The sequence below is a fragment of the Chelonia mydas genome, chromosome 23, assembly GCF_015237465.2.
Source record: "Chelonia mydas isolate rCheMyd1 chromosome 23, rCheMyd1.pri.v2, whole genome shotgun sequence".
NCBI lineage: Eukaryota > Metazoa > Chordata > Testudines > Cheloniidae > Chelonia > Chelonia mydas.
This window is the reverse complement of record NC_051263.2, coordinates 15414650-15540922: the sequence shown is the minus strand read 5'-3', so window position 1 is coordinate 15540922 and position 126273 is coordinate 15414650. Positions and strand designations below refer to the sequence as shown.

The window sequence follows — 126273 nt, the reverse complement described above, 5'->3', positions numbered from 1 at the left end:
TCTCAGACATGGACAGCCCCCCCCCCCAAAGCAGAGAAGTCGAGGGCTGGATGATGGAGCCCCGCTACCCCACTCCAGGTTTGGGGTCCCCTGAGCTGGTGTCCAGTTGGGCAGAGTGTGAGCTGGGGCGTGGGGAGTGGAGAGGGACAGAAGGAGTGAAGGGGGGTGTCTCTGGTCTAAGGGGGTCCCAATCTTGGGAGGAAGGGGATGTGGGTGGGGGGGGTCACTGATCTCAAAGGGGGGTCTCTGGGTTCCGGGGTTGGGTCACTGGTTTTGCGGGGTCTTGTTTCAGAAAAGGGGGTTTCTGGTCTCAGAGGGGGCTACTCTCAATGGTGCAGATGCTCTGTTCTCGGGGGGGGACGGGCCTGTGGGGGATCTGCATTGGGGGCGGTCTGCACCCTGTGAGGGGGGTTGGCTGTGCTATTAGGGGGTCCCCGGCGGGGGGCTCTGATGCCAGGGGGTCCCAGGAGGGAGGGTCTAAACCCAGGGGAGCTCTGAACCCAGGGCGGTGCTATGCTCTCAGGGGGGTGTCACAGAATGGGGGCTTTGAATCCAGGAGGGGGGCTCTGAACTCTGGGGGGGTGGGGCCTCTGCTTCTGGCAGGGTCACAGGAGGGGGGCTCTGCACCCGGTGGCAGGGGGGGTTGCTCCCTGGGTCCCGCCCCATCCCCATCCCCGGCTCACCCCGCGAGCGGTTCCAGACGAGCAGACGCAGCTCGCCCAGGGCCTGGCTCAGGTTCTGCACCCGGCCCTGCAGCTGGGCGTTCTCGCTCTGCAGCTCCCGGATGGCCTCCTGCAGCTCGAAGGGGCACCCCCCGCCCCCCAGCAGGGCCAGCAGCACCAGGGCCCCCCACAGCCCCATCCCGCCCGCCCACGGCCCCGTCCCGACTGAGCACTGGAGCCAGCCCCGCGCCCCATCGATCCCCGGCCTGCGCGCCAGCCCCGATCAATGCGCCCCCCCGGGGCTTGTTAATTACCAGCCCGCAGAACCCCGCTCAATGAAGGGTGCTCCTCACTCCCGACCTGCAGCCCCCTGCTAGCCCGGCCCTGGGCTTCCCCCCCCAGCTCTGCCAGTGCCCCTCACTCCTGACCTGCAGCCCCTGCTAGCCCAACCCTTCCCCCCCCGAGCCCTGCCGGTGCCCCTCACTCCCGACCCGCAGCCCCCTGCTAGCCCGGCCCTGGGCTTCCCCCCCAGCTCTGCCAGTGCCCCTCACTCCCGACCCGCAGCCCCCTGCTAGCCCGGCCCTGGGCTTCCCCCCCAGCTCTGCCAGTGCCCCTCACTCCCGACCCGCAGCCCCCTGCTAGCCCGGCCCTGGGCTTCCCCCCCAGCTCTGCCAGTGCCCCTCACACCCGACCCGCAGCCCCTCAGTGACGGCTAATGAGCCACAAGAAAAAAGTCACAGGGAAATGGGAAAAATGTCACATGGTGCTATCGTCATGTACAGCACCGTGCACCAGGGGGCCATGACTGGGCGCTCCCATAATACACTGAATGAACAATGAACAGCGCCTAGCTCCCAGGCCTACCGTAATACACCTAATAGAGAGATATATTGGGAGTCAAAATCTCACCACCAACCCCCAGTTGGGAGGACGTTGCGGGGGGAGGGGCAGGTGAATGGTCCCTGGGCTGCAGGGGCCGCTATGGGGAGCCCTGAGGCGGCCCGCGTCCGGGGCGAGGAAAGATTTACACGCACCCCGCTTTGATGGGGGGTGGGGAAAGGGGGGCTAGTGACGGAAAGAGCCGAGCGGAGCCGAACGAGCCCGAGCGGAGCCGAACGCGCCGAGGGGCGGTGTCGGAGATACCCGAGCGGAGCCGAACGCGCCGAGGGGCGGTGCCGGAGATTCCCGAGCGGAGCCGAACGCGCCGAGGGGCGGTGCCGGAGATTCCCGAGCGGAGCCGAACGCGCCGAGGGGCGGTGCCGGAGATTCCCGAGCGGAGCCGAACGCGCCGAGGGGCGGTGTCGGAGATACCCGAGCGGAGCCGAACGCGCCGAGGGGCGGTGTCGGAGATTCCCGAGCGGAGCCGAACGCGCCGAGGGGCGGTGCCGGAGATTCCCGAGCGGAGCCGAACGCGCCGAGGGGCGGTGCCGGAGATTCCCGAGCGGAGCCGAACGCGCCGAGGGGCGGTGCCGGAGATTCCCGAGCGGAGCCGAACGCGCCGAGGGGCGGTGCCGGAGATTCCCGAGCGGAGCCGAACGCGCCGAGGGGCGGTGCCGAAGATTCCCGAGCGGAGCCGAACGCGCCGAGGGGCGGTGTCGGAGATACCCGAGCGGAGCCGAACGCGCCGAGGGGCGGTGTCGGAGATTCCCGAGCGGAGCCGAACGCGCCGGGGGGCGGTGCCGGAGATTCCCGAGCGGAGCCGAACGCGCCGAGGGGCGGTGTCGGAGATACCCGAGCGGGGCGCGCGCACCGGATGTTACGTTCCCGCCCCGGCCGCCGGGCTCCTCCCTTTCCGTTTCCGGCAGCGGCCGCGAGAGCAGGTATCCCCCGGAGCTCCGGGCCCGGCCCCACGTGGGACCCCCCGAAACCCCCCCCGGGACCCGCCCCCCCCCGGCCTCGCAGCCCCGCGCCCCGGACCCCCCCGCGCCCCCCCGGTCCCGCCCCCCGCTAACGCCCCTGTCCCCGCAGGGCGATGTCGGCCCATCTGCAGTGGATGATCGTTCGCAACAGCTCCAGCTTCCTGATCAAGCGGAACAAACAAACCTACAGCACCGTGAGTCCCCCCCCGCCCCGCCCCGGGGGGACCCAGGCGTCCGGGCTCCCCCTTCCCCCCCGCCCCGCGGGGACCCAGGCGTCCGGGCTCCCCCTTCCCCCCCGCCCCGCGGGGACCCAGGCGTCCGGGCTCCCCCTTCCCCCCCGCCCCGCGGGGACCCAGGCGTCCGGGCTCCCCCGTCCCCCCCGCCCCGCGGGGACCCAGGCGTCCGGGCTCCCCCTTCCCCCCCGCCCCGCGGGGACCCAGGCGTCCGGGCTCCCCCTTCCGCACCGCCCCGCGGGGACCCAGGCGTCCGGGCTCCTAACCTCGCACACGCACCCCCAGACACAGAGTCACCGGGATCGGGACCCCGGGGCGCTGCCCGGACCCAGGACAAGACTCTGCCCGGGGCGCCGCGGGGGGGGAGCCGGGCTCTGGTAACCGGGTGGTTCTCTCCGAAGGAGCCGAACAACCTGAAGGCCAGAAACTCCTTCCGCTACAACGGGCTGATCCATCGCAAGACAGTGGGCGTGGAGCCCGCGGCGGACGGGAAGGGGATCGTGGTGGTGCTGAAGAAACGGGCAGGTGGGAAGATGCAGACGAGCTGGTTTCCTTCCCCGCCAGCGAAGGATTCCGGGAGCCAGGCTCCCGACACACGGGGGATGTGAAAGAGTGGTTTCTTCTGGGGCGGGCAGATCTGGATTGAGACCCACCTGCCCAGTTCACTGCTTGGGCCCCCTAGACGGGAAGGGCCCCATACTCCATTCCCCACCCCCCTGAGCCCTCCAGTCCCCCTGCCCTGGGGCTGGTTCGGAGCTGGGGCCCCCTAGACGGGAAAGGCCCCATTCCCTGCCCCCCCTGAGCCAGCCAGTCCCCTTCCCCGTAGACGGGAGAGACCAGCTCCTTTCCTGTGATCCCTCCCCATGGCCTTTCCCGGCCCCTGTCCTGTACCCTGGCTCTGACCCGTGGCCCCTTCCCCCAGGCCAGCGCAAGCCAGCCACGTCCTATGAGAAGACGACCATTAACAAGAACGCCCGGGCTACGCTCAGCAGCCTGCGCCACATCATCCGCAAGAACAACTACCGCAAGGATCTGCGCATGGTGAGAACTGGGCTTGGGGGGCGGCCGAGCCTCCCCCGCCGTGGGTCTGGTCCCCTGCTTCCCCAGAGGGGGCCGTCCTGTGTTCATGAACCCATGGGGTGGAGGAGCATTGCCCCATTGGCCAGAGCGCCTGTCCCGAGGGGCAGAAAGGGACACAGCTGGCTCCTCGAGGGGGTTGTATCGGGGGGGGGGGGGGGTTGTGCCTCCGTTTTAAAGACAGGATGAGCTGGATTTAACCCAGGTGGCTGCGCGGGTCGCTATGATCTGCGCTCGGCTCACCATGCCTCGTTGGAGACCTAGAATGGGGGGATTGATTGGCGATTGTTTCGCCACCCCAGATCTGAGCACCCCCATCCCACCACATGGGTGAGCAGTGATGGGGGGGTGATAGTTGCTCCGCTCGCCATGCCTGATCAATGCCTTCACCCCCTTTAGCTTCAGGGGCGATATCTAGAAGTGGGGTGCAGCCCCACTCTGTCTACCCCTGTTGCAGGGGCAGTGGGATGGGGAAGCCAGTCCCAGTCGCTGCAGCAGGGCCCCCCCGCGCTGTGCCGGGGCCCACTCCACTGTGCGTCAGTCTCACGCGTTTCCCCCCACCCCTGTCTCCAGGCCGCTCTGCGTCGCGCCAGCGCCATCCTGCGGAGCCAGAAGCCAGTGGTGGTGAAGAAGAAGAGAACCCGGGCTACCAAGACAGCGTGAATGGCTAGCATGTCCCAATAAAGGGTTCAAACCTGCCTGCAGCGTGGCACAACCTCTGTGGGGGGGAGAACAGGAAAGGGGGTGGGTCCCTGGGGATGCGCGACATCTGTGGAGGGTGGTGCCCAATGGCGGTGGTCCAGTGTTCTTCAGACATAGTGTCTAGTAGGTGGGGAAACTGAGGTAGAGAGATGGGATATGGTTCTGTCGGTGTGTGACCTTAAAAAGGGAGAGAACCCGCGCGTGGGAGAGGAAGACGAGCTGCCCTTTTGTAAGGGGTCCCACCAGGGTGGGGGGCTGCAGGTCGGGAGTAAGGGGCACTGGCAGAGCTGGGGGTGGCATTGCCCTGGCGGGGATGGGGGGGGGTTGGCTGGCACGGATACTGCCATCTGTCCCCTGGGTGCCCAGCCCTGGCTGATTAGGCCAAGCTGCTTAAGGCCATGTTTACACTGTGCTTTCGGCGCCAGGCTCAGAGCTCATCCCCGCTAACGGGATTGGAAGCAGTGTAGGGGTGGGGGGGGGGGCCCCTATTACATAACCCCTGTCTCGCCAGCAGACCGGGAACAAATGGATTATCCCTGTAATGCCTGTCAGGGCAGCAGGGACTGACCAGTGGGGCCACGTATGCCACGGGTTAGAGCCGGGGGGCTGGGAGCCAGGACTCCTGGGTTCTCTCCCCGGTTCTGGGAGGAGAGTGGGGTCGGGTCTAGTGGTTACAGGAGGTGGGGGTCAGGAACGAATGGCTCCTAGTTTGTCAGCTCCCCCCTACCCCCCTCTCGTGGCGGCACTTGGTACTTCACTGCTCAGGGCCCGCCCTTCTGGCAGGGCGCTCGGTATCGCCCCTAGTGGCCAGGCCGGGTGCCTGCTGCCTTCCAACTGTAGCAGGGGCTGGTGGTGCCCAGGGCCCTGCAGGTGGCTGGTTCGGTTCCTCCCCGGCCCGCTCCCTCCCTCCAGAAGCCAGGCGAATGGTTTACACACAACGCTCTTTATTGAAAACCAGACACCAGTACAGCAATGTAAGACAAATGCCCTTTGTCTCCCTTCCTTCCCCCCCCCAGCTCTGGGCCGGGAATCCCGCTGGCTCTGGGGTGGGGAAGAAACGAGACAGAAGCACAAACTGCAGAACACAACATGAATCGGGGATGGGGGGGTGTTTTCCAAACAGGCTTCGGCAGGAGGGAGGGGGGTGAATGATCCGCCCCACAGAGCTGCATTAGAGGCCCACGGGGAGAGGGCATGAATCAGACCAAGGGTGCGGGGGGAGAGAAGGAGCAAATGGAGGAAGGCAGAGCGCTTTTCAGGGCCCTAGACAGAGGGCGTTGGTTTGTGCCTGTTGAGGAGGGTTTTTTGCTGCGGAGCTGTGGCTGGAGTGTTAGACGAGGAGACAGGATGTCTGGGTTCAACCCTTGGCTCTCATGCTGTGTCTGGGCAGCGCCCGGCCCGACGGGGCCCCGATCTCAGTGAATCCGTGTCTGGGCAGCGCCCGGCCCGACAGGGCCCCAACCTCAGTGAGTCCGTGTCTGGGCAGCGCCCGGCCCGACGGGGCCCCAATCTCAGTGAGTCCATGTCGGGGCAGCGCCCGGCCCGACGGGGCCCTGATCTCAGTGACTCTGTGTCTGGGCAGCGCCCGGCGCGACGGGGCCCCAATCTCAGTGACTCTGTCTGGGCAGCGCCCGGCGTGACGGGGCCCCAATCTCAGTGACTCTGTGTCTGGGCAGCACCTTCTTTACGTGATCCTTGTCTTCCATCGGCTATTTCTCTCCTCTCATTTCCTGTTCTCTGCCCTCTGTTCACTGCTGCTCTGCCTTTTTATTATCTGTTCTTTCTCATTCCCCCCTTCCTCCCTGTTACATCCCCCGCTTTCCTTCCTCCTTCATTGCTCCATTTTTCTTTCTCTCCTTCATCCTATCCTTCCTTTCCCATCATCCGCTCTTTCACCTCCCCCACTTTTCCCCTGCTCCTTTCCACCCCGGGGGTCTCGGTGGGGTCCCCCCTCCCTCGGCCCCCAACGACAGCCTGTTTGGAAGTGCCCAGAGCGGGCTGCTGGCGGAGGAAGGGAAGGGATCCAGCTACCCGGGGAAAGGGGTGAAGACCAACATGGCAGCGTACGGAGATGGGTCGGGTGCCTCGCACACATGTTGTTTCATTCGTTCGTTCCATCGTTTTCTCATTCACTCGTCCTCTCACTCCGCCCCTGCTCAGCCCGCGTTCTCCCTCCTGTTTGCCGTTCCCCTCCCGGCCTGGGACCTTGGCCTTCCTATTTCTTGGGTTCGTATTGGATCAGCCTCATGATGGCTTCGTTCTGTATCACGCCGGAGATGAACTCCCCCTCGGCGATTTTGTCTGTGGGGGTGGGGGGGGGGGGGGGAGAAGAAAACAGAAGGGCAGGGAGGAGGGAATGGAGGGAGAGTGGAGAGGAGGGGTTAATGAACTGCAATATAGGGTCCTTCCCCTCTAGGGGGTGCCAGCTCCTATCCAGCCCCCAGGGCAGGGACTGGCTGGCTCAGGGGGGCAGGGAATGGGGCCCGGGGCCTTTCCCCTCTAGGGGGTGATGGCTCCTATATGGCCCCAGGGCAGGGACTGGCTGGCTCGGGAAGGCAGGGAATGGGGCCCGGGGCCTGTCCCCTCTAGGGCTGGGTTTCATCAGAGGTTAAAAGGGCTTCAAGGTTTGCCCTGAGGTGCCATGGGGGGGGCGTGCATGTGTGGCACCATGTAATACGAATACGGGGCATTGGACCATCTGAGCAGTGCAGCTCGGAGCCGGCCAAGGTGGGGCTGGGCTGTGGGATGGGAGGATGGAGAGCGGAGAAGGGGGGTCTGGCAGATCCCTTACCGTTTTCCCCCTTTTTGAAAAAGTCCCAGAGCTTGTTGGCTCGTTTCTGGGGGGTGTTTTCATCCTCAGCGAGCATTTTCTGCTCTTCAAGGGGAATCATCTTAAATATTGCCTGTGGGCAGACACACAACGTTTGACATCTAGCTGTGCCCCACCCCAGAGCTGGCTGCATCTCCATGCCGGGGAAGGGGCCCCGTATACCTAGCCTCCGTGCCCCACCCCAGTGCTGGCTGCATCTCCGATCTGGGTGAGCGGCCCCATATACCCAGCCCACCCCCTCACCCCCCCCCCCCCCCCCAGAGCTGGCTGCATCTCACTGAATTTTCCCAACTGGTGGGTATATGAAGCTGGTGTTTTATTGCTACACTCCAACTTGGGGTGGGGGGGGGTTCAGCTCTGCCTCCCTCTCCAAATAAATGCAATGGGGCAGAGAACAGTAAACCATGTGGGCCTGGCTCCTAGCGCCCCTCCCCCCAGCTCTAACTACTAGACTGCACTGCCCTCCTAGAGCAAGTATAGAACCCAGGCGTCCTGACTCCCAACCCCCCTCCTCTAATCGTTAGACCCACCTCCTCTACGAGAGCTGGGGAAAGAACCCAGGAGTCCTGGCTCCCACCCCCATGGCTATTAAGGTCCCCCCCCCATACCCTGTGTGACTCCTGTCTCAGCTGTGTCCATATGATGCTCTAACGCTCTCATTTCCAGCCCCAGCTGATTGTGGGGGAGGAGGCATTATTAAGATTTTCCCCCAGTCTGGGCTCGGGAGATTAATCTGAGCCAGGAGCCGAATAGAATCCGAGCCTTGAGGAATATTAAAAATGATTAAAGGGTCCCAGGGATTGACCAGAGGGAAGCTTAACCCAGCCTCTGGGAAACGCCATGCTTGGGAAAGGGACAGCGGGGGGGACAGGAACTGTCTGCCAGGGAAAGAATGGGGTTAACCCACTGGGAGGGTAAGGTGGGTGGGTGGACGGATAGGTGTAGAGATGGGTTGGTGGGTGGATGGACAGGGATAGGTGTACGGGGGGTTGGTGAGTGGATGGAGGGGTGGTGGATGGAGGGAGGGAAGGATAGGTGTCGGGGTGGGTGGAGAGGTCGGTGGGTGGGTGGAGGGATAGGTGTAGGGGTGGATTGGGGGGTCGGTGGGTGGGTGGAGGGATAGGTGGAGGGTTGGATGGAGGGGTTGGTGGGTGGATGGAGGGATAGCTGTACAGGTGGGTAGATGGAGTGATAGGTGGAAGGGTGGGTGGATGGGTTGGTGGGTGGATGGACAGATGGATAGGTGTAGGGGTGGATGGATGGAGGGATAGGTGTAGGGGTGGGTGGAGGGATAGGTGTAGAGATGGATGGGTTGGCGGGTGGATGGACAGAGGGATAGGTGTAGGGTGGATGTGGGGATTGGTGAGTGGATGGAGGAGTCAGTGGAGGGGTGGATGGAGGGGTGGGTGGAGAGGTCGGTGGGTGGGTGGAGGGATAGGTGTAGAGATGGATGGGTTGGCGGGTGGATGGACAGAGGGATAGGTGTAGGGGTGGGTGGGAGGGTTGGTGGGGGATGGAGGGATAGGTGTAGGGGTGGATGGGTGGGTGGATGGAGGGATGGGTGGAGGGATAGATGTAGGGGTGGGTGGAGAGGTCAGTGGGTGGGTGGAGGGATAGGTGTAGAGATGGATGGGTTGGCGGGTGGATGGACAGAGGGATAGGTGTAGGAGTGGGTGGGAGGGTTGGTGGGGGATGGAGGGATAGGTGTAGGGGTGGATGGGTGGGTGGATGGAGGGATGGGTGGAGAGGTCGGTGGGTGGGTGGAGGGATAGGTGTAGAGATGGATGGGTTGGCGGGTGGATGGACAGAGGGCTAGGTGTAGGGGTTGGTGGGTGGATGGAAGGCTAGGTGTAGGGGTTGGTGGGTGGGTGGATGGACGCAGACACATTCTCTTCACTGCCTGCCATGAGTCCCAAAGACCCCTGCATTCCAATCAGCCAAGTCCCCTCATTTGCTCTGTGGAGGCAGCTGTTTCCCAGAGGAGGTTTTTGATCCATTTTCAAGGTTCCTAGTCCTGCATCCCCACCCATGCCTGGTGAGACTCATCCTCCCACCAGGGATCCTCCCCTGGCCACTAGCCTGGTCCTCAGAAACACCTGCCCTCTAGCCAAGAACTTCGACCCCCAAGGCCCCCAATGGCTTGCCTCCCTTTCACCTTCTCAGCAAAATCAAGTGGCAAGTAGTTCCACCGGCCACCAACATATTTTCCCCTCCCCCTGCTATTAACAAGCAGGTAACTCTTTACCTTACCCCCTGATCCCACTCTAGGTTCATGCCTATTGCACCTAAGGGCTAATCCCCGATTTACAGGGGATCAGAGAGCCCGGCTGGTGAGAGGGAGGGGTGAGGGTGCATACGTGCTAGGAGAAGCGTTCGCTGATCAGTAGCCGGGTAATTTGGGATCAGACGGGAGGGGCAGAGGTTTGGACACCAGCTTTTGTTCTGACTACCCGAGACTTTGCTGGTGGGCCGCTGGTCTTCGCAGGAGCAGAACCAAGGTGGATAAAAACCAATGATTTTTTGGTCTTTATTTGAAAAAAAAAACCTTTTTTTAATTGATTTTTTTAAAATTTAAACCAGATTTTTTTTTAAAATTCTGATATTTAAATGATTACATTTTCCTTTTAAAAACTAAATCTGTTCTGAAGGAAATCTGAATTTAATACAAACCCCGCTAAGGCCTGAACTTATTAGCATCTCTTAAACCCTACAAATGTGCAGAATCCAGGAGTCTGTATCAAAAACGCTGCATTAAAGGCTGTTTTTCTAGACAAAGCAAGAATCCAGGGGGAAACATGTAACTTTTGAGGCAAGCTTTATAAATATGGCATGACAGTAGGAACCCAGCAAGATGTGAGTCACCGGTTTCTCCCCTACTAAAAAAGTACAATGAATAAGAACTTGACGATATTAAGCTACCTAGTTGCTTAAATAAATGTACAGCGGACCCTGCTAGGAAGCAAAAAGATGCATAAAATCGAGGGTAAAGGCACCCGGGAGTTGTAAATCACTGTGTTTGAATGGTTCTGCCTGACGAATAAATGGAAAAGTGGATTAAAGTCAATGATTGATATGGAGGTGTTAGAGTGGGTGATTTAAATCGCCTTGATTTAAAGCCAGGCCCCCTCACTATGAAGGACTCAGAGGTTGTGATGGGCCACGTTTTGTCTGCTGTTTTCTCCCCATCAAAAAATGGATTTTTTCAGAGCCCGGAAAGATTCCCAGAGAGGGGGGCAGAAAAAAGACCGAAAGAGATTTTTTCACATGGAAGTCGTCTTTCGATTTTGAAGGTGACCTTTGACACTCACCCCCATCCCCACCCCAAAAGCGGCTGAGCGAAACCCCTCCGGAAACGGTGAAATCGAAAACCCACAGGGGGAAAAACTTGGGTTCGGGGGGAATGGCAACAAATTTTCAGGGGCTCAGCTCCAGAGTTGCTTCCTAGTTCCTCAGGAGCGGGGACAGATTCCTACCGAGTCCGTTTAAACCCGTCTGGGTCTCGTCACCTCCCCAGAAACATCCTTTTACTTAAAACAAATAAAAAATCTTAGCCATCTTTTAGCCTCTCTGAAATCCAGTAACGGGTAGTTCCCCAGGCCCTCCGTAGCCATCAGGCCAAGGTAACAGCTGCCCATCCCGCCCTGATCCAGTCCCAAGAGAGATCAAACCGGAGGTGCCACACAGATAGACTTCAGATGCAAGACGCTAGCCCCGAGCACAGCTGGGGGGGAATCAGCAGGAAAGGGAAGTTTTGGCCAGTAGGAGGCAGGCAACCCATAGATTGCAATACAGGCTCTATCCCCGGCTCTGGGAGGGGAGTGGGGTCTAGTGGTTAGAGCAGGGGGGCTGGAAGCCAGGACTCCTGGGTTCTCTCCCCAGAGAGGAATGAATCATTTACTCAGCCCCTTCCAACCTCGTGCCCCTCGGCATGCTGTGAACGCCACCGTCACCGAGTCTTTGGCCCCCTCTGGGAGTTGCCCATCTTGTTTTTAGAGCGACCTCTCTCATTGCAAAGCCACTGCCCCTCCCCTCGACCCCCTCCCCCTCGCCTTCCTCCTCCTTCTCCTTCTCCTCCTCCTCTTTGGGGTGGCAAATCCAGCTTATGGCCTGTTACGTTCTGCCATGGGGGAGGCGAGCACCTCCGATACCCCCCCTGACCCCAGAGCAGCAGCTCTGCAAGGGGCCGGTGAGGCCACCCTGATAAAATTAACGGTGGGGGTGGTGGGGGGGCTGCTTTCGGCCAAGCTGCTTTCAGCCTCCATTCGGGCGGGCGCCTGGCAACAAAGAGGCTCAGCCCAGGGAAATTAGCAAAACAGGATTTTGCGTGGGGGGGGGAATCCCATCAGGGGTAGCTAATGCCATTTACGAACTACGCAAACCTTGAACGGGGCTAATCCACTGTCATGCTGCCTGGCGTCATCCTGCCACCTGCCCGGAGGTCAGGCAGCCCTTGGGCCCCTCCCAGCTCTGCCAAACAGGCTGGCTGCGGGCGTGTTTCGGGGGGCCTCTCGGGAGCGGGGGGATGACAGCGGGCTGGATGGGCCCTGGGGGAGGCAGGGAGCAGGCGGGATACCAGGGTAGATGGGCCTGTTGTGACGCTGTGTCTGTCTGGCGTCCGTTCACAGGCGCATCAGACACGGGCGGTCGACGGGTTCAGTGGGGGAGCCCAGCCTCGGGCACCGCACTTGAGGGGGGGGGGCGGGGGCGTGAGGACAGGCTGTGACGCTGGCTGAGGGAGCCGGTCGCCCCGGCAGGCAGAACGAGCAGGAATCGGTTTCATTTGCAAGGAGGGGGAAATCGTGGTCAGAGCCGGGGAAAACCTTTCTGGCTCGGTGGGCACCGGGAATCTTCTCAGGGTGGCGCGGCAAGCCTGTGCATCTGCCCCTCCTCAGGGCACTGCTGCAGGGAAGCTCACAACAGCCCCTCAGGACACTGCTGTGGGGAAGCTCGCAGCACCCCCTCAGGACACTGCCATGGGGAAACTTGCAGCACACCTTCAGGACACTGCTGTGGAGAAGCTCGCAGCACCTCCTCAGGACACTGCTGTGGAGAAGCTCGCAGCACTCCCTCAGGGCCCTGCTGCGGGGAAGCTTGCAGCACCCCCTCAGGACACTGCTGTGGAGAAGCTCACAGCACTCCCTCAGGGCACTGCTGCGGGGAAGCTCGTAGCACGCCCCCCTTGCCCCGGACTCACCGTGATGATCTCCAGCACCTCGCTCTTGCTGATCTCGCCGTTGCGGTCGACGTCGAAGAGGGAGAAGGCCCACTCCAGCTTGAGGTTGGTCTTGCCGGAGGAGGTGAGGTGCAGGGCTATGATGTACTCCCGGAAGTCCAGCGTCCCGTCGCCGTTGGTGTCGAAGCTGCGGAAGACGTGGCGCGCGTAGACCTGGGGGTCCGACTTGGGGAAGAAGTTGCCGTAGATCTTCTCGAACTCGGCCTGGCTGATGCGCCCGTCCGGGCACTGCTTCTGGAAGCTCTCGTACCACTTGCACAGCTCGTCCTCCGAGTACTTGGTGTTGAGCTTCAGGTCCTCCAGGATCTCCTTGGACAGAGCCCCGCTTTTACTGTTCCCCATGGCGCCCCGAGCCTCCGCCCTGATCCCCGTCCCTAGTGCCCCTGAGCCCCGGCCTAGCGCCCCAATCCTCCGGCTAGCGGGCCGATCCTCCGCCCCGATCCTCCGCTCCGAGCCCCAGCCTAGCGCCCCGATCCTCCGCTCGGATCCCCGGCACTTGCAGGTGGATTCCTTTGCTCCGTCTCCTCTCTCCCGAGCCCTCCTGCTCCCCTGCTTATATAGACTCCCTGGGAAGGGGGGGAGGATCACCACGGGCGGGGGGCTCTGACACACACACACACCCCCGGACACACACACGCAGCTATTTCAGGAGCGCTGATCACATTTCGGCCAGGGGATGAGACGTTCTTTAGCGCTATTAAAGGGAGATTGGCAGCTCTGAGCCACTTGGCGTGTTGTCAGCCACTGCCCTTGTGCGCCCACCTCCACACCGGCTTCGCCTCCTCCCACAGCTGTTCTCACCCCCCGGCCCAGCTACCCCCAGCTCCCCTCGATCGACCCCTAAACAAACCCCTCCATCTACCCCCAGCCACCCCCTCGATCGACCCCTAAACAAACCCCTCCATCTACCCCCAGCTCCCCTCGATCGACCCCTAAACGAACCCCTCCATCTACCCCCAGCCACCCCCTCGATCGACCCCTAAACGAACCCCTCCATCTACCCCCAGCCGCCCCCTCGATCGACCCCTAAACGAACCCCTCCATCTACCCCCAGCCGCCCCCCTCGATCGACCCCTAAACGAACCCCTCCATCCACCCCCAGCCGCCCCCTCGATCGTCCCCTAAACGAACCCCTCCATCCACCCCCAGCCGCCCCCTCGATCGACCCCTAAACGAACCCCTCCATCCACCCCCAGCCGCCCCCTCGATCGACCCCTAAACGAACCCCTCCATCCACCCCCAGCCGCCCCCTCGATCGACCCCTAAACGAACCCCTCCATCCACCCCCAGCCGCCCCCTCGATCGTCCCCTAAACGAACCCCTCCATCCACCCCCAGCCGCCCCCTCGATCGACCCCTAAACGAACCCCTCCATCCACCCCCAGCCGCCCCCTCGATCGACCCCTAAACGAACCCCTCCATCCACCCCCAGCCGCCCCCTCGATCGTCCCCTAAACGAACCCCTCCATCCACCCCCAGCCGCCCCCTCGATCGACCCCTAAACGAACAACTCCATCTACCCCCAGCCGCCCCCTCGATCGACCCCTAAACGAACAACTCCATCTACCCCCAGCCGCCCCCTCGATCGACCCCTAAACGAACAACTCCATCTACCCCCAGCCGCCCCCTCGATCGACCCCTAAACAAACCAACCCCTCCATCTACCCCCAGCCGCCCCCTCGATCGACCCCTAAACAAACCAACCCCTCCATCTACCCCCAGCCGCCCCCTCGATCGTCCCCTAAACGAACCCCTCCATCTACCCCAGCCGCCCCCTCGATCGTCCCCTAAACGAACCCCTCCATCTACCCCCAGCCACCCCCCTCGATCGACCCCTAAACGAACCCCTCCATCTATCCCCAGCCACCCCCTCGATCGACCCCTAAACGAACCCCTCCATCTATCCCCAGCCACCCCCTCGATCGACCCCTAAACGAACCCCTCCATCTACCCCCAGCCACCTCCTCGATCGACCCACCCCTAAACAAACCCCTCTATCCATCTACCCCATCCACCTTATCTATCTACCCCAACACCCCCTCTATCCACCCATCCACCTTATCTAGTTACCCCCAGCCACCTCCCCTATCGACCCCTAAACAAACCCCTCCATCTGTCCCCAGCCACCCCTTCTATCTACCCACCCCATCCAAACCCCTTTATCCACCCCAACCCCCCCTCTATCTATCCATCTATCTACCCCAACACCCCCACTATCTATCTATCCCCAGCCACCCCTCTATCTACCCCTCCCCAAACAAACCCCTCTCTCCACCCCACTCCCCACCAAGAGCCCAGGAATCCCGGCTCCCAGCCCCCCTGCTGAAGGGAGAGGCCTGTGTATGAAGAACTGTAACATCCAGTGACCTGAGAAAATTGCATAAACCCTGCCTAGGGCAGGGGTGGGCAAAGTTTTTGGCCTGAGGGCCACACTGGGGTTGCAAAACTGTATGGGAGGGCCGGGTAGGGAAGGCTGTGCCTCCCCAAACAGCCTGGCCCCCGCCCCCTATCCTCCCCCTCCCACTTCCCGACCCTGACTGCCCCCCTCAGAACCCCCCCCCATGCAACCCCCCTGCTCCCTGTCCCCTGACTGCGCCTCCCCCATCCACACCCCCGCCCCTGACAGGCCCCCCGGGACTCCCACGTCTATCCACCCCCCCTGCTCCCCGTCACCTGACTGCCCCTCCCCCTGTCCACACCCCCGCCCCCGACAGGCCCCCCGGGACTCCCGCACCTATCCAACCCCCCCACTCCCTGTCCCCTGACTGCCCCTCCCCCTATCCACACACACACCCCCGACAGGCCCCCCGGGACTCCCACGTCTATCCACCCCCCCGCTCCCTGTCCCCTGACTGCCCCTCCCCCTATCCACACCCCCACCCCCTGACAGGCCCCCCGGGACTCCCACGTCTATCCACCCCCCCCGCTCCCTGTCCCCTGACTGCCCCTCCCCCTATCCACACCCCCACCCCCTGACAGGCCCCCCGGGACTCCCACGTCTATCCAACCCCCACTGTTCCCCCATCCCCTGACTGCCCCTCCCCCTATCCACACCCCCACCCCTGACAGGCCCCCCGGGACTCCCACGTCTATCCAACCGCCCCCTGCTCCCTGTCCCTGGACTGCCCCCCCTGCCCCCCTTACCACATGTGGCTGCAGGGCAGGGAGGACAGTGGAGGGGGGGCCGGGGACTAGCCTCCCCGGCCGGGAGCTCAGGGGCCGGGCAGGACGGTCCAGTGGGCCGGATGTGGCCCGCGGGCCGTAGTTTGGCCACCTCTGGCCTAGTGTAAGAAGGTTAAAGATTTAGCCTGGGGCTCTCGCTGATCTTTTATTTTCTTTGGTACCTATCTCTGACCTGTTGTGCCTTCCACTTATAACCACAGAAAATCCAGCGTTCAGTCATTAATAACCCTGGTTTCTACTTCCCCTAACGCCGTGTGGTTTGGGTGAAGCGCTTGGGGGAATCTCAGCTCCGGTTACAAAGGCTGGCGCATTGTCCTCTCCACCAGGCTTCTGACCCGGGCAGGACGGTACAGCCCTGGGGTGCAAGGCTGGGAGCTGGGGGGATTTGGCTGGTGCCTTGCTCGGTGTGATTCGTGAGTGGCTCTGGGGGCGTTCACACAGTCTAGCTGGGTGTGGGGCACCACATGCGGTTGTGCTGAGTGATTGCAGCGCCTGGAGGGGTTTGCTGCGTGTCACGAGCAAAGCATTGTGAAGGCAGCCCAGGCTGGAGAGTTAAGGGAGCACAGCGGTACCCCAGTTCCAGGGTGTACCCCGTGGATCCTGTCACACCCTCCCAGAGCCAGGATAGAACCCAGGAGTCCTGACTTTGATTCCCACTAAAATTTGCTCTTTTAAAACACAAGAGGGTTTTTGTAACTTTAGATAGATAAAGAGATGCTGGGTGTGTATGAAGATAGATAGATAGATAGATAGATAGATAGATAGATAGATAGATAGGGTGTGTGGGGATAGATAGATAGGTAGACAGATAGATAGATAGATGGGGTGTGTGGGGATAGATAGATAGATACATAGATAGATAGATAGGGTGTGTGGGGATAGATAGATAGATAGATAGATAGATAGATAGATAGATAGATGGGGTGGATGGGGATAGATAGATAGATAGATAGATAGATAGATAGATAGATAGATAGATAGATAGATAGGTGGGGTGGATGGGGATAGATAGATAGATAGATAGATAGATGGAGTGGATGGGGATAGATAGATAGATAGATGGGGTGGATGGGGATAGATAGATAGATAGATAGATAGATAGATAGATAGATAGATAGATAGGTGGGGTGGATGGGGATAGATAGATAGATAGATAGATAGATGGAGTGGATGGGGATAGATAGATAGATAGATGGGGTGGATGGGGATAGATAGATAGATAGATAGATAGATAGGTGGGGTGGATGGGGATACATAGATAGATAGATAGATAGATAGATAGATAGATAGAGGGAGTGGATGGGGATAGATAGATAGGGTGGATAGATAAGGTGGATGGGTGGATAGAGGGGTTTGTATAGGGGTGAGTCGAGAGATGGGTCCTGACTCCCAGCCCCCCCCCCCATGCTCTAAGCACTAGACCCCACTCCCCTCCCAGAGCTGTTTCATGAGCCCCTCAGTGGCTAATTACAATGGGCCTCGGCTACTTATAGCCCGCTCTGTGCCTTGTGCCATATGCTCAATCGGCTTTGGTGGGTCAGATCTGTCAGCAAAGTGGCATTAGTGTCATGGTCGATCTGTCAGGGACAGGGAGGTGAAGGGCCCGGCTCCGTTACATGGTGTGGGGGGGGGGAGCAGAAAGGGGGCAGCATCACGAGTCAATGGGTTTGGGGGGACCCACAGCTCGCTGATCCCCCCTTCCCGCAGACCTCTGGGTCAAAGCCTCCCAGAGCCAGGGATAGAACCCAGGCATCCTGGCTCCCAGCCCTTCCCTGCTCTAACCACTTCCCTCAAATCTGCCTCTGCAGGGTTCCTAGAGTCCTCTGACCCATCCAGTGCTGGCCACTGTTGATGCCAGGATACCAGGGTAGATGGGCCTCAGGTCTGACCCAGTCTGGCTGTTTCTGTCTTCCTGTAACCCAGGCCAGAGCTTTTCACACGATGCCTGGTTCCAGCCCATATCTGATAGCTGAGCTAGAGCGACTTGCTTAGAACGACATCTAGTCCTGCTGTAAAGATGCCAGGTGATGGAAAATCCACCTGTCTCATGATGGAGGCCGCGGTGCATCATGGGAGATGGAGTCCAGCTGAGGGAACAGGGCCTATGGCAGGAATGGGGATGTTAGGGACACAGAACTACAACTCCTATGAGGCACAGCGACAGCCCACATTCCCACACCAGCCCCACGCCCCTCTCTAGTGTGGTGGCACATGCGTGGGGTGTGTGGGTTTGGGATAGGTGTGTGTGGTGGTGTAGGGGCTGGCGGCATGCGTGCAGCTGGGTTGTGTATGCTATCACAGTGTGTTTTTGTGAGGCAGTGCTGTGTGTGTCCCTACTGCCCCCTGCTGGAGGGGATATGCCCTACTGTGTGTGTGTGTGTGTGTGTGCGTGTGTGTGTGGTGTCTGGGAATTCTGTGTGGAGGGATAAATTGTATGCGTGTATAGACATTGTGGCGGGGAGTTGGGTGTACGGCTGGTGGGCAGTTGTGTTTATAGGGAATTTGTGTGTATGTGCACACACTGTGTGCTTGTAATGTGTGTGTGTCCTTGCCACCCCCTGCTGGAGGTGCTGGTCCCTGCTGTGTGTGTGTGTGTGTGTGTGTGTGTGTGTGTGTGTGTCTGTGTCCGTAGCGGTGCGGGAGGGGGGAGCCGGGAGTGCGCGACCCAGTCCCCATGTGGCGCTGACCGCCCAGCAGAGGAACTGGCTAATTGGCTCCTTATCATTTCATCTGCCGAGTCGAGACGCCACTTGCCAAGGGGCGGGGGTAGGGGCGGGTAGGGGGGCCAGGGGACTTGGCCAGGGCTATATTATAGAGGAAACAAAATTACAGCACTCCAGCCAGGCAGATAAGGGAAAGACGGAGCCTGGGACGGGGACAGAGAGCAAGAGAAGAAAGAAGGAAAGAAAAAAAGAAAGAAAGCGCAAAGGGCTGGAGCTGGGGGCAGAAAGCAGGGCAGGGAGGTCGGAGGGAACGTGAAAGAGGAAAAAGAAAAAGTGAAGAACCCAAGCGCTCAAAAGGCCGAGGCCCCGGGCAGCTGAGAGGTAAGGCGGGGACGGGATGCGCGACCCCTCTGCCCCATGGGGGCCCATGGGGGCAGAGCCTGGCGGCGTTCGGGGTAAGCAGTGGGGGTCTAAATGATGGAGGGTTAAAGGAGAAACAGGGGGTGGTGGGGAGAGGCGCCCACTTGGGGAGCCCCCGCCTGGCACCTGGCCTGCGCCCCCCAGTTGGGACGTCATGGTGCACCTGCCTCACATCTGCCACGCCCAGCACATCTGGATGGCACCCCCACCCCCTCACCCTGCCCCCAGCTGGGACCCCCTGCACATCTGGAGTGCACCGCACAGCTGGCCTGCGGCCCTGGCCCCACCCTGGCCCCACAGCTGAAATGCAGCCCACCCACTTGCATGGCTCCCATCCAGACCGCCTGGCACATCTGCAGGGCTCCTCCCCCCCATGCATGGCCTCTCCGTAACCCACCCGCACTCCGGCTCACATCGCTGCCCCCCAAGATGGGTGCCCCCCACTGCCCCGCCCAACCCAACGCTGCCCCTCGCGGCTTCTAGAGCTGGCTTTGCGGGACCCACTGGGCCCGGTTCCCCTGCCGTCGCCCCCAGGAGCCTCATCACCCCAAGGTGGCTGGTGCCTGGCTCAGAAACCTAGCTGCCCCATCAGCTCTGCCATGCAATGGGGCCATGCTCTCTTTGCCAGGGGCCTTCTGACCCACACGTGCCTTCCTCCCACTCCCAGGACCCATAAGGGGCAGACTGGAGGGTGGCTGGGGCTCCCTGCGCTGTGGCTAATCCCTGCCCCCCAGGGCCCATAGGGCACAGATCAGGGGTGCGGTCAGGGCGTCCTATGCCAGGGGAGTGTTGATTGTAGGGTCTTAAGGCAGGATTCTGGAATTAAAGGTACAGGCTCCCTTTTGTGCTATGCCACAGGGCCACGTTACGCTCCACTCAGGGGGATGTTTTTGTAGGGTCTTCCGAGCCAACGCTTTGTTTAAAGGCACAAGCCCCCTTTTGGTGCTGGGGGAGCAATGTTATTGTAAGGTCTTTGGACAGGCATCTGGGTCTGTAACTCAGTTCCCATAACCCCAACCCACGTCTCCCCGCCCTTCTCTCTCCCCAGATAGGAGCCCGCTCCCCCCATCTGCCATGTCTGCCCCCCCGGCGCCATGCGACCGCGTGACAGTGAACATGGCCACGGAAGAGGTCCAGATCCAGCTGTGCCCGGACCCACGGCTGGTGAGCACGGCCACGGGAGGCGTGGAAGGTGCCTGCCACCGCTGCCTCCTGCCCTTCAGCGTGGTGGCGACGCTGATCGGGGTGGCGGTAACGACCCTGGCCTACTCCCGGGACGCCCACGGCTCGGTGCTGTGGGTGCTGGGGCTGGCCCTGCTGGGCGCTGGGGTGCTGGGCCTGGCCGGGAGTTACCTGGCCTACTGCTGCCGGGGCCGCAAGATCAGGGGCTGGAGACGCGGCAGCTTCACCCTGCTGGTGGGGGACCCGCTGCAGAAGAAGATGGTGGTGTGAGAGTTCGATCCGGGCCAGTGTGGGGATCCAGTCCGGGTTCTGCCTCCATCCTGAGTCCGATCCGACCCAGCATGAGGATCCAGGCTGGGTTCTGGAGCCACCCAGAGTCCCCTGGCTGAGCCATCCCACCTCCTGCTGCATGGGACCTGCCCTGTGTTGTGTGTCATTGCCCCTGTACCACAAGTCACGCGGGATTCGCCTTTAAACCCAACACTCCCTCACCCGACTCCTCTGCATACAGACATCACAGCCTCCAGCCCTGCCTCAGACTCCGGTTGCAGACCTCTTGCTGCATGAACTACATACCCATGGGCCCATCTAGCATGGCATCCCGCCTCCAGCAGCAACCAGCATCTGCTGCTGTGGAGGAAAGGCAGGAGACACCTGCCCCAATGGGCAGTAGTGGAATAATTCACCTGGATACCAACTCCTGCCCTTGCTGAGAATCCTGTGGCCAGGAGTTCCACAGGCCGTGCAAAAAAAAATCTCGCCCTGATCCGGTCTCCTCCCTGTGGCCGGTGAGCGTGCTGGTGTTGTGATTTAAAGGGCCAGCACAGAGCTCAGAAAGCGGACGGGGGCGGGGTCCAGGTGGGCGGGGGGGGGGGTCTCTGTCCCCGCTCAGGGGCTGGGTAGTTATAATGGTTTCTGAGCCGGGTAGCACTTTGGAGCTGGGTAGATCAGCTGCTGCGGCCCGGTCTGGGGCGGGTGTGGGGGCTGGTTGTACGGGGAGCCCCCCTACTGAGTCGCACTCCCTGAGCGCAGCGCCCCCTAGGGCCGCTCTGGGGCACCAGGGCCCTGTGTTGTGCCAGGCCGGGCGGGAGCCGCCCGCCCGATTGCTGCCATCTCGGTGTCCCGAGTGTAAACAGCCAGCGCTTATCAGCCCCGGGCTGGGCTCTGGCCGGGTCGGCGCATTGTTCGCGGCCTTGGGCCCAGGACGTGCCCGGCGCCCCACGGCTTATCTGCATCCCGCATGGGGGCTGGGGGGGGAGGGAGCTGAGGTTAGAGGAAGCATGTGGGGGAAGGGGGGGGCAGCGCCCTGGAGAATGGATCTCTCCCCACTGCAAACATAATCCCCCCGCCCTGCCCCACAGCCCCCCTCTCTTCCCAAAGATCCCCTGCCCTCCACAGCACCCCCTGCCCTCCCCTCCCCCACGGCCCCCCTGCCCTTCCTGTACAGCTGTCCCTGCCCCCCACACAGTCCCCCTGCCCCCTTCCCTCCCACCACAGCCTTCACCCCCCCCCATCAATCTATCTGTCCCCTCACCTGCTAGCCCAGCCAGAGGGATCTGCCCAGCAGTGGGTAATCGGGGTGCAGTGATGGAGGGAGATAGGGGCACCCCCCTCACACTTTCTCTCTTCCCCATACATTCACACCCCTCCCCCCCCCCGCTCCTAGGCTGAGATTCCCCCCCATTGCCCTCTCCCCCCATCAGCGCTGGCCGGGCACCAGGTACCTACTGCCTGGCACAGCTGGGGTCTGGCCAACACCCCAGTAACCCCTCCATGATCTACGGCCTGACCCCACGGATGCCCCCACCCCAGCCCCACAGGCCTCGAGCCCCAGTGAGGGATGCTGTGTCAGGAACCCTCCGCACTGCCCAGCCGCAGCCCTGAGACATGGGGCCTTTCCCCTCTAGGGGGCACCGGCCCCAGGGTGGGGACTGGCTGGCTCAGGGGGGTGGGGAATGGGGCTCGGGGCCTTTCCCCTCTAGGGGGCGTCAGTTCCCATCCGGCCCCAGGGCAGCACAGACGGCAAGTGAATCCTGGCTGGTTCACCCCCCACCTCATGTGTGAAACGAGTTTGCTGGGTCTCAGTTAAATGCCCAGGTGCCTCCATCACACAACCCCCGGCCCAGAATCTGAGACATCCCCCCAGCCCAGTCCCCTAGAGGAGCGTCTCTGAGGAGATGGGGGGGGCATTGAGGGGGTGGAGCAGTGCTGGGGCCTCCTGCTGGGGAGTCAGGACCCTGGAGTCAGGCATCAGAGCCCGCCCGCCCCACCCCCCAGCAAGATGAGTGTGAATTACCACCCACCCAGCCCACCTTCATGGGGCAGAGCCATGGGCAGGGGCCAGCAGCCCAGCCAGCAGGGGGAGGGGGGAGGTGACACACAAAAACGCAAATTCCCAGCAGGGCAAAGCCTCTCTGCTCCCCTGCCCCGATCCAGCAGAACCCAGGAGTCCGGGAGCCTCTGGCTCCGGCAGAGCAGGGGTTAACACCTTGGCTGCCTCTCTCCCAGGACTGGGGGTGGGGGAAGGGGGGGTCCATGGGCCTTCCAGCCTGTGGCTCCAGCCCTGTTTACAAAGGACCTTTCCTGTTCCCAGGGTCCCTGCCCTCCCGCCCTGGCACTCACTCACCCACCCCGCCCCCGCAGAGCTGGGGGGGGGGAGCCGGGGCTGGGCTAGCAGGGGGCTGTGGGTCAGGAGTGAGGGGGCACCAGCAGATCTTGGGGGGGGGACCCAAGGCCCCTCACTCCTGACCCGTAGACCCCTGCTAGCCCACCCCTGGGCTCCCCTCCAGCCCTGCCAGTGACCCTCACTCCCGACCCACAGCCCCGGTCTCCCCCCAGCCCTGCCAGTGCCCCTCACTCCCGACCCGCAGCCCCGCTAGCCCAGCCCTGGGCTCCCCCCAGCCTCCTGCCAGTGACCCTCACTCCCGACCCACAGCCCCCTGCCAGCCCACCCCTGGGCTCCCCCCAGCCCTGCCGGTGCCCCTCACTCCCAACCTGCAGGCCCGCTAGCCCTGCCCTGATGCCACCTGCTGGCTGGCAGCAACTGGGGACTCCCCCAGGACGCATTTGAGCAGCTGCATTTCGGGGGCCCTCTGCTGGGCACGCAGGGCAGGGGTGTGTCTTGCCCATGCAGGGCCTGGGGGCATTGGCCTCAGGGGGCTGAAAGACCAGCAGCAGCCAACACCTCAGCCCCACAGCAACGCTGAGTGGAAGTAAATCACAGGGGTGGGGTGACCAGACATCCCAATTTTAGGGTCTTTTTCTTATATAGGCTCCTATTACCCCCACCCCGATTTTCCACACTCACTGCCCGGTCACCCTACGCAGGGGCCAAGGGCTATCACATGCAGGGGGTGCAGGTCAGCAGTGAGGGGCACTGGCAGAGCTGGAGGGGGTCAGGGCTGAGCTAGCAGGGGGCTGCAGGTCAGGGTTGAGAGGTAGAGCTGGGGGGGGGGGGAACCCATGGCAGGGTGAGGATCAAGGGGAACCAGCACTGCTGTGCCTGGAGCTTTCTGTTCTGGTTTAAGGGTCTGCAACCAGCCCCCACAGCTGGCAGTGGGGTGAGGTGACCCATTGCTGCCATTGGGAGCAGCCTGTTTTGTCTCCCGCTGGTTTCAAGGCCTGCCTTACGCTTCTGGATTCAAAGCAGTTAAGTCCTGCGCCATTGCCCCGTCCACGCCAGGGCAGGAGATACGTGCAACCAACAGCTCAGCATGGCCCTTGTACCAGGCAGCGGGAGGGGAATTGCTGGGGCAGCAAACCTGAGCCACATCCTCTGCCAAGGCCCAGACAGGGCAGTTCCTCCCACTGACCGTTTACACTGCTCTGACTCAGACCTAAAGGAGAGGGGTTTATCTGACTTCATTGCCAATGGGAATTAAACCAAACCAAAGTCAGGTCACTGGAGTTCAGCATAAACATCCACAAAGAGGTTTAATGAACCCACATCTTTAATTTAGATTAGTTTGCCTGGGTGTCCTGTGTAGACACCCCCACCTATCCCCCCCCCAGCCTCCCCTGTAGACACGCTCAGTGGGAGCTGGCTGGAGGAAGTTGGCGCTGGGGGTTTAGGGGTCGATATTTTGCGTGTTTGGAAAAACCAGACCCCAGCCCCACCGTGTAACAGCTAAAGCGAGCAGGATTGCACCAACACACCTACCTCCATCAGCCCTGTCTGCACGCAAGTGGCAAGGCCCTCAGCCTCTGAGGCTGGAAGGGGGTCAGCCCACAGCTCTGGGAGGGGAGTGGGATCTAGTGGTTAGAGCAGGGGGCAGGGAGCCAGGACTGCTATGTTGGGTCAGCTGGATTCAGAACTTTCTCTGCACATAGAGGGCGGTTCTGCCCCCTGGTGGCCGGATTCACACCTATGCTGGCACCTCCCTGTAACAGGTCTCAACCCAGGCACTGCCACCCCCTGCCCCTGTCCAGGGGGTGCCAAGGATCAAGGATGCCCCAGGGTTGAGGGAATAAATTAACCCTTCGGTAGAAAAAAAGTCCTTTAATAGAGTTTTTTTTATAACTTAAATAACTTAAGATTGAAAAAAGGGTAAAATACCAAAGCGTCTTAACAAAAAGCTGGGAAAAGAAGGGACAGTTTTATTAGAACCCTGCCTGGATCTCCCCAACCCCACCCACCCCCCACTAGTCCATGGTTCGCGCCAGGCCCCGCGCACCCCTAGAGCCGCCGGAGTGCCCGCTTTTTGTCCGTCTTCTTCTTCGCCAGCTGTTTCTTGTCCCTGTCGCCGGCATGTTTCTTGGCCATGGGGCCCTCGCCCCCGGGGGCCAGGGCGGCTGCGGAGGAGGAGCAGGGGTCAGCGGGATCCTTGCTGGCCCCCCGCAGGCTGGAGGGCTGGGCATGGATCTCCGTCAGCAGGCGGGCCCGGGCGGCATACTCCTCGTAGTTCTCCAGAAGGAGGCGCCCCGCTTCCTCGTTCAGGGCCGACTCGGGGTTGGGGTGGATCAGCAAGCACTTGATGGTCTGCGGGGGGGGGAAAGAGAGGGAACGGGGTTAACCCAAGCGGGGGCTCCCCACCGCTTCATTCCCGAGGGAAGGTGACAAGCTGAGGTGCCATGGAGCTCCCTCCAGTCTGGCCCCTTCCACTGACAGCTGCAGCTGGCAGGTCAGGAGGCCCAGCTTGTCCTGCTTATTACAAAGCTGGTGCCCCCGGGCACCCACCACAGCCAGACAAGTACCAAACCTCCCCCCTGCCACCTGCCTCTGGATCTAGTCTTTCCAGGTGCCTAGAGATCTGGGGCACCCCCAAAAACCAGGCTCCATTGAGGCACCCCAAGAATCAAGGCAGGCAAAAATCAACATGGCAATTTCTCATCAGTTGCTGCTGACCTTCAGTTTTGGCCCTGGTTAAGAGTCCCAACTGCTGGCTAGAGACCCAGTTTCTGTGGGGAACGCTGGGGGGCAGAAGCTGGGGAAGGAACACGCAGTTGACAGGATCTGGCCTCAGCCCCAGCTTCCGGGAGAGAAGGCAAATCCAGTGGGTGCAGCTTTAAGCAAGACTGCTTGGCCTTCCCTCTCCAGGGCCCACTCCCCCACGCCCAAGGAAAGGGGATGCCAAAAGCCACAGGAACGCCAGAGACGCACGGCTCCCGAGGGACTCTGCTGCCCCTGTTGATTGTGCAGGGGAGGTGCCCAGACAGGCGGGTGAGGGCCAGCAGGTTGAAGCCGGCAGCCAGCCCAGTCTGGGCGGATCTACCGGCCAGGCCAAGCCCTGCTGTGCTAGGGGCTGTACATGTGCACACTCCCCACCCCACGGAGAGGATGATACAGGCCAAAAAGGGTCTGCTCCTTTGGTACTTCCAAAGGGCCACACCACTGCCTCCTTGTTCCTCTCAATCCCCTGGGGGCCACCTGCCCAGCCCCCTCTATTCCTGGGACACCTGGTGAACCATCCCCCATCCCCTCCCTGTGCGCCCCCCATTCCCTTCCTCCCACTACACCACAGCCCCCCCATCTCCCTCCTCCCACCACACCAGGGCCCCCATCCTCCCAGCAGTTCCCCCCCACATTTCCCTCCTCCCACCACAGTCCCCCAGCCCCTCCCAAGCCAGGGCCTATGTGCCCCCCATCCTCTTTCCACCATACCAGGGCTGCTCAGCGCCCCACAACAGGTGGACTCCTGCCCTTCCTTCAGGAAGCAGGGGCAGCGAACAACCAGCCCCCCACAGCAGCCTCCAGACCGGATGTGCAGGGCGCAGCCTCAAGCTGCTGGTGGCCGTGGGTCCAGCGGGGGGGAGCCTGGGGCAAGGGGCCCTGAGCTTGTCTGCCGATGGGCCGGACACCTGGCATTGCTGCAGCGCCGGTCACCCTGCCCCCATCCCAGCGCCAAGATGCGACCACCTCTGGGGCAGGAACCGTGGCAGTCGCAGAGTGCGACAGCGAAGGGGGACGGAGCCCCCGGGAGGGGATTTTGGGTTGTTTGCCCTCTCCTTCCCACGCTCTGCTGCCTGGCCTGCGTTCCCTCCTCCCAGCCCCGGCCCCAGGCTGCACCACCACCTGAGCTCCACACATCCCGGGGGCCCATCCACACACCAGCACCAACGGGACCCAGGTGGGGGGCAGCCTCAGGGATGGTCAAAGACACAGTCCATCCTAGTATGGCCCCTGGGGGGCCAGGAATAGCTCCACTGCAGGGCACCCTGGCCACACCCCCTGCAGTGGGGGGAAATTCTGGGGGCCATTTCCACCCCCGTCACATGGCTGTCCCGGCCTGTGGGTACCCTGTGGAAGTATCTGACCATCAAGCACTGAAAGACCGAGTGTCCACGGCCTAAACAGCCTCGTTCCCACGTGCCCAGCCACCCTCCCACCCGGGAGCAGCCCCCAGGATCCGACCCACAGCTGCTCCAGATACCCAGGATTCCCATGGCCTGCCTTGCTTTCCGGCTCCAGGTTGTAGAGATCCTGGCCACCCCCGTCCCCGGGCACCAGATCGAACAGCTCGCTGAGAACTCCCCAGAGCGGTCGTTCTCCTGGGTAGGGGCGGGCCTGTCGCTAGAGCCCTAGCTGGGGAAACTGAGGCCTGGCCACAGGATGCGACAACAGGCAGCGCGAGGAACAGAACCCAGCTCGCTCCAAGCAGAGCACTAGATCCACCCTCCCACGAGGCAGAGTTTAACCACAGCGGTTTCTTATGACCAGATTTCAGGGGCTCATCTGGCCCCCTCAGCCTTCGGATTTATCCTCCTAGTGCCCCCCCAGAGAGGTAGGGCAGGGCAGCTCTCACTGTTGTATGAGAGGACACTGAGGCACAGATTAAAGGTGTAGATCTCTGCTACACCAGCCCAACCCCAGAGCATGGATGCAGCCACACCACCGGATGGGTTATACATGGACAGAAGCATTCTCCCACCATCCTAGCTGCGGCTGTAAATATATCAAGGCGCTCAGATAACAGTGGCAGGAACCCGCTGAGCGTGTGTCTTTGGTCATTTGTGTAATCGGACGACCAAAGGTGGACGTGACTCCATGGGGGGCGCGAGGGCGGAGAAGACGTCTAATGTGCTAGAAGCTGACTGAATAGGTAGGAAGTTAGAAAATGGAAAGGGGGGAAAAAAACACAGGCTTCATCCTATACAACAGCCCCTCACTTGGCTCTGCCCATCATCCCAGGGGGGAAGCAGGAGCAATCGCCCAGGCAGAAAGAAAAGGATGGTGGGGGAAGAGGATGGGAGGAAATGGGACACCCAGAGCACCCAATGTGAGGGAGGGGGACCACGGGAGACCCTGAAACGCAGGGAGCTGGAAGGATCGCCCCAGGGGATGCAGTGAGCTCATGCAGTGTTTGAAACAGAGGGTCCCTTTGAGGTTTTAAAGCCTCCAGTCATCCAAGCTAGGAAAACACCCAGCCGGGCAGCGGGACGTTTAACCTGACCGGCGCTGCTGTCACTACTCGCTGATCCCATTTGGGGACAGACAGCTGGGGTAGCACACACCAGGCACTAGGGGGCGCTGCGCTGATGGAAACCTGTCCCACTGTATCAGATCTCTGGGGGGAGAAAGGGGTGGGGGAGGCCTGTGGGGTGATCAAGTTGTGCCCTCCAAAGTTCCCTGCAGCTTCAGACAGTGCCCTGACCTGGGATTGCCGTGCAGTGTTAAACAGTGCCACGCCCCACCCCAGAAGGGGCTGCTGCTCAGCAACAAGTGAGGGGCCCCAGTATAACCAACCCCCCTGCCCCACCCCAGAGCAGCTGCATCTCAGCGCCATGTGAGGGGTCCCCATATACCCAGCCCCAGCATCCCACCCCAGAGGGGCTGCATCTCAGCACTGTGTGAGGGGTCCCTGTATACCCAGCCCCTGCATCCCCTCCCCCCGGGGAAGCTTCAACAGCCTTAGCAAATACTGGGCTTGGTGACCCCTGCAGCTCCCCTTTGATGACCTTGTACCCAGAGCCTGGGGTTTTCCCCTCATCAGAAAGATCAACTCCCAAAAGCACAGCGCCCCCTAGCGCCAGCCCTGCCTGCCAGGGGAGAGCACCCCCTGCTGAGCGCTGGCCTTGCAGCACAGCGCTCCTAGCACCACCCTGGGGCCAGCCCTGCCTGCCAGGGGAGAGCACCCCCTGCTGGCCCCTCAGCTTACCAGCAGCACATGCTTAATGCCCAGCTCTGCCTTCCAGTCTTTCTTGAGGACGTTGACGCAGATCTCGCCGCTGGCCCCCACGTTGGGGTGGAAGATCTTGGTGAGGAAGTAGCCCTTGGGTGGCGCGGCTGGGAAATCCTTGCCCAGGATGAGCTTCATGCGGAAGACGCCCCCAGCGTAGGGCGTCCCCTCTGCCAAGGGAGCAGAGCAGATAAGAAGGGATCCACTCCCACATGCCAGCCCCCCCACCTCCATGGGGTATGTCCCCACCCCCAACTCGCCCAGAACAGCCCCACAAGGCTAGGGGGGCGCCAGGCTGCAGGGGAAGATGACAGCAAGTCATGGCTGGGGAGGGACCAAAATGAATGACCCCCCGCGGCCCAGGAAGGCCCTGTCTGTGCCGTAGGAAGCAGCTGGGGGCAGCTCGCCCAGCATGGCCACCCAGCAACAGTTTAGGACAGGAAGTTCAGAATCCTGTCTTCTAGTGACACCGCAGAGTAACTACTTCCTGCCCCGGCAGTTCTCAGGCGCTGGGGGGCCATGGCCGGCACCTTGGGAAACCTCAGGGGAACGTCAACTCCCAAGCATGAGGAGGTCCTGGTCAGAGATGCTGCCTTCTGCACTGCATGGGGGTCAGTAGGGACTGTGCTCCACACTGAGCCCCCACCCAACCCCTGGCTCCCTGCAGCATGGCACCCCCTGCTGAGCCCCCCTCACCAGCTCCCTGCAGCATGGCGCCCCCTGCTGAGCCCCAGGACAGCAGCCCCAACGCCACACTGAGGTCAAAGCAGGGATCACAGCGCCCTCTTCAGGCAGAGATCGACTCCTCCAGCCTCAGGCAAGAGCAGAAGCATTAAACACAGTGGGGGAGGTGGCAGCTAGCAAGGGGGGAGGCCCCTGAGGAAAAGCCATGCCCCCTTGCAGCCACTAGCCACGCCCCCCATGCAACCAGCCACACCCCCCATCTCACCAGGTCCTTCGATGGTGACCTGGACATCTGTGATGTCCTCCTCATTGGGGAAGACCTTGATGCCCTCCGGCGGGTCCGACGTCAGGGTGGAGACCTCCTTATAGACCAGCCGGATGACGTGAGGCGGCAGGTTTTCCACGTTCGAGTTCTGCAGGAGAGAGGGACGTGGGCACGTCACAGACTAAGTGATAACCTGCTCGGGGGGGGGGGGGGGGGGGAACTCCACTCTCTGCCCACCCCCGCCAGCAGGGCCCAGCAGTTATGCTCGGGCGGATGTGCCCAACGGACTCCAGACCCGCACAGGCCTGGAAAACAGAGGGGAGCTCAGGAAAAGCAGGAGCATTAGGGGCCAAGCATGCCAAGAACAGGCATGGTGGGGCATTAGGGTCAGCACCGACAGAGAGGAGAGCACCCCCTAAGGAGCCCCCCAAGCTGCCCCCTTCCGGGCCCAAGGCCTCCCCTCCCAGCGTTCTCTCTGCCCAGTCCAGGTTGGCTTTGAGCCCCGAGATCTTGCATCCCTACATGGTAAGAAGAGCTGCGCAGACTTGAGCCTCTGCAATTAGCTCCAGTGCCCACCCACCCCCAGCTGTCTTAGGGCTCCTCTAGGTCACCCATTACCTCAGCCCCCTGCCCCACTTGGTGCAACAGGGAAGCACCGTTCACACCGAGACAGAGTCACAGGACCTGGGAATAGGAAGCGAGTGGCTCTGGCGAAGATGAAACCCAGAGAGATTAAAAGGGGAGGCTGCCCTTCAGCTTCAGCCACCCACTGATTTCTCCTCCCTCAATCCTTGTCTTGGGATCTCCCCCAAAACCAGTGGGCACCACCCAGGGACCCAGACTGGCTTTAACAAGGCTACTCGAGGGGCTGGTCCATGAGGATCAGTTGGGATCTGATGCTCTGGATTTATCCCCAGAGGTGGCAGAGCAAAATCCCCCCCACCCAAGAGAAAGACTCTCTAGGGAGGTGCAGGTCAGCTTGTCACACTCACACTTTATCAAGCAGCGGCATCTTCCTGAGTCTGCAGGCCTCTCCTCCCCCTTAAACGCTGTAGCAGTTAAGTGTTGGGGGAGGCCTTCAAAGATATTGACCACCTAGAGACAGATCCAAAGATTGCCCCCCCACCCCCATTCTTGTTAGGCATACTAACAAGGATGAGGCCCCCACTGTACTAGGGACTCAAGACCCTCTACAAGATTTGGGGCGGGGGGGAGAGACAGGGGGAGGGGAGGCTCTGTTTGCATTCCTCAAGCGAGGCCCAGTTTTTGAAGGCCAAGCCTGGTCTCTGAAGATGCTGGGAGCTTTCAAGGGAGGTGGATTTTGGTTTCAGCCCCTTCAGGGTCTCTGCCGGGGTTTAGGGGATGCTTCACAAGCCGGGACAAGCCTCAGGAGAAGCTACAACCAACCCCAGAGCCACTGCAATTCCCAGATCCAGGGGAAGGTGCAGATTTAGCCCCAGCAAATGGCTATCCCAGGAGATCAGATGCATCTTCACAGAAGAGACAGCAAGGTCTGCTGACCACACACCGCACCACAGGCCACGAGCCTCAGCCCTGTCTCAGATCCAGCTGCCCTGGGAAATCTTGCTCAGCCAGCCGTCCAGAGTTATGGGTTCAGGGTCACCCCCCCAAGGTCCTGGTTTTTTGATGCCAATTGAGACCCACTAACTCATGTCATGCCAGAGAGGACAGCCCAGCAGGCATCAGATGGGGATGACTCACGGGCCCTCCTGGATTAGCACACGAGGGCCAGACACACACTACAGGCTCAGTGCCCCAGTGCAGCTCAAGGGGACCCCCGAGTACCTTCCCCACCCCCAATCTCAAACCAAGGCAGTTTTACACACCCACACACACCCCCTTACAACCAGCCTGGGACATGGCATTGGCCTCCAAAGGGAGGAGCTAAGAAGCCAGCAGCAAAAGTGTCCTGGGATAGGAGGCAGCAGATTGGGTAGAAGCAGCCTCCTTGATCCAGCCTCTAAAATGTAAATACAAAGGAGCTACAAAGCCAGGAAGCTCTGGCTAAAGGAGGAGACTGTGGTCAAGGCAGGCCAGGCCTGTAAACAGGACTTCCCGAAGGCAGATTTCACCTCCTCACCCCAGCCCACGATGGTCCGAAAGCCATCAGCCCGCCCAGCCTGGATCCCTGGCACCCCACGGGCGCTAGGCCCTACTGCCGATAAAACACAGGGGATCCTTTAAAGATCTTTGTGCCGCGTTACGTGGCAGGTGACAGAAAGGATCCAGAGATGAAGCTACATAACAAATATGCAATCCAAGCCCTCCTATAAGCCAGCCTGTGACTGTCCGCCCTGGCTGAGCCATTATTACCCGGCGCAGACAGTTCCTCACCGGGGCTCTGCGGTGCTGCACAGAGACATTTTAGAAAGCATGCTGCATTTGCTCCGCGGGGCTATGCCCAGGGAAGAAATTACACGGCAGCCACCTCTGCACCGTTTTAGTAACAGCAACTCTCTGTGGGCCAGTTTCACACCAGGGGCCTGTTCAGAATTAGGCTGCTAGCCGCTTTTGAAAAGCAGCAAGCAATCAGGAGGTGCCCGATTCGAGGCCCCCCCCACAAAAGGGGCTCTTGGTTTTCCTGTGGGGAGGTGAAAAGAAAAGAAAAATCATGCATCCGAAAAAAACAAAGTGCTTTTGAAAAGTCCCGGCCTTTGCTGGCAACAAGATCTGGCCTGGAGAAGATCTAAACATTAATAAGCAGATGATCTGAAAAGCAGGCTAGTAAGAGCATCCTTGTCACCCATGTAGGTGTAAGACCCTTTGCACCTGCACTAGAATCTGACAGCCTGACCCATGGCACATGCCAGCCAGCCACCAAAAACTTTCTACCATATATTCTTAAACCATGCAAGATCAGCATCAAAATCCACTAGCCCAACCACAGGGCTAACTAGCCCAGTATATAGTTGCCTCAAACCAACCAGCTGGGCTAGTAACTTCTTGCCCTTAGCTTTTTCCCCACCTTAAACACCCATCATGAAAATAATTATAATTTTACACTCAAAAGTCACTAGGGCAAGTCACCAGGATCGTGCAAGGCCTGTATAAGAAAGCCATCCATGCAGATCCCTCACTGTCCAAAATAAGTGGTACGTCTGGCAAGTCACCAGACTTGTGTAGAAGAAATTCATACATGCAGATCGCTTTTTGTCCAGTCCTTTCCAGGGATGAACCATCACCCGGCAGACAAGACACACAGATACATACATACCTGCCACGCGTTCAGATCCTCCTTACAAACAGCATGCAATACAGAGCTAAGCAAATTAGAACACCATTTCTTGTTCCCACAGCGGCACCCAACAGAGAAGATATTTTGAAAGGCCACGTGGTTGTCAGGTTACCCAGAGATTTAAAAAACTCTACAGAGCTTAGGAGCCGCTTTTAGTATTATTGATAATAAGAGAAGCAGCAAAAATTAGACCCACCTCTGATGACTGTCAGACCCGATTAAATCTATACACTTTTTTTAAAAGGCAGCCTTTATCGATAACCCATAAAAACATGCAGCCACCTTTCACCTCCCTCTAATATTGGGGCCGATTGTTGCCTACATTTTTAAAAAACAGCTGTTTAATAAATGAGGCACATCAAAAAAAATCAAAACTTTCACCCAAAGTTTAGGGCCTATTAAAGTCTTTCCTTTTAAATAAGAACCGGCTACAGCTTTTAAAGAACCAGATGCCCCAATCTCGTCCCATTAAATACCTGTTTGTTCTATTCTTCCTAACGCACCAATGTACCCACTGGACCTTAAACGAATTGTGGCCCGTTATTTCTAAACACAGCCACTGCTTTTGGCTAATGACTCCCTAAATGCAGTTGCCCCCCAAGGCTAGGCCCCTAACCTTAAAGGGCTAATGGGATCCACCTCCCAATTTCCATGCCTCGTGCACCCTACCCCAAATTGCAACCAGGTCCTAGTAAAAACCCAACCAAAGCTGCTGTTATCGATAATGGAGCTGCCTGCCCCATAAGCTCTTGCTAGCAGCCCCACCCCATTAAGGGGGCTCAGGCAAGCACCCCCCACAAAATGAGGTCAAACCCCTCCAAAAAATTTCTACCCGTAACCTGGTGGGTGCCTGGGGAAAGCAGAGATCAAGGGAGCAAGAACCACTCACCATGGCGGTGGGTCTGGGCTGAGGTTAGCAGAGACCAGGTGCCCCCTGCACAGGCAGGGCACCCCCTAAATCTGGGGGTTACCCCCCCAGCCCTAAAAGGGTGGCCCAACCCTATAGAGCTCACCCCTTTGCTTTGCAGGGTGGGGAGAGGCAGGGTCTCTTCCCAGGCCCCCCCCTCCCCACCTGTGCCAACCACGCTCCCCCTTTTCCCTCTACCTGCCCCCCCCAAATCTGGGCTCTCCCCTTGCAGGGATTTCCCCCTCCTGGCTTCTCTCCAATCGCCTCCCACCCTCACTAGAGCTGGGCTAGTGCCCAGCAAGGGACTTTATAGCCTTTGGCCCGGGCCGACCACGCCCTTTCGAATCCCGGCCGCCCAATCAGGCCCGGTGGAACGGAGGGGTTTGAACCCCCCCTCCTGCCTTCCCCGGGAGGACGTTGACAACGAATGTCCGCGACGGGCAGGAGCCAATGGGAAAGGGGGAGAGGGGCGGGGCCAGCCGCCCGATTGGCGGGATTTGAATATGAACGCGTGGAGGCGGCGGTTTGAGAGGCAGGAGGGAGGGGGGAAGAGGGAGCACAGGGTTGTTTACCCCTAACGGTCGGGGAGAGGGGCGGGGCAGCGATTTGAAATGCCGGATTGACGGTCTCCGGAGCCAATGGGGACGGAGAAGCCCGTGCGGAAGGGGGAGGGCGGGACACGATCCACTTCCCACAAAGGGGCGCGACCTTTTAGAAAAAAACTGAGAGGAGGAGGCGGGACTTCCCTTTATTTTGTTGAAAATGACAACCCAAGCAGCCAATTAGAGCTAAAGGAGCGAACGCCCTCCCTGTACATAGCCTTCTAAATATTCATATAATATGCAAATGTGACATAAGCCAATCAGCTCATGGAATTGGGGCTGTGGGCAGGGGGAGAATTAGGGTCACCCTAACGTAAAGCAATGTCTGCACCCCATCTCAGCGAGGCCTGGGGGGCTGACTCCAGAGGGGAGAGGCTGTGTGACCCCTTCCCTCCTGAGCTACCCCAGAGGCTCTGTGTGTGTGTCATGAGCCCTGTAGTGCTCCAGGAAGGGAGGAAGATTCCCCGCCAGGGAAGCGGGGAGGAGGCACCCTTGGTAGGTGGCGTGGGGGGCATCTGTGCTCCCTTCTCTGAGAATATTAAGGCCCAAGGCCTGGTATTTGGGGTGCCCCGTAAAACGCCCTCGGGCCCCCCGGCCAGCAGCACCAGGGCCACGGGGCCTGGCCACGTCCCCTGCTGGGCGGCTCCAACCCACCGGGCCAGGCCGGTGCAGAACTGCTGCTATCCTGCACCAGGCGGGGGGTGAGGGGTCCCCATACATCCAGCCCCCACGCCCCGCCCCAGAGGGGCCGCATCCCAGCGCTGGGCGAGGGGTCCCCATACATCCAGCCCCCACGCCCCGCCCCCGAGGGGCCGCATCCCAGCGCTGGGCGAGGGATCCATGGATACCCAGCCCCCACATCCTGCCCCAGAGGGGGCCAGGTCTTAGTGCCAGGCAAGGGGTCCCCGGATCCCCAGCACCCGTTCCCCATGCCAGAAAGTCCACGTCTCAGCGCTGGGTGGGGTCCCCCTGTAGCACCAGGCTAGGGTCCCCCTGTATAATCAGCCCCCGCGTCCCACCCCAGAGAGGGCAGATCCCAGCACCAGGTGAGGGGTCCCCGAATACCCAGCTCCCCACCCCATCCCATAGGGGCCACGTCCCAGCGGCAGGCGAGGGGGTCCCCATGTAACTGGCCTCCACCCCCCTAGGGGGGCCACGTCTGCACACTGTCGTAACACCTGACAGCGAGGGGAGGACTCAAAACCAGCAGCAGGAAACATCAGTTTATTCAAAATCCCAAAATTACAGCAATTCCCGGGTACTTTATAACAACTTTATTTCTCCTTTAAATACACATGGAGTCACTGGCCTAGGGGTTGAGCCCAGAGTCCTTCGAGATTTGCCGCACCCGCTGGCGTGGTCCCCTGATTCACTGAGTCGGTAGTTAATTACTTTGATTATTATTCATTATTAGGGGTTTTTTTTTGTTTTGTTTTGTTTTTTTGCTTGTAATTCTGTTTAAATTAACCTGATTTGGTTCTGGCGCCTTCCGAGTTCTGTGCGATCCAGGGGCTGCGTCGTTTTTGTAGCCGGACGGGGCTCCCACAGGGGTAGGCGGCCGCAGACGGTGACCTTAAGGCACGTGAACCCCCGTGCCAGGCCAGGGGGAGTTCAGAGCCAGAAGGGCGACCCCACCAACTCGCCTCCCCCCACTCTGCCTGCCGCACTGGGGTTTGGAAGGCTGCCCCCCGGCTGCTCACTAGGGGGTGTCCTTGTACCTACCTCTGAGACAGCTGGTGCTGCCCACTGCCAGAGATGGGATCAGCCGGGGTCAGATACCGAGCTAGAGGGGCCCACAGGTCTAATCCGGAGTGGGCTGGCAGGGGGTGGGCTACTGAGCTAGATGGGTCTTATTTGGGGTGGGGGGGCAGAGAGAGGGCAGGGTACAAGGCTAAATGGACCCTTTGCTCACTATGGGGCGCTCTCCCCGGGCAGATTGTGCAGGCCCCGATACCCCAGTTTGGTGCTAGGTGGCATCGTGCTGCAGGGAGAATGATGGGGGCTCAGCAAGGGCCACTGTGCTGACGGGACTGGGGCAGGGGGCACTGGGCTGCAGGGAAGGGGCGGGGGGCTCAGCAGGGGGCGCTGGGCTGCAGGGAAGGGGCGGGGGGCTCAGCAGGGGGCGCTGGGCTGCAGGGAAGGGGCGGGGGGCTCAGCAGGAGACACTGGGCTGCAGGGAAGGGGCGGGGGGCTCAGCAGGGGACACTGGGCTGCAGGGAGCGGGGCAGGGGCTCAGCAGGGGGCACTGGGCTGTGGGGCAGTGGCTCAGCAGGGGGTGCTGGGCTGTGGAGCAGGGGGATCAGCAGGGGGCAACATTCCCCTTTTTGTCCAAAGATGGCGTGTTCGGGGTACACCAGGAACCGCAGCCTCTGCTGGCAGAAAACGAGTTGACGTGCAGCAGGGGAAATGGGTTCCCCGTCCTCAGCAGCTGGTTATCAGGGCCCTTCCACTACCGGGGCAGGTGGAACAACCTGATGCTAAGGCCCCTCCTGTTCCCTTGGGTTTAGCCCTGATTTCCCTGGGTTTGAGCCACAGGAGCCCAACTGATTGGTCACGGGACACTCTCGGCACCTGTCGCCCATGGTGGGGCTCCCCAGTGGGGATCTCGCACTGCGTGGGATTGGCCACCCGCTGTCTTCCTGGGCCTTTCTCAAAACGGCCTGGCAGGTGAGGAGGAGCCAACGGCCACTGGGCAAGTAGCGGCTGGCAGCCAAGGAGCCAAGAGCGGCAAGGGAATGAGAACTAGCGAAGACGCAGGGAAGAAAGGGAATCGTAGGCAAAGCACAGCGGATGGGGAACGAGGGGACCTTAATGAGAAATGGTGACAAGAGAAAGAAGAACAGTGAACGGCAAAGAGCGAGCTGCACCGTGAACAGGAAGAGCGAAGAATGAAACACGAGGGCCGAATACTGAATGAAGAATAGTGAGGGATATTTGAGAGTGCAAACTGCATTTCGGGCAATGAATGGTGAAGAGTGAAACGGTGAGCAGTGAATGGGGAGAGTGAACAATGAATAGCAAATAACAAACAGTGAATGGTGAGGAGCGAATGGGGACAGTGAACAGTGAATAGCAAATAACTAAGACTGAAAGGTGAGCAGTGAACAGGGGTAGTGGAAGTCAATAACAAAGTGAACAGAGAGCAGTGAACAGGGAGGAGTGAATAGCAAATGACCATCGAGACACCCATGCTCACCACTAGCACGCTGCCAAGTGCCTAACAGACCGTGAATGGCAGAGGGTGAATGAGCGGTAACAAGCTCAGTGTAGACCCTTGTTTATGGGCCATTTATACAGCTGTTTCCCTGCGCTCGGGACCCAGGACCCCCCGCCCACACGCACAGCTGGGCACGGACGCTGCGTGCCTCGTTCCGCCGTGCCGGGGGAGCTCCCATGCACTAGGGCCTCCTGAGGAGCGACCAGAAGCGAGGCCTAGGCCGGCTTCGAGGCTGGTCGCACCTCGAGCGTGGGAGCCGACGCGCCCGTCCGATCGCAGAGAACTTCGTGGGAGGCGCTGCCGTACCTGCCGGCCGGCGAAGCAGACGGGCCAGAGTCAACGCCACGTGTCAGCCCACCAGGAGTGGGGAGGGCGCCTCGCAAGCCGAGGCTGGGCTTTCCAGTCAGAGCCTATGGCTTAACCCTTAGCGCATGTGACGCGACTGGTCAAAACAGTCGCGGCTCTAAAAATAGAAGACACCGTTTTATTTTTTATATTAAAAAAAATGCAAAACAAGACACCCAGGGGCTGAAGAACCGGCCCCTCGGCATCATGCCGGGAGTTCTCCAGAACTGGGCCGCGGGACGGAAGAGCGACATATCCCAGCCCCGGAGGGGAGGATGTGCCATGGACTCCCATGGGGAGTGGGTGCTGAGCATTGGGTGGGGGGATCGGCCCAGATGGTGGGTTTTGGTCTCCGCGGGGTGCGGGCCCCCCGGCCCTGAGAGGGGCAGGGAGAGCTGGGTCTCAGGCATGGAGCCAAGGACACATCATACAACACACATTGTGCCCCTGCTGAGCCTCCCCGGATCCCGCCGTGCGCATGCCAACACACCCAACGCCAACAGCCGGGCACAACCCGGCATGCCCGCGCTGGCACCACTCCCACGCCCGCACACCCCCCACACACGTTCTCTTCATACACAACCCACCCATGCAGCCCCTCCCACCTCCTGCCAACCCCTGCACTTCCCAGAGACCCCTCATCCCTCTGCTGTCCCCCCACACCTCCATCGTCCCTCCACACCTTTCCACTGAACCCCCACATTCCTCACACACTTCACAACAACCCCCACCTCCCCACAACCTCCCACCTTCTGCTGTCCCCCCACGTTCCTCCCACACCTCCGCCGTCCCCCCACATTCCTCCTGCCAACCCCCCACCTCCGTTGTCCCCTCACACCTCCTGCCATCCCCCCACATTCCTCACACACCTCTGCTGTCCCCCACATTCCTCCTGCCAACCCCCCACTTCTGTCATCCCCCCAGACCTCCTGCCATCCCCCAAAACCTCCTGCCATCCCCCCACATTCCTCACACATCTCCGCTGTCCCCCCACATTCCTCCTGCCAATCCCACCACTTCCTACTGAACCTCCCCACCTCTGTCATCCCCCCATTTCTCCCACCAAACTCCCACCTCCCCCCACACTCCCATCACACCTCCCGCCATGCCCCCACCCCCTACACATACTGCCCCCATCCTCGTGCTCACTCTGGTCTGTACAATCCCTGAGGATGCCATGACCGCCCTCCCGCCCTGCTCCCAGTGACATGGGGTGACTAGGGATCCCCCCCAGCCAGTCCCCCCACATCTCAGCACCTTTCCTCTAACACGGACCCCCACAGGGCGGGTTCCAGGTCCCGTCCTGGCCGAATGGCTGTTCATCCGGGGACCCAACGTGCTCCAGGTCAACTATGGCTTATGCTTGGAGGCATGGGACCGAGGGGGAGGAGGCACTGACACCCCCCCGCGCCCCCCCCCCCCCCCCGCCGACCCAGGAGGGCCACACAAGGGAGGCCCACAGCGGTCTCCCAAACCGGTCCCCTCCCAAACCCATCTTGGGTCTGAGCTGACTGGGAAGATCCAAAATCCCTGGGATTATTTGGGGGGGGGTGGTGGCTCGAGTTGGGGGGCAAAGGGCAGGGTGAATGGGGCCAATGGCTCGGCTCCCTCTGCCTCCCAAAGCCTGGGGTCCCCCCCATCAGGGGAAAGTTTTGCATTGAGATACTTCCAAAAAACAACAACAACAGCAACAAAACCCTGCCCCCCCCGACCTGCCCCTCCCAACACGAAAATACCCCTGGGGCAAGGAGGGGAGGAAGAGGAAACATTAGCCCTTGATTCGAGTTCAGCGGAGGAGGGGATGTCTGGGGAGGGGGATGAAGGGGGCTCGGGAAGGAATGCGGGGGTGGAGGGGGTCCCCCACAGATCCCGGGGGCACGACGTAGTGGGGAGGTGGGGGGAATGGCTTGTGCTGCCGTCACCAGTGTTGTGGGGCAGAAAACCCACGAGCTTCTCCCCCAGACGCTTGGGCCCCTGGGTGCTCTGCCCCAGCCAGGGTGAGGGTGCTGCACCCACACCGGGCAGTAGGGGGCAGATTGGGGCGCCTGACGCTGTAGCTATTCCTTGCCCCCCAGGGCCAATGGGGGCAGATCGGGGGCATGGCAGGGGTGCCCTGAGTTGCAGCTATTCCCTGTCCCCTGGGGCCCTTTGGGGGCAGCTGTGGGTCAGGGCCGGGGCGTCCTGCGCCACGGCTATTCTCTGCCCTATGGCACCAGTGAAGTCAAGGGGGCAGAGCCCAGCTGACCTCATCCAAAGATCCTGAGAAGGGGACAGGGGGGCAGAAATCTAGCTGGGGGAGGGGAAGGTTGGAGGCTGGGGCTCCCCATCCGGAAGGGGAAGCTTATAGCTTTGCCACCCCTGGATGATCAGGCAGGGGGACGGGGGGAGAGAAAATCGCCCCTCAAAAGGGGGCCCTAAAAAATCAAATCCTAAACCCCCCCTGCCTGGTATGTCCTGCAGCCTGACCCTTAAAGGGAGCGGCCTCTGAATTCAGAGTGTTCAAAGGGTTAACTGCCGGGGGCGGGGTGGTGTTTTGAAAGGGGGGAGGCAGGGAAGGGAGCGTGAGAGATTGGCTAAAAGGACAAGGGGAGTTAAAGGCAATGCTTTTTTCCACATGATGTGGAATGAGCCTGGGGAACTCACCACGGCAGGGAGTTGTTGAAAACAAGAATTTAGGGTGGTTCAAAAGGGGAATGGACGGGTCCAGCCTGCGTTACGCTGGGGGCTAGACTAGGCAATCCCAGCGCTCCCAACAGGCCCCAGACTCTATGGAGAACAGGACTCTCCGGCGGGAACGTAACGTGGGAAGGGATATCCAACCAGTCTTAGGGGGCATGGAACCCAGGAGTCCTGACACCTGACCCCCTTCCCCTGCTCTAATCACTAGATTCGCTCCCCTCCCCAGGAATAGACCCCAGGAGTCCTGAGTCCCCAGGCTTCTGCTTTAACCACCTTCCCCTGAAGCATCCGGTACTGATCACAGTCAGAGACGGGACAGGCTAGATGGGCCCATTAATTGGCTCCAGTCAATTTTCTCTGTTCCTGTGATTTCCGGATGCCATCAAGGCATTCCCAATCACCTGGCAGCACTGAGCGCCCGCCTCTCTCACAATCAGCCGCTTGAGACGGGCACCCCAAACGCTGAAGCACCCCCCGCAAAAATCACAGGAGTCTAAGAACTGACCAGTGGGTAGGCCCATCTAGCCCGGTATCCGGGTCTCCACCAGTGGTCCCTACAGACTTGCTTCAGAGGAAGGGACAAGACATCCCCTGGGGGGCAAATACGGACTAACCCACCCAGGGGGTTGGCTTTAAATGATTTCAGCTCTTGATTTATAACTCCAGCTGAAGAGATTGGCGACAGAGGGCCCGGCTGAATTGCCATGAGTCACAGTGACCCCTAGAGAAGCTGATCCTTTGTAGGCACCTAAGCTTTTGGCCACAGCGACATCCAATGGTGGGGAGTTCCGCAGGCTAACCGTATGGCAATAAAGCCACTCCTTGTATTGGTGTTTAAGCTGCTGCCTGCCAGGGTTGCAGAGAGTCCCCTGAGGTCAGGAGCCAATGTGAAGAGAGGGGTTTTATTTAAGGCTGGACGGTCTGTACCAGAAGCCATGCCAAGGCCCTCGGGAGTTTCTAATGCCTTGGGGAAGAATAGGATTGTGTTACACCTGGGCTAAAGAGCTCCAGTGGTACGTGGCCTATAAACCACTCTCCATGGTACAGCCACGAAGGGGAGAGGGAACCCTGTGGGCTAGCCTGGGTTCCAGCTGATTTTGATACATTTAGATGGAGAGCTCTGTGGGGAAGACACAGATAGTATGTATCTGGGCAGTGCCCGGCGCGACGGGGCCCCGATCTCAGTGATTCTTTGGGCAATACCCAGTGTGATGGGGCAGCGCCTGGCCTGATGCGACTCCGCTCTCGGTGACGATATCTGTGCAGCGCCCAGCACGGCAGGACCCCATCTCAGTGCCTCTGTATCCGTAGCAGCCGGCCATGCCCCGTAGGCATACCACAGTGCAGAAGAGGAGCATGTTTTGGCGTTGGATGGTCGGGGTCTGAGCGCAGAGGGGGACGAAGGGATGAAAAGGTTTGAGGCTGAGACCCGTCAGAACTCTACTGGGTGATGAGATCGAAGATCCCAGGGCCTAGCAAGCGGCCCGCGAAGAAACGGAAGAGAAATAAAGAAAAAGGCATGATACGAAGACCCAGTTACCGCCCCCCCCCCCCACGGCGTGGGGTGACCCACGATCTTGGGGAGAGAGGGGCGGGGTTTGAAAGAGCTGAGGCTGTTCAAACTACATTCACGTGTGCTGGAGGGGTGGGGGCTCGTGCTCCCCTGCCCCATGGCAGTGGAGTGGGCTGGAAATCCAAAGAGCCGAAGCACTGGAAGAGAGAAACCAGAGAGCGCTATATAAAGATATGTACATGGGGGGCAGCGGTGGGATGGGATGGAAGTGGAGGTTTGGCCATACCATGGCCCACCTGATGAGCTCTCAGCCCCGGCCATGAGATCCGGGGAGAGGGGGCCACTTGCTCCCACCCTGGTGCCAGGGGGCATCTGGCCTGCTGGAGGGGAGCGGTGATGTCATCGGAAGGCACCATGGCGTCCTCATTGAATGGACGGGGCCGGCGGGCATGACATCATGGGGCGGGCTGAGTCTCAAAAGGGGGGCCGCGCCTCTGTCGGCAATAGCATCAAAAAGCGGGCCAGGTCCACAGCTGTGATGTCATAAAAAAGGGGATTGGGTCCACAGCGGTGACATCATCAACAAGTGGACTGGGCCCACAGCACTGACATAATCAAAGATAGACAAGGCCCACAGTGCTGATGTCATCAAAAAAAGGAACCAGGTCCACAGAGTTGACATCACTGAATATCAACAGGGCCGACATTAAAGGTCAACAGACCCTGATGATCTTGACATCATCCATCACCAACAAAGTCCGCAGTGCTGACATAATCAGGGGTTGATGATGGCCTGGCAGTGCTTGATCTCCTCAACTATTGACCAGGCCAACTGCTGTGACATCATCAGTGACAACGCCCAGTGAACAGGCATCGTCAATCGGCGACGGAGCCACTGGACTGATGTCAAAACCAGCAGGCTGACGCCCAGGACACTGGTGTCATCCACGGTCAACGAGGTCCACAGTGTTGAGACCATGAAACGGCGATGATGTCATCAGACGTCGACAAGGCCCACAGCACTCATGTTATCAATCACCGACAAGGTCCACAGTGTTGATGTCATGAGATGGAGACGGTATTGACAGCAGAGGTTGAGAGCCCTCTTGGCATCATCAAAGGTTGACCCACAGTGTTTACATCATCACAGGTTGACGGGCTTGGTGGTACTGACATCATGACACATAGACAAGGGCCACAGTGCAGATGTCATCAAAGATGGCCAGTGCTGACATCATCATCAAAAGTCAACAGGACAGCTGGTCCTGATGGAATCAAATGTTGACACAACCACAGCACTGACGTAATCCTATATGGACAGGCCTGACTGTCCTGACATCATCAACCATCAACAGGGCCCACAGCGCCGATGTCGGTGGACAGGCCAAATGCAATTTGACATCATCGAACGTGGATGGGTCCAACACAATCTTGCCATCATCAAATGTCAGCAAGGCCCATGGTGCTGATGTCATCCAACGGGGACAGGCCCAACACCACTTTGATATCAAATGTTGACAGGGCCCATGGTGCTGATGTCACCCAATGTGGATGGGCCCCAGGCAATCCTGACATCAACAAAAGTTGAGAAGGCCCCGAGCACTGATGTCATCAGTCATGGAGAGGCTCAACACAATCTTGACATCAAAAGTCGATAGAACCCAGGGCACTGACATCATCTAACATGGACGGAGACAAGGCAATCTTGACATTACCCAATCTCGACAGGCTCCAAGGGGCTGACGTCATCCAACGTGGATGGGTTCAAAGCGACCTTGACATCATCAAAAGTTGACAAGGCCTGTGGCGCTGAGGTCACCCAACACGGACAGGCCCAAGGCAATCTTGACATCATCACAAGTCAAGAGGGCCCACAGCAGTGATGTCACCAGTTGTGGACATCATCTAACATGGACGGAGACAAGGCAACCTCGATGTCACCCAGTGTCGACAGGGCCCCAGGGGCTGACGTCATCCAGCGTGGATGGGTTCAACCTAACCCTGACATCATCAAAAGTTGACAGGACTCATGGCGCTGAGGTCATCAAAGGCAGATGCCACCAAAGCCCGGCAAAGGCCTTGAAGCCCAGCAGGCCACCCGGTCCAAGAAAGAAGACGGGAAGGACGGGGGGGAAGACACAGAGGAGTAGGAGGAAGAGAGCTATGGCCTTGGAAAGTCGAGTCCACCTGAGCCCGGCCCTCACACGGTGACCTCGTTCTTGCTGCCGGTGCGGAGGTGCTGGCTGGGGTGGTGCCCGGGGATGAACTGCAGCTGCTCGATGGTGCTTTGGCGGCGGACGCCGAAGCCCTGGCGCCGGTTGGCCGTGTGGTTGCTGCCCACCTCCCAGGCAGCCTGGGCCGAGTTGGCGGAGGACGGGTGGGAGTTCATCTTGTGCCCCTGGTGGCGTTCGAGCAGCGGGGTGCCAGTGGCACAGATGTTGGTCTGGGACAGGGCCTTCTGGTGGCCCAGCCGCAGCTCCTGGAAGGGTCCCGTGCCCTGGTGCAGGCGCTCGGGCGAGAGCAGAGGCTCCTGGGAGTGCAGGACCTCGCGGGAGAGCAGCCGCTCGTGGGAGACGACCCGCTCCCGGGGGCCGGTGCAGTCGTAGGGGGAGGGGCGGTAGCCGTCCGAGAGGATGTGCTCCTGGGACATCACCCGCCGCGGGTGCTGGGCCGCCTCCCCGTAGCGCTCGTAGTTCATCTTCATGGCGTGCAGGGGCAGCGTGCCCCGCGTCAGCTCGGCCAGGTGCCGCCGCTTCAGGTACAGCTCGTCCATGTCCTTCTCCGCTGCCGGGGCGGGGCAAAGGCAGCAGGGGAGGGCAGGGGGATGGGAGGGGCAAAGGCAGCAGGGGAGGGGCGGGGGGATGGGAGGGGCAAAGGCAGGAGGGGAGCGGCAGGGGGTGGGGGGTCAAAGGCAGGAGGGGCGGGTCAGGGGGATGGGAGATAATGGACAATGTGACCAACTCTCCTTTGCACGTTCACAGGCTCCATGGCCGGACGGGGCCACTGTGAATGAATTCATTTCCCCCGCAGGCTGCCAGTCAGTCCTGGGAACCGATGGCCCCCCCTAAAGGGGAAAGGCCCTGGGCCCCATTCCCTACCCCCCTGAGCCAGCCTGTCCCTGCCCTGGGGCCACATGGTAGCTGGCGCCCCCTAGAGGGAAAAGGTCTTGGGCCCCATTCTTCCCCAGACCAGCTCTGGCCCCCGGGCAAGTCCCCGGGGGCTGGTGGCAGCGGTGGGGTCGGGCTGTGAGCACCCCCCAGTGGCAGGGCCCCTGGCTCACCCAGCCTCTTGAGCGAGGAGTAGCGGCTGAGCTCCGACTTGATGGCCGACTCGTAGGACGGGGGCAGGTGCGAGAGGTTGTGGAAGGAGCGGGAGCAAGTGAGCGAATTGTACTTCAGGCCCGACGTTGGGGTGTGATGCACTCGCCAGTCTGGGGTGGGCAGAAAGAGATGGGGGAGGAGAGGGAGGGGAAGAGGGAGTGTGGGGAGAGGGGTCCGGAGGGAGGGGGAGGGGACAGATGGAGGCAGGGGGAGGGGAAGAGGGAGTGTGGGGAGAGGGGTCCGGAGGGAGGGGGAGGGGACAGATGGAGGCAGGGGGAGGGGAAGAGGGAGTGTGGGGAGAGGGGTCAGGAGGGAGGGGGCCAGGGAGAGGGGGTTGGAGGAGGGGCGAAGATAGAGATTAACGCTCGGAGCCATTTTATATCCCTCCCCCCTACCCCCCGTTTCCCGGCTGGAGGATTCGGATTCCCTGGGGCAGTTCGGGTGGGAAAACGGGGCCCCCTCCCCCGGCCCTGGGGCGCAGAGCTGGGCTGGCCGCCCCCCGCGTCACCTACCCAGCGTGGCGGCGTGGTGCTTCGGGCTGCTCACGCTGAGGTGCACGTAGTTGTGATGCATGTTGTCTGCAAGGCAAAGCCAAGTTATTCGTCTGGGGGCAAAAAAACCCCAAACCCCACCAGCAAAACCCAGCCCCTTAAAGGTAATGTGTGAGGTCAGACACCTCTGGGGCCCCCCAGGGCCAGATTAACCTTTTGTGGGCCCCCGTGGGGGCAGTGGAGCGTGGCGCGGGGACGTCAGCCCCCCGAGCAAGGGGCCGGCCCCCCTCTGCCCAGCCCAGTGCAGGGCACTATTTACAAACCGGCTGCCCGGCCATGTGCTGCCGGCCTGCCCCTTCCCCTTGGGGGCGGGCCCATGTCACGCCACACAGCCCCTCCCCGCCCTGCCCAGCACCCCCCAGCTCCCTATGGCCAGAGCCCCCCAGACCCACTATGCCCAGCACCACCCCCAGACCCACCCACAAACGCACAGCACCCTGCACAACACCCCCTCTGCCCACTGCCCCACCACAACTGCCCAGCACCCCCCACAGAACCCCCACTCCCATGTGCCCCAACACACCATCTACCCCGCCCCCTCACAGCCCAGCACCCCCCAGACCCCCTCCCCCACGCCCTGCCTCCCGGCCGCAGACCGGCCCTGCTGGGAGGCGACTGTCTGCTGGGCTGAGCCGGCAGCGCAGCCAGGGCTGGTCCCGGGGCCGGGAATCGCTCCGGCCCCTCGGGAGTGGCGCGATCAGCCAGGTCAGGGCCTGCCCCGGCCAGGCTCCCTCAGGACCCACTTGCCTGGAGGGGCCCAGCCAAGCCCCCCACACTGCGCCCCCATCAACTGGCTGAGACTGGCGGGGCTCCTGCCCCAGTCCCGGGTGGCTCAGGGCCGGGGGGACAGGGGGAACCCCAGGTGGTGGGAAGCAGAGACTGCCCGGAGCCGGGGGTGCACTGGGGTCCGGCCGGGGGGGCAGAGGGGATCTGGCGGCTGGGGCCAGGGGGCTGGCGGGGTCCCGGGGCGCAGAGCAAGCGGAGCAGGCCGGGGCCCCTTCTGAGCCTGGGCCCGGCTCCAGGGCACCACTGGCGCCATTGTGAACCCCGGCCCGGGGCCCCGGTGCTATTTTCCTTCTGGGGACAACAAAAAAACAACAAAAAAACCCAGCCCCTTAAAGGTAAGGTGCAAGGTCAGAGATTTCTGGGTCCATCTGGTGCTATTTTCTGTCTGGGGACAAAAAAAACGTGGCCCCTTAAAGGTAAGGTGCAAGGTCAGACACTTCTGGGTCCTCCTGATGGTATTTTCTGTCAGGGGGAACAAAACTAAACAAAAAACCCCTCCAGCCCATTAAAGGTAAGGTTCAAGGTAAGACAGTTCTGAGTCCGCCTCATGATATTTTCTGTCTGGGGACAAAAAAACGTGGCCCCTTAAAGGTAATGTGCAAGGTCAGACACTTCTGGGTCCGCCTGATGGTATTTTCTGTCTGGGGACAAAAAAAAAACAAAAAACCCAGCCCATTAAAGGTAAGGTGCAAGGTCAGACACTTCTGGCCCACGTCCCACTTGATGGTCTTTTCTGTCTGGTGACAAAAAAAAACCTCAGCCCCTTAAAGGTAAGGTGCAAGGTCAGACTGTGGGGTCTGACTGATGTTATTTTCTGTCTGGGGACAAACATCCACGCCCCTTGAAGGTAATGTATGAGCTCAGACACCTCTGGGTCTGCCTGATGTATTTTCTGTCTGGGGACAAAAAAACCCCAACCCCTTAAAGGTAATGTGTGAGGGCAGATACCTCTGGGGTGAGCGGGAATGTGGGGTGCAGGGGAGGGATGGAGGGATCGGGGGATGTGGGGGTGCAAGGGAATAATGGAGGGAGGGATTGGGGCAATGTGGGGTGCAGGGGATGGATGGATGGAAAGATTAGTGAATATGGGTGTGCAGGGGTGGGGATGGAGGGATGTGGGTGGGGGTGCAGGGGAGGGATGGATGGAGAGATTGGGGATGTGGGGGTGCAGGGGAGGGATGGACAGAGGGATCGGGGGGATGTGAGGGTGCAGGGGAGGGATGGATGGAGGGATTGGGGGATGTGGGGGTGCAGGGGAGGGATGGACAGAGGGATCGGGGGGATGTGAGGGTGCAGGGGAGGGATGGATGGAGGGATTGGGGATGTGGGGGTGCAGGGGAGGGATGGATGGAGGGATTGGGGATGTGGGGGTGCAGGGGAGGGATGGATGGAGGGATTGGGGACGTGGGGGTGCAGGGGAGGGATGGACAGAGGGATCGGGGGGATGTGGGGTGCAGGGGAGGGAGGGAGGGATGGATACTCTCTGGAGCAGTGTAATGAAGAAACCTGCCATTCTCCAAACAGCCACTGGGTGTCTCCCTGGGCCCGCCTAAAGCTGCCCAACCTCCAGGGCACACCCCAGCAGGATGTCTGGGTTCTCTCCCCAGCTCTGGGAGGGGAGTGGGGTCTAGTGATTAGAGCAAGGGGGGCTGGGAGCCAGGACTCCTGGGTTCTCTCCTGGCTCGGGGAGGGGAGTGTAGAATGGTAGGGAAGGCTCAGGGCCGGCATTACAGGCAGGGGGCCGCAAATGGGAAATTTGCCCCCCAAAGAATATTCAATGGGCCCCAATTCCTAGGTGCGGGTGATGGGGTCGAGTGCCCTCCAGTGCCCCCCAGAACACCCATGTGGTCCCCCACTAATGAGACCCTGGAGCCTACCCTGGAAAATGAATCCACCCCGCATGAACAGTGATCAGTTCTCATCCCCGGGCCTGCGCCGCGCACGGAGCTGCAACCTCTGAAGTCCCAGCTGCAGGGACCCAGCCCAGGTTCCGTAGTAGCTCCCTGCCTCAGTTTCCCCCTCTGTACAATGGAGACGACAGCCCTGCCTCCCTGGGTGTGTCAGGAAAAGAGCGGGAGGAGCCCAGACGCTATGGTGACGGGCGCTAGAGAAGTAGCTCAGTTCATGACGACCAGGGGTCCCTCCCGATGGACGGAAATACCCGGCCCCCGTAAAGGCACCGACCATGCCAAGCAGAACGAAGGCCACGTCGCTCCCAAATGCAGCCACTTCTGGGGTGCAGCCACCGTGTCATGGCAGCACAAAGTGCCCGCTTGGGCCGGCGAGCGAAGGGGGATCCTGCATCCCACAGGAGGCGATGTGGGGCAGCAGGATAGAGTTAAACTGACAGCCCACCCTGACCCCTGCTAGCTAATGTCCTGCTGGCCATGACCCCCAGCTGATGGGACCCCTCCCGAATCCATCCCCCCCCCGACTGCACTCCCCTCTCTCCCCAGGGGGATGGGACCCTTCCCCAATCCGCCACCCTGACTGCGCTCCCCCAGCTGCTGGGACCCCTCCCCAATCCACCCCCCCCGACTGCACTTCCCTCGCCCCCGCAGCTGCTGGGACGCCTCCCCAATCCACCCCCCCAGCCTGCACTGCCCTGCTGCCGCCCCGGCTGTTGGGACCCCTCCCCAATCCGCCCCTCCGGCCTGCACTCCTCTGCCGCCCCCCACAGCTTCTGGGACCCCTCCCCAATCCACCCCCCCAGCCTACACTCCCCTCACCACCCCAGCTGCTGGGACCCCACCCCAATCCACCCTCTGTCCTGCACGCCCCTCGCCACCCCAGCTGCTGGGACCCCTCCCCAGTCCACCCTCAGTCCTGCACTCCACTGCTGCCCCCCCCCCCCAGCTGCTGGGACCCCTCTCCAATTTCTCTGCTTCCCCCACCCCCTGCTTTAGATCCCCTCCCCCAAGACCCCGTAATCCCCCTTTAACAGAACATGCCTCAAGGAGGTTTTCGGATCCCCTGGGGGGGGGAATGACTCAGCCACCGCACCCCCCCCAGCCCTGCCATGAATGCTCAGCCACAGACACCCCACGACAGCTAGCACTGGTTGCCATGGCAAACCGCGATCTCCCACCATGCCCCGCGCCATAATGCCTGGGCCCAGAAATCACCGGCTCCAAAGTACCATTGCCCAGAGATTTGCCGGGGGGTGGGGGTGGGGGGGCAGGGAATGGGGCCCGGGGCCTTTCCCCTCCAGGGGACGCCGATCCCAAACCAGCCAGGCCCAGGCCTGTTTAACAGCCCCGGGTGTGACATGAGTTTGTTCGGTCTCAGCAAGCCGTCCCCCGGGGGGGCCCTGGCGGAGGGAAGAGGGCGGGCTGACCAATCCATGGACAATGCGCCCCACTCTCCCCATAGGGGGGGCTCCATGGGGAAAGGGGGCCCCTTGGTGATGGGGGAAGGTTGAGCGTCGGGGAGGGGCTGAACTGACTCTGGAGCCGACTAATCCACCCCTCCCTTGTCATCCCCAGATCTAACCCCCTAATGCCGGCCCTAGGATACCGGGCCCCATGGCCTCCCCTGCCGGTAAGCCCCTGACCCCCACCCCTCTCCCTGCCCTGTGGATCAGCCCCATGGGTCCATCTGCCCTGATACCCAGCTTCCCAGTGGGGTGCTCAGACAAACACCCCCCTGCCCCCCTGCCCAGATGATCGTGGGGCACGGGCTGGTGGGGTGACGATGACAGCCATGCAGCCAAGCATATCCTGCCCCCCCCAGCTCCTGGTTTCACCCCTTGTCATGGCCAGTGTTCCCCGTGGGAGGCAGGAGGGCAGGGGATGCACTCCGTGGGTTAACAGCCTGTGGGGCACGGGATGCGCCAGGGTCAGTGAGTGCTAGCCCCCCGCCGCCCGCCCAGGGTGTCCTAGCCCCTGGCACAGACCCTCCCTACCCAACTCAGCTCAATGTCCTTGGGGGAGAAACTGCTGGTTGTGGAGCAGCTGGGGGGCAAGAGAGGGGTGGGCAGCGATATGGGGGATACCCCAGACACACACCCAGTGCACGCCCCTAATGCGGGCACACACACAGTACATCCGGCCATGGGGAGACAGCGCCCAGCCCCCTCCCTGCAGCTCAGCCCCCCCTGCTGAGCCCCCTACCCTGCTCCCCGCAGCACAGCGCCCCCCGCTGAGCCCCCGCCCCACCCCCTGCAGCCCAGTGCCCCCGCACCAAGACCACCGCCTCGCTTCTCACAGCCCAGCACCCCCTGCTGAGCCCCTGCCCCAGTCTCCACAGCCCAGTGCCCCCTGCCGAGCCCCCACCCCACCCCTGCAGCCCAGTGCCCCCCCACCAAGCCCCCCGCCCTGCTCCCTGCAGCCCAGCACCCCCCGCTGAGTCCCCGCCCCACCCCCCTGCAGGCCAGTGCCCCGCCACCGAGTCCCCCACCCCGCTCCCTGCAGCCCAGCGCCCCCCGCTGAGCCCCCGCCCCACCCCCTGCAGCCCAGTGCCTCCAGCCGAGCCCCTGCCTCACCCCCTGCAGCCCAACGCCCCCCGCCGAGCCCCTGCCCCACTCCCCGCAGCCCAGTGCCCCCCCACCAAGCCCCCCGCCCCGCTCGCTGCAGCCCAGTGCCCCCACCGAGCCCCTGCCCCACTCCCCGCAGCCCAGTGCCCCCCCACCAAGCCCCCCGCCCCGCTCCCTGCAGCCCAGTGTCCCCCGCCGAGCCCCCTGCCCCGCTCCCTGCAGCCCAGCGCCCTCCGCCAAGCCCCCTGCCCCGCTCCCCGCAGCCCAGCGCCCCCCGCCGAGCCCCCGCCCCGCTCCCCGCAGCCCAGCGCCCCCTGCCAAGCCTCATGCCCCGCTCCTCGCAGCCCAGTGCCCCCCACCAACAAAGCCCCCCGCAACGCTCCCTGCAGCCCAGTGCCCCCCCACCAAGCCCCTGCCCCGCTCCCTGCAGCCCAGCGCCCCCCGCCAAGCCCCCTGCCCCGCTCCCCACAGCCCAGTGCCCCCTGCCAAGCCCCCTGCCCCGCTCCCCGCAGCCCAGCGCCCCCCACCAAGCCCCCTGCCCCGCTCCCCACAGCCCAGCGCCCCCTGCCAAGCCCCCTGCCCCGCTCCCCGCAGCCCAGCGCCCTCTGCCGAGCCCCCTGCCCCGCTCCCCGCAGCCCAGCGCCCTCCGCCGAGCCCCCTGCCGTGCTCCCCGCAGCCCAGCACCCCCTGCCAAGCCCCCCTGCCCCACTCCCCGCAGCCCAGCGCCCCCTGCCAAGCCCCCTGCCCCGCTCCCCGCAGCCCAGCGCCCTCTGCCGAGCCCCCTGCCCCGCTCCCCGCGGCGCAGGGCCCTAGTGCCGCTGTACCGACCGTGGTTGCTCTGGCAGGGCTTGATGGGGTTGTAAAGGTTCTTCGGGGGCCGGGCCGGGCCGTTGTCCTGGGACGCTGAGTTGAGGGTGGTGCTGTTGCTGCGCTCGGAGCGCGAGCTGGTCCCAGCCTGGTGCCGGAGAATGTCGACAAGAGCCCTGGGCGGGGGAGGCGGGGGGCAGCGCCCGTCAGACACCCACAGGTAACCCGGCCCCCCCGCCGGGGCACAGTCCCCCTCCCCAGCCCCTGGGGCTGCCCTGGCCTGCGCCGCCGGCCTCACCACTAGGGGGCTCTGGGCCCAGACAGACCCTGGGGCTGCCCCACCCGGCCTCGCCACTGGGTGCTCCCCCACTGTCCTGCTGGCCCCCCTTCCCGCTGCCATGCCCCACACCCAGCCCCACTCTCGTGCCCCCTCCCTTCTCCCCTCCCCATGGCCCCCAACTCCCCACACCTCTCCCCCCAGCTGCACCCCTCCCTCTGGCCTCCACCTCTCCCCTTGACCCCCGATCCCTTCCCCTCTCCCAGCCAGGGCCCCCTCCCCCTGGCCCCCAACTCCCCCCTGCTTCCGCCCTCCCCCCACCCCAAACTCCCCCTGCCTCTCCACTCCCCCCTTCCCCATGAACCCCAGACACTCCCCTCCCCCCTTTCCCCATGGCCCCCGACACTCCCTTCCCCCGGCCTCCAATTCCCCCTGCCTCTCCCCTCCCCTCCCGCGTGAACCCCTCATACTCCCATCCCCCCATGACCTCTGATACTCCCCTCCCCCCCTTCCCCATGGCCGCCTGACACTCCTCTCCCCGACCCGCTCCCTTCTCCCAGTCGTGGCCCCCTCCTCCGGGCCCCAACTCCCCCTGCCTCTCCCCTCCCCTCTCCCCTTCCTCATTGCCCCCAAACTCCCCTCCTCTCCCCTCCCCCCTTTCCCCATGGCCGCCTGACACTCCCCTCCCCCGATCCCCTCCCTTCTCCCAGTCATGGCCCCCTCCCCCGGGCCCCAATTCCCCCTGCCTCTCCCCTCCCCTCCCCCATGAACCCAGACACTCTCCTCCCCTCCCCCATGAACCCCTGATACTCCCATCCCCGCATGACCTCTGATACTCCCCTCCCCCCCTTCCCCATGGCCACCTGACACTCCCCTCCCCGACCCCCTCCCTTCTCCCAGTCATGGCTCCTTCCCCCGGGCCCCAACTCCCCCTCCTCTCCCCTCCCCCTTTCCCCATGGCCCCGACTCTCCCCTCCCCTCTCCCCCTTCCTCATGGTGCCCCAAGTCCCCCTGCCTCTCCCCTCCCCTCCCCCCTTTCCCCCTGGCCCCCGACTCCCCTCCCCCCCTTCCTCATGGCCCCTCAACTCCCCCTCCTCTCCCCTCCCACTTTCCCCGTGGCCCCTGACTCTCCCCTCCCCTCTCCCCCTTCCTCATGGCCCCCCAACTCCCCCTGCCTCTCCCCTCCCCCTTTCCCCATGGCCCCTGACTCTCCCCTCCCCTCTCCCCCTTCCTCATGGCCCCCCAACTCCCCCTCCTCTCCCATCCCCCTTTCCCCGTGGCCCCTGACTCTCCCCTCCCCCTCCCCCTTCCTCATGGCCCCCCAACTCCCCCTGCCTCTCCCCTCCCCTCCCCCCTTTCCCCGTGGCCCCCAACTCTCCCCCCTCACCTGGGCATGTTGATCTCCCGCCCCTGGGGCCGGCGGGAAGCCTTGCCAAAGGCCACCTTGATGCCCAGGCCCACGGCCAGGGTGAAGCTGATGACGCCGCAGACCACGTAGACGGTGCTGTTGCTCTGCTGGCGGGCGGCCTCGGAGCCCCCCGGCCCCCGGCCCCCGGGCCCGGCCGTGCTGCTGGCCTGGGTGTGGGCCCAGAAGGGGGTCTCCACGTTGGTGCAGCGGCCCTGCTCCAGCCGCATGGCCCGGTGCTCGCAGCAGAAGCGGTAGTGGCATGTGCCGCAGCAGAAGCGGTAGCCGCCCGTGGTGCAGTTGAAGGCAGCGTCGTACTGGCCCATGACGTCGTAGTAGCCCTGGCACGTCTCGGCCGCCCGGCCCCCCCAGGCCCCCGCCCCTGTGCCGTTGCCCCCCGCCAGCCGCTTGAGGTGAGCCAGCAGGCTGGGCAGCGCCCGGCTGTGGTTGGCTGGGCGAGGGGCCTGGAGGACCGCCAGGGCCGGCCGGCGGCTCAGGGCCTCCAGGGCGGCGCAGAGGAGGACAGTCAGCAGGTGGTACATGGTGTGCGGGGGGCGGGGGGGACGACACTGGGAGACGGGGGGCAAATGGGGGGGCAGGGAGAAGACCTGGGTTGGGGGAGGTGAGGAGGGCGCAGAGGGGCCCCAGAAGATGCAAGTAAATGGGCAGCTGGGGACAGGGACGGGGAGATGGGAGATGCACCAGGAGATGGCACCGGGTGGGGGGTACGGTGGGTCCCGTGAGACAGCCCTGGGTAGGGGGAATGGAGGGGCTCAGCAGATGGCACTGGGTGGCGGTGGGGGGGGGCGCAGAAGGGTGCCTTGACACGGCGCAGAGTTATGGGGTGGAAGTCAGGGCGTCTGGGCCCCGTTAGCTGATTCCTTCTTGTGGTTATAAAAAATGGATCAATCCGTATAAAAGAATCCGAGAGAGAAATCTGCAGAGAGAGAGAGAGAGATGGGGGAGTCGGCAGGTATCGCACCATGACCCCAACGAGCATAACGTCATCCCCACTCCTGGGACAGGCTCTTTTCCCCAGAGCCCCAGCTTCTGGAGTCGTGAGCTGTGGCAGATCTCTGTCCCCCAGAGCCCAGCGGGGGCAGATCTGGGGGATGGCCAGAGCGCTGCCCAGACACAGAGTCACCGAGATCGGGGCCCTCTCGCGCCGGGCGCTGCCCAGACACAGTGTCACTGAGATCAGGGCCCCATCATGCCGGGCGCTGCCCAGACACAGTCACCGAGATTGGGGTCCCGTCGCGCCGGGCACTGCTCAGACACACAGTCACCGAGATCGGGGCCCCATAATGCCGGGCGCTGCCCAGACACAGACTCACCGAGATCGGGGCCCCGTTGCACCCCAGCATTGTGACACTCCTGCATCCCCTCTGCCATATTATAGCCCCTGGGAACCCCAGATCTGAGACACCCCTGTGTCCTGGTGTCTGATTCTTTAGTGGTTATTGATTATTATTGATTTCCAATGAATTACTAGTTTAAAGAGCTGAGCGATTGTAGGTGTCTAGTCCCAGCAACAGGCACAACAGAATCAAGGGGATTGAGGCTGGGATCCCCAAAGTGTGACATGTTGAGGGGAAAGCAAAACTTAAGGCAATTTTTAGTGCCCCGTTTGTAAAGCCACAGATGCTCCAAGCTACATAAAAACGGAGCAGAGAGAAGGCGGGCGAGGCAATATCTGTCATTGGACCAACTTCTGTTGGAGAAAGAGACCAGCTGTCCATCTGTAGAGAGCTCGTCTCTGGGTCTGGCACTCCGCGTGTCACTCCGCGTGTCCCCAGCTAAATACAAGGTTGGGCAGATAGGTTAGCATCAGTGGTGAGCGCACATTCAAAATGATCTCCACCAACGAGAGAAATGGTCTGAAGTCAATAGGATGGAATTCAATCAGAACAAATGCAATGCACCCCACTTAGGAAGGACCAATCAGTGGCACACATACAGAATGGGAAAGGACGGCCTCGGAAGGAGTACTGCGGAAAGGGATCTGGGGGTCAAAGTGGATCACAAGTTAAATATGAGTCAACACTAACGCTGTTGCAAAATAAGCAAATATCATTCTGGGATTTATGGCAGGAGTGTTGTAAGCAAGACACAAGAAGTAATTCTTCTGCTCTACTCTGCGCTGATTAGGCCTCAGCTGAAGTATTGTGTCCTGTTCTGGGCGCCACATTTCAGGAAAGATTTGGAGAAAGTCCAGAGAAGAGCAACAAAAATGATTCAGGTCTAGAAAACATGACCTATGAGGGAAGATTGAAAAAAACAAACCAGGTTTGTTTAGTCTGGAGAAGAGAAGACTGAGAGAGGACGTGATAAGTTTTCAAGTTCATAAAGGGATGTTACAAAGAGGAGGGAGAAAATTCTCGTTAACCCCTGAGGACAGGACCAGAAGCAATGGGCTTACATTGCAGCAAGTTGGGGTTAGGTTGGACATTAGGAAATACTTTCCTAACTGTCAGGGTGGTTAAGCACCGGGATAAATTGCCCAGGGAGGCTGTGAAATCTCCATCATCTCCACCCGCCTCAGAGATTTGCGGGACAATGGACGCCCCTCGGAGATCCACCCCAGACGCGTGGCCAAACACAGCCAGTTCATCCTCAGCCGTGACAGTTGTACATCCGACAACAAACGCTTGGTCTAGACCATGGGCACTCGCACAGCTCCCCCATAGGCCGACCCTCTTCATGGGCCACCTCCCGAGAGAATTTCTGGGCAAATGCACCACAAACCCAACGATGCTCCTGAGCTACATCGATGATATTTTCCCCGTGGGCAGATGGCCCAAACTCCCCTGTCCATTTCCACCACAGCTTCAAGAACCACCCCTAGAATCCTCCCACACTAGGATCAACTTCCGGGGCACCACGGTCCTCTTCCACCCTGGAACCCGACAGACTACCATATACAAGAGACCCATGGATCACGCTGGCTACCATCACAGATCCAGTCCCCACCCAAAACACACCAATGGGTCTGTTATCTACAGCCAGGCATTCCGATACTGCAGAATACGCTCCGAGAAGGAAGTCCGGGATATTCACCTTAACACGCTGAAAACCGCCTTCACCAAACAAAGACACTCCGCCGGAAAAGTCGATCGCATCATGGAACGGGTGAGACAAATACCCCAAGAGAACCTGCTTCAATACAGAAATAAAACCTCCCCTGACTGCACAAGCCTAGTTAAGAACATAAGCACGGCCAGACTGGGTCAGACCAAAGGTCCATCTAGCCTAGTATCCTGTCTTCTGACAGGTGGCAAATAGAGGCTAGGGACACCATCCCTGCCCATTCTGGCTAATAGCCATTGATGGACACATCCTCCATGAATTTATCTAGTTCTTTTTTGAACCCTGTTATAGTCTTGGCCTTCATAACATCCTCCGGCAAAGAGTTCCACAGGTTGACTGTGCATTGAGTGAATAAATATTTCCTTTTGTTTGTTTTAAACCTGCTGCCTATTAAACTAACACCCCACAACTACAACCCATACTTGATGGGGACCCCATTCTGAGAAAGCTTTTCTGAACCTCCTCTTCTGGCCTTTCAACAACCCACCAACCTTTCCAAGCTCATCAGCAGAAGCAAGCTCCCCACAGACCAGGAACCACGAACTCAATGCAACACCAAACCCGGCCAGATCAACAGATACAAAACCAGCAGCCATATCTCCACCACTACAATGGTCAACAGCTTTCAAGAGCCAAGGGTCTTGCACACGCCAGTCACAAAACATGGTGTCCCCCATCCAGTGGACCAAATGCCCCAGTCACAGCAATGTGGGTGAAGCCAGGCAATCCGATGCTTCACGCAAAATTTGCCTTGGCAAGGAATTGATACCGATGATCTTAAGTGAAGATGGGTAATAGACTAACCTGTCGCAGAAGGACACCCCAACATCACTAGGGTGAGTAAGTTAGAGATGGGCATTTGTATGAATATCCACAGCACCCATCCGGCCCAGATCGACAAGTAAGGGGGAGGTCCAGACCATCAGACTCCTCTGCCATGCCAGGGACGGAGCAGGATGCCCATCTGTTTTGCTACCACCAGCTCCCCAAGAAAGGGTGTGAGTCTATCAAAGGAATGGTACCAAAGAGCAGCGTAATAGTCCATGACTGCAACATTTTACTAGACAGGGCTGTTGCAGCCACGTTGGTCCCAGGATATTTGAGAGACAAGGCGGGTCTGGTCATATAGTTCACTGGACCAACTTCTGACAGAGAGAGAGACGTGCTTTCACGCTGCCCAGAGCTCTTCTCCGGGTCCAGGAAAGGCCTAGCAAAGTTCGGAACGGATGCTCCCCACGTCGCCTTGTGAACGCAGCGGCTGGGTTTCCGGGTAGGACTCAGAGGTGGGAGAAGGGTTCACCTCCAGGAGACAGGGTGTTTTTCTCCTAGAATAGCCCAACGTGGTATCGGTTCAGTGTTCCTGCAATTGGCCGGTATCATTTGGGACAGATGCCGCTGCCCCCAAATGTTGTCAGGACCCCAAAACTCTGCGTCACCCTTGGGCCCCTTATGCTAAGGCTCATAGGCCTCAAACTTGATCATAAAGACTCAAACCACGGGCCTGGGGTGTCCTTGAGTTACCGTTAAATGAAAAGCTAAGTTAGGTCTCTGGGCTAGTCCCTAGGTACCCCCAGATCTGAGACACCCTTGCATCCCTCTGCTGTATCACAGCCCCTGGGTACCCCCAGATCTCAGACACCCCTGAATCCCCTCCGCTTGATCACAGGCCCTGGTTACACCCAGATCTGAGACACCCCTGCCTGCCCTCTACTGTATCACAGCCCCCGGGTATCCCCAGACCTGAGACACCCCTGCATCCCCTCTGTTGTATCAAACCCCCGGTATCCCCAGACGTGAGACACCCCTGCCTCCCCTCTGCTTTATCACAGCCCCCAGGTACCCCTAGATCTGAGACCCCCTGTGTTACCTCTGCTTTATCACAGCCCCCCTGGGAACTCCCAGATCTGAGACAACCCTACATCCCCTCTGCTGTATCACAGCCCCTGGTACCCCCAGATCTGAGACACCCCTGCATCCCCTCTGCGGTATCACAGCTCCCAGGTATCCCCAGATGTGAGTGTGACGAAGTGGGGGGTTTTCTTGGTTTTTCCTTGATTTCCAATGGTTTGCATGCAGAGGGGATGGGACTCAGTTTCCCTGGGTGTTACTGGTTTAAGGGGTGATGGGAGAGGGAGTTTGTTGTTACAGGGGACCTGCTTGGGAACTTGGGACCCCAGGCAATGGCCTGGAGAATGGAGACCCCAGCGACTGGTGACCTGGTGACCGGGAGGCCCAGCTCAGGAGTCACAGCAGGGTCCCGCCAGTGGGAGGACAATGGGCTGTGAAGAGAGGACCCCGGTGAATTCCAGCCAGAGGGGGGCCAGCCAGAGGGCAGAAGGGGGGAGAGGGGGCCCAGGTGATCCTGTTTACCTGGAGAGAAGACAATGGACAGAGGCGGGGCTTGGGGCCGGTGAGATCAGATGCCCAGCTGGGAAGGGGGGGGGCGGCTCTGGGCTGGAGAGAGGGAGCAGGCAGAGCCCACCTGGATGCAGGGGACACTTGGATGAGCTCTGCTGTTGGAGGCCAGGCCTGAGGCCCTGAGAGTGACGCTCAATAAACCCTCCTGTGTTTCGCTGGCTGAGAGTCGCTCCGGGCTAGAGATCAGGGGGGCATTATTCCCTCTGGGAGTGGGGGCTCCGGGGGTCAGAGCGAGTGGACTCCCTGAGGGGGCCCACGGCAGAGACAGGCGTGCTAAGGCTCAGAGAGGTGCGGTTCCAGGAGGTGGAGGGGGCTAACAGCCGAGAGAGAGTGGACCCCCGAGAAGGGCTGTCACACTGAAGGGGGTTCCCCCCAGGGACTGTACGGGCCAAGAGTAGGCACAACCTCGGAGTCCGTGACAATATGAGACACCCCTGCCTCCCCTCTGCTGCATCACAACTCCTAGGAACCCCAAAATCTGAGAACCCCTGTGTCCACTCTGCTTTATCATTGCTCCTGAGCAATGTTCCCTCTAATTTTTGACAGGCCGTGTGTGCAAAAAATTTCTTCTGTGCAAATTGTTGTGCTTCTGTGCAAATGTTTGTGCGCGCGGTGTTTCGCCGTGTGGGCAGGGTTTAGGATCTGTGTGTGTGCGCACACGCACACGGCTTACAGGGAACAGTGCTCCCGTGTACTCCCAGATCTGAGATACCCCTGCATCCCCTCTGCTGTATCAAAGCCCCTGGGAACCCCCAGATCTGAGACACCCCATCTTCCTCTGCTGTATCACAGCCCCCAGGAACCCCGAGATCTGAGACACCCATCTTCCTCTGCTGTATCAAAGCCCCCGGGAACCCCCAGATCTGAGACAGCCCATCTTCCTCTGCTGTATCAAAGCCCCCGGGAACCCCCAGATCTGAGACACCCCATCTTCCTCTGCTGTATCAAAGCCCCCGGGAACCCCCAGATCTGAGACAGCCCATCTTCCTCTGCTGTATCACAGCCCCCAGGAACCCCCAGATCTGAGACACCCCATCTTCCTCTGCTGTATCACAGTCGCTGGGTACCCCTAGATCTGAGACACCCCTGTCTTCCTGTGCTGTATCACAGTCGCTGGGTACCCCTAGATCTGAGACACCCCTGTGTCCCCTCTGCTGTATCACAGCCCCCAGGAACCCCGAGATCTGAGACACCCCATCTTCCTCTGCTGTATCACAGCCCCCAGGAACCCCCAGATCTGAGACACCCCATCTTTCTCTGCTGTATCACAGCCCCCAGGAACCCCCAGATCTGAGACACCCCATCTTCCTCTGCTGTATCACAGCCCCCAGGAACCCCCAGATCTGAGACACCCCATCTTTCTCTGCTGTATCACAGCCCCCAGGAACCCCCAGATCTGAGACACCCCATCTTCCTCTGCTGTATCACAGCCCCCGGGAACCCCCAGATCTGAGACACCCCTATCTTCCCGTGCTGTATCACAGTCGCTGGGTACCCCTAGATCTGAGACACCCCTATGTCCCCTCTGCTGTATCACGGCTTCCAGGAACCCCCGGATCTGAGACACCCGTCTCCCCTCTGCTGTATCACATTCCTGGGAACCCCCAGATCTCAGACTCCCCTGTGTTCCCTCCCTGCCCAGTTTGTGACTGTTAGTGGATGTGTGAATCCACAGCAGGGTGTTAGTGAGGGGTGTGTATGTGTGTTCTTGTGTTTGCATGGCTGGGGCAGTGCATGGGGGGTCGCTAGGTGTGTTTGTGTGTCACTGAGTTTGTGTCCCTCTCACCCTGTTGTCAGCACTCACCTTCTTCAGGACGTGTGGAGTAGCTCTGAGGGTGAGCAGGAGGGTTATGGAAGTGTGTTACAGTGTGTTCAGGTGTGACTGTGTGTCAGCATGTGTAGCTGTGAGGGTGTGTTAGCGTGTGTGTGAGTCTGTGTGTTTACAGGTGTGTTCTGGACCTCGGCGTTTGTGTCTTTGTGTCTGGGTGACAATCTGCATGTGTTGGAGTCTTTGGGTAGGTGATGGTGTTTCTGGAGCACTGTGCCTGTGTTTGTGCATAGTTCATTGTGTTCCTTTGTGTGTGTGTAATTCCTTGTGTCTCTGTGCAGGTGTGTGTGTGCACATAGTTCATTGTGTCCCCATGTTTGTGTCTGTGTGCCTTTCATGTCCCCGTGTTTGTGTGTGTGTAGTTCGTTGTGTCCCTATTTGTGTGTAGTTCTTGATGTCCTTTTGTGTGTGTGTGTGCGCATGTGTAGTTCGTTGTATTCCTGAGCGTGTGTACACATGCATAGTTCATTGTGTTTCTGTGTGTGTGTGTGTGGTTTGTTGTGTCCTTGTGTGTGTGTAGATCATTCTGTCCCTGGGTGTCTCTGTGTGCGTAATTCGTTGTGTCCCCGTGTGTGTGTGTGTAGTTCATTGTGTCCCCGTGTGTCTCTGCAGCAGGTGTCTGCCATTCACTCTCCATCTGTCTCTTTCATCCTCCCTTTGTGTCTCTCCCCTTCCCTCTCCCTACTGCCCTGCGCCTGACCCAGGGCAGCCCCGGCCTCGCCATGCACCCCATCACCCTCCTCTGGTGTCTTCTCACATCGCCGGCCCCGCCACCACCCTGCGCCTTCAACGCCCGGGCCACCGCATGCCCCCACTGCAGGGGGGGCCTAGCCCAGCCACGGCTGTGACACGGGCACCTCAGCTATCCCACAATGCACAGCCACCCATTGGCCATTTACCCATAATCCTCGGCTCCCCTTGCTCCCACAATGCCCCTGCGTTGGCCAATTACCCACAAGCCATTGCTCCTGATTCCTGACAGAGCCACTGAGAAAGCGGAGATCCCTGGGAGGGGCAATTACCCACAATCCCCTGCTCCCGGCAGTGTGGCTATGGGGCAGGCATTCCCAGAATGCCCCTCGGAGGAGCAATTGCTCACAATGCCCTGCTCCTGGCAGTGTGGCTATGGGGCAGGCATTTCCAGAATGCCCCTTGGAGAGGAAATTACCCACAATCCCCTGTTCCTGGCAGCGTGGCTATGGGGCAGGCATTCCCAGAATGCCCCTCGGTGGGGCAATGACCCACAATCCCCTGCTCCTGGCCAGTAGAGGAGGAGGGGGCTGGGCGAGAGGAGATGCCCCCCAGCCTAGCTGCTCCAATCGCCCCATGGCTAACAGCACAGGGGGCCCTGCTTGTGCCAGTGAAAGGGGGCCCAAGCCAGCAGCGCCCAGGCTGCTGCACCCCGGAAACCAGGCAGGGTCTGGGGCTCACCGAGCCAGTCGCCCCCGCGCAGGATGCAAAAGCACAGGGGGTGGGTCCTAGATGTGTGGGACGTGCCCACATCCGCACCACCGTGCAGCTCCCCATGCGGTCTCCACGCCCAGACGGGTTCCCCGGCGCGGCTACCTCGGGAAAGAGACGGCACTGGGAAAACCTGGGCAGGTGGTGACCCTCATCCCTGCTCCCCTGTCAGAGCCGGGGAGAGAACCCAGGAGTCCTGGCTCCAAGCCCCCTCCCCCTCCGCTCTCTAACCATTAGACCCCAGTCCCCTCCCAGAGCCAGGGATAGAACCCAGGAGTCCTGGCTCCCAGCCCCCCTTCCCCCCAACCATTAGACCGACCCCTGCCCTCTCAGTATTAGGGAGAGAACCCAGGAGTCCTGAGATGGGCTCCTTGGCCAGGTTGTTCTGTGTAGGTCCCCACTGACACACACGTCCCCACACCCAGCAGTGGGGGTGTTCCCTGGGGCCTGCTGATCCCTCAGGATCGGGCCCTGCCATGGAAACACCCCCCCCCCCCATTCCTCATTCATCCGACAGCTTCCCGAAGCCCAAAGGATCCAGGCAGCCTGTGCTGTTTCCATGGCGACAGCTCCATGGAAACTGCAAGCCCATCCCCCACCTTGTCTCTTCCCCCCCCATCCCCTTTCCCCTTCAGAGAGCGGGGGCGGGGGGGGGGTACACTCCCCAGCCCTGCCAAAGCCCCACAGGAGCTAATGGGCTTTCACAGGGCCCTGGCGGGGGGTGACGGGGCTGCAGCAGGGCCATCAGCCCCACAAGCAGGGGTCCGAGCCAGCTCCTGAGCCCCACAAGTCTGTCAGTCCATCCTCCATCCCCACACCTCTGTCTGCCCATCCCCACACATCTCTCTGTCCATCCATACATCCCCATGTTTGTCTGTGTATCCATCCATCCCCCACCCCACATGTCTGTCTGTCTGTCCATCCATCCATTCGGCCATCCATCCTCACCCCCCTCCATCCATCTCTCCGTCTCGTCCATGCCCCACACCGGGAGCGATTCCACCCCCCAGGGAAGTCGCCCCCAGCATGTGCACCATCCCTGGCCCAACTGTCTGGGCGTTAACTAGTCAGCTGCGGGGGGCAAACACCCATTGACAGCAACAGCGGGACTAGTCCCTGAAGGAGAATTTAAGGAGGCTGCAGACTTCCGAATACCCGAAGTATGTACACACCTGCACACACACACTCCCATGCCCGGCCCCACACAACCATTCACACACACACACCTGCACACACACACCTGTGCACTCACACACGGGCCCACACATTCGTTCCCCAGCACTCACGGGTGCCTTAACGGACTACATGCAGCCCTCACACATGTACAATCATTGACACACACTCAGCCATGCACAATCATTGACACACCCATGCACACAGACGCTCCGCCGTGCACAATCATGGACAAATGTACACGACCTCTCGGCCATGCACCATCATTCACACACGCACAGACACACCACCGTGCAGAACCATTGATGCACGCACACACGGCTGCTCAGCCGTGCCGTCCTGGACACACGGACACTCCGCCATGCACAATCACGGACACACGCACGCTCAGCCGTGCACACCAGTCCCAATCTCCGACAAGGACTCTGCAACTGACAGTAAGGAGATCACAGGGGAGGCGGGATGACTGTACCCCTCCCTCGGCCCTACACTTCAGCCCTGTATCTCGCCACCTAAACTTATAACTGGTGCGCAAAGCCACCCATGGCCTACATCTTGGCAGCAGCAGGCCAAAGGCTAACAATTCCCTAAACCAGCCGGAGACATTCTTTGTTTGCACATCCTCGGACAGAGATCCCACGTATGGCTCAGCAAGTGTCGCCTATTGTACCGACTCCGTGGCTAAACAACAACTGGCTCACCCGTGTGTTTGGCCTTGTGTTCCCTCCGGGCCCCCTGGAACATGTCCTGGTTCGTACGCGACGGCCGGGTTACCGCTAGCTAAAGGAACTGGTCGACGGCTCAAGGTAACCGTTCTGGAAGCTGTCAGCTGCGTGTGTGTGTAACAACCCATTTAGGGCGTGTTACCGGGAGACTAACTCACACCCTAACAACGCGGGGTAGCTGTCACCGCCAACAACAGGCCAAAGAAAGCCCCAGTGAGCGAGCATCCCAGGATCCTTTGCAGTTAAGCTAACTTTAAGGAGCAGCATTTTACTGAGCCTTGTGCAGATTTCACCATGGCGGCAAAGCGATGTTATAATGCTAGAATGCAAGGGGTGTGACGGCTAACAGCCCCCCTAAAAAGGGGCTAAACATTGAGGTGTTGAGGCTGTTGGACACAAGGCAATGGAGAATGTTGAAATCAACCAAAGTGCAGACGGAGCCTGCACCAAAAGAAGGAAATGCTATCGTTCCAGGCCTGATCTAAAGAGGAACGAGGATATTTAATACCTTCGGCTGGGATGCAGGCTGGCAGAGAACGACCATTGTCCAGGACTGTCGGTGCACCTCTCTTTGCCAACCGGCAATCAATAAATCCAATCCAGGCAGATTTATCGAACGAATCCCACCTCTAAGCCCAGTGAAATGCCCGGTTATCAATGAATTGGTTATTGATTATCGGCAAGTGACCGATCGTCGATGAGTCGCTCTTAACAGTCGTTGACACACAACACACGTGCACGGGCACACACCCGGCCACCGGTGTACGTTTCTAGGCACATACACACGGCACCTGTTTCCTTAAAGAGGAATAAACATGTCAAAAGCCCGGAAGATGCGGCAATGAGGAGTTGTTGTTTTTTAAATGGCTCATCAGCTTCGTATGCTCCAGCCAGGAAAATACCAAAGAAGTCATCTCGCATCAGTTTGACTCAGGGTATGTGAGAGAGAGAGAGCATTAGATGGTGTGCGCGTGTTTGTGTCTGTGTGATAGAAAATGCAAATAGATCCTGCATGGTGTATTTCCTGGAGGTCTTAAGCCAAGAATTACAAAGAGAAAAGCTGGATATATTCAGATGCTTTGGATTCATATTAAAAATAACCACAACACATACACGCAATATGGGACACACACAAATCACTTCAGCAATGTCCACACAAATTGTCTCACACACACATACAAAGCAGAAGCCACACACAACACACAACACCCCCACAAAGCACAAATGCTGTGTGTCTCACACACTGACACAAACTGGAGTGCACACATGGCCACCAGCCATGACACACATGCCCCAAGAGTCATCACAATCACACCACACGCATGCACACGCACACCAGGTCATGCACACAAAACCTAACAGCAGCAGCACACGCGCACCACCCCAAACCTTGACACACAATCAACACAAGCTTTCCATGCACACAAGCACAGACAAACCAAAAGCAGTACACACACACACACACAAACACAGAGTTAACACAAACCTTGACATACCCCCAACTCACACACACAATCAACAATAGCAGCACACACAATCAAGATAAAGATTGACACACAGCTGAACCCTCTCTCATACACACACACTCAGCACAAACCATGCCACACTGCTCTCTCTCAAACACACAATCAACACATCCCTTGACACAAACCCAACTCACACACACAATCAACACAAACCTTCACACACACAACCAGCACAAAGACTGACACACAACTGAACTCTCTCACACACATTCAGCACAACCTTTGACACACATGCACACACACACACAAACCAACACAAACTTTGACACACCCAAACACACACACACACACACACACAGACACAACCCAACCCCCCGCTCACACATACAATCAGCACAAACGTTGACACACACTGGCTCTCTCTCTCACACACACACTCAACACAACCCTCAGGTTTCAGAGTATGCATCCGATGAAGTGAGCTGTAGCTCACGAAAGCTTATGCTCAAATAAATTGGTTAGTCTCTAAGGTGCCACAAGTACTCCTTTTCTTTTAACACAACCCTCAACACCCACCCACCAACTCTCTCACACACAGCCCTTGACACACACAACTCACACACGTGCACAACCCTTGACACACAGCCCAACTCGCTCACACACACTCAACACAACCCTCGACACCTGCCCCCCCCCCAGCTCTCACACAATCAGCACAAACCGTGATGCACACAACGGCATTAGCACATACACACACACACAAGCCCCATTGCTCATGCCAGGCTGCAATCAACGAGACACTCACACAAACACAAGGCACCCATCCTGTATGACACCCGTCTCTGAGCGGGCCCCCCCTCTTTGCCCGAGAACGGCACCCAAGAACTAAGCCCCCAGAGGCATCAGCTGCTCTGAGAAAACACACACACACACACACACACACACACACACACACACACACACAGAGTTACAGCCTCCTTCCGTGCTTAATTTGTAATGAAAGAGGTGCCGGGGCGAGGAACTGCCGAGCCCAGAGGTGCCAGGGCTCAGCCCTGGCACAAGGTAAGCATTGCCCACCAGCCCTCCCCTCACCGTGCCCTCTGGGCCGTGGCTCATGCTGCCCGAACGCGCCCCTCCGCACCCGGCTTCCCTGGAGGAAGGCGCCCAAGTGGGGGGGCCAGGCCGTAACCGGCACAGGTGGCAAATGGGGTGGGGTGGTGCCTTGGCGCGGGGGCTCGCTCTTACCTCGACCCGCCAGTAGAAAACCAGCTCCCGTTTACAAAACCCCAAGTGCCTTTACTTCGGCTTGAAAAATATCGCAGTGGCAGATGCAAAAAAAGATTTTTTTTTTAAAGATGGGGGGCGGGGGGGGGAGGAGGACGAAAGAGCCGGTGCCCAGCGCCCCCACTTCGTGCCCGGTGCCCCCTCGTCTAGCCCCGGCTTGGACAGAGGCCAGTGCCCCACCCCTCCCACCCCTCCTTTCCCCTACCCAAAAAAAAAATAAAATCTTTCCGCACTTTCTATTGACACCCCCCTCCCCCTCCACAAATCCTTGGCTGGGGAGGGGAAGCCAGCGGGTGAATTAGACATTCTGCTGGGGCCATGCCATTGGCTGGCCAGCCGTGGGATAGGGAGGGGGGAGAGGTTTTCCATTGGTTGAGGCCGCCCAATGGGGGGGTAATTACAGCCCCCCCCTTTTTTTCCCAATCCCTGGAAATCCCCCCCACCCTCCGCTCTGCTCTCCACTCCCTCTACCCCAGGAAGGGGGGGAGGGAAGGTTTCATTAACAAAAAGGGTGAACTCCCAGCTTCTGATTGGCTGAGGAGCGGGATGCAGGAGCGCCTGATTGGCCGGGGCGGGTTGTCCGTCTCCATCCTTTTTGCAGCATTCAGTTGGGAAGGGGGGATTGGGGAGCTGGTGGCTGGTTTAGCTTAAAGTGGTGGGGTTGATCGGGGGGGCAGAGAGAGAGAGAAGGAAACTATGGGGGGGGGGGGCTCAATAGATTGAAAGAGAAGCAAGCAAGCAAGCAAATGTGGATGAAGAAACAGCAAGCCAGTCAGCTGGCCATGACCCTGTAACTTTTGGTGCATCTTGCTAACTCCCCTCCTAAGGCCCCCATGGGACGCCTCACCTGCAGGAGGTGCAGGAGGGCTGGCTCCTCCTCACAAATTAACCCTGGGACCAAGATTAAAGAAAAAGAAGCCAAGTCACGGCGTGCAGAGAAGGGGCTGGACCCCCGAGCCATGGCCAGCCAGCATGGTGGAAAGGGCGTGGGGTGGGGGGCTGAAACTCAGGAGAGCTTGTCAAACTCACTCGCTAGCTATTTTGGGGAGATGCCGAGCTTGGCCGATGAAGGCACGACATTTTGATGAAAACAAAAAAAACCCTAGCCTGCTCGAAAATTACCACGGCCCATGCTCCGTGGACTAAAAACTGGCTAACTGATAGATCTCAGAATATAGCTGCAAACAGGGAATCGTCATGGAGCGGGATGGTTTCCAGGGGGGGTTCCTCAGGGCTCAGCCCTGGGCCCTCCACTATTCAACATTTTCATCAACGGCCTGGAAGAAAACATACGCTCACCACTGATGAGCTTTGCACGACAATTGGGGAAAATAAACCAATGCAGCAGGTGGGTCGGCAATTCAGAGCGACCGGGCACAAGTAAACAACGGGTGTTTTAATATGGGTAAAGACCAACATGTCCACCTAGGAGCAAAGGACACCAGTCATGCTTACGGGCTGGGGGACTCTCTCCTGGGCAGGGCGAATCTGAGAAACATTTGGACACCAATCATCTGACCCTGAGTTCCCCACGTGTTGCTGAGGCCACAGGGCTAACACGATCCCAGGATGTGCAAACAGGGGCATCTAGAGTGGGCACAGACAGGCTATTGGGCCTCTGGATTTGGCCCGGGTGTGCCCAGTTCTGGTGCCAACCGTTCAAGAAAGATGCCAATAAATTGGAGAGGGCTCACAGAAGAGCGACGAGAACGATTGGAGTGACGGATTTCAGGAGCCCAAGCTAGAGAAGGTTAAGAGGTGACTCGATCCCTGTCTTCATGGGGAACAAATATTGAATAATGGGCTCTTCGTCTAGCAGAGTTGGAGTTGAAGCTAGACCACCTGCGCTTGGAAATCAGGTGTAAATGTTGAGCCGTGTGAGTAATTAACCATGGGGATACTTTCCCAAGGACTGTGGTGGATTCTCCAGCACAGGGCCATTTTTAAATCAAGATGGGCTGTTTTTCTAAACACTCTGTGCTGGGAATTATTAGGGGCTGGTCTCTGGCCTCGACACTCCAGGGGGTTGGGATAGTCACAGCAGGTCCCTTGTGAAGGAGAAACTGAGGCACAGAGAAGGCAAGCAACTTGCTCGAGGTCACCCAAAGGAGAAGTGGGAATAAAACCCAGTGTTCGGAGTGCCAGCCCAGGGCTCTACCTGCTAGCCCACACTGCCTGTAGCCCAAGAAGAACCAGACTTCTTAGGTGCACCCCAGAGGTGGGCGCATTTGCTGCACAATTTTGACAGCGAAAGAAACACCATGGAAACCCGTGAAAGGACTTGAAAGGGGATCCCCAGCAGGCTGCTGAGTCCCCCAGGAGTTCTTCCTCTTAGAAGGATGACAATCTACTATCGTGAGCCGCTCACAGAGTCACTCCTTTCCCTCAAGTGAGCAAGGTGGCTCTTTTCAGTGCTGGAGGTCCCTGGTTCAAATCCCCCAGGGCCAGGAGATGCTGTACCCCGAGAGGCTGAGGATAAAAAGGGATTGGAGGGCAAGCTGGGGAGAGGGTGGGGAATCAGAGCTAAGGGGGGGGCACTAGGGATTCAGGAAAGGGGGGGTCTGGATCTCAGCTCCAGCCAGGCTCCTTATACCTCCTGCAGCCCCCCACAACTCACACCAGGCTCCCTCCCCTGCCCCAACAGGCCCTTGTTCACACCACCAGATGGGAGGCACGGACCCCTTCTATTACTGAGCCCAGCTAGGCAGCATCTCCCTGCCCCCGCCCAGCTGCTCCCTGTTCTCACCTCTCTACCCATCCCCAGGCCTGGCACTGGTGCCCCTGGGTTTGCTTACGCTCCCAGCTGGCACTGGGCACCGGGCTGTTGGAGACAGGACATGCTGCTGGCTTGCCCGGGGATGTGACAACATCCAGGGGTGGAGAATGGAGGGATGCACCCCCTAGCCCCAGGCTGGGGAGATAGGGTGCTGGGGGGGACAGGACGGGATCAGGTTCCCCCACAAATCCAGCATCCCCCCAATGCTGACACTGACCCAGGCTTCCCTCCATGCAGCTTGGATAGCTTCTGTGCCCGCCAGGCCTGGATAACCTTTACAGCCCAGCCTACAACGCCTGCGCCCGCTCCAGCCCCCAAGGCTGCGTTGGCATAAACAGGCCAGGAGACGCACTTCATGCCAGTGACGCTGTTAACCCTGTGAGAGATCATCCTCACCAGGGCAACGGAACTGGATTCCCCGTGGGTGGGAATGCACAGCAGGCTGGTTAGTCTGCATTAGAAACCCCTGCTTAATTCGGTTCAGTTTGTCTACACGGGGACACTTGGGAAGGTTAATCCAGATCAACTCCAGGTCTGAATTCAAAGTGAATTTGTTAAACCTTATTAAGCTCTGGCGTGAATGCGCCCATTCCAAATTCAAGTGTCCTGATTTTGCTTTATCTTCATATCCTGAAACTGAACTAAACCCGTCCACACAGGGATAAAATGTGGTTTAACTCATCCAAATTAATTCTGAAAGTGGATTAACTGTCCTCGTGACCCCCTTCTTGACAAACTATTAACCCTTTATCACCTTTTTCAATGACTTAGTTGAGCCATTTTAAATCCATGGGCGGATGCACATTCAGAATTAAAATGTCCTGAATTTTATTAATTTGAATTTAGTTTAATTCACTTTCAAAGTGAAGTGGCTGCAATGTGGTGCCAGGCAAGGGGTCCCTGTATAACAAGGCCAATGCACTACTCCAGAGGGGCCGCGTCCCGGCGCCAGGCAAGGGGTCCCTGTATACCCAGCCCCCGTGCTCCACCCCAGAGGGGCCACGTACCAGTGCCGGGTCCCCCTATACCCAGCTCCCACACCTAACCCCAGAGGGGCCTTGTCCCGGCCCTGGACAAGGGGTCCCTGTATACCCAGCCCCCGTGCCCCACCCCAGAGGGGCCGCATCCAGGTGCGGGGGCTCCTGGGTTGCTCTCGGAGGCTGGGATGCCGGGGGGAGGGGAAGGGGCTGTCGCTGGAATCAGCAAAATGTGGCAATTTGCTCAATTAACCGATGTTCCCGGCATGGAACATAATCCCGTTGCCCTGGAGACGGCAGCACCACGGTAACCGGCTGGGTCTATGTTCCAGGCCTGCCCCTGTCGGAGGCTGGCACTAGGAGCAATAGGAGTGGGGGGGCGGACATCGGGGGGCTGAGCACATCTGTGCCCCCCCCGCAGGGGAAGGTGGGAGGGGGATCAGAGGGGTGGGAACTGGGGGGTGATGGGGTGAGGGAAGTGGGGGAGGGACACTGTCTGGGAATGGGAGCGCGCTGAGACTGGGGGGGCTGATGGGGGGCACGAGGCTTTGAGGGTCACAGAATATCAGGGTTGGAAGGGACCTCAGGAGGTCATCTAGTCCAACCCCCTGCTCAAAGCAGGGCCGATCCCCGACTAAATCATCCCAGCCAGGGCTTTGTCAAGCCTGACCTTAAACATATCTAAGGAAGGAGATTCCACCACCTCCCTAGGTAACGCATTCCAGTGTTTCACCACCCTCCTTGTGAAAAAGTTTTTCCTAATATCCAACCTAAATCTCCCCCACTGCAACTTGAGACCATTACTCCTTGTTCTGTCATCTGCTACCACTGAGAACAGTCTAGAGCCATCCTCTTTGAAACCCCCTTTCAGGTAGTTGAAAGCAGCTATCAAATCCCCCCTCATTCTTCTCTTCCGTAGACTAAACAATCCCAGTTCCCTCAGCCTCTCCTCATAAGTCATGTGTCCCAGTCCCCTAATCATTTTTGTTGCCCTCCGCTGGACTCTTTCCAGTTTTTCCACATCCTTCTTGTAGTGTGGGGCCCAAAACTGGACACAGTACTCCAGATGAGGCCTCACCAGTGTCGAATAGAGGGGAACGATCACGTCCCTCGATCTGCTGGCAATGTCCCTACATATACATCCCAAAATGCCATTGGCCTTCTTGGCAACAAGGGCACACTGTTGACTCATATCCAGCTTCTCGTCCACTGTAACCCCTAGGTGCTTTTCTGCAGAACTGCTGCCGAGCCATTCGGTCCCTAGTCTGTAGCGGTGGATGGGATTCTTGCTTGCTAAGTGCAGGACTCTGCACTTGTCCTTGTTGAACCTCATCAGATTTCTTTTGGCCCAATCCTCTAATTTGTCTAGGGCCCTCTGTATCCTAACCCTACCCTCCAGCATATCTACCTCTCCTCCCAGTTGAGTGTCATCTGCAAACTTGCCGAGGGTGCAATCCACACCATCCTCCAGATCTTTTATGAAGATATTGAACAAAAGGGTCGATCGACAGCGGACAGGCAAAGACACATACATGCCAGCAGGGGGCAGCACGTCTTACACCCACACAGACACCAGCAGGGGGCAGCCCTTCTCTCACACACACACACACACACACACACACACGGTGCCAGCTGATCACTGAATTGAAGGGTTTATTCCAGCCCTGCCCTGTTCCCATGTGCTCGGGGGCCTGGCCACGGGGTCTGGGGGCCACAGGGTTAGCTGAAGCCGGGGCTCTGTCCCGGGAACAGGGAGAGGAGGCCGCTGTCCGGGGCCGGGTCCTTAATGAACTTCTGGATCTGGAAGGATAGAACAGAGCATGAGACGCCAGACTGATGGACAGGCCCCGGGCCCCACACCCCATCCCTTGCCTCTGGGGTCGCCGACTCCCATCTAACCCCAGAGCAGAGACTGGCTAGCTCAGGGGGTGGGGAACGGGGCCTCTCCCCTCTAGGGGGCGCCGGCTCCCATTCGGCCCCAGGGCAGGGGGGCTGGTTGGGGGGGCAGGTTGGCAGGGGGGTACCTGTCGGAAGCGGGGGTCGGCAGCATCTCTGACCAGTTGCAGGATCAGCCCCTCGCTGGTGGTGATGAAGGCACCGCTCTGCCGCAGGCGGGACAGGGCCGCCAGCCGGTCCACTTGGCTGGGGGAGAGAGACATCACGGTGGCCATGGGTGGGGGGGCAGGGGTCCCTCCCCCTCCCCCGCATCCCCGCCAGCTAAGGTCCCCGCCCCCCCAACTCCCCCCCAGTCCTGTCTGCTGGGAACCCCCAAGCCAGGCTCATCTCAGCCCCCTCCAGCCCAGGCCGCCCCCAACTCCCACCAAGTCCTGACTGCCGGGAACTCCTCCCCGTGCCCCCAGTTCCTCTACCAGCCAGGACCCCTGTCTGCCACCATCCCAGCCCCACAGCCAGACCTTCTGGAGGAGCATGCATCGGCCACCACGTGAACATCCAGTCCCCGCTCCAGGGCGTCGAGCGCTGTGCTCTGTGGAGAGGGAGATGGGTCAGAGCCCTGGCCCAGCCAGCCCGGACCCCCCCGTCCCCTCCGCTCCTCCCATCACAGCCCTGGCCAAGCCAGCCTGCACGCCCCATCCCCTCATCACAGCCCTGGCTCAGCCAGCCTGGACCACCCCCCTCCACTCCCTCACCACAGCTCTGCCCCAGCCAGCCCGGACCACCCCTCCCCTCCCGCATCACAGCCAAGGCCCAGCCAGCCTGGACCCCCTGCCCTTCCCTGGCCCAGACAGCCTCGTACCCCCCAACAAACACTGACTCGGACTCCTGGGTCCTATCCCCAGTGGGTAGCTTCTCACAAGGGCACTGACCCAGACTCCTGGGTCCCCTCCCAGCCCCCCCGGGTACCATGATGCAGGCCTGGGTCTCAATGCCACACAGGAGCACAGAGCGCAGGTGGGGCAGTGCCCCCAGCTCCTGCTCCACCTCCGGGACCAGCATGCTGAAGCAGGTCTTGGGGAACTTCTTCAGCCCCTCGGCCCCCAGCTCAGGGACTGTGGGGCCCAGCCCCTGGGGGTACTGCTCCGTCACCACCACCGGGATCTCCAGCAGCCGCGCCACCTGGGGAGTGGGGGGGGGGGGACTTGTTAGAGCAGGGGGGCTGGGAGCCAGGACTCCTGGGTTCTCTTCCTGGGTTCTGGGAGAGGAGTGGGGTCTAGCAGTTAGAGATAAGCTCTGTGGGAGGGGATGAATACTCAGCATTATCATGAAAGCCTGGTGATTTTTGGAAATGTGAAATAAACCAACATAAAACGAAAAGCTCCCCCCCTACAGGCCCCACCGCTTCGGGGGCAGGTCCCAACACCTCCTAGACCCGCCCCCAAGGGCGGGTCCTGACCCGGGCTGGGTAAAATGAAATAACATGGAATTCCCACCAACCCTTCCCGAACTATTATAAATAGTAGAAAATGTTTCACGGGGTGCTAATGACCATCAATCCTCCAGGGTTAGGCCGCCATCCAGTGGCCCGCGTCTGCAACTGCCTAATAGTCCTTTGGCCCTTTCTGCCCTGTTTTCATCAGGACACCCGGAAAGCGCAACCTCCCCCCGCCCCCGGGGACATCAGCTGCCTCCTGGAGCCTCTTGACCACCACATTTCCAAGGGCTGGACCCCTCACCCGGTGCTGAGACGCAGCCACCTCTGGGGTGGGATGCGCCCACTTTTTGACAGCTGCATAAAACACTGGGGCAACGGGACAGCATCCCTTAGCTGTGCACTGGGGCCAGCCCTGACTGCCAGGGCCCAGCACCCCCTTCTGACCCCCCCCCAAACCCAGCACCCCTATCACTGCCCGGGGGCATTTCACCTGCAACATGCGCGCTGCCACGGCCACGATCTGGGGGAAGTGGGCGATGTTGGGCCGGAACTTCTCCTGCATGTCGCACAGGAAGAGGATGCTGGTTTTGGGAAACACCTTCCCGAGCCGGGCCAGCGCCATCTCTGCCCCTGCAGCCAGAAGAAGAGGAGAGGATGGCACCGGACGGGGAGCGGATGCCCCCTGAACGGGGGTGGCCCCGGGCCCAGTCCCCGCCCTGCGGGGGACTCTGATCTCTCCGGGCTCAGCAGCTGCCGCGGTTTGGGGGCCAGGCAGTGCGGGCTGGTGTGTCAGTGAAATAACTGCTTGTGCCCCAGTTAAGCGCTGGGGGGCGGGGGGGGGGACTCAGCCCGCCTGGTCCGTGGGGCGCGCTGGGCTGCCTGCGCCCCGGTTTCACAGGGTCCCCTGACCAGCCCATGCCCCTGTGGGTGGGTCCCTGGGCACGGCACGGCACCCCCGCCCCGCCCCCTTTAGCCCCTGCACGCTCTGCCCCACTCACCTCTGCGCTTCCCCTAGAACACCCCCACCCCACCAGCTGCGCCCCAAGGTCCTAATTAGCTAAACCCACCCTCGACCAATCAGAGACACCCAAGCAGGGTAGGCCACGCCCCCACCACCTCCCTCCCCCTCGGCTCCCAGCCAACGGGAGCGCGCTGAGAGCAGGCCCAGCCGGCCAAACGGAACGTCCCAAAGACAACGCCCCCTCCTCCAGCCCCGCCATCCAATCAGGGAAGGGAAGGGGGTTGATGTTCGCAGAGGCTGGCGGGACAAAACTTTCCAAAGACCACGCCCCCCCTCCCACCCAATCAGGGAAGGGAAGGGGTATGATGTACACAGAGGCTGGCCTGACACAACGTTCCAAAGACCACGCCGCCTCCCTTTCTCACCCAATCAGGGAGGAGAGGGAGGGGATGACTTAATAAGTCCCGCCTTGCTGAAGGTTTCAAAGACCACGCCCCCGTTAGCTCCTCTCCAATCACGCAGGGGAGAGAGGAAGGAGGGCTGACACACGTTCCAAAGACCACGCCCCACCCAATCATGGAGTGGATGACGTCGGAGGTGGCGGGGCTTTGGGGTTCCCTCATTGGGTGATGTTAGGGGCGTGGGGCTGCCCCATGGGGGTTTCCCAAGGGGCCCCCCAGCACCTGTCACTTTTAGGGGAGGTGGGGGGTGCCTCCAGTCTCAGCTACCTGCGCCCCTTGTTTTTTCGGGGGGGTCCTCCAAAGCCGAAGTCCTGGGCTGCCGCCCCTAGAGCCCCTGCGTGACTAGCCCTGGCTGTGGGACTCGCGGGGGCGGGGGCAGGGACGCTGGGACCCCCATTCCCGAGCTCCGCCATGGTCAGACACCCCGGCCCTTCGCGACTAATCAAACCCATCTCAGAGAAACACTCACCTGGTGCCAGTTCAGACGGGAACAGCCTCCTGCGGCTGGGGAAACTGAGGCAGGCTGGGGGCAGAGCCGGGCACAGATCCTGGCGCACTGGGGTCCCTGCCCAGGGCTGTCCCACACCCACTAAGCCACCTGAAACAGGTTTGAGAGCCCCAGAGAGGTTCGGGGGCAGGGGACCAATCTGGCAGCCCAGAAGCACAAGAGCTGGAAGGAAGGTAACCCTGGAGCCAGGCTGGGAGGTACGGGGTGGGGGGTGGGGTCTGAGAAAAGCAAGGCAGTGGTGCCTAGTGGATAGATCACCAGCCAGGACCTCAGGAAACCTGGGGCTTATTCCCAGCTGTGCCATTGGCCTGCCGGCAGACCCCCTCCCTGTGCCTCAGTCTCCCCATCTGTGAAACGGAGAGGAGGAGCAAAGCTCAGGGGTAAAAAGCGGGAGATTTTGGACCTTTTTCTCAGGCAGAAAATCCCAAAAGCTCAGGGGAGGGGGGCAGAACCAGTTCTTGAAGCTCCCTCCCCCCGCCAAGGCCTGATTTTGGCATGAGAAGGGGGCGCAAAGTGGCGACCCTGGCCCAGAGAAACGGTCGCTCTAGGCGACGAAGGTCTCGGAACCCGACCCCTCAGCCTTTTGTGCTTGGAAAAGCATTTTGTCAAACCTCCCGCCGCCCCACGGCTCAGCACACAGGGACCCCCGATGTGGGGGGCTGGGGAAGAGCCAGGGTGGCCCCCTGCCCATCCCCCTCTCAGCCTACCACCCCCCTAGCCCCTCAATCCCTGCTACCCTGCACACCAGGGAGCTCCCCCCACCCGAGGGCCAGATTGGGTGCCTCATTCCCCACACCCCTGAGCCAGCCAGTTCCTCCCCTCCTCCCATCATCCAGGGCTGGATGGGAGCCAGTGCCCTGAACCAGCCAGACTCCTGCCCTCGGGCTAGATGGGAGCCCCCCCGCTCACTGCGTACCACCCTAACGCCATTTTAGCCCAGAAAAATAAAGCTTTATTAGAAATTGTCCCACAGAAAGATTCCCAGACGCGGCCAGGGGTGGCGCGGCTCAGACAGACTCACAGATGGGACAGAGCCCAACCCTGAGCGTGTAGCAGCAATGGGGCGCCCCATGCCTGTGCCCCCCACGAGGCAGAGAAGCCCTGGGGAGGGGGCAGCTGGCATAACCCCAGTGAGGATCTGTGTTAGGGGTAACTCAGTGCAGGGAAAAAGCCCCTATAGCCTGCCCCCACTGTGTCTCCAGTGCCGGGGTGGGGGGGTACAAGGAGACCCCAACCCCCCGGCTTAAGGTCAGTATGGAGTCCATTGGGTGGTTTCAGGGCCAGGCTCCAAGCCCTAAAGCCTTAAGGAAAGGGCCTGGGGATCCACTGCTGCAGTGCCCAGAAGGGAAACTGAGGCACAGAGCATGGGGAGGATCTAGCAGAGCCAGGGAGAGAACCCAAGGGCCAAGGACTCCACCCTACCCCACCTGCTTTGCATGTAAAAGGACAAAAGAGGGAGGGGTTCTGAGATGTGGGTGAAGCCTGCCAGGGAGGGCGGAGTCTATGCAGCCAGAGGTGAGGGATGTAAATTAGGTGGCAGCAGGGGAAGGGGCCCTGAGACCTGTATGGGTCCTGGAAGGGAGGGCGGAGCTTGTAAACAATATTCCTGGTGGCAGCTGCCATCTATACTCCTGAGTGTGACAGTGGCCCCGCCCCCCTTTAAAGGCACAGAGGAGCTACAGTAGCCAGGCTTGGAGGTGGGGTCCCCCTGCTGCGAGGGAGGGCCAGAAGGTGGGACAGACAGAGCTGTGATGGGGAGGCTTTGTTGGGGGGGGGGGGCGGCATGTGGGGGACAGGCAGGGGGGGACATGGTGAGGAGGGGCTGGTCTAGCAGGGGCAAGGCAAGGTGGGAAGGGGAGTTTGGGTGGGGGTTGGGCAAGGGGGCAGGGCCAGGGGTTCTGGTGAGGTATGGGGCAGGTGTTGGTGGGGGGCTCAGACTGGCAGGGAACGGGGGTGGGGGCAGCAGCTGCAAAGGGACATGGGGAAGATCCAGTAGATGAATGGGGTGGGGGGCTGGAGGGAGACAGGCCAATTCTCCCCCCGCCCCAGCCCCCTCGGCAGCCACTGAACACCAGCAACTCGGGTCACAGCATCATCCTGACCCTGGGCAGCAGGGGGTTAACTCAGCCCCCCACACACACACACATCCCCCCCATCAGGAGCTGGAAGGATCTACCCCCACAAGACCAGAGCTGGTATCTGAGTGTGATGGGGTGGACACAGTGGCTCCCCAGGGAGCAAACAGTGCCCCTCACAGGGCAGGCCGGGCCCAGCGTCTGCGCCCATCACCCCAGCCTCAGGCCCGGACCTGCCACACAATGAGGTGGCTGCGCACCGAGCGGCGCAGATGGGGGTTGGCCACCAAGAGGTCCCCAAACTGATCGTCCGTGTCATCCCCTGCGAAGGGAGAGAGAGAGAAAGAGTCACAGCAGCCCCAGGGGCGCCCCACATCCAGCGCTGAGCGTGGCCACCTCTGGGGTGGGGCGTGGGTATATGGGGACCCCTTGCCCGTTGCTGGGATGCGGCCAGCTCTGGGGTGGGGTGTGGGGGCTGGGTATATGGGGACCCCTCGCCTGGTGCTGGAACACGGCCACCTCTGAGGTGGGGCGTGGGGGCTGGGTATATGGGGACCCCTTGCCTGGCACTGGGCGCGGCCCCTCTGGGATGGGGTGGGGCGGGGGCTGGGTATCTGGAGACCCCCACAGAAGCGCTGTTTCCCACCCCCCACAAGGCACGTACCAATCCGGAGATTGATATACCCCTCTCCTCCGCTCAGCACCAAAGCTGTGGGCTGCTTCTGCCCAGCCCGCTCCTCCTGGCTATTGCTCCCGGCCAGCGAAGAGTTAAGGCAGCCTGGGGGGAGACAAGCTGTTACCCGAGCAACTACCTCTAGGGAGCGCTCCAGGGCTGCAGCCGAGTGAAGAGAGAACCCAGGAATCCTGGCTCCCAGCCCCCCATCTCCACTAAACCCCACTCCCCTCCCAGAGCCAGGGAGAGAACCCCAGCATCCAGGCTCCCAGCCCCCCTGCTTTAACCACTAGACCCCACTCCCCTCCCAGAGCCAGGGAGAGAACCCAGGAGTCCTGGTTCCTAGCCCCCTGCTCTAACCACTAGACCCCACTCCCCTCCCAGAGCCAGGGAGAGAACCCACGAGTCCTGGTTCCTAGCCCCCCTGCTCTAACCACTAGACCCCACTCCCCTCCCAGAGCCGGGGACAGAACCCAGGCATCCTGGCGGGTACCTGGGACGCAGACGAAGAACCGGACGGCATCACGGTGCCCGTGGTAGGAAGCCTGGGCGCTCTCCATCGCACAGTAGGGGGTGCTGGCGGGCGAGGGGCCCGGCTGGGACCCCGTGGCCGGGGCGGGCTCTGAGCGCCCTGAGAACTCTGAAGAGGGCAGGAGAGATGGGGAGGGTCAGAGCTTGAGGGGTGTGGCCTGCAGAGACCCTGCCCCCAGCAGGCTAGCTGAGGACCCTCTGCCTCCCACGCCCCCATCCCAGTTGGGCAGGATGCTGGCCCCCTCCTCCCCCCCACTGCCCATGGGACCCCAGAGAAACACACACCCGTGCCCCTCTCCCCTCCTCACACCAGCAGGGCTGGGCTGGCCGTGGGCTCTGAGCCATGCCTAGGGGACCCCCTTCTCCCCAGCACCCCAACTCACCCGGCGCGAAGGGCACGGTCAAGACAGTGCCGCTGGCTGTTCCGATCCACAGCCGCTGGGAGAAGCAGCCCAGGGCCGAGACGTGCAGGGAGAAACCCAGAGTGTTCGGGCCTAGAGAGAGAGTCGGGGGTGATGAGACCCCACCCTGAGCCAGCCAGTCCCTGCCCTGGGGCCGGATGGGAGCTGGCGCCCCCCAGAGGGGAAGCGCCCCGTTCGCCCCCCCGAGCCACTCACCGAATATGCTGTGGACGAAGGGGGTCAGGTCGATCTCCTGCAGGGGCTGGCCCGTGGCTGCATGGAAGAGGCGCAGGGTGGGGTCCAGCCGCACCGAGACCCAGACTCCGTCGCCCGCCAACACCATGTGCCTCACCTGGCTCTCGGGGTGCCCGGTCACCTCAAAGTACCACTGGGGGGTGGGGGGGAGCAGAGCGAAGGGCTGGAGGCAGGGCTGGCAGATCCCTCACTCCCCTGAATCGGACCCACGAGGGCGCTCCGAATCCATCCCCAGCCTAGCTGAGCCAATCGATCTCCCAAGATCCCATTGGAACCCCATGGCAGGAGTGGACCTACAAGATCACCTGAGATGACCCCCCCATGCTCATCCAAGGGGATCCTACAAGATCCACCAACCTCACCTGAGTTGATCCCACAGGATCCCATGGCTCCGTGAACCCCACCTGAGTGGATCTCACCAGGTCTACTGATACCACCAGGGTTGATCCCATGCAACCCTGTGGATACCCTAATCTCACCGGAGTGGATCCCATGAGATCAGCATGTATATTTACTAATATCACAAGAGTCGATCCCACATGCTCCTGCCCGAGTACCCCACCCCACCAGAGTGGATGCCATGAGATCTACCAGTGTCACCTGAATTAATCCCACAGGACCCCATGGCTCCCCAACCCCATGAGTGGATCCCACAAGACCTACTTCCATCACATGTCAATTCCCCCAAGATCCCATAGACCTCCCCAACACAATCTGAGTGGATCCCAGGAGATGTACTGATATCACCCAAGTCGATCCCCGCCCCTCCTGAATGGGTCCCATGAGATCTCCATATAGACCTATTATCATCACAGGAGTTGATCCTGCCAGTGTGCCCACCCCCCACCTGAGTGGATCCCAGGAGATCCCCAGGATCTTCCTCTATTTCTAAGTGGGTCCCATGAGATCACCTCTGGATTCCATGATCCCTCGCTCCCTTCTGAGTGAAACCCCCGACCCCCGGCTCCTCGACCTGGCTCCACCCACCCCCTGCACCTGATTGCTCCCCCACCAGCTCCCTACTGCCCCTCCTTCCCCCCCCACACTGGATCCCCCTGTACCTTCACTGATCCCCGGCTCCCCCACCGCCCCACCTCACCTGGACCCTGGCGCTGCGCGGCTCCACCACGTAGACCCGGTTGCGGTAGCCAACCCAGACCCGGCCCCCCACAGCCAGCGCGCAGCGGATGGACTGGTGGGGGCGCCCCAAGTCCAGCAGCCGGGGGCGCTGAAGGTCCCAGCAGCCAGCTGCGGGGGGCAAGGGAGAGGAGTGAGTGGGGTAAGGGGCTGCGGGGAGCTGGGGGTGGGGGGTCTGGTACTTACCGACGTCCCGGTGGAAGACGACAACGGTCCCGTTCCCCAGTGCAACCACTGCGCGGCCCTGGGCGTGGCTGTAAGAGAGAGAGAGCGCGCCAATCGGAGCGGGCGGCCAGGCCACTCACGCCAAGGGCCACGCCCCAGCATGCCCTGGGACGGCCCAAAGTTTGGTGAAGGCCCCCAGCCCGAGGGCACAGCGCCTGCAATCACCCGACAGCCTGGCTCACAGCGGTCGTGAGTGGCCACGGATCTCCGCTGGCCTGACATGGGGCGGGTCGCCCCGGCCCAATGGGGACCTGGGCCGCATAGGAACCCGTCGCCAGAGGGCTCCTGATGCCTGCCGGGAGCCCCCCCGCACTGGGCCCCGACAGACGCGAGGGCTGGCCCCACGGGCACGGAGACAAACGTGGCGGGCAATCGCAGGCGCACCCAACTCTTAAGCCGCCGGCAGGATTCCAGAGGCCAAGTCTGGCTAACGCGGCTGGGGAACTAATGAGGGTCCTCTTTGAGGCCATTTCCCGGGCGAGTTTGACGCCCGACGCTGATAAATCAGGTCACGACCGGTGATCAAGCTGGACATTTCTCAACCGCGATAGACGGAAATAGTCATCCGAGAGCCGGGCTGGGGGAGGCATTCGCTCGTGTCGGACCCACATCTCTTGATGGCCAATGCTCCCGGATCGTCCTGGAGTCTCCAGGAATTTCACACGAATCTTGAATTCAAGACTGTGTCATGGGATGAAACTTCGAGGAATACGGCCAACGCAACTGGGCAACCCTATTTGGGAAAGCTCCGGAGCGGGTCTCTCTCCCAACGGCAGCTGGCCCAAGACAGGATGTCACCGCGCCTGGATTGGCTCTTGCCTACCCGGCCACCGACCCGGCCAATGCAAGAATCATTGGCCGATGCCCCCGTTGTCCCCCCCGGGCCCAGCCCCACACTCACACCACGCTGTGCACGGCGTCCTTCAGCTGCACCGTCCGCAGGCACCGGCGCCAGTCGGAACCAGCTGAATAGATGGAAATGCTGGAGGAAGAGCATGACAGCTTGGGACAGCGCTGAGATGCGGCCACCTCTGGGGTGGGGCAAGGGGGCTGGTTATTCAGGGACTCGGCGCTGAGATGCGGCCACCTCTGGGGTGGGGCAAGGGGGCTGGTTATTCAGGGACTCGGCGCTGAGATGTGGCTCCTCTGGGGTGGGGCGCGGGGGCTGGGTACACGGGGACCTGACGCTGGGATGTGGCCCCTCTGGGGTGGGGTGCGGGGGCTGGGTACACAGGGACCTGACGCTGGGATGCGGCCCCTCTGGGCGGCGGGAGGGGGAGATGGTTATATAGGGATGCCGCACCCAGTGCTGAGAGGCAGCCACCTCTGGGGTGGGGCGTGGGGGCTGGTTATACAGGGACTTGGCGCTGAGATGCGGCCCCTCTGGGGTGGGGTGTGGGGGCTGGGTATACAGGGGTGTCTCCGTACCTGCCCTCCTGGGTGCCCAGCCAGACAGTGTCCGTGGTGCCAATGCCGTCACTGTCCGCGTCCAGGGTCCCCATCTCCTCCTCTAGCTCTGGGGGGTCGGGGGCCAGGGGGTCTTCCAGGATCTCGGGTTCCAGCTCCATGCTCTCGGCACTGGGTGGCCGGTGACCTAGCAGGGACAGCCAGGTCCGTGAGATGGAAGCTAGGGCCGTATACAGCCTGTATAGCCCACGCAGCACAGCATCCTTCATCCAGGCCATACAGCCCGCTCTATCCACCCCAGTCCATACAGCCCCCATCCCGGTCCATACAACCCCCTCCAGCCATCTGTCCTGGAATATACAGCCCCCTCCATCCACCCCAGTTCATACAGCCCCCATCCCAGTCCATACAGCCCCCTCCAGCCATCTGTCCCGGACTATACAAGCCCCCTCCATCCACCCCAGTCCATACAGCCCCCATTCCGGTCCATATAGCTCCCATCCCAGGCCATACAGCTCCCTCCAGCCATCCGCCTCGGACTATACAGCTCCCTCCATCCACCCCAGTCCATACAGCCCCCATCCCGGTCCATATAGCTCCCTCCATCCACACCAGTCCATACAGCTCCCTCCACCCATTGTGGTCCATACAGCTGCCCCCCACCCCTCCCCAGCCCTGTGCCCCACACTCACCAGGCAGCCAGGCGGCACACAGCACATGGGTGTTGGGTAGCACAAACTGGGCCAGGACGAGGTTGGCGCGGGCAGCGTCCATCACTGTGACCTCGCTGGCCGAGTGTGTCCCAGAGCAGACCCACACCAGGCTCGGTGGGGCAGGCTGGGGTGCCCCCTGGGGGAGACACACAGATGCTCGCACCCTGCAAGGCTGGCTCAGGGACCCAAAAGCCGGGCACCTATTGGGAGGGGGACCCCACCCCTCCCCACACTGTCCCCTCCCCTCAGCGGGGCAGGGCTTAGCACTGATTGACAAGGGCTCCCCAAGACCCACTGCACCCGACTGAAAGTCCCCTGGGGATAAAAAGTGGAGGTGCCCTGAAGCACGGCAATAGCTCAAGGGGCAAGGTCTCCCCAAAAGTTTAGGGGCTGCCTAGATTGAGAAGAAGAGGGCCAGGGCACGCCCCAAAATAGGCCCCCCTGTCTGTGCTCCACCCTCAGAGAACGGTGGGGGTTTGGGGAGTCTCCTCTACTTTGGGGGGGACCATCCCAAAGCGGAGGGGCAGGAAGAGTCACCAAATAGGGTTGCCGTGGAGGGGGCAAGTGCCCCACATGCCACCCCCCAACCAGGGAGACATGGGGTCTCTCCCACATGGGGGGCAGGGAAGGGGTCCCCAGATCCATCCCTGGCATCAGGGAGCAAAGGAAGGGACCACTGCAGAGATGGGAGGGGTTGCGCCCCCGACACTAACCGAGTCCCCGCCGTCTGTCCTAGGCACCCCCATCCCGACGGCACACCACAACTGGGAGGGAGGGAGAGAGCGGGGATGAGATGTCGGACCCAGCCCCACTGCTGGCCCCCCCAAACCCTGAGATACAGTCCCTCTGGGGTGGGGTGCAGGGGCTGGTTATACAGGGACCCCTCGCCCAGCACTGAGATGCAGCCACCTCTGGGTTGTGGTGCCGGGGATGGTTATTCTGGTGTTTCAATACCTGTAGACCTTTGCCAGCTTAGTGCCAGCTTGGGGCAACAGGACCAGCCCTGACCGCCAGGGGAGAGCGTCCCCTGCTGAGCCCCCACCCCGCTCCCTGCAGCCCAGCACCCCCCACTGAGCCCCCCACCCCACTCCCCGCAGCACAACACACCCCGCCAAGCCCCCAGCCCCACTCCCCGCAGCCCCAGTGCCCCTGCAGCCCCCCACCCCGCCAAGCCCCCCGCCCCACTCCCCGCAGCCCCAGTGCCCCTGCAGCCCCCCACCCCGCTCCCTGCAGCCCCCCACCCCGCCAAGCCCCCCGCCCCACTCCCCGCAGCCCAATGCCCCCTGCAGCCCCCCACCCAGCTCCCTGCAGCCCAGCACCCCCCACTGAGCCCCCCACCCCGCTCCCCGCAGCACAACACACCCCGCCAAGCCCCCCGCCCCACTCCCCGCAGCCCCAGTGCCCCTGCAGCCCCCCACCCCGCTCCCTGCAGCCCCCCACCCTGCCAAGCCCCCCACCCCACTCCCGGCCTCCCCAGTGCCCCCTGCAGCCCCCCACCCCGCCAAGCCCCCCGCCCCACTCCCCGCAGCCCCAGTGCCCCCTGCTGAGCCCCTGCCCCGCTCCCTGCAGCCCCCCACCCCACTCCCTGCAGCACAACACACCTCGCCAAGCCCCCAGCCCCAGTGCCCCTGCAGCCCCCCACCCCGCCAAGCCCCCCGCCCCACTCCCGGCCTCCCCAGTGCCCCCTGCAGCCCCCCACCCCGCTCCCTGCAGCCCCCCACCGCGCCAAGCCTCCCGCCCCACTCCCCGCAGCACCAGTGCCCCCTGCAGCCCCCCACCCCGCTACCTGCAGCACAACACCCCCCGCCAAGCCCCCCGCCCCACTCCCCGCAGCCCCAGTGCCCCCTGCTGAGCCCCTGCCCTGCTCCCTGCAGCCCAGTGCCCCCTGCTGAGCCCCCCATGCTGCCCCCTCACCTCACCTTGGTGCTGGGATCTTTCTGGTCCAGCAGCCGCAGCTGCGCCAGCATGGGCAGGTCCTGGCCCTCAGCCTGCTCCGCCCGAACCTGCAATGAGAGAAGCCTGGGCTCAGCCGTGGGGGCACCCCGCCCCCCCAAACCTCGTCCCGACCGTTCCAGCCCTGGGGATTTAAAGGGACAGTGTGTCCCAATCACTGCCCCTCCTCCACCTCCACCCCCACCCCTTCAGCTCCCGGCGCCCTGGGGGGCAATTACCTGGGGGACGGCCGGGGGGCTCCAGCCGTGAACCGGGGCCCGGCCGTGCTGCTTCCAGATGTGGGAGCGGATCTGGCGGTAAAGGTCCCGCTTCTGCTGCTGGGGGGAGAGATTGGGGGGCTCCCCTGTGCTGGGGACAGAGAGACACACAGACACTAGGGGGCACCGCCCTCCGTCTGCCCTCCTCCCGTCGCTGCCCCATCTCCCCCGCCTGGCGCTCGGGGGCACCGTCCTCCGCCCCCTCCCCTGTCCGGCGCTTGGGGCCGCCCGTCCATACTCACTCTGTGGGGGAGACGGGGAGGGGCAGGTACCTCACAGTGGAGGGCGCCCTGCCCCCGTTGCCCCTGTGCTCAGACACCGGGGGCGACGCCGGGACCCGCTCAGGGGAGTCGCTGGGGCTGAAGAGCCGGTCGAAGCTACGCAGAGAAAACAAGCAGCTCAGAGACCCCGCGAAGAACACGGCTCTCGCCCGGCGGGGGGAGTTAGGGGGGGACGGGGCGGGGGGGGCAGCGGTGGCTGGGGGGGTCATGGACGTACAATTTCCAGAAGGATGATTTCTTCATCTGTGCCGCCTGGACCTCCCGAGATGCTCTGAAGGGAGGAAACAAAGTCGTGTGTCAGGGGCCCGCAGGGCCGTGCCAGGGTCTGGGGGGGCCACCGCCCCAGCCTGACATGAGCGGCGTACAAAGGAGTTTAAATAAGGATCCCCGAATACCCAGCCCCCAACCCCCATCCCAGAGGGGCTGCATTCCGGCGCCGGGTGAGGGGTCCCCGGGTCCCCAGCCCCCCGCCCCACCCCAGCAGAGGGGCCGCGTCCCGGCGCTGGGCAAGGGGTCCCCGGATCCCCCGCCCCACCCCAGCAGAGGGGCCATGTCCCAGCGCCGGGTCCCCAGGTTCCCAGCCCCCCGCCCCACCCCAGCAGAGGGGCCGCGTCCCGGCGCTGGGCGAGGGATCCCCGGGTTCCCAGCCCCACCCCAGCAGAGGGGCCACATCCTGGCGCCAAGCGAGGGGTCCCCGGGTCCCCAGCCCCCGCCCCACCCCAGCAGAGGGGCTGCGTCCCGGCGCCAGGCGAGGGGTCCCCGGGTCCCCAGCCCCCGCCCCACCCCAGCAGAGGGGCCGCGTCCCGGCACCAGGCGAGGGGTCCCCGGGTCCCCAGCCCCCGCCCCACCCCAGCACAGGGGCCGCGTCCCCGCGCCAGGCGAGGGGTCCCCGGGTCCCCAGCCCCACCCCAGCAGAGGGGCCGCGTCCCGGCGCCGGGCGAGGGGTCCCCGGGTCCCCAGCCCCACCTCAGCAGAGGGGCCGCGTCCCGGCGCCGGGTGAGGGGTCCCCGGGTCCCCCGCCCCACCCCAGCAGAGGGGCCATGTCCCAGCGCCGGGTCCCCAGGTCCCCAGCCCCCCGCCCCACCCCAGCAGAGGGGCCGCGTCCCGGCACCGGGCGAGGGATCCCCGGGTTCCCAGCCCCACCCCAGCAGAGGGGCCACATCCTGGCGCCAAGCGAGGGGTCCCCGGGTCCCCAGCCCCCGCCCCACCCCAGCAGAGGGGCCGCGTCCCGGCGCCAGGCGAGGGGTCCCCGGGTCCCCAGCCCCACCCCAGCAGAGGGGCCGCGTCCCGGCGCCGGGCGAGGGGTCCCCAGCCCCCCGCCCCACCCCAGCAGAGGGGCCGCGTCCCGGCGCCGGGCGAGGGGTCCCCAGGTCCCCAGCCCCACCCCAGCAGAGGGGCCGTGTCCCGGCGCCGGGCGAGGGGTCCCCGGGTTCCCAGCCCCCACCCCTGCAGAGGGGCCGTGTCCCGGCGCCAGGCGAGGGGTCCCTGGGTCCCCAGCCCCCGCCCCACCCCAGCAGAGGGGCCGCGTCCCGGCGCCGGGCGAGGGGTCCCCGGGTCCCCAGCCCCACCCCAGCAGAGGGGCCGCGTCCCAGCGCCAGGCGAGGGGTCCCCAGGTTCCCAGCCCCCACCCCTGCAGAGGGGCCGCGTCCCGGCGCCAGGCGAGGGGTCCCCGGGTCCCCAGCCCCCGCCCCACCCCAGCAGAGGGGCCGCGTCCCGGCGCCAGGCGAGGGGTCCCCGGGTCCCCAGCCCCCGCCCCACCCCAGCAGAGGTGCCCCGTCTGTCAGGGTCTCTCACCGGAGCAGCTCCGTGCGCCTCACGGCGTCCTGCAGCTCCATCAGCCGCTCCTTGTAAAGGTTGCGCTCGGTCAGCACCCGCGCCATCTCCGCCCGCGTGAACCGCTTCCGCTGCGAGGCCGGGGCCTCCACCTGCCGCAGGAGTCACTGATAACCCCCAGCCCCCGCCCACCCCGCTGCTAGACCGCACTCCCCTCCCAGAGCCGGGGAGAGAACCCAGGCGTCCTGGCTCCCAGCCCCCCCTGCTCTAAGCACTAGACCCCACTCCCCTCCCAGAGCCGGGGAGAGAACCCAGGAGTCCTGGCTCCCAGCCCCCCCTGCTCTAACCACTAGACCCCACTCCCCTCCCAGAGCCGGGGAGAGAACCCAGGAGTCCTGGCTCCCAGCCCCCCCTGCTCTAACCACTAGACCCCACTCCCCTCCATCTCACACCTCAGCGTCGTCACTGTTTTGCTTCTTGATTTCCTCCAGCTCCTGCCGAATCCTAAAATGAGGGGAAAGAACAATTTGGGGACAGAGCTGAGAGTGGGGAGCCCGGGGCTGCGGGTCGGGAGTGAGGGGCACCAGCAGAGCTGTGGGGAGCCCAGGGATGGGCTAGCCGGGGCTGCAGGTCAGGATTAAGGGGCAAGGGCAGAGCTGGGGGGTGAGGAGCCCAGGGCCGATGTTGTCATATCCTGGGTTGGGGGGAGGGTTAAGATTATTTTAGGGCCCCAAACTGGCTTTGGACAATGGGACGAGATCTTGGGTCCTCAAAACCCACTTGTACCCATCACCCCTCTAATGGGGCTCAGACCTCCCCATCCTGGGTCAGGAGGGGTCAGACCCTGGTGTGTACCCCCTGCAGCTGGACGTTGGGGGACTTGGACAAGAGGGGGCCCCAATCCAGGTTGGCCTGCGGGCTCCGGGACACAGAGGGACATGGAGGAAGGCGGTGTCGTTGGGGGGGGCCCTGTGACACCCTGTACCCCAAAATGACACCCTGTGCCCACATATTCAGCAGTTCGCTGTATGTGTCACTGAAATACGTCGGGAGTCTGGGAGACGCCCAGACCTGGCTCGCTGGCGACAAAGGACCGATCTAGCCAGCCACATGCTGATGGCCCACGATCCGCTCGCCCCACAGGCCTGCCCCACAGCGTCTCAGCAGGGCCCGGCGACCCCGTGAACCCCGTCTGCGCCGGTACCTCTCTGCGCCCACGGATCGGGGCAGGGGCAGTCGAGAGGCTGCAGGACGAATCCGGACCCCCAGACGCCTTGGAGCCGACCCCAAAATCTTTTGCTTTACTTTTTATAATGACCCTGGGGAGCGGGTATAATAGGCCAGAGGAAGCCACGCCTCCCCGAACCCAGGCTGTGGCCCCGCCCACTCCGCCACAAGGCCCCGCCCACTCCGCCACAAGGCCCCGCCCTCGCTTCCCCTGTCCCCCGAAGGCTCGGGCTGTAGCCTGGAGCTCAGAGCCCGGCTGGCTGGCGGTTCGGGTTGGACCGGGGAGGCCAGCGGCCTGGGGCTCAGGGCAGGTTGGGTGAGCGGGCCAGTGCTCAGGGTGGTTCTGCCGGGGGCGCTCAGGGCGCTGGCGGGTGAGGGGGGGCAGAAGGAACAGTGTCGGGGCGGGGCCTCGGGCAAAAGGGGTGGGGCTGGGGACTAGCCTCCCCAAAGTGGGGGTTTCCGCCCCGCCCACGATAATGACAATTACGATTGTTTTATTATTTTCTCCAGAATCTGGATTTGGACCAAGAAATTTGGCACCTTGACCACAAAACAATCGACTCCCCCTGGCCTGGGGGGTATAAATTGGGGTCCGTGACATCAGCCCAGGGCCTCTCTCCTGCCCCACCCGCCCTGAAGGCAACGAGAACACTGGGGGGGGCCAAAGACGTTGAGCGGGGGGAGGGGGGGTTTCAGCCTGCGAGTGGCTTAGCTGGGTGTGTCTCCGCGTGCCGGTGGCTGCGTGATCACGGAGCCAGGAGGGGTCACCTGCTTGGCATGGCAGGGAGAGAGCCAGCCAGGGGGCAGCCCAGTGGGTCTGTGTCACCCGTCCCCACCCCCACCCCCACCCCAGTCTCACCTGCTCAGATCCTGCTCGGTCTCACGCAGACGCCCCTGGCAGCGGCTCAGGGCCTCGGCGGCCCCGTCCTGCTCCCCCCGCAGCGACTCCCGCTCGCCCGTCAGCTCCTCCACCCGGGCAATGAGGTGTCGGCGCGCAGTGTCCAGCACCAGCCTGCAGGGGGCGACAGTGAGCTCTGCCAGGGCCGTCCGTGCCCGTTCCTCTCTAGGGGGCGCCAGCTCCCATCCAGCCCCAGGGCAGGGACTGGCTGGCTCAGGGGGTGGGGAATGGGGCTCGGGGCCTTTCCCTCTCCCATCTGGCCCCAGGACGGGGACTGGCTCGCTCGGGGGTGGGGGAATGGGGCCTGGGGCCTTTCCCTTCTAGGGGGCTCCAGCTCCCATCTGGCCCCAGGGCCTTTCCCGACAACTGTGAATCAAGTTTGTTGGGTCTCCACTCAGATCCCCAGGGATGGGGCTTTCCTCTGGGTCCCCCCCACAGTAAGGGCTGGGGGGGCGCGGAGGCTCTAACAGGGCTGGGGTGTGGTGGTTCAGGGGGACTCTTACCTGGTATCCCGGAGCTCGGCGTTCTCCATCATCAGGGTCTGCACGGCGTCACCTGCAGACAGGGGGAGTCAATGTGGGGGGGCAGGTTTGACCACCCCAAACCCCCCAGTCCCTAGGGCCCAACGCCTCCCTTTGCTCTGCCACACGGGGGCACCAGGGCTGGATCCTGGGAGTGAGACCCATGGCCTGGCGCTGGGGGCATGTGGGGGCCATATCCCAGCCTGGGAGTTGGGGACAGTGCCCAGGGGCAGGGCAGGACCTGATGCCCAGCTGGGCAGGAAGCAGGTGAGAGAGAGACACTGGTGCGGGGATGGGGAGGGAAAGGGGTCGGGGAGGGGTGGGCACCAGGCCCAGGGTCGGCCCAGGCTGGGGGGGCGTTGAGCTTACCCTGCAGATCGGCCCCCTCGTCCACATCCCCCAGCAGCTCGAGGCTCAGGCCCGACACCTCAGCGAACAGCGACTCCATGTTGCGTTGTGGGGTTGGGGGGCTGCGGGGCAGAGACACCCCCAGTCAGAGCCGGGACACACCCCCCCAGATCCTCCCCCGCAGTGGAGACAGTGCGCTGGGGGCCAGATGGATTAGAACCAGAACATGGCAAGGGGAGGATATTTCCTCCAGCCTGTGCCTCAGTTTACCTGCCCGGCTGGGAGGTACGTCTGCGCTGGGGCTGGGGGGCGGGCCACGGGCTGTAAGACCCGGCCACGCCGAGCCGGGAATCGGACACTGCTCATGCCAGATCCCAACTCCCAAACTCCCCAGACCCGCCCCAGGCTGGATCTTTCCCCTGCTTCACTGCAGCCCCATGAGCCCGATCTGGCTGCCTCCCGTGCTGGGAGGACAGGAGAGGGACAGGCACACACCGGAACAGAGCCACGGAGCAGAGACTGGCACTGGAAAGGGGTCGTGCCCGGAATGGGGGTACCATTGTGGGCATACAGGATGTTCTGGGAATTGGGGGCTCCCCCGGTGCCGGGCTCATGAAGAGAAACAGGGGCTGTGGGGGAGATGTTTCGGGGCCTGCCACAGGGCCCATTAGCCCTCTTACCTGGCTGGCAGATCTGGAGTGGGGTCCAACTCCGGGGTGGAGCTCAAGATCTCGGCCAACTCCTGGCACCTCTGCGGGGAGCCTAGAAACAGACAAGTCAAAACTGCTGGCTCCCCAATCTGCCAGCTACTCCCACCCCCCCGAGACAGCCAGCCCCCCCGCCCCCCCGCCGTCCCCTGGAGGGGAAAGGCCCCATTCCCTACCCCCCTGAGCCAGCCAGTCCCTGGGGGTGGATGGGAGCCAGCGCCCCCTAGAGGGGAGAGGCCCTGGGCCCCACATACACACTCTCCGTACCGTCTCTGGTGGGCAGGGGCAGCTCCTGAGCCAGCGGGTGGCTGTTCCCGGTGGGGCCCGCCCCGTCCTGCAGGGGGTCAGGGGTCCCCTCCACCGGGGCTGGGCCCGGAACCTCTGCAGCGCCCTACACCCCCCAAAACAGACACAGACGGGGTGAGGAGCAGGCCGAGTCAGGGAGCAGGGACTCCCCTCATGGGATATTGGGGTGCCCCCTCCCCTTGCCCTGGGAGAAGGCCTGGAGCCAGGTCACCCTGGTGAAAGGTGCCAAGCCACCAGCCCCCCATGAACAACGAGGGAGCCCCTACTCACTACAGCCACCCCCCTCTGCCAATGTACTCCCCAGGGGAACCCCCTAATCCAGGGCAACCCCTTCTCCCCCCCCGCAAATGTATCCCCCCAGGGGAATCTCCCCCATAGCTCCCTTCTCTGAACTCCTCCGAGCTCCCCACTGCCCCATAGATACCCCCTCGGGGGGTAGAGGGGTCAGCCCAGCAGCCCATCTCGCCCTCAGCAACTCACTGCACAAACGCGGGGGACCCACCTTGGGGGCTCCGGGGCAGCCAGGGTCCGAGGTGCTGGGGAGAAACAGGGGAGGCCAGTGGGGGTCGGACGCAGCGCTGGGGGGGAGAAGTCAAAGGTCAGACATTCGCCACGGTACCCCCCCACTCCCTGCTCGAGCCCCCTCCCTGCGGGTCGAGCTGCCCTCCCTCCCTGGTGCCCCCCCCCGAGCTCCCCACACACCATGGCACCCCCACCGAGCCTCCCCAGCTTCCCAGTCCCCCCCTCCAGAGCCCCCTCCCTATCACACGACGTCCCCCTCTCTCCCCGGCACAGCACTCCCCCCCAGACCCCTCCCGGCTCTCCGCAACCCAGCGCCCCCCTGCTAAGCCCCCCCGCTCACAGCACAGTGCCCCCCCAGCTCCTTTGCCACCCCCTGTGGCTAATACCTGCTGGGCCGGGGGGCCACGGGGGCAGGGGGCAGCACCGTCAGGGCCTTCAGCTCCTTGTAGCTCTGAACCATCTGCCAATGACAAGGGGGTGGGGGCTAGTGCCCCTCATGGACAACACGCTCGCCCTCCCCCCCGACCCCACCCCTAACGTGACCCAGTCCTGCGGGGCGACGTCCAGCCACAAGGGGGCACCAGGAGGGGCAGTAAAGGGGGTGGCTGGGAGGGCCAGCAGGGGCAGGTGTGGGGATCCATGAGGGGCAGGGCTAGCATGGGGCAGCGGGGGGGGGGCAGCCAAGGGTGGGCCATGGGACATGGGGCCAGTAGGAGTCATGGGGTCCTGGGACCAGCAGGGGGCAGCTGTGGGGATGGGGCCAGCAGGGGGTGGCCGTGGGGGCCAGGGGGTCTCACCTTGCCGTGGGTCTGGGCCAGGGCTGACAGCTCCTTGAGCAAGGCAATTTTCTGTTCCTCCAAGCTGGCCACTGCCGGGGGTGGGGGGAGAGAAGCGAGTGACCTCCCCCATCCTGAGTCTGCAGGGAGCCAGCCCCCATTGCTGCCCCCCGACCCCAGCCAGCCCCCATGCTGCCACCAACCCTCTCAGAGTAAGGGGCAGGGCCAGTGAGGGGGCAGGGCCTCACCCTGTGCCTCTTGGCACTGGAACCCCCCCTTTTCAGACACAGCCCACACCCACCCACCACCCCGGTCTTGGGGAGCCGGAAAAACCCGTCGGGGAGACGCCAGGGCCCAAGCTGCTGCTGTTTGATCTCATCTGGTCTCAGTTACCGAGGCTGCTTTGTTATTGTAGGGTCTCTGGGGATCCCCGCTTTGTTACTGTAGGGTTTCTAGGTTGATGCTTAGGGCCCTCCCAAGTTCACACCCACGACACACGCATCACGGACTGTGAAATCTGGTCCCCCTGCATGAAATCTGGTCTTTTGTCTGCTTTTACCCACAAAATTTATGATTTTAAAAATCCTATGACCGTGAAATTGACCAAAATGGACCGTGAATTTGGTAGGGCCCTAACTATGCTGAGACACCAGTGGGGGGAGCCTCCCCCCAGAGTCCCCCTCCTGTTGACCCCACAGCCCCTTGGATGCCCCCCAGCCCTGGCACTGTCCCCCCCGGGTTCCCTCACCACCCTCTGTTTCTTCCCTGACCCCAGCCCCAGCCCTGCGACCCCCCAGCGCCTCCGGCCCGCTCTCCGGCCCTCACACTGGTCCGCGTAGCTCCGGGCCTTCTCCTCCAGCCGCCGGCTCTGCCCGTCCAGCCGGCTCAGCGCCGCCCTGTGACCCTTGCGCTCCTGCTCCACCGCGTCCTCCAGCTCCATGTAGCGCTGCAGAGAACAGGCCACTGGCAGCGAACCCAAGAGTCCGGGCGCCAGACTGCATCCCCGGCACAGAGGGCTGTGGGTCGGGATCCAGGGGCGCCGCGCGGGGGGGGCTGCGGGTTGGGATCCAGGGGGGCTGTACAGGAGGGGGCTGCGGGTCGGGATCCAGGGGCACCGTACGGGGGGGCTGCGGGTCGGGATCCAGGGGCGCCGTACGGGGGGGGCTGCGGGCCGGGATCCAGTGGTGCCGTACGGGGGGGGCAGTGGGCCGGGATTGAGGAGCTATGTGGGGGATGGGGTGGAGGGGCTGCAGGTCTGGATCGAGGGGCACCATGCGGAGGATGGGGTGGGGAGTTGTGGGTTGGGACTGGGGAGCACCACACAGGGGGGGCTGCGGGTCAGGATTGAGGGGCACTGGTCAGGAGATGGGGTGGGGGGCTGTGGGTCCAGATCAGGGGGCACCGTGCTGTGGGGCTGTGGGTCAAGATTGAGGGGCGCCATGTGGTGGATGGGGTGGGGGGCTGCGGGTTGGGATCAAGGGGCTGCGGGTCGGGATTGGGGGACGCTGGGCAGGGGATGGGGTGGGGGGCTGCGGGTCCGGCTCAGGGGGCACCTCACCTCCTCGGCTCTCTTGCGCCCGGCCCGCTCCCGCTCGTACTGGCCCAGGAGCCCGAGCTGGTCGTCCCGCAGCAGCTCCAGCGCCTCATCCCGCTCCCGGATCTGCCCACCGGCTCGCTCCAGAGCCTCCAGCACTGAGACCAGCTGGGGCAGCAGCCCGGCCACTGCCCCCCGCCCATAGGCCCCCACTAGCCGCTCCAGCTCTCCATACAGCCCCACGGCCAGCCCCGAAACCAGCTCTTCGCAGAGCGCAGGGGAGGCCGACTCCCCTTCCTCCCCGAAAATCTCCTCCATGCCCTGCTCCCCTCCCCTGGAGCCCCCTTCCCCCGTCTTCCACAGGCAGCCTGCCCCCTTGCACCCCAGTCAGGGGATCCAGGCACCTCCCCTCTAGGTCTGACCAACGGGGGACCCCTCTGTTTCCCAGGCTCTTAAACACCCCCCCCACTGCCCCCAGAAGGGGCCAAAGCCAGAGGTGGGGCACCCGGGGGCGTGATGGGAGTCCTGGGGCGGGGGATGTGTGGAAGTGTGACGGGGGGGGATCCTGGGGAATGCAGGGTATCTAGGGGAAAACGTTTTTTAAAAGTTTTCACACCCCCCAAATTGGGTTATTTTGGGGGGCCAAAGTTTAAAAAAAATCAGGGATTTTGAAAAATGGGGGGCAGCGAGGTGGGGGGGTCAGGTTCAGTTAACTGGATGGGGGGGGGTTCGTAAGAATCAAAGTCACTCACCAGACCTCTTTGAGGGAGCTCAATAGGGGGCAGAATTCCTCTGATTTCCAGAGGTCTGGGGTCGGGGGGTTCAGGGTGTGTGTGTGGGGGGGTCCCAACTTGATTTCTGAGTGGGAGCGTAATGGGGGGCCTAGCCGCTCCCTCCTGCTCCCTGCCCTCCCACACTTCCCCTTTTGATTCCCAATGCGGGGGAAGGGTTACAGTTGAACTCCCCCCCCCCCGCCGGACTGGACAAGGGGGGACAGGACACCCCGACTTTATAAATTCGGGAACCCCTCCACGGGGCAACCCCGCAACCGAAACACGGAAGTTTCCACCTTGGGGATCAGAAGGGGAGAAAAGTTTTCTCTCCCCGCCCCCTGGGAAATGGGGGGGGTGAATCTGAGGTGTGGGGGGTAGATCCCAGCCGGGGGGGCCAGATCTGGGAGACAGGGGATCCCCCCACACCCAGCCCCCCAAACGCCGGGGGGCTAAAGCAGATGGGGGTCGCACCCCAACACAGGAAGAGGTTTAGGGTCAAGGATTCCCGCCCCCCAACCCAACCCAACCCCCTCCCCGGCGGCCCCGCCCCCCCGGCACCGGGCTCTGTCCGTCGCTCTGTCCAGGCGCCCCCGACCCACGTGGGGGAGCTGCCAACTACCCGGCTCCAGCTGGTCCCAGGGTTCTAGACCCGCCCCCGCGGACCCTGGGGGGTGAGAGGGCGGGGCCCAGAGGGCAACGGGCGTTCGGAGTGGCCAATGGGGATTGGAGGAAGCGCCCCGGAAGGCCAATGAGGAGGGACCAGCTCGGAGGTTGGGGGGGGAATTAACCTTGGATCATATGATGTGGGGATCACATGACCCTGCGGCTGGGACAGCTGGAGCTGCGGGGAGAAGTGGGGCTGGGTTGCTGGAAGGTCGAATGGGGGGATGGGCAGGGGGCAGGTGAGGGAGGCTCTGGGGGGGATGGGCAGATGGGGGGAGGTTCTGGGGGGGATGGGCAGGGGGCAGGTGAGGGAGGCTCTGGGGGGATGGGCAGGTTGGGGGAGGTTCTGGGGGCGATGGGCAGGGGGCAGGTAGGGGGAGGCTCTGGGGGGATGGGCAGGGGGCAGGTTGGGGGAGGCTCTGGGGGGATGGGCAGGGGGCAGGTGGGGGGATGGGCAGGGGGCAGGTGGGGGGAGGCTCTGGGGGGATGGGCAGGTTGGGGGAGGCTCTGGGGGGATGGGCAGGGGGCAGGTGGAGGTAGGCTCTGGGGGGATGGGCAGATGGGGGGAGGCTCTGGGGGGATGGGCAGGGGGCAGGTGGGGGGAGGCTCTGGGGGGATGGGCAGGGGGCAGGTGGGGGGAGGTTCTGGGGGGATGGGCAGGGGGAAGGTGGGGGGAGGTTCTGGGGGGATGGGCAGGGGGCAGGTTGAGGGAGGCTCTGGGGGGATGGGCAGGGGGCAGGTTGGGGGAGGTTCTTGGGGGATGGGCAGGTTGGGGGAGGCTCTGGGGGGATGGGCAGGGGGCAGGTTGGAGGGAGGCTCTGGGGGGATGGGCAGGGGGCAGGTGGAGGGAGGCTCTGGGGGGATGGGCAGGGGGCAGGTGGAGGGAGGCTCTGGGGGGATGAGCAGGGGGCAGGTTGAGGGAGGCTCTGGGGGGATGGGCAGGAGGCAGGTTGGGGGAGGTTCTTGGGGGATAGGCAGGTTGGGGGAGGTTCTGGGGGGTTGGGCAGGTTGGGGGAGGTTCTGGGGGGATGGGTGGGGGGCAGGTGGAGGGAGGCTCTGGGGGGATGAGCAGGGGGCAGGTTGGGGGAGGTTCTGGGGGGTTGGGCAGGTTGGGGGAGGTTCTGGGGGGTTGGGCAGGTTGGGGGAGGTTCTGGGGGGATGGGCGGGGTGGGGTTGTGGTTTTTCTCCCTGGCTCCTAGCGGACCCCTCCCAGCTCAGAACCGGATCCGATCCTCCCCCCTGCAGGTCTGCAGACTTTCCAGCCCAGCTCTGGATTTCCCAGCTGTTCCCTGGCTCTGCAGTGGGTCAGAACCAGGCCCGCCCCAGCTCCGCCCCACCCCACCCGGATCCCTGTCTCTATTCCGGGCCAGACCCAGAACTTCCCTGGCTGAAACCCCCGATGCTCCGGCAACACCTGATCCCTCCCTATGTACCAGGCTGGAACCAGATCCCCAGGTCCAAAAACTCATTAGCCCAGCTCTAGACCGGGGGGGCGGGTGTCCCTAGGGCTGCGGAGCAGGAGTCTGTGCCTGCGGTTGCCCCCCCAGCCCCCACCCATGAAGATGCAAGAGCCCCCCTTCCCCCCCCAATCAAGACACTGGCATTCCTTGTCCATCCGCTTAGGATTTTATTTCAAAACGTATTTCTTTTCCACGTTCTTTTTCTTTTTAAAGCTTTTTTAAAAAAGGAGTAAATCGCTGGCTCAATAAATAAGGTGAACGTGACCCAAATAATAACAATAATTAATAATTAGCCAAACAACCCAATCTTGGCATAGATAATAAATTAAATAATTTAAAACAGCAACGTCCAATGGATTTATAAATAGCGTGAGGGTGGAGTGACCCAAAGCAAGGGCATAAATACAGAGATGGGGAGGCGGTTATATGGAAATACGGCCCAGCTGTGGGATCCGGGATGGTAGGGGGTAAACACCTGTAGGGGAGTTTTGTGTCTGGGCAGCGCCCTGGCCTGACGGGACCCTGATCTCAGTGACTCTGTGTCTGGGATCTCCCCTCCCAGAGCCAGGGAGAGAACCCAGGAGTCCTGGCTCCTAGCCCCCCGCTCTAACCACTGGACCCCACTTCCCTCCCACAGCCGGGGAGAGAACCCAGGAGTCCTGGCTCTCTTCTGCTTTTTCGCCATTAACTCTGCAGGGCCAGCAGCATCTGTGACTGTGGTGAACTTCTGGAGCACAGTGCCGCAGGCTTTCCAGGGCCGGCGCAGGCATGAGAGCGGCTCTTGCGCCGTCCTCACCCCGGACAGCAGTAAATTCCCCCCACACACACATTCGCCCCCCATCAGGAAATGAAGGATGGACCGTCTGTAATTACATAGCCCGGGGGTTGCAGTTCAGCAGCGCGGCCATTAGGAGTCACTGCTGCCCTAGGAGGAGAGAAAGAAAGGATGATGAAAGAAGAGAATATAGAAAGAAAGAGGGAAAGGATGGGAAAATCAGAGACTAGAGAGAGAGAAGAAAGAAGGAACGAGCGAACGAAGGAACGAAAGAAGGAAGGAGCAAAAGAGCAAATGAAAGAAGGAGCAAAAGACAAAAGGAACAAAAGAAAGAAGGAACAAGCAAATGAAAGAAAGGAGAGAAAGAACAAAAGAGAATGAAAGACAGAAGGAAAAAAAGAAGGAACGAAAGAACAAAAGAGAGAATGAAAGACAGAAGGAACAAAAGAAGGAACGAAAGAGAATGAGAAAGAAGGAAAGACAGGAGAGGGGGAAGATGGAAAGGGGGAGAAGCAAACAGAGGAGGGTCCCACAGAAGGAGGGGCTGGGACAGCCCCAGTGCGGTAGGGATAGGAGTGAAATGCAGGGGGAGGGGGGGTGAGACTCTCCTCCTCTAGCCCCACTTCTCCATTCCTTCGCTCGAAGGGCCTTGATACCCCCCCCCCCGCAGACTGAGGGGGGGAGGAGAATCGTAACAAGAAATGAATACAAAAAAAGGAAAAGGCTAACGAGCCCCCTTGCCCCCATCTCCTACTGTAAATAAATAAATAAATAGTGGGTTGCATAAATAAGAGTTTGCTACATCGGGGGGCTAGCCAAGAAGCACCCCCTATTGGTGTGGGGGGGCCCTATGGGTGCCATGGCCGGGGGCAGGGTCCCTGCACCCCCTATTGGTGTGGGGGGGGCCCAGTGGGTGCCACAGCTGGGGGGCAGGACCCCTGTGCCCTGGAATGCTGGATGGGGGACCCCAGGTGTTCCCGGGGCAGGGCCCCCCAGCGCGCCGGTCGTCACAGCTTGTTGCGGATCAGAACCAGGGCGCGGGCGGCCCAGTCCAGGTAGAGGTGCAGGCTGTGGAAGAGGGCGTGGCCGGCCTGCACCACCGCCCAGTGGGTGCCGTGCGAGGGCAGCACGGGCAGCGGGTCGCTGGGCCGGGGCAAGTTCAGCCTGGACATCTGCGGGGGGGAGGGAGAGAGAGAGAGAGTGAGTGTGTGTCCAGCCCTGCCCCCTGCTGGGGGGGGGGTGTGTGCATGCACCCAGCCCTGCCCTGCCCCCTGCTGGTGTGTGTGTGGGGGGGGGGGTGCGTGCATGCACAGTGCTGCCACCTGCTGGGTGTGTGTGTGTGCATGCACACGCATGTGCAGTGCTGTCCCCTGCTGAGGTGTGTGTGTGTGTGTGTGTGCGCGCAACCCTGCCCTGTCCTGCCCCCTGCTGGTGTGGGAGGGCGGGTTCAGCCCTGCCCCTGCTGGTGTGTGTGTGGGGGGGGGGTGCGTGCACGCACAGTGCTGCCACCTGCTGGGTGTGTGTGTGTGTGTGTGTGTGTGCGCGCAGCCCTGCCCTGTCCTGCCCCCTGCTGGTGTGGGAGGGCGGGTTCAGCCCTGCCCCTGCTGGTGTGTGTGTGGGGGCGGGGGGGTGTCCAGCCCTGCCCACTGCTGAGGTGTGTGTGTGTGTGTGTGTTTAGTTCTGCTCTGCCCCCTGCTGGGGTGTGTGTCGGTGAGGGTGTGTGCATGCACGCACAGTGCTGCCCCCTGCTGGGGTGTGTGTGTGTCATGCCCTGTCCCCTGCTGGGTGTGTGTGTGCGTGCGTGCACACGCGTGTGCAGTGCTGCCCCCTGCTGGGGTGTGTGTGTGTCCATCTGTCCAGCACTGGCTCCAGCCCAAGAGCCCCCCAGGCCCCGCCCCTTGCTCCCAGCCCTGCCCCCACCACTCATGCCCCAGGCCCCGCCCCCCATGCTATGTTTGTCTCCCCAGGCCCCGCCCCTTCCCCCAGGCCCCGCCCTGCCCCAGGTACCACAGGCCCCATCCCCCAGGACAGGTGTGTGCCCCCCCCGCCCCGTACCAGGTGCTCCAGGCGCTTGATCAGGCGCTCCAGCCGGGCGTGCAGGGCTCCCAAGTCCTGCTCCAGGGGCCGCAGCACCGGCCCCGCCCGGCGCAGCCACTCCAGGTGCTTCTGGTAGTTGTGCAGGTCCGCGCTGAGCCGCGCCAGGCCCCCGGGCACCTGGGGCAAAGAGGGGATGAGCCACGACCACGGAGGCCCCACACTGGGGAGCCCCCGGGGCCTGCCCCGAAGATCTGCCAGGATCCCTGCCCAGCACCTGCTGGGATCCCCCTAGACCTGAGCCTCCCCCCCCCCCCACCGCCCCATTACACCCGCCAGGATCTCCTACCATCAGTGGCTGAGGCCCCAGTGGGGGAAAAGGGGGTGAAATGCACACGGCCACTAGGGGCACTGCAGCCCCACTACGTGGCCAAGCATCTTCCCCCCCAGCCCTGGTGGGAGTGGGGCCAGAGAGGTGGGGGGGCCTCAGCCCCTCTATATATAGATGTAAAGGGCCGTAAGCTGAGGATAGAACCCAGGCGTCCTGGCTCCCAGCCCCCCAACTACTAGACCCGACTCACCTCCCAGATCTGGGATACAACCCAGGAGTCCGGGCTCCCAGCCCCTCCCAGATCTGGGATAGAACCCAGGAGTCCAGGCTCCCAGCCCCCCCTCCCCTCGACCCCCCTGCCCACCCAGATCTGGGATAGAACCCGGGGGTCCAGGCTGCCAACCGCCCCCCACAGGGTGGACCCGCTCACCTGGATGTTGGCCAGCTCCACAGCACTCATGGACAGCACGGGCAACGTGTCCATCTTGTGCTCCCCCTCGGCCGGGTACCGGGATTTCTGGGGAGGAAGGAGGGGATCGGATCTGGTCCAGGCCGTTCCACCCAGCCCCCTCCCCTGGGAACGGCTGTGGGGCTGGGAGAGCCCTGTGTATTCTCACCACACCAGTCCCTCCCGACACCAGTCCCATAGACTGAAAGGAGATGGCGGGGGCAATACCAGGGTAGATGGGCCTGTGGGGCTGATCTAGGGGTGGAGGAGGGAGGCCAGGGTAGCTGGGCCCAGGGTCTGACCCGGGGGCGGGGGCAGGTCCCGGGGCGGCTGGGGCTGGGGGAGACCCAGACGTACAAAGTGATGGAACAGGTGTTTGGTGTCACTCAGCAGGTTCTTGGCCAGGCTGATGATGGAGTCGAAGTCGGCCCGGGGGTCTGAGGGCTTCAGGCGCGGGGCAGGGAGCCCCCGCAGCCCTTCACACAGACTCAGCAGCGCCACCAGCAGCCGGCACACAATGCCTGTGGGGGGAGAGAGAGAGGGGCTAAGAGGGGGGGCTGGGAGCCAGGACTCCTGGATTCTCTCCCCGGCTCTAGGCGGGGAGTGGGGTCTAGTGGTTAGAGAAGTGGGGGGCTGGGAGCCAGGACTCCTGGGTTCTCTCCCTGGCCAGCTATTAGCGCAGCTAATACATTTATGGTGGCTAAACCCCCCCCACCCCCCGCCATCCCAGACACGCTGGGTGTGCATGTGCAAACAGGTTGCGCTGCCCCCTGCTGGCCCTGCACACTGGCTCTGGGGTGGGGTGCTCTGCCGGACCCCACACACTGCGCCCCCCCCTTCCCGGGGGCCGCTGGTTCTCCTCCGGCGGGGGCCGGCCGCATTCCTGGGGCCAGACGGGCCGGCCGGATTCCGCGCATTCCCGCCGGCCGGGACCAGCCCATCGCCCACGGCTTCCGGCCCTCGCCTCCCAGCCGGGCCCGCTCCCTCCGCCTCCGGCCTCCTCGCTCTGCCCCTTTCGCCGGGGTCTCTCTCTGTCGCTGTTTCGCCGTCGCCCCTCTTGCTTCCTCGCGCTCACCCTCTGTCTCGACGGAGCCCGGCCCCGGCCCCGGCCCCGGCCCCTTCCGCGGGAACGGGGTGGTGGGCTTGGCTGGATTTGTATCCTCGCTTTCTGTGTGGACGGGGTCGTTTTTTCCCCGTCGGGCATCGTCTTTTATGGGATGTCAGAGGGATAAAGGTCACGGCTCTCGCTCGCTCGTCCTCTCCCTGTTTTCCCAGGACCCCCGCGCCCCGCCCTGCCCCGCGCTGGCTGGCTGGCTGGCTGGCGGGATTCTCCAGCCCTGACGCGCAGCTGGCAGGGGCTGCCGGAGAAGCCAGCTCAGCTGTGGCCGGAGAGCTGCCTTTATCTCTCGTCTATCTCCTGCCTCCTTCCCTGGCCGCTTCCTGTCTGCTGCTTCCCTCAGCCAGAAGGAATCTGGGCCCTTCCCTTGCGCTATGAAGCTGGGCACGGAGGAGAGGAGACCCTACAATAATCAATTGGCCTGCGCTTATGAGAGACCCTACAATAACCAACCAGGCTGTGTGTACTGGAGACCCCACAACAAGAAACCAGCGGGCACTTGTGGCAGACCCTGCAATAACAAACCAATCTGTGTTTACGGGAGACCCTACAATAACAAACCAATCTGTGTGGACAGGAGACCCTACAATAACAAACCAATCTATGTGGACAGGAGACCCTAAAATAACAAACCAGTCAGTGTTTACGGGAGACCCTACAATAACAAACCAATCTGTGTGGACAGGAGACCCTACAATAACAAACCAGTCAGTGTTTACAGGAGACCCTACAATAACAAACTGGTCTGCGCTTATGAGAGACCCATGATAACAAGCTGGTGCACCTTCATGAGAGACCCTACAATAAAAACCAGCACTCACAGCCCTGGAGTTCACCAGAGTCCCCCCCCAGCCTCATCCATGCCAGTTTGTTATTGTAGGGTCTCTCTAGGAAGGGGCTGTTATGATAGGGTCTTTTGCCCAGTTAACTCTGGACTCCTCCACCAGTTCCAAACCCAATGTGGTTGCCTCCCCCCGCCCCCCCCCCGCCCCACATCCTGCTTGGTGTAACCAAGAGTCACTTGGGGGGGGCCACCAGCCCAGAACTGGGTGTGTTTTCACAGAGGCCCCGACACTGGGGGATGGGGGGCAGTCCTGGCCTGTAGAGGGGCAGAAGGGCCAGGAACAACCCTGGACCACCCTTCCCCGAACCCCCAGCTGCATGGAAGAGGCAAATCCCAGGTTCCCAATGGGGCACGAAGGGGTTAAAGTCCCCCCCAGCCATAACTGCCCCAGGCTGGGGTTATTGGGGGTAACCCCCTTGTGTGCCCCTCCTCCATGCAGACCACACAGCTGGGCCATTCTAGTCCCCTCCCTCCCCCCCCCCAAACCCCCCCTATGCTGGGATCCCCCATCCCCCTCCAGCCAGTCCCTGCCATGGAGCCGGATGGGAGCCGGTGCCCCCTAGAGGGGAGACACCCCTCCAACTACCTCAACCCTCCGTCCCCACGGCCTCCGGAAAGCAGCTTCCAGGGTCCGAACCCCGCTAGGCCTGGATGGGGGCAGGGGGGAGGAGGAGGAGGTGGTGGGAGATGGGGGCAGGGGGGATGGGGAGGGGGCAGGAGGTGGGGGATGGGGGCAGGGGGGAATGGGGAAGGGGAGGCGGCAGGGGGGATGAGGAGGGTAGATGGGGGCAGGAGAAGGAGGAGGTGGGGGCAGGGGGGAATGGGGAAGGGGAGAGGCCGGGGGGGACGGGGAGAGTGCATGGGGGCAGGAGGAGGAGGGATGGGGGCAGGTAGAGGATGTGGAGGGGGGTTGGGGATAGCTAGAAGGATTTACCAGTACTATAAATGAGGGTGATCCATCATCCGCCCCCCCATCCATCCCCTCTCCCCTGCTCCCCACCCCCTACCTGCCCAGCCACCCCCATCCAGCCAGCCATCCCCCCTCCCCTGCCCCCCATCTCCTACCTGCCCAGCCACCCGCATCCATCCAGCCATCCCCCCTCCCCTGCCCCCCACCTGCCCAGCCACCTGCCCCCACCCCTGGGAAGCTGACCCAAGGGCCACGCCGGGCCTCACCCCAGCGCCTGTCTGGACCTGCTCCCCCTGAGTCACCGCAGAACACCTGGCCCAGCCCCGGAGGGAGGGAGGGGCAGGGTGGGACAGGGCCTGCCCGTGGGCTGAGGGGTGGAGGGGGTGGGGCAGGTGGCTGCCCATGGGGTGCAGAGGGGACACCAACCGGGGCAGAAGAGGAGCGGGGTGGGCGTAGGGGGAAGAAGGGGAGGGGGTGCAGGAGAGGGGAGGGGGGTAGATTGGGGCACGGGGTGCCTGTGGGATGCAGGGGTGGGTGGGGGAGGGGCATAGTTTGGGGGGAGCCTGGGGGGTGCCGGGGACAGGAGGGGTAGGGTGAGTAGGGGTGGGAGGGTGTGGGTGGGGGCAGTAGGGGGAGGCTGGGGTGCCCCATGGGGTGAGATGGGGAGTGGGCAGGAGGGGGGAAGTTTGGGTCCTGGGGTGAAATGCTCATGGGGTGCAGGGTCTGAGAGGAGGCAAGTCAGGGAGTGCTGGACTGAACCCCAATGCTGCCCCCTCCCGCTGCTTTTCATTGGCCAGAGAGGAGAGGGGAGAGGGAGATATTGTGAGGTGGGGGGCTCCCAGCTTGGGTCTCACACCGCAGAGATTGCACCGGGGCAGGGGGGAGCCCTCAGAGAAACCCAGGAAATGGGGGGAGGGAATGGAATGGAAAGGAAGGAAAGGCGGGGGGGGGTGGCTGTTAAGGCCTGATGGGGACCCCTCCCGTCAGACTAAGACACCTGCCACCTAGCAACGCAAGTGTTAATGGCAAGGGGCTCCCGCCCCCCAACCTCCAGATACTCCCTCCCCCGTCCTGCGCAAACAACCCTGAATTCCCCCAATCCTGCCTGTACCCCCCCCGCCCCAACCCCCCTGTATCCCCAAATCCCCCCCTGCATCCCAGACCCCCTGCACTCCTCCAGTCCCCCTGCACCCCCACGGTCCCCCTGTGTCCCCACATTTCCCCTGCACCCCCATAATCCCCCTGTGTCCCCACAGTCCCCCTGCACCTCCACAATCCCCCTGCAACCCCACAGTCCCTCTGCACCCCCACAGTCCCCCTGCACCCCCCAATCTCCCTGCACCCCCATAGTCCCCCTGTGCTCCCACCATCTCCCTGCATCCCTATTATCCACCATCCTCCTTTACTTCCCAGCTGTCTCTGGTGGGTAACCAGCCCCCAGGCCCTCCGTTTTGCTCGGCTTGGATGCTGCTGGCTGTGGGAACCCTGCACAGACCCCGCCACCTCCCCAGCATGCGGGGGCTGTTCGGGGCCTCCCACCCCACAGAGCCGGCAGCGCATGGGACCCGGGGCCTGGATCCTCCCGGCAGAGGGGCTTGGTTAGGGTCTGGGTTGTAAAGGGATTTGTAGGGCCCACTGGCTGGGGGAGTGCCATGGGATAGGAAAGGGTTAAACACACACACACACACACACACACACACACACACACACACCATTTGTGTAAATCAGCACAGCTCCATTGACTTATAGCAACTGTCCCCTCCCCCCCCAGGTCTACACACACACTCACAGATGTACACAAGACCACACACACAAAGCTCTACACACACACACAGATCCCAGATCTACACACAGAGATCCACACACACATTTGCAGACAGCTCTAACACACACAGATCTACACACACACTCACAGATCACAGATCTACACACACCCAATCTAAACAAGAGCATGCAGAGATCTATACACAGATCTACACACACAAACACAGATCTACATACACAGATCTACACACCGTTTTACACACATCTCTAACACACACACACACATTCACACACACGTCCCAAGTACACATCAGCCCCCAGGCTCTCCCAGCACTGTGGGGGTCACACAAACTCACGCTGCCCTCCCACCCCTCCATCCTTCCCCTTTACGCCCCTCTCTCTTCTGCAGCCCCCCGAGCACCCTGCCCCTGGAGGAGCCCAGGCCCTCACCCCCCCCACATGTAACACCCCCTCCACTCACAGCTGAGACCCCTCCAAACTTCCTACACATGTCACAGCCATCTGGGGGGGTGGCCACTAGGGGGCACTGGGAGCAATCCGGCCTGGGTCAGCCCTGGGCAGGGGAGGAAATCCAGTCCAAGCAGGCCCTTACCAGCCCCTCCTGAGGCACATAAGGAGACAGAAGCTCCCCTCCCCCCCCCACAAGTCTCCCTCTTCCCCCAGCGCAGGCCCAGAGCCTGGCCCGGCCAGAGGGCTACAGATACACCTAGCACAGGGGTGGGCAAATTATGGCCCGTGGGCCGTACTGCCGTTTTAAGCCAGCCCGCGAGCTGCACCACGTGACTTGGCCCCACTCCGGCTCTTACGTGCTCCAACGGGAGCTGCAGGGGTGGTGCCTGTGGACGGGGCAGCGCGCAGAACCGCCTGGCCGTGCCTCCGCGTAAGAATTGGAGAAGGGACACGTCACTGCTTCCGGGAGCCGCTTGAGGTAAGCGCCACTCAGAGCCTGCACCCCCTGAGCCTCTCCCGCACCCCAACCCTCTGCCCCAGCCCTGATCCCCCTCTTGCCCTCCGAGCTCCTCGGTCCCAGCCCAGAGCACCCTCCTACACCCCAAACTCCTCATCCCGAGCCCCACCCCAGAGCCCGCACCCCCAACCAGAGCCCTCACCCCCTCCCACACCCCAACCCCAATTTCGTGAGCATTCATGGCCCGCCATACGATTTCTATTCCCCAGTGTGGCCCTTGGGCAAAAAGTTTGCCCACCCCTGGCCAAGCATGTCACTCTGGGCACGTCCACACTGCCAGACACAGCCTGCGGCTCCGAGTCGGAGAGCTGGGGGTGTCGGAGCTGGGGCCCCGGCCTGAGCCTGCCCATCTCCACTGCAATCCAGAGCCCGCGAGCCCTGATTCCTGAGCTGGGCCAGCCGCAGGGCTTGCATCACAACATCAAGCCACCTGCCCTGCAGGTTTGCCCCACATCCAAAACAGACAAGATTGTATGTGGTCAGTATGTGGTACCAGCCACACGGGGGCAGGGGGTGTGTGGGGATAGATAGATAGATAGATAGAGAGGGTGGCTGGTTATAGATAGATAGATAGATAGATAGATAGATAGATAGATAGATAGAGGGGGTGGCTGGGGATGGATAGATAGATAGAGGGGTGGATGGGGTGGGTAGATAGATAGAGAGGGTGGATGAGGATGGATAGGGGGGTGGATGAGGATAGATAGATAGATAGAGGGGGTGGATGGGGATAGATGGGGGGTTGCTGGGGATAGATAGAGGGGGTGGCTGGGGATAGATAGAGGGGGTGGCTGGAGATAGATAGATAGATAGATAGATAGATAGATAGATAGATAGATAGATAGGGTAGCTGGGGATAGAGAGAGAGAGAGGTGGCTGGGGATAGATAGAGAGATAGATAGAGGGGTAGCTGGGGATAGATAGATAGAGTAGCTGGGATAGCTGGGGATAGAGAGAGAGAGAGGTGGCTGGGGATAGATAGATAGAGAGATAGAGAGAGAGAGAGATAGATAGAGGGGGTAGCTGGGGCGAGAGGGGGGGTAGCTGGGGATAGATAGATGGGGGGGTAGCTGGGGAGAGAGGGGGGGTAGCTGGGGATAGATAGATGGGGGGGTAGCTGGGGAGAGAGAGGGGGTAGCTGGGGATAGATAGATAGATAGATAGATAGATAGATAGATAGATGCCGACAGGCGTATGTGGGGACGGATAGATGGAGGAGGTGGCTGGGGATAGCTAGCTAGATGGGGGGTGTCAGGGGAGAGATCGATCAATAGGGCTGCATGTATCACTCGAACACAAGCACCTACTCAGCAAGAAATCCCTCCCCAGAGACAGACCGGGCCAGGTCCCCAGGGGGGAGGCACTCGCCGTGGCTTCATTGGCTCCCTCCGGCCGAGGGGCTGGTCCGTTATCCACCCAGCTGTGAGCCGCGTATCTGCCCACCTTGGTACGGCCCGAGCGTTTCCCCAGCCTGCCCCACAGCGCGAGATATGGTCGCAGCAGGCTACTCCATCAACACGCCACCTGGGGCGTCCAGGGCACAGACATGCCCCTCAGTGAGCCAGCCACATCTATGGGGCAAGAAACTGACCCACTGCGCATGACCCATAGATCAGGTCAGATATGCAGGGCATGGGCATGCAGACATACATATACGCAGCCGTCGATAAAGGAGAAGAATCTGTCTATGCATTAAACATACCCTGAACCGTACAGAGGAACTAGAGACCCACCAGACCCACACAACATGCTGGCAGTTGCATTGCTATAGACCGGGGTGGGCCAACTTTTTGGCCCGAGGGCCACATCTGGGTATGGAAATTGTATGGCGGGCCATGAACGCTCACAAAATTGGGGGTTGGGGTGTGGAAGGGGGTGAGGGTTACAGCTGGGGTTAGGGGCTCTGAGGTGGGGCCAGAAATAAGGAGTTCAGGGTGCAGGAGGGGGCTCCGGGCTGGGGCAGTGAGGTGGGGTGCAGGTGGGGGGGTGAGGGCTCCAGCTGGGGGGTGCAGGAGGTGGGACTGAGGGATTTGGAGGGCAGGACGGGGATCAGGGCTGGGGCAGGGTGTTGGGGTGCAGGAGCGGGTCAAGGGTGCCGGCTCTGGGCGGCACTTACCTCATGCAGCTCCCGGAAGCAGCGGCACATCCCCACTCTGGGTCCTATGCAGAGGCGCAGCCAGGAGGCTCTGCGCCCTGCCCCATCCACAGGCACCCCCCTGCAGCTCCCATTGGCCCTGTTTTCTGGCCAACGGGAGCTGCAGGGGTGGTGCTTGGGGCGGGGGCAGCGTGCGGAGCCCCCTGGCTGTCCCTACGCATAGGAGCTGGAGTGGGGACGTGCCGCTGCTTCCAGGAGCCGTGCAGAGCCACCCGTGACCCCGCTCCCCGGCAGGAGCTCGAGGGCCAGATTAAAACGTCTGTAGGGCTGGATGCGGCCCCCGGGCCATAGTTCGCCCACCCCTGGACAGATGCAACTTGCTGGGCACTGGATATGCGCCTAAGTGCAAGCAATAGACGGATTGCAAATGATCAGTATCAGACAGACACAGTATGTAGGTGTCTCTGTAAATATACACGCACACAGAGCGGAGTAAGCTATCTGTGCATGCAGTATATATATATACACACACACACACTATTATGTAAGCAGCATCTATCTCTGCATTAAATATTCCTAGGCTTGGCAGGTTGCAATTTCTATTTTCATCGTTTCGACAGATAATTCAATGTTGAAGCTCCCCGCCCCCCTTACATTTGCACGCTTGTGCACAACAATGGGGCCTAAGCCTCTTTTAAATCCGTTTCAATGCGCCCGATTCCCAGGTGGAGGAAACTCCAGGGGGAAGGAGACACTAGAGACTTGAAAAGAGAGGCCTGTGGGATCTAAAAAGTGATCACGCAAATTGTCCAGAAAAATAGCCCCAGAAAATACCCTTACATCCAACTCTGATACGTTCCCCAGCAGCAGTTTGCCGACTTCGCTGTCCATTTCAATGGCTGCGAATGGGACCAGCTGTTTGTTAGTTTGTGCCTGGGCAGTGAAATCAACGGCTCCCGGCATTTACTGATAACAATCTCATCCTTCCAAGTCCAGGCAGAGACAGACTGCAAACGTAAAGCAACAAACCACAAGGTCCACACATGTGCTGCCTTCAACATACACCGTATGCTGATAGTCTGCATCTAGAGAGACAGAAGCATCCATCTGTGCATTAAATATCCACCTACACATTGCAAATGATCAATACAGCGCCTGCCCCAGACACAGCCTGGGGGCATCAACACACACGCCTCCGCATAAGCCACGACATCGAGCTGCACAGCAAGACAGAAAGCAACCGTAACCGATCCGCACAACACGTGAAACGGACAAAGTACATGCAGCGTGCAAGTTCTAAATCCACGTGTGCAGGTAACTGTCCATGCACACCCAGGGTCCAGTCACACGGCGCGGGCTAGAAAGAAAGAGAATTGTAAAGGAAGAAATTACTTCACGAAGCAGGGGGAAAAAAGAGCAGTAACATTTTTGGAAATTTAGGCAAAAAGGAAAAAAAAAGAGCAAAAAATCAGAACTTACTTTTCATGGTTTTAGGGTTGGCCGGGGCTGAGTGGCTCTGAGGCCAAGGTAATTTTGTGGGGTCCCTGAGTTTTAACTCTTTCTTCTCCTGCAATATTTTGTCCTTTCTTCTGGTTTGGATTTTAAAGTTTGTGGGTTGCTTGGCTTGGCTTTTTTTTTTGGTCAGTTGCTTTTTGAGTTTGTTTGGACAGTCGGGTGATGGCTTTTTTTTCTCTCTCGCTCGCCCACTTTTGTTGGGTTTTGGGGGGCAAACGTATTTTCTTCGCAGCCACCTGCTTTCCAAAAATCCCTGGGCTTTTTTGGATTACTTTTTGAGGTAGATTCGGGGGGGGGGGAAAAGTGATCGTTTCCCTAGGCTTTCTCTACCGACACACGCACACTCACACACACACACACACAAAAATCAACACACGCACACTTCCCACCCCGCCCACCCCCCCCGCAGGTGAAAAAAAAAACCGTGCCACACAACCTCTTCACTGTACTTTGTGTGTGTGTATGTGTGTGTGTGTGTGCGTGCATGTCACACCACTACAAATTGCTCTTTATATACCAGGCGCAGGGCCCTCTCTGTAAGTGTGTGAGTGTTTTTTCAAAGGATGACACATCTTGACTCATTCCTTTTCCATTCAGAAAAAAAAAGGCAGCGCAAGAGAGAGAGAGATCACCACTCGAAAATCTCTTCCTCTGACTTGCTGTGCACGTTTTGAAGTGGGTGGCGTGCAACAGGGCAAGAGATGACACACATCTCTAGAATGCATTGCCAGTCGGTGCGCTCTCCCTTTAAAATTTTCTTGGGGGGAGGGAAAGGGTGATGAAGTCATGCTCTAATCCCACCGCTGCCACCACCACTACCGCTGGTGTCTCTGGGAGAGGCGTCACCCCCCCGCCACACACACACACACACACACACCGGTGACTTTCTTTTCTTCCCCTTCATGCACACACCTGAGAGGAGAGCTGGCTGCTGGGGAGACTTTGGGAAGGGTGAAGGGGTATGAAAAAAGAAGGTAGGGGGGAAAGGTTATTGAGAAAGAAAGAAAGAAAGAAAGAAAGAAAGAAAGAAAGAAAGAAAGAAAGAAAGAAAGAAAGAAAGAAAGAAAGAAAGAAAGAAAGATGCAGAGGACCCGTGAGAGAGATGGCTGTCGTGATAGATAGTGACTGACACAACGGAGATCTGGCTGCTCCCGGTGGTTTTAAACCCGGTCTAGTGGGTCCACAGTGGGGATCAGGCCCTGTATCTCTGGCACTCTGGGGAACCGACTGACCCAGTGCCACTGGGCGCCCATTATTGGCTGGCTGGGAGACGTGCGATGTGCTGGGCTTCCCTGCGGGCATGCTGGCTGCGGTCACTGGAATGCAGTGAGGGTGGGGGGTGAGATAACCTTCCCCATAGCCCCAGAGGGACAGCAGTGAGATCCATGACCCGTGTCCTTGGGGCAGTTCAGCAGCAGCAGCCATCACCCCATCTCCACTGGCAGTGACTGGCCTGTCACTGGGGCACAGTGGGGTCCTTGTGCCGGGGCTTGCACTGCGTCACTGGGGCAAAGCAGGATCCCCCTGCCTGGGCTCACACTGCATCACTGCGGCAAAGCAGGATCCCAGTGCCGGGGCTCGCACTGCGTCACTGGGGCACAGCAGGATCCCAGTGCCGGGGCTCGCACTGCGTCACTGGGGCACAGCAGGATCCCAGTGCCGGGGCTCGCACTGCGTCACTGGGGCACAGCGGGATCCCAGTGCCAGGGCTCGCACTGCGTCACTGGGGCAAAGCGGGGTCTCCGTGCCTGGGCTCACACTGCATCACTGCAGCAAAGCAGGATCCCAGTGCTGGGGCTCGCACTGCGTCACTGTGGCAAAGCGGGATCCCAGTGCCGGGGCTCACACTGCATCACTGGGGCAAAGCGGGATCCCAGTGCCAGGGCTCGCACTGCATCACTGGGGCAAAGCGGGGTCTCCATGCCAGGGCTCGCACTATGTCACTAGGGCACAGGGGGATCCCCGTGCCTGGGCTCGCACTGCGTCACTGGGGCACAGCGGGATCCCAGTGCCGGGGCTCGCACTGCGTCACTGGGGCACAGCGGGATCCCAGTGCCAGGGCTCGCACTGCGTCACTGGGGCAAAGCGGGGTCTCTGTGCCTGGGCTCGCACTGCATCACTGGGGCAAAGCGGGGTCTCCGTGCCTGGGCTCACACTGCATCACTGGGGCACAGCAGGATCCCAGTGCTGGGGCTCGCACTGCGTCACTGTGGCAAAGCGGGATCCCAGTGCCGGGGCTCACACTGCATCACTGGGGCAAAGCGGGATCCCAGTGCCAGGGCTCGCACTGCATCACTGGGGCAAAGCGGGGTCTCCGTGCCAGGGCTCGCACTATGTCACTAGGGCACAGGGGGATCCCCGTGCCTGGGCTCGCACTGCGTCACTGGGGCACAGCGGGATCCCAGTGCCAGGGCTCGCACTGCGTCACTGGGGCAAAGCGGGGTCTCCGTGCCAGGGCTCGCACTATGTCACTAGGGCACAGCGGGATCCCCGTGCCTGGGCTCGCACTGCGTCACTGGGGCACAGCGGGATCCCAGTGCCAGGGCTCGCACTGCGTCACTGGGGCAAAGCGGGGTCTCCGTGCCAGGGCTCGCACTATGTCACTAGGGCACAGCGGGGTCTCTGTGGCGGGGCTTGCACTCCATCACTGGGGCGCGGTGGGGTATCTGTGCCAGGTTTCGGACTGCATCACTGGGGTGTGGAAGGGTCCTCATGCTGGGACTCGCACTGCATCACTGGGGTGCAGCAGGGTCCCTGTGCCGGGGCTCGCACTGTGTCACTAGGAACCCGAGTTACTTCTCCCCTGGGTCCAGCAGGGGAATTCGGGGGAAATCTCCTTCCTTGTTTGCCTCTTAAGCAAGAGCCAGGCCCAATCGGTCCTCCCACACATCCGGCTTCCCTCCCCCCCCCCCCCCCGGCCGATCTTCGCCCCCCCCCCCAGGGGATGAAAGCGGGACAGCAGCCCGGGCCTGGGGGCACCAAAACACTTCCGAAGGCTCTTAGGAGCACCCAATGCAGCCACCTGTGGGGTGGGGCACGGCAGCTGGTCATACAGGGACCCCTCACTCGGTGCTGAGTTGCGGCCCCCCAGGGGGGCTGTTTAGGACGCAGCAATGCACTGTGGCATGGGGACCAGCACTGCCGGCTAGGGGAGAGCCCCTCCCTGCTGAGACCCCCCCCCAGCACAGCACCCCCCCTGTAGAGCCGCACTGGAAAAGGCACCCCAAGACCTGACTCCCAGCCCACTCCACCCACTCTAACCACTAGACCCCAGGGCCTTCATGGGGGGACTAGAGAATTGGGGGAAATCTCACCCCTAGAGCCCCAGGTGGGGGTCACTGCGCTGAACTGAAAGTTGGGCTTTTCAGGGTTAAAAGGATTTTTTGGTTCCTTCATTTTCCTCATTACATGTGGACGTCTGGCCCCAAAGCCGCCTCGGAAGGGGAGCCAGGACACCTGGGTTCTCCCCAGGTCTGGGAGGGGAGTGGGGTCTAGTGGTTACAGCGGGGGGGCTGGGCGCCAGGACATCTGGGTTCAGACTCAGCCCCACGTAAGAGCCCGAGTGGGGGGTGCCCCCCAGGTCCCCTCCCCAGTGCATTGTGGTCTGGTGGCCGGGAGATGAAAGCTTTGGCCTTCTGCTGGCTGGTGAGACGCTGACTGTGCGGCCCGGGGCCCTGTGTGGATTTCACAAGCCCCCCCCAGCCCAGGTGTGTCCCCCCGCCGGACTGAGAGCTGAGTCAAAGCCACGCTGGTCGGTTCGGAGTCACCCCTGGAGCCGCAGCTGCCGTCAAACTGGGCTTGACACGCTCCGGGCCCCCTGGCTTCCTGCTCCTCTGTGGCTGATGTGTCAGCCAGCCCTCCCCGCTCACAGGCACCATCGCCTGGGGCCCCGACTCAACCACCAGCCCCCACGCCCCTCCCAGAGCCGGGGAGAGAACCCAGGAGTCCTGGCTCCCAGCTGCCCCCCCCCCCACCAACCACTAGACATGACTCCCCTCCTGGGGAGAGAACCCAGGCGTCCTGGCTGCCACCTCACCCCCCACCCCCAACACTAGACACGACCTCCCTCCCAGAGCCGGGGAGAGAACCCAGGAGTCCTGGCTCCCAGGGTCCTGCTCTAACCACCAGCCCCCGCTCCCCTCCCAGAGCCGGGGAGAGAACCCAGGCGTCCGGCTCCCAGCCTCCCCTCTGCTGGCCTGCTCTGACCCACATGCCTCCCAGGGGAGGGTCCCCTTTGCCTGCTTTCTGCCTTCCCAGGCGCCCAGCGGGCAGCCGATGACTCTGTGTCTCTCCCTAGCCAGTGTGTGTCACTGGCACCCCAATTTACAACCCTCCAGCCCCGTCTCCAGGTGGTCTCCCCCCCGCCCCCGCCCCCGCCCAGCCCGTGGGTCAGCTGCTAGGCCAGAGCAATGGAGAAGTGAGAGGGGAGCTCACTTTTCTCCCCCATAGCTGCCCCCCATGAGGGTTGCCCCCATGCCTGGGGTAGCAAGGGGATCCTATCCCACTAGAACCATGGATAGAACCCAGGCATCCTGGCTCCCAGCCCCCCCCTCCTCCCAGAGCTGGGGAGAGAACCCAGGAGCCCCCCAGCTCTAACCACTAGACCCCACTCCCTTCCCAGAGCTGGGATTGAACGCAGGAGTCCTGGCTCCCAGCCCCACCCCCAGCTGTACCCACTAGACCCCACACTTCTCCCAGAGCCAGGGAGAGAACCCAGGCGTCCTTGCTCCCAGGCCCCCGACTCTCTTCTCAGAACTGGGGAGTGAACCCAGAAGTCCTGGCTCCCAGCCCCCCCACCCCCCAGCTCTAACCACTAGACCCCACTCCCCTCCCAGAGCCAGACATCCAGCTGGCCAGGTCCGGCCCCTCCGTGACCCCGCTCTGTGGGAGCCAAGCTCCCAGCCCACAAGCCCCACTGACAACCCAGCAGTATAAGGGCCCCACTTCACAGCTGCTGGGAAGGGGCCCCCCTCGGCCTGCTGGGAAAGTCAGCCTGGGGCCAGGGGGAATATAGGCCCCATTGTGTCTGGCCCTGACCTCATAGGTCCATGACCCCCACAGGGCTAGCAACTGTGTGTGTGTGTGGGGGGTGCTCCCGGGTATCCCAGCCCCTCCTTTCCCAGCAGGGGGCACTGTGGGGCACGGGGTGGGTGCTCCAGCTGCGGGGGCGGGTTTCCTGGCTACCCCAGCAACTCCTTTCCCAGCAGGGGGTGCTGTGGGGAGTGGGTTGGCGGCACTAGCTGGTGGGGTCCTGGCTACCCCAGCCCCACCTCTGCCAGCAGGGGGTGCTGTGGGGCACAGGATGGGGGCCCCAGCTGGGGGCGGGGGGGTTCCTGGCTACCCCAGTGTCTCCTTTCCCAGCAGGGGGTGCTGTGGGGAGTGGGGTGGAGACGCTGGCTGGTGGGGTCCTGGCTACCCCAGCAGGGGGTGCTGTGGGGAGTGGGGTGGCGGCACTAGCTGGTGGGGTCCTGGCTACCCCAGTGTCTCCTTTCCCAACAAGGGATGCTGTGGGGAGTGGGGTGGAGATGCTGGCTGGTGGGGTCCTGGCTACCCCATCCCCATCTCTGCCAGCAGGGGGTGCTGTGGGACACAGGATGGGGGCTCCAGCTGGGGGGTTCCTGGCTACCCCAGCAACTCCTTTCCCAGCAGGGGGTGCTGTGGGGAGTGGGGTGGAGGCGCTGGCTGGTGGGGTCCTGGCTACCCCAGCCCCATCTCTGCCAGCAGGGGGCGCTGTGGGGCACAGGGTGGGGGCTCCAGCTGGGGGGTTCCTGGCTACCCCAGCAACTCCTTTCCCAGCAGGGGGTGCTGTGGGGAGTGGGGTGGCGGCGCTGGCTGGTGGGGTCCTGGCTACCCCAGCAGGGGGCGCTGTGGGGAGTGGGGTGGCGGCGCTGGCTGGTGGGGTCCTGGCTACCCCAGCCTCACCTCTGCCAGCAGGGGGCGCTGTGTGAGCCTGGAGTAGCTGGGAACTGCCCCCTGCCCCGCTCCCTCCAGCGCCCCCTGGTGGGACAGGCCACCCTTGCAGCTGCTCCGGGGGGGCGGGGGGGGGGGGAATGAGCCTTTTCTGCGTTAAGCAGCAGCGTATCCGGCAGGCCCGCGGCCTGGCCGGCGTGTGAATGGGCCCAGTGTGCGCCGGGCTCGGTGCCAGGTCCCTCGCCATAGAAACCCCCGGCCGCAGCCGTAAACAGGCCATCAGATATTCCCCTCCCGTGCCCGGTGGCGGGGGGTGGGGGGGAGGCAGCGCGAGCCAGTGGAGGGAGCGGGGAGAACACGAGGGAGGGTGAGGAAAGAAGCTGCTGGGGGGGGGGGGCACTGGAGGGGGCCGGGCTGACGGGGGTGGGAGGATGGGGACATGCCCCCAGAAGCCAGCGACCAGGCTGGGCTTCAGCCTGCAATATCTCAGCCCAGCGCTAGGGGGCGCTGCCCTCCATCCCCTTCCCCCCCGGGCCGTGCCCAGCCCCGCGCCAGGGGACTGGAGGGGTGGACACGCTGCTGCCCTCTGCAGGATGCACTGAGAACTGCCCTGTCAACCCCTCCGACAAGGTTCCCCAAACCGTGAGGTGCAAAGGAGCGTTCGGGGGGTGGGGCACGGCTGGGGCCCAGGCCAGCCCCCACCGGGGATGGGGAGGGAGCGCCACCCAGCCCCACCCCCGCCCTCAGTCCCTTTACCCTGCCCGAGTCCCTCCCCCATGGAGCAGCAGCCCCACTCCCAGGCCCGGCTGCAGGGGGTGGCAGGGAACTCAGATAAGGGTAAGGGTGGGGGTGTGACCCTGAAGAGTCTGGGGACCACTGCGCTAAGAGCTGGGGAGAGATATAGAGAAAACTGTTTTACCGAAGACAGGGAAACTGAGGCACAGAGTAGGGAGGGTGATGGACTAAGGTCACACAGCAAATCAGAGGCAGAGCTAACCCAGGAGTCCTGGCTCCTACGCCCCTGCTCTAGCCACTAGACCCCACTCTCCTCCCAGAGCTGGGGAGAGAACCCAGGAGTCCTGGCTCCCAGGCCCCCACCCCTACATCAGTGTCTCTGGCACGATGGGGTCCGACGCTCACTTGGGGCCAGGAGCTTGTATCGTGATGCACTTCACATGGACATTTAATATCTCAGGAGTGAAAATCTCTCCTGATTACTTGTTTTTATTCTCTCTATTAACCTGGGAACGTTAACAGCAGGAAGGGGCAATATTCTTCTCTGGTATGGAGCCAAGGGCTAAACAACTGGGGTAGATGGGCCCAGGGGCTGATCATGGCGGGGATGGAGGAGGCGGGATACCGGAGTAGATGAGCCGGGGGGCTGATCATGGGCAGGGGGATGGGAGGAGGCAGGATCCCGGGGTAGATGGGCCTGAGGGCTGATCACGGGGCAGATGGGAGGAGGGCGATACCGGGGTAGATGGGCCCGGGGGCTGATCACGGGGGAGATGGGTGGAGGCAGGATACCAGGGTAGATGGGCCCTGGGGCTGATCACTAGGGGGATGGGAGGAGGCAGGATACCAGGGCAGATGGGCCCAGGGGCTGATCACAGGGGGGGATGGGAGGACAGGAGATACCGGGGTAGATGGGCCCAGGAGCTGGTCATGGGGGGGATGGGAGGAGGCGGGATACCGGGGTTGATGGGCCCGGGGGCTGATCACGGGGGGCGAGGATGGGAATGGGAGGATGGGGGATACCAGGTTAGATGGGCCCAGGGGCTGATCACGGGGGCGGGATGGGAGGAGGCAGGATACCGGGGCAGATGGGCCTGGGGGCTGATCATGGGGGGGATGGGAGGACGGGGGACACCAGGGTAGATGGGTCTGGGGGCTGATCATGGGGTGGGGAGGGCGGGATGGTAGGATGCAGGATACCGGGGTAGATGGGCCCAGGGGCTGATCACAGGGGGTTGGGAGGAGGCAGGATACCGGGGCAGATGGGCCTGGAGGCTGATCACGGGGGGGATGGGAGGAGGCAGGATACCAGGGTAGATGGGCCCGGGACCTGATCATGGGGTTGGGGGGCGTGGGGGGAAGTTTCTCAGCTGGTTCCCTGCCAGGGTTATGAAATTCTGTTATTTTCAGGGACAGCCTTTGCCGGTCAGTTCCTGTCCCCCCCCCCCCCCCAACCGGTTTGCAAAACAAACACTTGGAAATCCTGACCCTCGTCCAAGACAGGAAGGTCAAAGGGGGGGCTGCGGTGGGGGCGGGCTCGGGGCCGCGACTCACGTCAGCACCTCATTGTAATGGAAACCGGAGCTGGGCCCGCAACCACCACAGACTATGGTGGAATAACATTCCCCCCCCCCTCCCCGGCCAGTGTCCCCCCCACAGCCACTGCTCCCCCCCTCCGGCCTCCCAGCCAACGCCCCCTCCCCTGCCCCACAGTGCCCCCCCACCCCACGGCCAGCACCCCAACTCCATACCCTGGGGGAAAGGGCGGGGGGGGGGTGTTCAGGGCTGGGATGTGTATCCCAGCTTGGGGGTACAGGGCTGGGGGGGCAGGGCATGGGATGTGTTAACCCGCGGGGGAGGGCTGGGGGTGCAGGGCAGGGGAATGTGTATCCTGGCTGGGGGGTACAGGGCTGGGTGGGGGGCAGGGCAGGGGACGTGTATCCTAGCTGGGGGGTATGGGGCAGGACTGGAGGGGCAGGGCAGGGGATGTGTATCCCGGCTGGGGGGTACAGGGCTGGGGGGGCAGGGCAAGGCAGGGGGGTATGGGGCTGGGGGGGAAAGGCCGGGGGACGTGTATCTCAGCTGGAGGGTAGGGTTAGGGGGGCAGGGCAGGGGACGTGTATCCCGGCTGGCGGGTACGGGGCTCGGGGGCTGAAGGCCAGGGGATGTGCATCCCAGCTGGAGGGGCAGGGCTGGGGGGGAAGGCTGGGGGACGTGGATCCCGGCTGGGGGGCAGGGCTGGGGGGCGAAGGCCGGGGGATGTGCATGCCAGCTGGGGGGGCAGGGCTGGGGGGTGAAGGCTGGGGGACGTGTATCCCGGCTGGGGGGGCAGGTCTGGGGGGGAAGGCTGGGGGACATGGATCCCGGCTGGGGGGCAGGGCAGGCGGGGGCAAGGCCAGGGGACGTGTATCCCGGCTCGGGGGGCAGGGCTGGGGGGGGGAGGCCGGGGGACATGGATCCCCGCTGGGGGTACGGGGCTGGGGGGCTGAAGGCCAGGGGACGTGGATCCCGGCTGCGGGGGCAGGGCTGGGGGGGGAAGGCTGGGGGACATGGATCCCGGCTGGGGGGCAGGGCAGGCGGTGGGAAGGCCGGGGGACGTGGATCCCAGCTGGGGGGGGGAGCAGGGCAGGGAAGGGGGGTCTGAGGCTGGGGGGGCAGGGCAGGGGACGTGGATCCCGGCTGGGGGGTACGGGGCTGGGGGGCTGAAGGCCAGGGGACGTGGATCCCGGCTGGGAGGGCAGGGCAGGGAAGGGGGGTACAGGGCTGGGGGGGCAGGGCAGGGGACGTGTATCCCGGCTGGGGGGAGCGGGGCTGGGGGGCTGAAGGGTGGGGGATGTGGATCCCGGCTGGGGGGACAGGGCTTGGGGGGAAAGGCTGGGGGACGTGGATCCCGGCCTGGGGGGCAGGGCAGGGAAGGGGGCTCCGAGGCTGGGGGGGCAGGGCAGGGGACGTGGATCCCGGCTGGGGGGGCAGGGTAGCGAAGGGGGGTCCGAGGCTGGGGGGGCAGGGCAGGGGACATGGATCCCGGCTGGGGGGCAGGGCAGGCTGGGTGTGGTTGTGCCGCCCGGAGCCAGGACTGTCCCTCCCGCCCCGTCCACACGCAGACAGACGGACGGTTTCCCTGCGTGACTCAGGACAGACCGACTGTCTCAGCCCCCGCCAAGGTGTGTGGTGGGGGGAGGGGAAGAGGGAATCGGAATGTTGGGATCAGCTGTTCAGTCCCCCCCGCCCGCCCGCTCCCCGGGGAGCTCTGACATCATGGATGGGTCAGTGGAGATACCCCCTGGCCGGCCTCTGAGGGGCGCTGCGGGTCACTGTCACCGGGGATGGGGACCAGAGGCCCCCGGTGTATCCCTGGGGGAGGGGGCCAGGGATCGGCTGAAGGCAGGGATTGGGGGTCCCCCGTGTATCCCAGGGTGGAGGCAGGGCTGGGTGGGGGGCGGGATCAGGGTCCCCCTGTGTATCCCAGGTCAGGGCAGTGCTGGGGAGCCAGGGTTCAGGGCCCTCTGTGTATCGCAGGGCGGGGGCAGTCAGGGGGGCAGGGATCAGGGCCCCCTGTGTATCCCAGGGTGGGGGCAGGGCTGGGGCGGGTGGGGATTGGGGGCTCCTGTTTATCCCAGGGCAGGGGCAGTTGCGGGGGCAGGGATCGGGTCCCCCTATGTATTGCAGGGTGGGGGCACTTGGGGGGCCAGGGATCGGGTCTCCCTGTGTACTGCAGGGCAGGGGCAATCAGGGGGGCAGGGATCGCGTCCCCCTGTGCACCGGGGTTGCTGGGAGGCACTGGGGCGGGGCGGGGGGGGGGCTGCCAGGCTGGGATCTGCCTGCGTGGACAAGTAAAGACAAAGCTGGGGAAGGAATGTGGGGCGGGGGGGGTGGGGTGGGGGGGCTTGCGGGTGCCAAGGAAAACAGCCGTTGGAAGGGTAAATATTTAGCTCCAAGGTGACGGGGGAAACGGCTGGGCCCTGGCTCCCCGCCCGAGGCCCTGCGCAGCCTCACCTGACACCGGGCTGGGGAAGGTGGGAGCGTTGCAGCGCCAGGCGGTTCCCCTGCCCCCCAGCGCCCCGGGGCCGACCCCACGCCTGCAGCTGCCCCCGGGCAGGCGGGCAGGGCCTGGAAACTGGGGCACTGGGGACAGAGACGCACGGCTCGGGGGGCTCGCTGAGCAGTTGTGCACCCTGTGCAGTGAAGACGTACACTGCACGGCTGCACACACGGCATAGATGCACTGCAGGGCTACACACACGGCACGTGGCTATAAACACTGCACAGATGCACTGCATCATTTTGCATACTGCATTGTTACATTGCAGGGCTATACATAATGCACACTGCAGGGCTCCGTGCACCACATAGATACACTGCAGGGCTACACACTGCATAGATACACTACAAGGCTCTGTACACTGCATAGACACACTGCAAGGCTATACACACACCATACACTGCAGAGCTATACACACGGCATAGATACACTGCAAGGCTATACACACTGCATAAATTCACTGCAAGGCTCTGTACACTGCATAGGCACACTGCAAGGCTATACACACTGCATAGATTCACTGCAAGGCTATACACACACCACACACTGCAGAGCTATACACACTGCATAGATACACTGCAAGGCTATACACACCACACACTGCATAGCTATACACTCTGAATAAATATGCTGCAGGGCTATATACACTGCATAAATACACTGCAAGGGTATACATGCCGCACACTGCAGGGCTATACACTCTGCATACTTCAGGGTTTTACAAATTGCAAAGATACGCTGCAGGGCTTCGCCCACTGTCACTGCATGGCTCCGCACCCTGCACGGCTCTGCACACTGCACATTGCATGGCTCTCTGCACTGCGTAGCTGTGCCGCACACACTGTCCCTGCACACGGCCAGGCTATAGCCCCTGCCCAGTTAGCCACACCACGTATGTGCACTGCACACACACTGCCCAGCCCTGCACACGGCCCGTAGAGACCCTGCTCACTGCTCCCCCCCCCCACACACTGCATGGCTCTGCAGGCTGCTCACTGCAAGGCAGTGGGCAGTGTGTTAACAGGACGCAGTGCACACACACTGCCCACCGCACGGCCTTGCCCGCTGCACCCTGGGGTTCAGTCCGCCTTGGGGTCCTGCCCCAGCAGCGGTCACCTTGTCGGAGGCCACCAAGCTCTTGTCCTCTGGCCCGTCTGCGCCAGGGAGCATGAGCCAAACGGCTTGGGATGGGCCGACACAGGGAGGGTGGCTTCCCAGGGAGCCTGTTCAATGGCGGGTGTGTGTGTGTGTGTGTGTGTCCTGACTCTGCTGGAGGGGATGGGCCCTGCGCTCTGTGTGTGTGTGTGTGTGTGTGTGTGTCCGTGTCCCTGCTGCCTTTTGCTGGAGGGGATGGGCCCTGATCTCAGTGTGTGTGTGTGTGTCCCTGCTGCCCTCTGCTGGAGAGGCTGGGCCCTGCTCTGTGTGTGTGTGTGTGTTTGTGTGTGTCCCTGCCGCCCCCTGCTGGAGGGGATGGGCCCTGCGCTCTGTGTGTTTGTGTGTGTGTGTGTGTGTGTGTGTGTGTGTCCCTGCTGCCGCCTGCTGGAGGAGCTGGGCCCTGCTCTGTGTGTGTGTGTGTGTGTTTGTCCCTGCCGCCCCCTGCTGGAGGGGCTGGGCCCTGCTCTGTGTGTGTGTGTGTGTGTGTGTGTGTGTGTGTGTGTCCATGCCGCCCCCTGCTGGAGGGGATGGGCCCTGCTCTGTGTGTGTGTGTGTGTGTGTGTAGGCCAGCAGAGGCCGCTCGATTCGTTCGTCCTCCTGTCTTGCACAGGCTGTTACATTTCACCCGCACACGCCTCTGGTGAGTCCAACAGGTGTTTCACTAATGCATCTTCCAGAAAAGCGTCCATCTCCTGGGGCTGTGTATGTGTGTGTGGCTGCATTGTGTGTGTTGTGTTGTGTGTTGTTTTGCGTGTGTGTGTTGTGTATTATTGTGTGAGTGTAGATGTGTTGTGCATTCTGTTGTGTTGCATGCGTGTTGTGCATTTGTGTATGTGGTGTGAGTTATGATGTGTGTAGCTGGGCTGTGTCTGGTTTGGGTGTATAGGCTGGGTTGTGTGTGTTGCGTGTTGTGTGCCTATTGTGTTGTTGTGTCTGTGTGTAGTTGGGTTGTTGTGTGAGTGTAGCTGGGTTTTGTGTGTGTTGGGTGCATGGTATTGTGTGTTACGTGCCTACTGTTTTTGGTTGTGTCTGGGTGTAGCTGGTTGCAGGATTGTGTTGGGTGAGTGTTGTATGCCTATTATTGTGTTGTGTCTGTTTGTAGTTGGGTTGTTGTGTGAGTGTAGCAGGGTTGTGTGTGTTGGGTGCGTGTTGTTGCATGTTAGGTGCCTATTGTTGTGTTGTTGTGTCTGTGTATACCTGGGTTGTTGTGTAAGTGTAGCAGGGTTGTGTGTTCCGTGTTGTTTGCCTGGTATTGTGTTGTTGTGTCTGTGTACAGCTGGGTTGTTGCGTGAGTGTAGCAACAGGGTTGTGTGTGTTGTTGTGTGTTGCACGCCTGTTGTTGCATGGTTGTGTGTAGCTGGGTTGTTGTGTGAGTGTAGCAGGTTGTGCGTGTTGCCTGTTGTGTGCCTATTGTGTTTTTGTGTCTGTGTGTAGCTGGATTGTTGTGTGAATGTAGGAGGGCTGTGTCTGTTGCTGTGTGTTGTTGTGTGAGTGTAGGAGGGCTGTGTGTGTTATTGGGTTGTTGTGTGAGTGTAGCAGGTCTGTGTCTGTTGTTGTGTGTTGTTGAGTTGCGTTCTGTGCTTACTGCCCCCCACCCCAGTTCTGGTATTTTGCCCTCCGGGCCCCTGGTTTTCACAGCACCGGCTGTTTCCTTAGTGACTCGCCCCCCGCCCCCCCACCCGCCAGTGCTGGGGCTGCGGGGGGGTTGATGCTGGGGGGGACGGGGGGTTGACGCCTCGCAGGAAGCGTGCCCAGCTCTGCCGGTGCCCCTCACTCCCGCCCCGCAGCCCCCTGCTCGCCCAGCCCCGGGCTCCCCCCAGCTCTCCCGGTGCCCCTCACGCCCGAGGGCGGCAAGCTGGGGGGTGGCACTTCGCTCCCAGTCCAACCTCGGTGCCATTCGCAACTTGCTGGACAGAGGCACAGACAGAGCCTTTGGGTCAGGGGCTCCCCGGGGGGCAGCGTCAGACTTGGGGCTCTCGCTCCCTCCCCCCCCAGCCACACTGCTGGGGGTGCCATCTGCCCTCACCCCGTGTCTCCTGCTCTGCCCCAGAGCAGCTTTCTAACCACCCCAGCCCCCTCCCCCAGTGAAGTCTAGAGGGAAACTGAGGCATGCTGCGGCATTACAGGCTTCTGGGTGGGCGTGGGGGGGTGAGGTTGGGGGGAAGTGAGGGAGGGGATGTTGGAGGGTATTGGGGGGAGGGTTATTCAAAGCACAATCAGTTCAAGGTGCTCGTCTCCCCCCTCCCTCACCCCCCCAGCTGACACAGGCCCCACATGCTTCCACCAGGGCAGGCCAGTGGCATCCACAACTCTGAGACAGCCCCCCCCCCCCCCCCCGCCACGGCTCCCTGGGGCGAATCTGGCCCTGTGGGAGGCTGGCCCAGGGCCCGGCTCCAGGATCTGCCCGGCCTCAGGCTGGCATAGTTTGGCCGAGACCTCGTCATGGGCCAGGGCACTAGCCAGCCACGTGGCCACAGCCCCCAGCTGCAACTCCGTCTCCTGGCCCCCCCCCCCCCGAGAACAGCCCTTATCCCACCCCTCCCCACCAGCCCCTTTGGGGCTCCGGCCCCAGTCCCTGCTCCCGGCACCCCTCACTCAGCCCTTCGGGGGACTCCCCAGATCCGTCGCCCGGGGGCTGTTTATCTGCCCGGCGGATTTGAGCTCCTCTCGCTCTGACGAGGCTGCGGAGAATAAGGACCCCTGGCGCCGGTGCCCGCCGGAGACCCGGCTTTCCCGACGGCTCCCCCTTCGCCCCCAAGGCTCCCTGGGCATTTCTCCCAGGGCTTTGAGGCCCCCTCCCCGTTGGTTCTCCACCCCGTTGGCGCCCCCCCAGCAGCGGGGCATGGCGGTGATTTCCCGGGATGCCTCTCCGCCAAGGCATTAGGCCGACACTTCTTTCCTCCTCACCTGGGCTCCCCCCCTGCTCTCACCCTCCTGGCTTTACAATCCCCCCTGCAGTGGGGCGCCTTCTGCAGCTGTCCTGCCCTGGGACCGTAACTGGCCTCCCAGCCCCACCTGGACCCCTCCAGGGCCTGTGTGAGTCACCCCACCCCCCGTCACAGCCAGTCATTCCCCCCAAGCAGCAGGGTGACCCCCGACCCCCGCCATGTCCCCTGGGCAGCTCCAGGAGCAGCATTCAAGCCTTTGGCACCCACCGAGGAGCCGTGCAAAGTGCAGAGGGAAACCGAGGCAAGCATCGGCGCCATCAAAATAGTACAGAAAACTCCCCCTACTTTACAACCCCCCCAGCACCGTCCGGGGGCATCGGGGCTGGGACTGACGGCCTGGGAGAGTGCCCCCTGGTGAGCCCCTGCCCCGCTACTTGCAGCCCAGCGCCCCCCTCTGAGCCCCTGCCCCGCTCCTTGCAGCCCAGCGCCCCCCTCTGAGCCCCCCGCCCCGCTCCCCACGGCCCAGCGACCCCCTCTGAGCCCCCGCCCCGCTCCCCACAGCCCAGTGGCCCCTGCTGAGCCCCTGCCCCGCTCCTTGCAGCCCAGCACCCCCCTCTGAGCCCCCCGCCCCGCTCCCCGCGGCCCAGTAACCCCGCTGAGCCCACCACCCCGCTCCCCACAGCCCAGCGGCCCCTGCTGAGCCCCTGCCCCGCTCCTTGCAGCCCAGCGCCCCCCTCTGAGCCCCGCTCCCCGCGGCCCAGCGACCCCGCTGAGCCCCCCACCCCGCTCCCCGCGGCCCAGTGACCCCCGCTGAGCCCCCCGCCCCGCTCCCTGCAGCCCAGTACCCCTCTCTGAGCCCCTGCCCCGATCCCTGCAGCCCAGTGCCCCCCGCTGAGCCCCCTGCCCCGCTTCCCGCAGCCCAGTGCCCCTCTCTGAGCCCCCGCCCTGCTCCCCGCAGCCCAGCATATCCTAGTGCCAGCTGAAGGGTTTTTCCCTCTGGAAATTCACGTATGTCGCAAAGGGTTTCTTAATAATCTTTGTTGGCTGAGGAGCCCCAGCTGGGCTCATTGTGCAAGGCAGTGAAAACCAAGCCGAGCTCACAAC

At 61.9% G+C, this 126273-nt stretch overlaps 8 protein-coding genes across 12 annotated transcripts; 2 read left to right on the top strand and 6 right to left on the bottom strand.

Annotated features, from left to right (window-relative positions):
• Window positions 1–2387: 2387 nt before the first annotated feature.
• RPL28 (ribosomal protein L28) lies at window positions 2388–4529 on the top strand. The gene is made up of 5 exons (XM_037888636.2): window positions 2388–2482; window positions 2631–2715; window positions 3156–3279; window positions 3677–3795; window positions 4405–4529. Exons 2-5 carry the CDS (start codon window positions 2635–2637, stop codon window positions 4492–4494), a joined length of 414 nt encoding a protein of 137 aa, XP_037744564.1. The 5' UTR covers window positions 2388–2482; window positions 2631–2634; the 3' UTR covers window positions 4495–4529.
• A 1566-nt stretch (window positions 4530–6095) lies between these two features.
• On the bottom strand, window positions 6096–12961 carry RCVRN (recoverin). The gene is made up of 3 exons (XM_007067191.3): window positions 12558–12961; window positions 7325–7436; window positions 6096–6834 (listed from the first exon to the last, which is right to left on the bottom strand). Exons 1-3 carry the CDS (start codon window positions 12936–12938, stop codon window positions 6749–6751), a joined length of 579 nt encoding a protein of 192 aa, XP_007067253.1. The 5' UTR covers window positions 12939–12961; the 3' UTR covers window positions 6096–6748.
• A 5644-nt stretch (window positions 12962–18605) lies between these two features.
• LOC102946353 (transmembrane protein 100) lies at window positions 18606–20783 on the top strand. The gene is made up of 2 exons (XM_043534692.1): window positions 18606–18822; window positions 19910–20783. The coding sequence occupies exon 2, from the start codon at window positions 19936–19938 to the stop codon at window positions 20311–20313; it is 378 nt and encodes a 125-aa protein (XP_043390627.1). The 5' UTR covers window positions 18606–18822; window positions 19910–19935; the 3' UTR covers window positions 20314–20783.
• Window positions 20784–24526: 3743 nt separating this feature from the next.
• On the bottom strand, window positions 24527–34186 carry UBE2S (ubiquitin conjugating enzyme E2 S). Its single transcript, XM_037888556.2, has 4 exons — window positions 33753–34186; window positions 29608–29755; window positions 28638–28828; window positions 24527–25021 (listed from the first exon to the last, which is right to left on the bottom strand). The coding sequence occupies exons 1-4, from the start codon at window positions 33753–33755 to the stop codon at window positions 24719–24721; spliced, it is 645 nt and encodes a 214-aa protein (XP_037744484.1). The 5' UTR covers window positions 33756–34186; the 3' UTR covers window positions 24527–24718.
• Window positions 34187–35799: 1613 nt separating this feature from the next.
• Window positions 35800–67332, bottom strand: SHISA7 (shisa family member 7). Its single transcript, XM_037888189.2, has 6 exons — window positions 67150–67332; window positions 53729–54683; window positions 52086–52240; window positions 45959–46024; window positions 45407–45556; window positions 35800–44910 (listed from the first exon to the last, which is right to left on the bottom strand). Exons 2-6 carry the CDS (start codon window positions 54286–54288, stop codon window positions 44327–44329), a joined length of 1515 nt encoding a protein of 504 aa, XP_037744117.1. The 5' UTR covers window positions 54289–54683; window positions 67150–67332; the 3' UTR covers window positions 35800–44326.
• Window positions 67333–72577: 5245 nt separating this feature from the next.
• On the bottom strand, window positions 72578–75344 carry ISOC2 (isochorismatase domain containing 2). Of its 3 annotated transcripts, XM_037888652.2 has the most exons (6): window positions 75271–75344; window positions 74763–74902; window positions 73804–74016; window positions 73356–73426; window positions 72966–73083; window positions 72578–72741 (listed from the first exon to the last, which is right to left on the bottom strand). In XM_037888652.2, the coding sequence occupies exons 2-6, from the start codon at window positions 74892–74894 to the stop codon at window positions 72661–72663; spliced, it is 615 nt and encodes a 204-aa protein (XP_037744580.1). In that variant the 5' UTR covers window positions 74895–74902; window positions 75271–75344; the 3' UTR covers window positions 72578–72660. The 3 variants fall into 3 exon arrangements, with proteins under 3 accessions (XP_037744580.1, XP_043390616.1, XP_037744579.2); XM_043534681.1 differs by lacking the exon at window positions 75271–75344 and having other exon boundaries at window positions 74763–75222; XM_037888651.2 differs by lacking the exons at window positions 73804–74016; window positions 75271–75344.
• Window positions 75345–77131: 1787 nt separating this feature from the next.
• On the bottom strand, window positions 77132–96005 carry LOC114021176 (C-Jun-amino-terminal kinase-interacting protein 3). 3 transcript variants are annotated; one of them, XM_037888557.2, is made up of 27 exons: window positions 94747–96005; window positions 94014–94134; window positions 93210–93280; window positions 92799–92872; window positions 92393–92468; window positions 91852–91975; window positions 91558–91639; window positions 90899–90999; window positions 90512–90563; window positions 89970–90122; window positions 88336–88387; window positions 87905–88035; window positions 86328–86381; window positions 86072–86206; window positions 85791–85920; window positions 85539–85622; window positions 84333–84383; window positions 83599–83755; window positions 82928–83093; window positions 82401–82481; window positions 81461–81528; window positions 81237–81385; window positions 80099–80270; window positions 79865–79975; window positions 79444–79590; window positions 78942–79055; window positions 77132–78599 (listed from the first exon to the last, which is right to left on the bottom strand). In XM_037888557.2, the coding sequence occupies exons 1-27, from the start codon at window positions 95038–95040 to the stop codon at window positions 78499–78501; spliced, it is 3051 nt and encodes a 1016-aa protein (XP_037744485.1). In that variant the 5' UTR covers window positions 95041–96005; the 3' UTR covers window positions 77132–78498. The 3 variants fall into 3 exon arrangements, with proteins under 3 accessions (XP_037744485.1, XP_037744486.1, XP_043390555.1); XM_037888558.2 differs by lacking the exon at window positions 81237–81385 and having other exon boundaries at window positions 80099–80155; XM_043534620.1 differs by lacking the exon at window positions 84333–84383.
• A 3274-nt stretch (window positions 96006–99279) lies between these two features.
• IL11 (interleukin 11) lies at window positions 99280–102420 on the bottom strand (the record flags this gene model as incomplete). Its single annotated transcript, XM_037888188.2, has 5 exons — window positions 99280–99565; window positions 100449–100607; window positions 101189–101275; window positions 101564–101727; window positions 102282–102420. Coding segments are annotated over 5 exons (714 nt in total), but the record flags the coding sequence as incomplete, so codon positions are not given.
• Window positions 102421–126273: the final 23853 nt, after the last annotated feature.

Excerpts from the sequence above, each read along its gene's own strand:
- LOC102946353 (XM_043534692.1), top strand. The coding sequence starts at position 19,936 with ATGTCTGCCCCCCCGGCGCCATGCGACCGCGTGACAGTGAACATGGCC.
- UBE2S (XM_037888556.2), bottom strand. Across the intron at positions 28,829-29,607 it reads GGTCACCATCGAAGGACCTG|AGGGGACGCCCTACGCTGGG; the intron begins GTGAGATGGGGG and ends CTCCCTTGGCAG. Across the intron at positions 25,022-28,637 it reads GCATTAAGCATGTGCTGCTG|ACCATCAAGTGCTTGCTGAT; the intron begins GTAAGCTGAGGG and ends CCCCCCCCGCAG.
- LOC114021176 (XM_037888557.2), bottom strand. The coding sequence starts at position 95,040 with ATGGAGGAGATTTTCGGGGAGGAAGGGGAGTCGGCCTCCCCTGCGCTC. Across the intron at positions 81,529-82,400 it reads GACGCCGTGCACAGCGTGGT|CCACGCCCAGGGCCGCGCAG; the intron begins GTGAGTGTGGGG and ends TCTCTCTTACAG. Across the intron at positions 81,386-81,460 it reads CGTCTTCCACCGGGACGTCG|CTGGCTGCTGGGACCTTCAG; the intron begins GTAAGTACCAGA and ends TGCCCCCCGCAG.
- RCVRN (XM_007067191.3), bottom strand. The coding sequence starts at position 12,938 with ATGGGGAACAGTAAAAGCGGGGCTCTGTCCAAGGAGATCCTGGAGGAC. Across the intron at positions 7,437-12,557 it reads AGGTGCTGGAGATCATCACG|GCAATATTTAAGATGATTCC; the intron begins GTGAGTCCGGGG and ends GTCTGCCCACAG. Across the intron at positions 6,835-7,324 it reads TTTCAAAAAGGGGGAAAACG|ACAAAATCGCCGAGGGGGAG; the intron begins GTAAGGGATCTG and ends CCACCCCCACAG.
- RPL28 (XM_037888636.2), top strand. The coding sequence starts at position 2,635 with ATGTCGGCCCATCTGCAGTGGATGATCGTTCGCAACAGCTCCAGCTTC. Across the intron at positions 3,280-3,676 it reads GGTGCTGAAGAAACGGGCAG|GCCAGCGCAAGCCAGCCACG; the intron begins GTGGGAAGATGC and ends CCCTTCCCCCAG. Across the intron at positions 3,796-4,404 it reads ACCGCAAGGATCTGCGCATG|GCCGCTCTGCGTCGCGCCAG; the intron begins GTGAGAACTGGG and ends CCCTGTCTCCAG.
- ISOC2 (XM_037888652.2), bottom strand. The coding sequence starts at position 74,894 with ATGGCGCTGGCCCGGCTCGGGAAGGTGTTTCCCAAAACCAGCATCCTC. Across the intron at positions 74,017-74,762 it reads TGGCAGCGCGCATGTTGCAG|GTGGCGCGGCTGCTGGAGAT; the intron begins GTGAAATGCCCC and ends CCCACTCCCCAG. Across the intron at positions 73,084-73,355 it reads GATGCATGCTCCTCCAGAAG|CCAAGTGGACCGGCTGGCGG; the intron begins GTCTGGCTGTGG and ends TCTCTCCCCCAG.
- SHISA7 (XM_037888189.2), bottom strand. The coding sequence starts at position 54,288 with ATGTACCACCTGCTGACTGTCCTCCTCTGCGCCGCCCTGGAGGCCCTG. Across the intron at positions 52,241-53,728 it reads CGGGAGATCAACATGCCCAG|GGCTCTTGTCGACATTCTCC; the intron begins GTGAGGGGGGAG and ends TCCCCCGCCCAG. Across the intron at positions 45,557-45,958 it reads GCACCACGCCGCCACGCTGG|ACTGGCGAGTGCATCACACC; the intron begins GTAGGTGACGCG and ends TGCCCACCCCAG.